Source organism: Doryrhamphus excisus, linkage group LG5, assembly GCF_037039965.1.
Source record: "Doryrhamphus excisus strain RoL-2023G ecotype Guam linkage group LG5, RoL_Dexc_Guam_v1.1, whole genome shotgun sequence".
Taxonomy (NCBI): Eukaryota; Metazoa; Chordata; class Actinopteri; order Syngnathiformes; family Syngnathidae; genus Doryrhamphus; species Doryrhamphus excisus.
Window position 1 is genome coordinate 8,846,769 of NC_136361.1, and position 104,306 is coordinate 8,951,074.

General features: G+C 40.7%; 4 protein-coding genes across 4 annotated transcripts; 3 read left to right on the forward strand and 1 right to left on the reverse strand.

The window, feature by feature from the left end:
* The first annotated feature begins 864 nt into the window (after positions 1–864).
* On the forward strand, positions 865–43,084 carry mtmr11 (myotubularin related protein 11). The gene is made up of 17 exons (XM_058054066.2): positions 865–1,281; positions 15,825–15,894; positions 22,996–23,132; positions 23,261–23,330; positions 26,668–26,807; positions 26,885–26,969; positions 27,323–27,470; positions 28,704–28,791; positions 29,269–29,357; positions 29,590–29,717; positions 32,169–32,247; positions 33,847–33,917; positions 35,466–35,638; positions 35,701–35,871; positions 35,930–36,148; positions 36,281–36,613; positions 39,663–43,084. Exons 1-17 carry the CDS (start codon positions 1,225–1,227, stop codon positions 40,110–40,112), a joined length of 2,508 nt encoding a protein of 835 aa, XP_057910049.2. The 5' UTR covers positions 865–1,224; the 3' UTR covers positions 40,113–43,084.
* A 1,491-nt stretch (positions 43,085–44,575) lies between these two features.
* On the reverse strand, positions 44,576–48,392 carry LOC144898510 (uncharacterized). Its single transcript, XM_078790657.1, has 2 exons — positions 48,125–48,392; positions 44,576–45,323 (listed from the first exon to the last, which is right to left on the reverse strand). Exons 1-2 carry the CDS (start codon positions 48,223–48,225, stop codon positions 44,990–44,992), a joined length of 435 nt encoding a protein of 144 aa, XP_078646783.1. The 5' UTR covers positions 48,226–48,392; the 3' UTR covers positions 44,576–44,989.
* A 719-nt stretch (positions 48,393–49,111) lies between these two features.
* On the forward strand, positions 49,112–79,941 carry sv2a (synaptic vesicle glycoprotein 2A). The gene is made up of 13 exons (XM_058054067.2): positions 49,112–49,368; positions 59,298–60,083; positions 66,417–66,597; positions 66,687–66,838; positions 66,903–67,036; positions 69,433–69,522; positions 69,597–69,704; positions 69,773–69,861; positions 70,025–70,189; positions 70,277–70,410; positions 76,306–76,512; positions 76,592–76,751; positions 77,093–79,941. The coding sequence occupies exons 2-13, from the start codon at positions 59,471–59,473 to the stop codon at positions 77,274–77,276; spliced, it is 2,217 nt and encodes a 738-aa protein (XP_057910050.2). The 5' UTR covers positions 49,112–49,368; positions 59,298–59,470; the 3' UTR covers positions 77,277–79,941.
* Positions 79,942–80,046: 105 nt separating this feature from the next.
* On the forward strand, positions 80,047–81,879 carry bola1 (bolA family member 1). Its single transcript, XM_058054081.2, has 2 exons — positions 80,047–80,131; positions 80,946–81,879. Exon 2 carries the CDS (start codon positions 81,006–81,008, stop codon positions 81,447–81,449), a length of 444 nt encoding a protein of 147 aa, XP_057910064.2. The 5' UTR covers positions 80,047–80,131; positions 80,946–81,005; the 3' UTR covers positions 81,450–81,879.
* Positions 81,880–104,306: the final 22,427 nt, after the last annotated feature.

The window sequence follows — 104,306 nt, forward strand, 5'->3', positions numbered from 1 at the left end:
TAGTAATGTCATTTTAGTTGCATGGACTTGAAATATTAAATAAAAGTTAAAATATAATGAGAAACAAATAAAACAAAAAAAAATACTTTTTGGAAAATTAGGTTGGGCGAAAAGTTACAATATTATGAGAATTATGTCAAAAAATTATGGGAATAAAGTCCGAATTACGAGCTGGGATAGGCTCCAGCACCCCCGCGACCCTCGTGAGGATAAGCGGTTCATGACTTTATTTCCGTAATATGTATGTATATATATATATATTTACTGTATTTTTATATTTTTATGTTTTATGCCACTATAACTTGGTTTTTTCATATTTTTCATATTTTTATTCATATATTTCACATTTTCTCATTAAATTCTAAACTTTTTCATCTCAATATTTGACCATGTAAGATAACTGTTGCTTTTATAATATTTTATAGTATGCCTACAAGCCTAAATTTGCTGTGTTTTATTCTGAACATAATCATGATCAACAAATTAATCACAAAAATTAGGACACTGTCCCTATATTTACTCGGTAAGTGATCGATACCAAAATTTGTATTATTGCAACACCGTTGCAGTATGTAAAAAGTGGGTACAGTGCACAAAAGGTTTTGATGACAGGATACAGCTCATTAGCATTAAAGCAACAGGCACACACAACGGCCTCGTCCCAGTAGGGCTTACTAAAACCTTTTCTAAACGATCTAAATTCCAGCATGAAAGCTAGATTTTGGACAAAAGACGTCCAAATGTTCAATTTGTATAATATAAGACAGTTAATGTCAAAGCTAAAATGATGAGTACACACTGTCAACACTTCCGGGTGTGCTGTCACTTTAAGACGCTGTATGGAGCTCTGTGAAGTGTTTCACTATGGCGAAGGCGTAAACATTTTGTGGGGATGGATCCAGCAGCGGACACAGTGAGCACATTCTCCCCGCTCCTCCTGACATCGACAGCGGCTGGATGACGTTGGAAAACTCTGCCACTGCGAGTTTTGTCCCCGGCGATGAAAAGTGAAGCCGGGGGTGACGCGGGTTGAGAACCGCTACCGCAGATTCGACATATTTGATGTCTCATTTTAACATGGAAGCAGGATAACATTTTCATTCGAAAACGACTTGTTTAAATATAATTTCTTAACACTACCAGTTTCAAACAGCTAGTGGTTGCGTTTTTTTCTTTCTTTCTTTCTTTTTAAAAAAAATTTTTTTCCTTAGTCGTCGCCCCACAATGCTGACTGGATCTAAAAGCACGTTTAAAGTGAGGCAAATGCTCCCAGACATTAAGGTAAGCTAATCACGCTAACTAGCTCACTAAATAATGATAACTAACTCAAGTTTTTGGTCTTATACAGGTATTTCGCAACGGATTTAGTTCAGCTTTTTGTTGCGTACACACTTCCCCATTTCGGATATGGAGGTTTTGATTCCTATGCGATGTAGAGACTGCCATTACATTAGGTACACCTGTACCATTACAATCTACAAAGATTAAATCTAAATAAATAAATGTTGTTTATAATGTTTTGACTCCCCCTACTAGCTAAACGAGGCATGGGTAAATTACAGCTTACATTCACGCACTACAATCACAGAGGCGGATTCAAACAAAACACAACGTTATTGTTATATAATTATGGTATTCTGTACCATATTCTACAAATGCGATAGCTTGTTCAATTTATTGGGAAATCACGGAAATCCTTACTTTATGCATGTGTTGTTGTCTTGCACAGCCTTTGGTCACATGACAACCCCCCCATCCTGAACCTCACCAAGTATCAAGGTTCTATTTTTCAAAGATTGCTGGGATATTTTGCGTGTTTGGGAGCAGAAGTGAGATGACTCAATGTCATGTTGAATATTTTTTCTTCCACTCTGCTTATTTCCAGCAGCCGCAGGGGAAATGCTAACAGATGCTTCTGTACTTTGTCCTCAGGCCTGTGTTTTTAAGCATGTGTGTTTGTGGTGAAGATGGAGGGGTGGGGGTGCAGTGTTCAACATCTGGCGGTCGCCATGGAGACTGCCGTTGAGGAATGTCTTTTTTCGAATTCGATTACCTCCAAATGATATGCACCAGTGGAATCCCAAGTGTTCCAGTATGGTAATATGTGTGAGAGATAGTCACATGATTTAGTAGGCACACACACACACACACACACGCTTGTGTTGAAAGCAGAATTTGGTCCAGATGGCTTTACAGTATACGAACGTGCAGTGTTTAATCTCTTTGTACAATCAAGTACGATGTGCCTCAGATGTTCAGTTGGGAAGAAACGGTGCTGACAACAAATATGATCAATTCTTGTCCTCCTTTAACCCTTAGATGCACGAGTGACTGGACCCTACACTCTTCCATAAGTGGGTCAAAAATCACCCATACTAGAATCAATGCCTTTTTATGCCAATTTTGCCATTTTGGTTAGGAATAATCACTTGTATGATATTTAGTATTATATTTAAGAATGATTTCATGCAGCATCTGTAGGACCATTTCAGCTGTGTATCTAGCAGCCAAGGCATGGATGAGTAATACCCAACAATACATATAGTAATGTTAGCCAGCTAGTGTCAGCTAGTTATAAAGTAGGCTCATTTGTTGATAATACTAACAGTCATGAAGGACACATACACAATATTATATGAAGATAATACTTGTTGTATTAGCACTTGATGTGTAAAATAATCTTCCTGAGTGGTGACACTTCTGATATAGTCTGTGTGGTCTACAGTTCATTTATTCCTGACAGCCAAAGTTGATAAGAATCAAAGGTTCCTATTGGATTCCATAGAAAATACATGCGGCTCATTTTTGACCCACTTATGGAAGGTTGGGGTAGTAACACAAAAACTACAATTTCTTAAAATTTACAGTGCATCCGGAAAGTATTCACAGCGCTTCACTTTTTCTACATTTTGTCATGTTACAGCCTCATTCCAAACTGAATTAAATTAATCTCTTACCTCAAAATTCTACACAAAATACTCCATTATGACAATGTGAAAAAAGGTTTTTTTGACATGTTTTGAATTTATTAAAAATAGAAAACAAAAAAATCACATTTACATAAGTATTCACAGCCTTAGCTTAATACTTTGTTGATCCACCTTTGGCAGCAATTACAGCCTCAAGTCATTTTGAATATGATCCCACAAGTTTAGCACACCTATCTTTAGGCAGTTTTGCCCATTCTTCTTTGCAATAAGTCTCAAGCTCCATCAGGTTGGATGGGAGACGTCTGTTCATAGCCATTTTCAGATCTCTCCAGAGATGTTCGATCGGATTCAAGTCTCCATTGGACTCCAATTAAGCTGTAGAAAGATCTCAAGGATGATCAGTGGAAAAAAGATGCACCTGAGCTCAATTTTGAGCTTCATGGCAAAGGCTGTGAATACTTATGTAAATGGGATTTTTTTGTTTTCTATTTTTAATAAATTCAAAACATGTCAAAAAAACCTTTTTTCACATTGTCATAAAGGAGTATTTTGTGTAGAATTTTGAGGTAAGAGATTAATTTAATTCAGTTTGGAATGAGGCTGTAACATGACAAAATGTAGAAAAAGTGAAGCGCTGTGAATACTTTCCGGATGCACTGTATAAAAGGTATGTTAAAAATGTGAATGGTATGATATTAAAAACATGTTTTTTTTTTAGGAATACCTGGAATATGAAATAACAATTTTTCATTACAAAGATATTTCAAGAAAACAACCTGACCGGGTCATTTTTGACCCACTTATGGAAGGTTGGGGTAGTAACACAAAAACTAAAATTTCTTAAAATTTATAAAAAGTATGTTTAAAAATGTGAATGGTATGATAGCAAAAACATGTTTTTTGAGGATTACCTGGAATATGAAATGATGAAAAATTTTCATTACAAAGATATTTAAAGAAAACAATCTGACCGGGTCATTTTTGACCCACTTATGGAAGGTTGGGGTAGTCACACAAAAACTAAAATTTCTTAAAATTTATAAAAAAGTATGTCAAAAATGTGAATGTATGATAGCAAAAACATGTTTTTTGAGGAATACCTGGAATATGAAATGATTTCAAGAAAACAACCTGACCGGGTCATTTTTCACCCACTTATGGAAGGTTGGGGTAGTAACACAAAAACTACAATTTCTTAAAATTTATAAAAGGTAAGTTAAAAATGTGAATGGTATGATATTAAAAACATGGTTTTTTTTAGGAATACCTGGAATATGAAATGATGAAAAATGTTCATTAGGGAGATATTTCAAGAGAACAACCTGACCGGGTCATTTTTGACCCACTTATGGAAGGTTGGGGTAGTAACACAAAAACTAAAATTTCTTAAAATTTATAAAAAGTATGTTAAAAATGTGAATGGTATGATAGCAAAAACATGTTTTTTGAGGAATACCTGGAATATGAAATGATGAAAAAATTTAATTACGAAGATATTTCAAGAAAACTACCTGACCGGGTCATTTTTCACCCACTTATGCATCTACAGTGCATCCGGAAAGTATTCACAGCGCTTCACTTTTTCTACATTTTGTCATGTTACAGCCTCATTCCAAACTGAATTAAATTAATCTCTCACCTCAAAATTCTACACAAAATACTCCATTATGACAATGTGAAAAAAGTTTTTTTTGACATGTTTTGAATTTATTAAAAATGGAAAACAAAAAAAATCTCATTTACGGAAGTATTCACAGCCTTTGCCATGAAACTCAAAATTGAGCTCAGGTGCATTTTTTTTCCACTGATCATCCTTGAGATCTTTCTACAGCTTAATTGGAGTCCACCTGCAGTAAATTCAGTTGATTGGACATGATTTGGAAATATAATAACTGTCTATATAAGGTCCCACAGTTGACTGTGCATGTCAGAGCACAAACACCAAGCATGAAGTCAAAAGAACTGTCTGTAGACCTGCGAGACAGGATTGTCTTGAGGCACAAATCTGGGGAAGGATACAGAAAAATTTCTGCTGCTTTGAAGGTCCCAATGAGCACAGTGGCCTCCATTATTCGTAAATGGAAGACGTTTGGAACCACCAGGACTCTTCCTAGAGCTGGCCGGCCTTCTAAACTGAGCGATCGGGGAAGAAGGGCCTTAGTCAGGGAGGTGACCAAGGCCCCGATAGTCACTCTGTCAGAGCTCCAGCGTTCCTCTGTGGAGAGAGGAGAGCCTTCCAGAAGGACAACCATCTCTGCAGCAATCCACCAATCAGGCCTGTATGGTAGAGTGGCCAGACGAAAGCCACTCCTTAGTAAAAGGAACATGGCAGCCCGTCTGGAATTTGCCAAAAAGCACCTGAATAACTCTCAGACCATGAGAAACAAAATTCTCTGGTCTGATGAGACAAAGATTGAACTCTTTGGTGTGAATGCCAGGCGCCATGTTTGGAGGAAACCAGGCACTGCTCATCACCAGGCCAATACCATCCCTACAGTGAAGCATGGTGGTGGCAGCATCATGCTGTGGGGATATTTTTCAGCAGCAGGAACTGGCAGACTAGTCAGAATAGAAGGAAAAATGAATGCAGCAATATATAGAGATATCCTGGATGAAAACCTGCTCCAGAGCGCTCTTGACCTCAGTAGACTGGTCATGTACCTTGACCATATAGACAGTAGACATTAGCACACAGCCAAGATCTCAAAAGATTGGCTTCAGAACCACTCCGTGAATGTCCTGGAGTGGCCCAGCCAGAGTCCAGACTTGAATCCGATCGAACATCTCTGGAGAGATCTGAAAATGGCTGTGCACAGACGTCTCCCATCCAACCTGATGGAGCTTGAGACTTATTGCAAAGAAGAATGGGCAAAACTGCCTAAAGATAGGTGTGCTAAACTTGTGGGATCATATTCAAAAAGACTTGAGGCTGTAATTGCTGCCAAAGGTGGATCAACAAAGTATTAAGCAAAGGCTGTGAATACTTATGTAAATGTGATTTTTTTGTTTTCTATTTTTAATAAATTCAAAACATGTCAAAAAACATTTTTTCACATTGTCATAATGGAGTATTTTGTGTAGAATTTTGAGGTAAGAGATTAATTTAATTCAGTTTGGAATGAGGCTGTAACATGACAAAATGTAGAAAAAGTGAAGCGCTGTGAATACTTTCCGGATGCACTGTAAAGGTTAATGCTAAAGTCCTATAATGCTTCCTTTTCTCTTTTAATGCTAAATATCAAAGACAGTCCATTGGGAAACATCTGATGTGTTCAGCTATCAATGCTAATGTTCCCATGGCGTGTTAGACAACCAACTAGCAGCTAGTTTCAAGGTCTTCACCAACATGCTGTCTCAATTTAAAGTATTTTTTGAGGTTTTTAGATAATTTTTTGTCGTCTTCACCGACCTTCCGTCTTAATGTTGAGAGTTTTTTGAGGTCTTCACCTTTTTGCTGTCCCAATGTTGAGTGTTTTCCAAAGTTGTCTGACAGTCCTTTTAGGTATTTACCAGCATACTTTTTTTTCAAGGTTTTAACCAACATGCTGTCCTCCATCCCTTGAATATTTTTGGAGATCTTTACCAAGATGCTGTTTGGTTCCTGAGTATTTTTCAAAGTCTTCACCAATATTTTTTTTAGGTTTTACCAATATGCTGTCTCAGTGTTCAGTATTTATGAGGTCTTCACCAATATTTTTTTAGGTTTACCAATATGCTGTCTCAGTATTCAGTATTTTTTCAGGTCTTCACCAACATGCTGTTTCAGTGTTGAGTGTTTTTTTGAGGTTTTTTGAGTATGTTTTAACTATTTATTAACTTGCTGTCCAGATGTTGAGTATTTTCCAAGGTTTTCTGGCAATTTTTTTTTACGTCTTAGCATACTCTCACAATGTTGAGTATTTCTCAGGGTCTTCACTGACATTCTGTCCTAGTGTTGAATATTTTTTTAGATCTTTACCAAGATGCTGTTTGGTTTCTGAGTATTTTTCAATGTTTTCACCAGTATGCTTACTCAATATTGAATATTTTTTTTGCTGTCTCAGTATTCAGTATTTATGAGGTCTTCACCAATATTTATTTAGGTTTACCAATATGCTGTCTCAGTATTAAGTATTTTTTCAGGTCTTCACCAACATGCTGTTTCAGTGTTGAGTGTTTTTTTGAGGTTTTTTGAGTATGTTTTAACTATTTATTAACTTGCTGTCCAGATGTTGAGTATTTTCCAAGGTTTTCTGGCAATTTTTTTTTACGTCTTTACTTAGCATACTCTCACAATGTTGAGTATTTCTCAGGGTCTTCACTGACATTCTGTCCTAGTGTTGAATATTTTTTTAGATCTTTACCAAGATGCTGTTTGGTTTCTGAGTATTTTTCAAGGTTTTCACCAGTATGCTTACTCAATATTGAATATTTTTTTTGCTGTCTCAGTATTCAGTATTTATGAGGTCTTCACCAATATTTATTTAGGTTTACCAATATGCTGTCTCAGTATTCAGTATTTTTTCAGGTCTTCACCAACATGCCGCCTCGGTGTTGAGTATTTTTTGAGGATGCTCTCTCAAAGTTGAGTATTTTTCAAGGTCTTTACCAACATTATGTCCTAGTGTCGAGTATCTTCCAAGTTTGAGTATTTTTCTAGGTCTTTACCAACATTATGTCCTAGTGTCGAGTATCTTCCAAGTTTGAGTATTTTTCGAGGTCTTAACCGCCATGCTGTCCCAATTGTTGAAGCTGTGCTGTCTCAATGTTAGTATTTTCTGATTGACTGATTTATTTGAACAACCTGCCATCCTAATGCTGAAGCTATCCAGGCGGTAGCAACCTTTGAGCAACATGTCAGCCCTGCAGAGGCCCACAGTAGCCAGGGGGACGGTCACAGTTTGAGCTCTTCCTGATAAAGCAGTCGCTCCCGTAGGACCCACACATCACACCGACCGCCAGAAGCTTTGGCGTCCTGAAAGGCAACAATGAGCTCCTCTTAACATGGCGGCAGATTTATGATCGCTTTTGGAGAGGCTGTATTGATCTGCCCACAGCCGATAATTAAGCACCGGTAGTGTTCACCAGAGAATAGATTCACCATCTGGAGATTGTTACAGATTGTTTGGAGGGTCAGGAATGACTCTGGTGGACACAATAATGTCTCACGTGGGAGGCAATTACAAGCTATTAAATACACTCTTAGACTCTCACCAAAACCTTTTAACTGCTGACTTTTCACATTTGGTCTTATTTTGACACAATTGCCCCCGTAGGAAGTAATTGCAGCTATTGAGCTGTGCCATATAAGTGTATTATTAGTATTATTAAATCCTACCCTTCCATCTGGTACTTTTACAATCACTAACTGTTACATTTGTTCACTTCCTGCTTTCCATAATACAGTTTAAGTTTTTTTTTTATTTATTAATTAATTTTTTTAATGCACCTCGTACCAAAGTACGACATTTTTACCACCTTCTAAATGTGCTTTTTAACTTTATTAGAGCCCTCCTAGACATGAAATAACACCCCTATAGTCACCTTTACACTCACATTAACTAATAAAATAGACATAAGGCAGATAAGACAGGTAAGGTTTTTTGTGTTTTTTTTTTAATAATGTACCTTGTACCGAAGTACTCGGTGATATGAGCATCCAATGCCATAATGTGTACCATAGTAAGTGTCAATATAGTGATATATATAGCACATCATGACTGGTTCAAGACTCTTCATCCTTGTATTTAGCAAACATCAACTGCTTGTATTGTTTCTTGAATTGGCTCATCGTTGGCTCTCTCTTGTAGAGAAGTATTGGATGATATTTTTAGCTAATTGCTTATTTTTTAGCCTTATGCATTATTTTAGCTGTTTGAAGATGAACTATATCAGCAAGTTGAAGTATTTGTGATTTTAGAAATAAGGAGTTAGTATGTTCTCTGTAGGCGGCATTATGAATTATCCTTACTGACCTTTTTTGCAGTACATTTAGCCAGTGAAGATTGCTTTTATAGTTATTAGCCCATATTTCCACACAATAAGTAAGATATGGTAGAACCAGAGAGCAATAAAGAGTGTGGAGTGATTTCTGATTGAGAACAAATTTTGCTTTGTTCAATACTGAAATATTTCTGGCCACAATATATGTTGTATATTTTTAATATGAGGTTTCCGGCATGATTTTAGTTTTACTTAGGTTCAAGTCTTTCTTTCTTTCTTTCTTTCTTTCTTTCTTTCTTTCTTTCTTTCTTTCAGAGAGCAATAAAGAGTGTGGAGTGATTTCTGATTGAGAACAAATTTTGCTTTGTTCAATACTGAAATATTTCTGGCCACAATATATGTTGTATATTTTTAATATGAGGTTTCCGGCATGATTTTAGTTTTACTTAGGTTCAAGTCTTTCTTTCTTTCTTTCTTTCTTTCTTTCTTTCTTTCTTTCTTTCTTTCTTTCTTTCTTTCTTTCTTTCTTTCTTTCTTTCTTTCTTTCTTTCTTTCTTTCTTTCTTTCTTTCTTTCTTTCTTTCTTTCTTTCTTTCTTTCTTTCTTTCTTTCTTTCTTCTTTCTTTCTTTCTTTCTTTCTTTCTTTCTTCTTTCTTTCTTTCTTTCTTTCTTTCTTTCTTTCTTTCTTTCTTTCTCTTCTTTCTTTCTTTCTTTCTTTCTTTCTTTCTTTCTTCTTTCTTTCTTTCTTTTCTTTCTTTCTTTCTTTCTTCTTTCTTTCTTTCTTTCTTTCTTTCTTTCTTTCTTTCTTTCTTTCTTTCTTTCTTTCTTCTTTCTTTCTTTCTTTCTTTCTTTCTTTCTTTCTTTCTTTCTTTCTTTCTTTCTTTCTTTCTTTCTTTCTTTCTTAGTTGCTAGAATACAATCTCAAGTATACAGACTAGAAGAACACAGCAATCACTCACAGCCTATTAGTAAATTAAATATGCGTAAATGATTCATTAAAATGTCTAAATGAAGAAAAACGAAATCTAAAGTATTCAAAGATGTTGTGGTGATATATAGTATTCTACCTTTGTCACTAGTCGTCAGTAATGTTACTGTAATGTTGAGTGAGACGCAAGCACCAGACCTGATCGGCGGAAAAATTGCCGGTTTGAATGACCTCACAACAATAATCCCTGACACGGACTAGTGTTGCGGCCATAACCCACGCTTAGATCAAACTAAACTAAACTGGACCACAAAAGCACAGGTCTTATTTATGTCTTATTTTCTCTTATTATGTCTACCATACTGGGTAATAGGAGTGTAAAGGCGACTGTAGGGTTGTTATTTCGTGTCTCGGCTGCATTTGCGCTTCAGAAGGCAGCGGCTTCCTGCTTTTCATGCAGCTTTTCACTCAATAAAATGAGAAGACTAGAAATAAATGCATTGTGAAATAGAAAAGGTGAGTTGTGGATGCCGGCATTCTGTCAATGTTCTGATTAAACAAGCATATTGGCTTTGTTTGGCTTGAAATAAGCTATGACAATAAATGTTACAAATATTGGTATCGCCTGATTTCACCCATGGATTATCGGGATCGGTATCGGCAGCATAAAATCCTGATCAGGACATCACCAGTTGATACTGTTTTTATACAGCAACCTTTATACCATCTTTTTCGCCGTTCACTTCCTATTATGCAGCCTTTCTTCTTTTGTATCTCCGCGGGGATCTCGACGCAACGGAGCTCAAAGAGTGTAAACAATGCACTGCAAGATGAACATCTATAGCTGCACGCTAGCTTAAGGGGTCGGTATGGCCCAAAAAACAATAAGAAAGTCATGAATAAAGCACTATTAAAAACACTAAACACATGCAAACAATGTTACATATACAATATACACTTCCAGGACCGTGCAGAGACCTTTGGAGGCAGGTGCTCAAAGTTGAAGGGGGGGCACATTTTCACAAACAAAAACAAAAGCCGGGCACCCCGAAATCCCGGAATACTGCCACAGCACGCCATTAAGCTAATGTACAAATGTAGAACCGGAAAATTCCTTTGCACTATGTCAAGAAATACTACAGTATCTGATTGAAAACATGAAAGGACATTACACTCCAAAGTTCCTTCTGCTTTTATGAGATGTTTTGGAAAATGGAAAAGACATTCCGGACGGAGGACCAAGTGCATGTTTTCCTTCTGCTCACGCCGACTGCGTTAGTGAGAGGGAAGCCTTAAGCAAGGAATAGTGGAATCATTATGGGCTACTGTCCCCAAGGACCACGGGCGGAGGTGGGGGGGGTCTCAGCAGGCCCTGAATGACGAGGCCAAGTAGGACTTCCAAAGTGGGTGCTGAAGCTACACATTGCACCATGAGCAAATAGCCCGCATTTGGAATTGTGGCTTTCCGCGTATTTGGGAATGCGTGACTTTGTCGCTGCAGTACTGATACCTCATCTTACTATCACGGCCTTGGATGTAGTTCGGCATGTAGTAGTCCCATTCCTTCATGTTTATTTTTGCACAGATTCTGAAGAAGACCAGATTGACAAGATTGAGCTTTAACCTTCCTCTTGTGTTAGGTTTCTGGTATCATCTCTTATGTTACCGGGTGGGTTCTGACCCATGTATTAAATCAGCCGACATTTGGATGGATTGTTTGGTCCTCCTTGTGCCACCGACATGTCACTAGCATGTGGTCAACGTGACACCCGGTGTCCAACCAGTGTATAATTTCAACCAATCCATTTTAAAATGTAGTAAAAATTATTTTTTTTGGTTTTATTTTGTTGAAATAGAGTTTCCTGACAAAGTCAAAAAGCCTTGATGCAATAAACAAATGTTATGTGATTCTTTTTATGCATTAAAATATAAAACGGGTCGGTGCTGACCCTAACACAAGAGGAAGGTTAAGGAGACGAGGCGACAAAACGCCAAAAAAAAATGAAGAATACTTTACATGAGAACCAGCAACAGCCTTAATGTCTCTTGATGGTTCTTGGCGGACTCGTACGCCAACTTTCCATGAGACCCTGTAGAGGGGCGGCGCATACATGAGCTTAGTATTTTTTTATAGAAGAAGTGTGTCTCGCACTTCCCGCTATGTTCCGCCTCTAATACTACTTACCAGTTCCATGGTTGGCGTCAACGCCCCATGATGTAACCCCACAGGTAAAAAGCCGGCTTAAAAAACACACAAACCAACACAAAACTTCAGTTGTAGTTACGGGTGTCACAAGATCCCGTATCGTGACAACGTGAAAAAACGTGACAATCACACAATAATGTATTAATACCTTATTAAACCTTAAACTGTATTATGGAAAGCAGGAAGTGAACAAATGTAACAGTGATTGTAAAAGTACCAGATGGAGGGTAGGATTTAATAAGCTTTGCTTCTTCCTACTCCTTTTGATCATGTGGAACTGGGAACTGATTATGGGATGCACTCAATTGGAATCTGATGCATGTTCAAATGAAATAAAACCATTACCATTACCATTACCATTACCAATACACTTATCCAATAGGGATGTTCCGATCAGGGTTTTATGCTGCCGATACCGATCCTGATAAGTCACGAGTGAAATCGGCAGATACCAATACCGATCACATACATGCAGTGTAGGGATCGACCGATATGTTTTTTTTGGGGCCGATGCCGATACTGATTTTTTTCCATCACCCTTATCCGATGGCTGATTTTGCTTGGGTCGATATTTGTGGTACTGCTTTTGCTTCCTCAATTTATATGAAAAAATGACAATGATAACAAATATTGCAGGTCTCATGTTTAAACAAATATTTATTGAAATGTAAACACTGAACACAGTGTTTATATAATATATCGGCGAACCCTCGTGCGTATAGGCCGATACCGATTCAGGTAAAGAACGCAAATATCGGCCGGCTGATTTATCGGTCGATCCTTAATGCAGTGTAAATGTTTAAATGTACTACCGGCTATATTAGGGCTCACCAAGGTTTTTTCTTGTGAGAGCTACGTACTTTTATAAAATAAGCTACTGATTTTTGTAACATTTATTTTCATAGCTTATTTCAAGCCAAGCAGAACATGAACAAAATGCTGGTACTTTGCTACAATACTGCAATATTTGTTCTGTAGTTTGAAAGAAAAGCAGTTGTTTGTCATCCTCCACGAACCAGGAAGTAGATTTCTAACTAAAGTCGCTTTCACACAGATATCCCACTAAAGTGGTGCATCAGAGACATAACTCAGTTATTCTTCATTTCATTTCATTTCATGGTTGAACAAAGAGTCTCAGGTGTCACTGACCAACAATTGTTGCTGTTCTGCCCCCTTTCACACAGCCAGCCACCTCTGTTTTGCCTCTAGTACTGCCTCTGAAGCACAGAAATTCACAGGTTGATTTCCACCTCAACGCAGGGAAATAGTTGGCTGTTTTGTGTAAAAGGGGCTTAACAAACACACAAATATGTTTATTGTGGTGAGTTGATTCCCAATCTGGAATGTCCCTAATACACTTTTTAAATATGTTTAGAGCCCTCTAGAAATGAAATAACACCCCTAGAGTGAAGCCCAAGACTTTTCTGCATAATTCTACTAAAAAAATTTGACCAAAAAAAGTGTTCATCATCCTCCACAAACCAGGAAGTAGATCTCTAACTAAAGTCGCTTTCACACAGATATCCCACTAAAGTGGTGCATCAGGGACATAACTCACTTATTGTGGTCAGTTGATTCCCAATCTGGAATCTCCTAAATACACTTTTTGACCATGTTTAGAGCCCTCTAGAAATGAAATAACACCCCTAGAGTGAAGCCCAAGACTTTTCTGCAAAAGTATTTTTTTTTTCTTGACCAAAAAAACAACAAAAAGTTTTTCAGAAAAATCTGTGTTCATCATCCTCCACCAACCAGGAAGTAGACCGCTAATTAAGGGGCTATCCACACGGAAATGTTTTCACGTAAAACCAGGAAATTATATTATTGTTTCAATCTCTTATCCTCACAGAAAAGACATTTTTGGTGCCCTGAAGTGGTATTTTTTGGAAAAGTGTGGGAAAACACGAAAGTTCCGGCTGGTTTTTCAAAATGATGTTAGTAACCAGTTGATGTCATGTGACCAGAAGTGAGCTTTGATGACTTTGACATTGTTTTTACTCAGTGATCCTTTCCCATCTGGATGCAACTATTTAGTCATGCTCAGCCTGCGAGAAAGAAAGTCTGTGTGGACAGGGCCTCAAGCTGCTTTCACACAGGGATCCCACATTAACTCCGGTGCATTTCACACAGAAGGGCGGCCTTCTTCCAACACAACAATAGAAGTGAATACTTGGGTGTTACATTTCCAGTATGTTCACTACCTCCATAGCCGGAAATGGTTGACTTAGGTGCTGGTGCTTTTCACACAGAAAAGAGTCTTACCAGTTAAAACAACAACAGTAAGGCTTTTCCACAGTACTGTGGGATTTATTTTTCATTGTGACAGAAAGAAAAATAGTGTCGCCACAAACTGGAGCTTTGCTCTACTAAACCTGTAGCAGAACATTAACCACTCAATGGACTTTTGTGTTTCCCCCCCCCCCCCCACTCGCACCTCCTTGCTGACGCTTTGTGCTTTGACATTAAAGGCGGCGCCTTATATACATTTTTCATTGTGGAGCAGAAGTGCTGAGTGTGTTGTTTTCCAGGCTCTCAAAACTAAACTTTGTGGATTTCCAGGAGCTTCTGTCACGCGTGTTGCCCACCTGAATAATCAGAGTCGCTCTTGCATTACAAGGCTGGGCGGTACGGCGGGCTTGCTGGGCCGTAAATGCAAACATGCTTCTCACTGGGGCTTGGTAGTAAAGTTAACTGGGTCCATATGTTCTCATGAGGAGGGAGGCTGTGCTTGTAGCGTTGTGGTTATTGGTTTCTGCTTGTAAAACCAAACCCAGAGATGATAAAAAAACAAAACATAATAGGAATGTAAATACGAATATGGAGTTGATGGGTACTGTTGGTTCAATTCTGTTCATTGGTATTGTTTGAATCTCATGAGAGGCCCGCCATAAAATACATTTGGACTGCCACAGATACATTTTTATATAGATCCCTGTTCGGAAACCTGATAATATTGGGGCCATATTCTTCTTAACACGCCTCATATGCAACTACTACAACAACATGACGCAGGTTGCTGTGCATTGAATTTTAGTTAGTATTTTTTTCGTACTTAAATTGTGTTTGTAGCAACACCCGAGGTTCCAAAAAAAGTGCAGTTCCCTTTTAAAGTACTTGGGTCTCGAGTGTTGAAGTACTTATGGTTCACCACGTACCAAAAATGGTACCTCTATATAAATTATATAAATTTTTAATTATTATTATTTTTTTATTATTATTAATTAGGTTTATTTTCTATATAAAGCTAAATTTTACCTTCTTTTTTAGCTATGTAGGGCTGTACAAATCTGCATAAAATTAGATTTTCTTGCTTGGAATTATAATTTAATTTTTTTGTATATTTTTATTTAAATTATATATTATACACTAATATATCTTATATACTTATACACTTTATTATATATTTTATATAATATATAATAGTATCCGCGACCCTCGTGAGGAAAAAGCGGTAGAAAATGAATGAATGAATATAATAGTATTTTATTTTATTTTTAGATATTCGTATTTATACTTTTTAATTTATTCATTTACTTTTTATGCTGTTTTTCTGCCATTCTTCATGGGATAAATATTTAATTTATTTTAATTTATTGTAAAAATATTTAAGAATTATTATTTGAATTAAAAATTCAAATAATAGAAATAAAATGATGTTACCATAAACAATTGAAGGAGGGATACATTTTTCAAGTATCTTTTTTTTCATCATCTAAAAATGTCTAAAAGATGTTTAATGATTATTTTAAAGACGTCGGTGTCAGGAGGACAACATCAACAGCAAATATGGATGTTTATTGGGTTAATAAGTGTGATGTCATCTGTTTTCGTCTCTGCAGGAAAGGATGCTGAGTCAGAGCGGGATGAACGCAAGGAGTCGAGACGTCTTTGGACTACGTTGTCTTCCAGGTAAGATAAAATGAATAGTTTTTTTTTTTATCTTGCACAGAAGACTGCACCATTACCAAATTGGAGGTGATGTTGTGCTACTGATTCTCACGTCCTCGCATTCACACGACCTTCACAAGGACTTGTTCAACCTTATCTTATCAGTTTTAGTGTCACCCATTTGTCACTGTGACAATAACAAAGCTTGTCTCGATCTCCCGCCGCTTATCTAGACACTGGCCGGGTCCTCATGTGACACCGACCCGAAACCCAGCCAGCCTGCGGGAGGGCATACACATCAAGACAGCTTAGACATCCATAGATCGCCTTTACTCTTTCCAGTACCTGCACTGGCCACACAACCACAAAGTATCATGGAACCACCACCAAATGTGACTGTGGGTAGCAAGTGTTGGTCTTGGAATGCTGTGTTCTTCATCCGCCATGCATACCACCCCTTGTTATGTCCAAATAACTCCCATTTTAATTTTATCAGTCCACGGAACCTTGTTACAAAATGTAGCGGACTTGTCCAAATGTACTTTAGCATACCTCAAACGACTCTTGTTTGTGGCATGTGTGCAGAAAAAAACTTCTTCTTCGTATCACTTTCCTGCACAGCATCCCCTTCACTATGTTCCTCAGAGTGGAACCTGAGCCAGCTTTTTGTATCCTTCCCGTAGACCATGATGTTGAACAATTTTTGCTTTCTGGTCATTTGACAGTTGTTTTGAAGCTACCATGTTGCTACTCTTGATGTGAGATGATGCAGAGAAGATGCAACTTGCAATTGGCTAACTTAAATACCCTTTCTCATGATTGGTTCCGCTTGTGTATGCAGGTCAAAGGTCAATGAGCTTACCAAACACTTTTTGTGTTCCAATAATTAGTGTTAGAAATATTCAAATCAATAAAACAACAAGGGTGCCCAAATTTAGGCACCTGCCTGCTTTTGTTCAAAGAAAAATGTTATTTTTTATAAGTCGTAATAATACGATAATCAAAACAATTTTGGAAATTGTCTTGGAAATTGACTCGGAAAATGTGATAATATTATGAGAAGAAAGTCAAAACATTGGAATAAAATTATAATTAAGAGCAGAAAATATGCAAGCTGAAGTAGTTAAAAAAAACATTACAATATTATGAAAAAAGTGTAGAATATCATATTAAAAAAGCCAGAATATTGAAGAAGAAGAAGAAAATGTACAAGAAAAGAAGTGAAAGAGTTGATAAATGGAAACAAAATAAGAACAGCAGAAATTGAAAAAACGGCGGTCATTTTACGAGAATAAAGTCAAAATATTAAGAGAAAAATGTTGTATTGTAATGAGGACAAAAAAGGCTCAATTTTACGAGAATAAGCTTGTAATAATATGAGGAAAAATAATGTCATTTTAGAAGCTGGAGTTGGAAAATAGTTTATCTTAAAAAATATTTTAAGAGTATAATTAAAAAAAAATAAAATTTAAAATTAGGTTGTGGGAAAAATTAGAATTAAAAAATTTAAAAATTTAAAAAAGTAATCTAATGGTAAAAAAGTTTTTACCATACAATTTTATGAGAATGAACTTGTAATAGTATCGGAAGATTTATGTCATTTTAGTAGCATACATTTAAAATATAAAGAAAAATATAAAGATATAATTGTCATAATATAATGAGAAACAAACAAAACTAAATCAAGGTTTTGGAAAATTTGGAGAAAAAGTTCTAATATCATGGGAATAAAGTCATAATATTACAAGAAGCAATTTTTTTTTTATAAAAAAACACCAAAAAATGTATCGTACTTTGCCATTGCTATTACCACAGAAAATATTCATCATTTTAAATGTAGTCCACTATACAGGACATATGATCTGGTCCTGGTGTTTACTGGTCTTCATGGTAGGAAGCCCACAGCAGGAACTTTTCACTCTGCAGGCGACCCAGCTGAAAATGAGGAAATATGTGGATACAAATAAATGAAAAGCCCCTGGGAGAACATGCTTCAGATGTCTTTCCGTGGCGTTTTCTCAGCCTTGAGCTCACTCTCGCTCGCTCGCCGCCACAACATCAGCAGAAATCAAGATCTGAAAGAACTTTAAAATAACTTTTAACCTTCCTCTTTTGTTAGCTTTCTGGTATCATCTCTTATGTTAACGGGTCGGTTTTGACCCATGTATTAAATCAGCTATAAAATACACTAAAAACAATAAGTTACCATCAAATTTGCTTCTCATGTCTTGGTTACCTTCTTAGGCTTCCTCATCCATAAAAATGTTGCTTTTAATACTTTTGGTGTGGGCATGGAGGCCTTTTTTTGTCACTATACGCCTCCATTTCTATTTCCAAAAATGGTCAAATGAACCTCAAAATAATTATATTCATAAATCAAAGGTTCTTTTGTTACCTGGCTATTACTGAGCGCTATAGAACATATCTCTTAAATCAATTTTTAGCTATGGTCTTATACGTTTGATCATCTGATGAACAGCCTATTTCGCTTTAATGCTCCTTAACAGTTCCATTAGCATACATTAGCATATGCCATTTTCCAACTGGTGTTTACATTTTGATCTGGATTATTATTATATAACACATAGGTGTCATTATTGGTGATGGTTTGTAGTTTTTCTGGGGCAAAAAGTACAAAAGCGGTGTATCAAATCAAAATGGTCTCTTTTTTTAACCTTCCTCTTGTGTTAGGGTCGGCACCGACCCGTTTTACATTTTAACGCATAAAAAGAATCACATAACATTTGTTTATTGCATCAAGGCTTTTGGACTTTGTCAGGAAACTCTATTTCAACAAAATAAAACCAAAAAAATAATTTATACTACATTTTAAAATGGTCTGGTTGAAATTATGACCACTGTATTGTTAGGGTCGGTTTGGACCCGGTTATAATAATATGACTATAAAGCAATATTTTGAGCCAAAACTGAAATCATAAGTGTACAATTAACCAACACAATGACAACCAGCTCCTCCTCTCATCATGGAAGCTTCAGGGGATTCTCATTTTGACCGCTTTTCCAGTATACCAGCAGAAAAACAAGGTCCAGACATGTGAGGTGAATTCACTCATTTGACTGATGGCTGATTTCACATTTACAATTTGGATCATGGAAAGAATGGCAAGAAGTACAGTGAACCAAGATCTGGACCTGTTCTGCTTTTTCATTTCACTTTATACTAAAGTTCTGTTGCTGAAAACAATCACTTTTTCTAACTTTTCTTGACATGAATATATATGGGTCAAAATTCACCCCAACACCATAGATGTTTCTTTAGTGATTAATACTAAAATGAGAAAATAAATACAACTAATTGATTTAAGAGATATGTTCTATATCCCTCAGTAATAGCCAGGTAACAAAAGAATTCAATTTATGAATATAATTCTTTTGAGGTTTATTTGACCATTTTTGGAAATAGAAATGGAGGGGTATAGTGACAAAAAAAGGCCTCCATGCCCCACCAAAAGTATTAAAAGCAAGATTTTCATGGATGAGGAAGCCTAAGAAGGTAACCAAGACATGAGAAGCAAATTTGATGGTAACTTATTGTTTTTAGTGTATTTTATAGCTGATTTAATCCATAGGTCAAAACATAAGAGATGATACCAGAAAGCTAACACAAGAGGAAGGTTAAGAAAAGATTTTGTTTGTATAAAATCATGTTGGTAGCACGTAAAAAAGCCATTATGGGAGAAAAATGGTTGAAATGGACACTGTTCACAGACAAAAATCAAGGAAATGACTCAAATTGCACCATGACTGGGAATGTGGGCTAGCCAAATTGTGTGCTGTGTATGTCCAGTTCCCCCTTTTTGTTTTGAGTGTCTTTGTATTACTGTTGATGTTTTGTATATTTGTAAAAAAAATAATAAAAATAAAGTATAAAAAAAGACCATAGAATATCCAAAATCAAAATCTACAACAATCTGATACCAGAAAGCTAACACAAGAGGAAGGTTAAAGTCCAAGTCATGAGTTTTATGTGTGCTTAGTAGGCTGAAGCACAGAAGAAAAACACGTCCACGCCCATTTGTGCCATCAGAACATAATTCTTTCCCTTCCCTTCCCCTCTCCCATAATAACAAATAATCCAGGAGCAACAAAAATGACTGTTTTCCTGTTTGTGTGTATGGAATTCCGTCACATCTTCACTGAGCTGGAGTGAGAGGATCATTCCGCACCGTCGTGTCTTGTCAGTGTTCACGACATGATTTTTTATATTCATAAAGCAAGCACCAGATGTCCTTTTTTTTTGCCAGACATGCCTCAAGGCACCCTTCTCATTGCCGTGCATTCTTGGCAGTGCCTTTCTGGTGTGATGCATGCTTTTGTATGAGTGATGCATATCTCAGACCACGTGTTCATATTTGCTCAGCTACACAATCAGCAGCACTTTGAATTGTGACCCCTCATTTGTGCGTTTTTGTGCCCTCCCTGCAGTCACTTCTCATTTGGTTTGTTTGATAACTTAACATTTTGCAACCTTTTAACTGTGTATTTGTTTGTGTTTATAGCATTTGCATGATTACAGGGCTCGACAATAACGATGTACCGATGGCCCGGGGCAAGTTAAAACAAAATTCGGGTAAAGTAAATCCAATCAGTGATATTCCCGTCGGGCAAGTGTACTTTGGCATGCCATACTGCCAAGAGTTTTTTTAAAAGCGGTTCTTGTTGGGTGTTGGTAAAACACGGACTGCGTAATTCCGGTGCTAATTTGCAAACCAATCCTTACAGATCTTGAAACGGACCAATCAGAATTGTTTATTTAGACTGTGGTCTGCGTTTTACCCACACCCTGAATCGTTCTTGTTGACGATCAACCAATGAGCGATGGTTTGACTAGGAAAACATCTATCATGGCGTCCCTGCCAACATGGTCTAATTCTTCAACAACTTGTGAAGGAAAACAGCAAAAAGTGATGAACCAGTGCCTCCTAAACAAGTATTTTATTAGCGGCAGCAAATCAAATGATGGCACAGGTGAGTGAATCACATTGCTGTGACAATTTGAAGTGGTCACAATGAAACACCACCCATTAGATCCAATACCAAGTGCTGATTTTGCACAAGCTACAAAATCTAGCGCTTCCATTTCTCTGTGTATTTTTCTCACCTTTGCTTCACAAATGATTGTTTGACCATTGAGCATTTTTTCCGGATTCAAAACACTTTACTAGTACACAAATGTGTCTATTCAATAATGTTTCCTTGTGGTGCACAACTTCTAAAAGGCAAAGTGCCTAGAAGTCTCTTGACAATCCAGATTTCCATGCAACGTCATGATCTATGTAGGAAAACAACCACAAGAAATGATCATCATTTCATCTTTATTTGAGATTCTCATGTGATGCCACAAAAATGAGATGATATCATTATGGCAGTCTTTTCATTTTACATGGGGCAAGTTGGGGCAAGTAGTTCTCACCTTAAGGATTCCCCATGGGCAAGTCATTTTTGTTTTTAATGTCGAGCCCTGGATTACATTACATTCCAGTAAAAGCCGCACCCACTCATTTTAGAGGAAAAAAAGTGATTTGTTTAGTTCACGTCATATAATGACATATTATGGCACGCGCAAGTCTGTGAGAACCAGGCAGCTCTTTATTTGACAAGAGCCAATCATGAGCTATGAAAAAACTCACGCTTGCAAGGAGGTCATTACTCAATATAACAGTCTGAATCCCCGTTTTGACTCTTACAAACAACATTAAACTAATCACACAGCAACCTCACACTCTACTTTTGGGGTGTTAAGTTGCAGTGTGATGAACTTAGTGTTCTCAGTAAGACGACACCGTGAGTCAGACTATTGTGTTGTTATACTTTACAGTTAGGTCCATAAATATTTGGACGGACACAATGTTTTTCTAATTTTGGTACTGTACACTACCACAATGTATTTGAAATGTACCTAGGGAATGTACATTACATGTACCAATACGAGTTTAAAATAACGAACAACGACCCACAATGCAATACTGCCAGAAGAGCAGTGCATTGGAGGACAAGCAACAAAGACAAAGGCGCATGTTTGTACATTTTTGAGGTCTACTTTTGGGGTGTTAAGTTGCAGTGTGATGAACTTTGTGTTTTCAGTAAGATGCCACCGTGAGTCCGACTATTATGTTGTTATACTCTACAGTTAGGTCCATAAATATTTGGATGGACACAAAGTTTTTTTTATTTTGGTACTGGTACTGCAGGGTGTTAAGTTGCAGTGTGATGAACAAACAGCAGCTTTTGTGTCACATTATCAATAAACTAGTGACCAAGTGCCACTGGCAGCCATGCAGGCCCAAGCCATCACACTGCCTCCACTGTGTTTTACCCACGATGTAGTGTGCTTTGGATCATGAGCTGTTCCAAGCTTTTGCCATACTTTTTTCTTGCCATCATTCTGGTAGAGGTTGATCTTGGTTTCATCTGTCCAAATAATGTTCTTCCAGAAACATTCTGGCTTTTTTTTAGATCTTTCTCAGCAAAGTTCAATGTACCCTTTCTATTCTTCAGACTTATGAGTGGCCTGTACCTTGCAGTGAACCTTCGTCTTCTCTTTATAGTAGACCTGGGTTTTGATATTCCTACCTCCTGGAGAGTGGTGTTCACGTCACTGGCTTTTGTGAAGTAGTTTCTCTTCGCCATGGAAATGATCTGCCATCTTCTACCACCATTGTCTTCTGTGGACGTCCAGGTCTTTTTGCGTTGCTGAGTTGACCAGTGCCTGCTTTCTTTCTCAGGATGTACCAAACTGTACATTTGGCCACTTTTAATATTGTAGCCATTTCTCTGATGGTTTTTTTTCCCTGTTCTCACAGCCTAAGGATGGCTTGGTTCACCTGCATGGAGAGCTCTTTTGATCGCATGTTGTCTTCACAGCAAAATCTTCACACCTCAGATCAATTCCAGGCCTTATATCTGCTTAATTTATATTGATATAATGAATGAATTGGCCAAACCGACTTCAACAAGTAGCTTCTAATACGACAGAATTTATTGTGTTCTTTTGAATTTGTGATCTTGCAGTGTTTATGTGCTTGCAGCATTTTAAATGTTCCTGTACCGTGAATGCTATTGTCTAAACTTTCATCTTCATGTCCTGTTTGTCCCAAACAGGCGAGTGTGTGCTGCAGAGAGCGGTCATGGTGAGGAAGAAGTTGACGGCCAGGGAAGGAAGAGGATGGCTCTCTGGGACGCTCTTCTGTACACACTTCAGAGTGGCCTTTGTACCTCAGGACGCCCCCAAGCCGGACGTGAGTAAATGTTGCTGATGTCCAAGAAGAAGCATATGCACAATATCACCTGAACTTCTTGTATAAAAAAATTTAAACTAATAGTAATCATGTTAAATGTAACATATGCTAATGGCTGTGTGTTGCAGGATAATGCAGACCCAGTTCTTTTAGGAGATCATGATGTCGCTTTGGCCTCCATAGAAAAGGTTGTGGTTGGTGAGTACCGGTATGCATAGACAGTGTAAAAAAAAAAAAAGGTTTTCTAATTCTAAACAACATATCAGACTTTTTACAGTCGCCTTTCATGACATCGTGGTTTGAACGTCATTCCCTCACTCTCACATCATGGCCCACTATTAGATATCTACTGTTAGATATACAGTGCATCCGGAAAGTATTCACAGCGCTTCACTTTTTCTACATTTTGTCATGTTACAGCCTCATTCCAAATTGTATTAAATTAATCTCTTACCTCAAAATTCTACACAAAATACTCCATTATGACAATGTGAAAAAGTTTTTTTTTTGACTTTTTTGAATTTATTAAAAATAGAAAACAAAAAAAGTGTTCACAGCCTTTGCCATGAAGCTCAAAATTGAGCTCAGGTGCATCTTTTTTCCACTGATCATCCTTGAGATCTTTCTACAGCTTAATTGGAGTCCATCTGCAGAAAATTCAGTTGATTGGACATGATTTGGAAATATAATAACTGTCTATATAAGGTCCCACAGTTGACTGTGCATGTCAGAGCACAAACACCAAGCATGAAGTCAAAAGAACTGTCTGTAGACCTGCGAGACAGGATTGTCTTGAGGCACAAATCTGGGGAAGGATACAGAAAAATTTCTGCTGCTTTGAAGGTCCCAATGAGCACAGTGGCCTCCATTATTCGTAAATGGAAGACGTTTGGAACCACCAGGACTCTTCCTAGAGCTGGCCGGCCTTCTAAACTGAGCGATCGGGGAAGAAGGGCCTTAGTCAGGGAGACCAGACGAAAGCCATCAGACCAGAGAATTTTGTTTCTCATGGTCTGAGAGTCATTCAGCTGCTTTTTGGCAAATTCCAGACGGGCTGCCATGTTCCTTTTACTAAGGAGTGGCTTTCGTCTGGCCACTCTACCATACAGGCCTGATTGGTGGATTGCTGCAGAGATGGTTGTCCTTCTGGAAGGCTCTCCTCTCTCCACAGAGGAACGCTGGAGCTCTGACAGAGTGACCATCGGGGCCTTGGTCACCTCCCTGACTAAGGCCCTTCTTCCCCGATCGCTCAGTTTAGAAGGCCGGCCAGCTCTAGGAAGAGTCCTGGTGGTTCCAAACGTCTTCCATTTACGAATAATGGAGGCCACTGTGCTCATTGGGACCTTCAAAGCAGCAGAAATTTTTCTGTATCCTTCCCCAGATTTGTGCCTCAAGACAATCCTGTCTCGCAGGTCTACAGACAGTTCTTTTGACTTCATGCTTGGTGTTTGTGCTCTGACATGCACAGTCAACTGTGGGACCTTATATAGACAGTTATTATATTTCCAAATCATGTCCAATCAACTGAATTTACTGCAGGTGGACTCCAATTAAGCTGTAGAAAGATCTCAAGGATGATCAGTGGAAAAAAGACCTGCACCTGAGCTCAATTTTGAGCTTCATGGCAAAGGCTGTGAATACTTATGTAAATGTGATGTTTTTGTTTTCTATTTTTAATAAATTCAAAAAAAGTAAAAAAAAAAAACCTTTTTCACATTGTCATAATGGAGTATTTTGTGTAGAATTTTGAGGTAAGAGATTAAATTAATACAATTTGGAATGAGGCTGTAACATGACAAAATGTAGAAAAAGTGAAGCGCTGTGAATACTTTCCGGATGCACTGTAGATATATCATGAAATATGCATATTTAAGCAGGTTTTACGTTTATTTCACCCAAATTAAGCAATTTCAAGGATACAAATGTTTAAATGAACTAACCTACATATACAATATAAGCGGTGGGGTCCAAAGTGTGACTTGGGGGCCATTGACGGTCTGTGGCTGTTTTTTATTGGCCCTTGGCACATTCTGAAAATACAATTGAACAAGAACATTTAAAAATAACAACATAAAAAATGGAAAAAAACAAGAATAAAGGCAAAATAATTAGAGAGTAAAGTCATCAAAGAAAAGAACAAAAATAACAAATAGCGTAAAGTTGAACAATTGAACAAGAACATTTAAAAATAAGAGAAAAAACAAGAATAAAGGCAAAATAATTAGAGAGTAAATTCATCAAAGAAAAAAAAGAACAAATGGCGTAAAGTTGAACAATTGAACAAGAACATTTAAAAATCACAACAGTAAAAATGGAAAAAAACAGAATAAAGGCAAAATAATTAGAGAGTAAAGTCATAAAAGAAAAGAACAAATAGCGTTATGTTGAACAATTGAACAAAAACATTTAAAAATAACAACAGTAAAAATGGAAAAAACAAGAATAAAGGCAAAATATTTAGAGAGTAAAGTCATCAAAGAAAAGAACAAAAATAACAGATATCGTAAAGTTGAACAATTGAACAAGAACATTTAAAAATAACAGTAAAAATGAAAAAACAAGAATAAAGGCAAAATATTTAGAGAGTAAAGTCATAAAAGAAAAGAACAAAAAGAACAAATAGCGTAAAGTTGAACAAGAACATTTAAAAATAACAACAGAAAAAATGAAAAAAAAAAAGAATAAAGGCAAAATAGTAAAGTAGAGATTCAAGTTTCAGGACTATAAAGAAGTTGTAATGTAATGAGAAACAAACAGGACAGACAAATGAAGTTGCAATTTTAGGAAAATTTGGGTGGTAAAATATCGTAATAAAGTCAAAATATTACAACATTTTCTGTAACCATAAAAAAGTCTGAACATATTACACTTTTTTGTTTTCATTAAGCCGGTCCTGAATGGAAAAAGTTCGGACACCCCTGGTATAAGACCACCAACTGGTGAATGTAAAGGTGACTATAGGGGTGTTATTTTTATGTCTGGGTAGCTCTAATAATGTTAAACATGCAAACTCCACACAGAGATGATAACTACAGAAATAGGGTATGAGTATCAGAGTCTAGGGTGTACCCCGCCTCTCGCCTGAAGACAGCTGGGATAGGCTCCAGCACCCCTGCAACCTTTGTGAGGAAAAAGCGGTAGAAAATGAATGAATGTCTTAAATGACTTATTTATTCTTCGTTCATCTACTATATTGGGCGACACAAGTATAAAGTGGACTATAGGGGTGTTATTTCATATCTAGAGAGCTCTAATAAAGGTAAAACAACTTATTTAGGTTGTAACTACAAAATTAGGGTATGAGTATCAGAGTCCAGGGTGGACCCCGCCTCTCGCCCGAAGACAACTGCACCCCTGCAACCCTCATGAGGAAAAAGCGGTAGAAAATGAATGAATGAATGAATGTTATGTATTGTGTAAAACTAAGACAGGAAGAACATCAAATTAAAAGCACTAAATGAATCCAGAACCACCATCCACCAGTACGAGCCTGGAGTTTCTTTTTCAGAAAGAACGTATCCACATTCTGTTGTAGTGGGCCCCAACAGGACCAAGCTGGTGACACCCAACTCCTCGCTGAAGTTCACCCCAGAGGAGCTGGTTCTTTACTGCCGTGACCTGCGAGTCATCTGCTTCCTGTTTGACCGCCTGACCCCTGATGCGCAAGTCATCGAGGTGAGAGGCGTGGCCATTTTTTGCAATTGCGATACAGGTCACCAAGGCAACGCCGACTGTGGTTTTTCCCTCCTCAGATGACGCACACCATTGCCAAAACATACCAGCCTCTCAAACCAGGGTCGGTTTTATCTTTCCAGAACGCTGCTCTCGGTAGCGTAGGTAAGTGTCTTCCTGTGTAGCCAATATGGCGTCTATAAGCTAAATAATAAACATATTAAATCAGAAGTGACCTGTTAATGCTATTCAGGCTTGATCATATGGAGAAACATGAGCCATGCTAAAGCTAAGAAGGCCGTGACTGTCAGCTGTCGCATCAATAATGCAAGCACCCCCCACCCCCATGCCTGTTGAAATAACTGATTAGATGACCCGCAGCTCAACTCTGCCCCCGGGTTCAAGTGTGCACGCTGTGGGGTCATCGGTCCAGGTCCTAACGACACACGGCTCGTTTAGGAACAGGCCATAGTGAATGTTACCGTTTTAAGCCATGAGTCATTTCCTCCCTCCTCCAGAAATGAAGCAGTTTCTTAGCAACCGCCGGCGGGACGCCCACATGAACTGGTACGAGTCGCCCTCGGACTGGGAGCAGGAAGTGGAGCGATGCGGCGCCACCGGCTGGAGAGTCAGCTCCGTCAATGACCGCTTTGAGATGTCCACCAGGTAGAGTAAAGTTTGTGATGACAACACCCCCCACCTTGGTCCCATGACATAAAGAAATGATGCTGAAGTGGTAATGGTAATGGTAATGGTAATGGTAATGGTAATGGTAATGGTAATGGTTTTATTTCATTTGAACATGCATCAGATTCCAATTGAGTGCATCCCATAATCAGTTCCCAGTTCCACATGTCCAAAAGGAGTAGGAAGAAGCAAAGCTTATTAAATCCTACCCCTCCATCTGGTACTTTTACAATCACTAACTGTTACATTTGTTCACTTCCTGCTTTCCATAATACAGTTTAAGGTTTTTTTTGTTTTTTTTTTTGTTAATGCACCTCGTACCGAAGTACGACATTTTTACCACCTTCTCAATATGCTTTTTAACTTTATTAGAGCCCTCCTAGACATGAAATAACACCCCTATAGTCACCTTTACACTCAAAATAACTACTAAAATAGACATAAGGCAGATAAGGCAGGTAAGGTTTTTTGTGTTTTTTTTTAATAATGTACCTCGTACCAAAGTACTCGGTGATATGAGCATCCAATGCCATAATGTGTACCATAGTAAGTGGCAATATAGTGATATACATATATAGCACATCATGACTGGTTCAAGACTCTTCATCCTTGTATTTAGCAAACATCAACTGCTTGTATTGTTTCTTGAATTGGCTCATCGTTGTGCATTGTTTGATTTCCTTACTCAATCCATTCCATAGTTTGATTCCACATACTGAAATGCTATGGCTAGCATAACGTAGTCCTAGCATAGAAGTGTTTCAAATGTACTTCTTCCCTGAGATCATATTTCTCCTCTCTTGTAGTATTGGATGACATTTTTAGCTAATTGCTTATTTTTAGCCTTATGCATTATTTTAGCTGTTTGAAGATGAAGTATATCAGCAAGTTGAAGTATTTGTCATTTTAGAAATAAGGAGTTAGTATGTTCTGTGTAGGCGGCATTATGAATTATCCTTACTGACCTTTTTTGCAGTACATTTAGCGAGTGAAGATTGCTTTTATAGTTATTAGCCCATATTTCCACACAATAAGTAAGATATGGTAGAACCAGAGAGCAATAAAGAGTGTGGAGTGATTTCTGATTGAGAACAAATTTTGCTTTGTTCAATACTGAAATATTTCTGGCCACAATATACGTATGTTGTATATTTGTGATATGAGGTTTTTCCAGCTCATATTTTTTCTGACATTTTTTCTCCTTTTGTTCAGTCTGCCAAGGTTCCTCGTGGTTCCACAGAAGGTTCTAGACACTGAGCTGAAGAAAAGCTTTGCCCACTTCAATGACGGACGCATCCCTGTGAGTCTTATTTACACCTCATGCCTATGAGAATGAACTGGATCATTATGCCATCCTCCATGTGTACGTGTCGGAGGTTGAAAGTACTACAAGCAGAATTTTAGCCTCAGGCATCCCCACACATTTTTGTCAGTGCTGTAACTGAAAGTATTTTCAAAATGGTATGCATTTGGGATGAGTGGAATAATAGAAGGTGTAAGATAGAGATAGTAGATAAAGATGGTATCCTTGAACATGTGCAAGGATCTGTGCCAGTGAAAGGGACAGTACAGTGGTGTTATTAGTGAGACTGTCTCTGTGTACCTTGCAACGCCCCCCCAGTGTGCAAGACAACCACATACAGTACACACAGTATATGACTTCACTCACACCAAAGTATTTGCTTTTCGCTCCAGTATTATTTGTCATTTCTTGCAGTTACTTGGCAACCACTGATAAAACATTCTTGAAAAAATGATCACTTTTTCTCTTTCCCAGCGTTGGTCCTGGCGACACCCAAGAGGCAGCGACCTCCTGCGAATGTCCAGCTTCCAGAACAACATCTACCACGAGAAGGACGACATCAGGTGCAAGATTTGTCTAATATTCACATTATAAAGGATGTCAGCATCTTTATGATTGCACTTACACGCAAAAATAAATCAAACTGTAAACTGTTTATTCAGATATATCTTTAGTGATCTCTGGGGGATTAAAGCAGATGATTTGATTTTCTCGGGAGAGTCAGCCCAGCGCCAAGTCTGGAGTATTAGCGGCATGTTGACAGCAGGGGGATGGGATGGGGTTTTTGTTTTGCAGGAACTTGGAGCTCATCCTGTTTGGGTGCCAGTCCTCCTTGTGCGTGGTGGTGGAACTGGGAGAAGAGCTGCCCTCGCCGGCCGACATCCAACTGGCACACGGCCGCCTACGCACTCTCTGTCTGGGAGGTGAGGACACACACACACACACACACACATATACACACAGGGCATGTAATTTATTAGGCACACCTGCACAATAATGAACATACAGGAGGTACTCTGTCTACAAATGAGTTCCGTTCCAACTGAATTATCTCTAAATGAACACGTACGTTACATTTTCCTGCCACACGCACACAACTACTTTTTTTTTCTTTTTCTACCGTGGTAAAACTTTATCGACGTGCATACATAACAACGAAACATAAACCTGAAATGTCATTGACACGAAACGCCATGGACATGAAACACTGTAACACCAGTGTCGTAACACGAAATGTCACACTAAAGGTAACACAAAATCTTGTCAACGTGAAAGGTAACGTGAACGTAACATAAAACATTGCAAATATTACATTTAACCAAATAATGTAACATGAAACGTAACAACATTTTTCATAATACAGCACAAGGTTTTGTAACAGGAAATGTCAACACAAAACACTGTCAACAAACGTAACGCGAAGCACCGGCAACAAGAAATGTCGTACACATGAAACGTAATAAGAAGTGTAACAAATGAAATGTAACATTGATGTAACATGAAACATCGTAAACACAAGAGGTAACAATGAAATTCCGTAACACAAAACATGTAAAACACACAAAATTCGTAACACACAATTTTTCACGTTACAGCATGACATTTTGTAACAGGAAACGTCAACACAAAACACTGTCAACATGAAACGTAACACCAAGCGCCCATCAACAAGAAACATCGTACACATGAAGCGTAACAATTGAGGTGTAACATGAATGTAACATCAAACATTGTAAACATGAAAGGTAATGCAAAACAATGAAATTCCATAACACGAAACATTAAAAACACCAAACAAATCAACGTAACACAAAATGAAATGTAACAGAAAACATAACACAAAACAATGTCAACATGAAACATAACGCGAAGCACCGTCAACAAGAAACGTCGTACAAATGAAGCGTAAAGAGAAGTGTAACAAATGAAATGTAACATGAAACATCGTAAACACAAGAGCTAACTCAAAACAATGAAATTCCGTAACACAAAGCATGAAAAACACACAATTAAACGTAACACACAATTTTTCACGTTACAGCATGACATTTTGTAACAGGAAACGTCAACACAAAACACCGTCATCATGAAAGGTAACACCAAGCGCCGTCAACAAGAAACATTGTACACATGAAGTGTAACAATTGAAGTGTAACATGAATGTAACATCAAACATTGTAAACATGAAAGGTAACGCAACACAATGAAATTCCATAACACAAAACATAACATGAAACATGAAAAACACCAAACAATTCAACGTAACACAGAATGAAATGTAACATGAAACGTCAACACAAAACACTGTCAACATGAAACGTAACGCGTAACGTAACCGTCAACAAGAAACGTCGTACACATGAAACGTAATAGGTGTTACAAATGAAATGTAACATTGATGTAACATGAAACATCGTAAACACAAGAGGTAACACAAAACAATGAAATTCTGTAACGCAAAATATGAAAAACACACAAAAATTAAACGTAAAACACAATTTTTCACGTTACAGTATGACATTTTGCAACAGGAAACGTCAACACAAAACACTGTCAACATGAAACGTGACGCAAAAAGTCATAAAGATGAAACAGATGAAATATTACCAAACAAAACATAACATGAACGGTCGTCAACATGAAACACGTAAAAATAAAACATATGAACAACAGACTTTCTCTCGGTGTGACAAAAAGACAGAATTGTTGTTTTTGTGAGGCAGACGCACACACATAGCGCATTCCTCATTCAGCTCGTGGCAAATGACAAACACTATCATCATCATCATCACCACCATGATGTGGAGCGGTGCTGCTGGCCCAGGAAGTGAAAAGCAAAGTCATGCCACACACTCACTCCCACACAACGATTCCAAGGGGCCACAACTGCAAGGATTGTGCGGAAAAAAACACTTGAAATCTTTGTGGCACAGAAAAGAGACAGAATGCGTCACATGTCCTTCAGTCACATTTATCTTATTTGTGGTATGAAATAATGACATTTGTAGTCTAACAAAGTACAGGATTTGTACTGTTGTTGCCACTTCCTCATATTGAAGGTTCCTTGTTCCTTGTGCCTTGTGTCTTATGTATTAGTATTAATATCGTCCATGAGCACATTCATTGCACCTTTTATCTGCTGTCCATATTGCAGCTACAGTATATTTTCATATTGCACTACTTCCATTTAATGCACCTTATATACTATTTATACAGTATAGGTTCAGACTGTACATAGAAGCCAGAAGGCAGCAGGTAGTTGTCAGGTGTGGACTTGAGACTGTATTAGATTGTTGTAGATTTTGATTTGGGATATTCTATGGTCTTTTATGTTTGTGATGATGACATTTCTTCGTTGTTCTTCTGCTGCCCAGATATCTCCACGTCTGTGACTGTACCGGATGACAAGTGGCTGTCCACCCTGGAAGGAACTCGCTGGTTGGACTACACCAGGTGACTACACCAAATGAAAATAATCATGGCCTCCTTTCTAGTTGATGCCACGCTCCAAGGAAATGTCTTCATGTATTCCTCCTAGAAAAGACAGATAGTGTTTACAGATGCCCATATCTAAAATATCGTTTTTATCCAGAGCGATTGGCAGCAGCTCTTCCCTGAAACCGATATCATTCAATGAACACTTGATACTTGTACAACAGCAACCTGGATGCATTTCACAAATAAACACGGCAATGAATGAAAAATGAATTCACAATGCAATAATGCTGACAACGATACCATTTGGAAAGCTGCACATTTCTATGTGGCACAAACATCCGCATAAGAACAAAGTCAAGTTCAAAGCTTTGAACGTAACATAAAACATTGCAAATGTTGCATTTAACAAAATAATGTGACATGAAACATAACACAACATTTTTTATAATACAGCACAAAGTTTTGTAACAGGAAACGTTAACACAAAACACTATCAACATGACACGTAACGCGGCACATCGTCATAAACGAAACGTAATAAGAAATGTAACAAATTAAATGTAACATTGATGTAACATGAAACATCAACGAAGGAGGTAAAACAAAACAATAAAATTCCGTAACACCAAGCAAAACACAAAACATGAAAAACACACAAAAATTAAACATAACACACAATTTTTCACATTACAGCATGACATTTTGTAACAGGAAAACGTCAACACAAAACACTGTCAACATGAAAGGCGGCGTCAACAAGAAACATCGGCAACGCCATAACACAAAATATTGCAACATGAACGTAACATAAAACATTGCAAATATTACATTTAACAAAATAATGTAACATGAAACATAACTCAACATGTTTCATAATACAGCAAAAAGTTTTGTAACAGGAAACATCAACACAAAACACTGTCAACATGAAATGTAACGCGACGCACCGTCAACAAGAAACGTCGTACACATGAAACGTAATAAGAAGTGTAACAAATGAAATGTAACATTGATGTAACACGAAACATCGTAAACACAAGAGGTAACACAAAACAATGAAATTCTGTTCTGTAAGCATAACACAAAACATGAAAAACACAAAAATTTAACATAACACACAATTTTTCTTTACAGCATGACATTTTGTAACAGGAAAACGTCAACACAAAACACTGTCAACATGAAAGGTAACACCGAGCGCCGTCAACAAGAAACATCGTACACATGAAGCGTAACAATTGAAGTGTAACATTAATGTAACGTCAGACATTGTAAACATGAAAGGTAATGCAAAACAATGAAATTCCATCACACGAAACATGAAAAACACCAAACACCAAACAACGTAACACAAAATGAAATGTAACATGAAACGTAACAGAAAAGAAAGCTTTGCAAATTGCATATTTACAATATTTACTAACTTGGAAATAATTCCATACTGTGGACATACTGAGCTCGCAAGTTTGTTGCTGTGTGGAGCACATCTTCATTCATCCTGATATCAGTATGGGCAAAAAAACCCAAAAACAATATTATGGGTCATCCTATGTAAAATCTGTACTTTCTTACAGTATGATCATAACCATAACCAACACAGCTCTCCATTTCTAGGTCGTGTCTGAAGAAAGCGTCTGAGGTGGCCTGCCTTCTTCGCAGTGGTCACATGACTGTGGCATTGCAAGGTGAGCGCCCCCAGGGCTTTTGGAGGTCCTACAGGACCTACAGGACTTTTGTAGGGCCCAAATTTGGATCACTGCCTTCATTTTGCCAGTCTTTTACTAGTCCTAATTCTTCACCAAGCATTCAGGGAATCTCTTTAGGTCAGGGGTGTCCATAGTGCTGCTTGGGGGCCATTTCGGGGCCGGGGCAAGCTCTTAAAATAACATTGAGCAAGAAAAAAAAAATCAGCAGTGATCTTACAAGAATAAAGTCACAATATTAAGACAAAAAAGTAGTAATGTAACGAGAAAAGTTGTAAATTTACAAGAATAACATGATAATTTATTGCTCTCTGGTTCTACCATATCTTACTTATTGTGTGGAAATATGGGCTAATAACTATAAAAGCAATCTTCACTGGCTAAATGTACTGCAAAAAAGGTCAGTAAGGATAATTCATAATGCCGCCTACAGAGAACATACTAACTCCTTATTTCTAAAATGACAAATACTTCAACTTGCTGATATAGTTCATCTTCAAACAGCTAAAATAATGCATAAGGCTAAAAATAAGCAATTAGCTAAAAATGTCATCCAATACTTCTCTACAAGAGAGGAGAAATATGATCTCAGGGAAGAAGTACATTTAAAACACTTCTATGCTAGGACTACGTTATGCTAGCCATAGCATTTCAGTATGTGGAATCAAACTATGGAATGGATTGAGTAAGGAAATCAAACAATGCACAACGATGAGCCAATTCAAGAAACAATACAAGCAGTTGATGTTTGCTAAATACAAGGATGAAGAGTCTTGAACCAGTCATGATGTGCTATATATATCACTATATTGACACTTACTATGGTACACATTATGGCATTGGATGCTCATATCACCGAGTACTTCCGTACAGGTCAAAAAAATAAAAAATACAAATAAAAAAATATTTAAAAAAATTCAAAAATATATAATAAAAACTTAAAACTATATTAGGAAAGCAGGAAGTGAACAAATGTAACAGTTAGTGATTGTAAACATACCAGATGGAGGGGTAGGATTTAATAAGCTTTGCTTCTTCCTACTCCTTTTGGACATGTGGAACTGGGAACTGATTATGGGATGCACTCAATTGGAATCTGATGCATGTTCAAATGAAATAAAACCATTACCATTACCATAATATGAGGTTTGTGGGTATGCTGGAGCCTATCCCAGTGAGTTTGCGTGAGAGGCGGGGTGCACCCTGGACTGGTGGCCAGCCAATCCCAGGGCACATCTTGACAAACAACCATTCACACTCACATTGGAGTCACCAATTAACAAATTAACCTGTTTTTGGAATGTGGGAGGAAACCGGAGTACCCGGAGAAAACCCATGCATGCACAGGGAGAACATGCAAACTCCACACAGAGATGGCCGAGGGTGGAATTGAACCCTGGTCTCCTAGCTGTGAGGTCTGCATGCTAATCACTAGACCGCCGTGCCGCCCAGTTGGGAATGTTGTCTTATTAAATTATATTTTTTGGCCACACTTTGGTGTCCTGAATGGACGTGGGTGTTGTGTTTCAGAGGCGGAGGACCGGGACATGAGCTGCGTGGTGTCCAGCCTGGTGCAGGTGATGTGCGACCCCCACTGTAGAACCCAGCTGGGTTTCCAGAACCTGGTTCAGAAGGAGTGGGTGATGGCGGGCCACCGCTTCTACAGTCGCATCAACTACCACCGCGATAACGACAAAGAGGAGGTGATGCAGCCGCCATGTTGGATCGGTACCCCATCTGTCCGCTCACCGCGCCTTCTCTGCAGGCTCCGGTCTTCCTGCTTTTCCTGGACTGCGTGTGGCAGCTGTGGTCGCAGTATCCGTCTCGATTCCAGCTGACCGATGACTTCCTGCTGGCTTTGCACGACAGCACGCACTTGCCTCTGTTCTCCAGCTTCCTGGGCAACTGTCAGCGGGAACGATGCAGGCGTTCCCAGGTGAGGAAAATCTCCACTTGGTTCGTCTCCTCAGCTTATCTTGTACTCTTTCTGACAGAACTTAGGCCAGTCCTACACGCCCGTCAACGGCTGGCGAGAAACGCATCATTCGGATTGCACGTCGGAGCCGCCTGACCCGCCCCTTCCTCCGGTGTGGGACTGGTCCCTGCAGTACAGCAAGCAGCGGCAAGCACGCTTCACACAGCCCGTCCCGGCCACGCCTCCTCTGCAGCCTCTGCTCAATGGAAACCTCAACACCCACCAAGACACACACAGGGTAAGATCTGGATGCCGCTGCCCTCTAGTGGCAGTGGGGGGAGCTGCAGGTTACCAGCAGTTGACCCCAGGAAGACCAAATGTGCTGCAGGAAGCGACTCAAACCAACAACTTGGATTTATATTCCCTCCAGCTGGTCGACGCCATCCCCGGCTCCATCTTCCTCCTCTCCCGAGGCGTCTTCTCCTGTCCTGCCAACCTGCTTCCCTGGCGCGGCGGCGGAGGCGGCAGCGGCAGTTCGGGTGTTTACAGGAAGAGCCACCGCAGGGCGCTGTCCTCGGAGAACGTTCCCGGGCTGGAGAGGCTGCTGAAAGCGTGGTCCCTCACCGAGGCCCCTTCGGTCCTTGCTTCCAACTCAGGACTTCATGGACCGCTGGACCCCTACGAGCCCTTGCTGCCCCTGCTTATGGGGCCCTGCATGGGGCTGTGGAGGGAGTGTTACCACCGGGGGGCGCTGCATGCCCAGGTATGTAAACACCTAAACCAGGGGTCTCAAACTCAATTTACTTGGGGGCCACTGGAGCTAGGGTCTGGGCGAGGCTGGGCCGCATCAGGTTTTCCAAAAAAAAAAACCCCAAAAAAATGCATTTATTAAAAAGAAAAATATACAAACTTTTTCAATGCTTTGGTTCCAATTTTCTACAAGAAAAGCTCTGATAAAACATTCCACTGTTCTCAAATATCTTACTTTTTATTTTTCTACACAAAATAAGATGAAAAATAAATAAACAAATCAAGAATAAAGAAAATCAATCAATCAATAAATAAATATAATAATAATAATAAAAGGGCAAATAATAAAAACTTAAGAAACCACATATAGTTGGTGGGTAGACAAATGATTTTTTTCAGATTAAAATGAACAAAGCATTATTAGAGCCCTGTAGACATGACAAAACATGATTATAGTCACATTTATACTCTTTACAGTAAACCTCGGATATATCGGACTCGGATATATCGGAAATTCGCTCACAACGGACAGATAAAAAAGAACCAATTTTTCTGTAATGCATTTCCAATAAAAATTCATTGCATATATCGGATTTTTTATAACGGATTTCATCTATTTCGGACAAAATCTCCAGTCCCGTTCCAATTTCCCTCGCATATATCGGATGGCCGCATCGTGTCTTTCTCCTGGCTCCAGATTTAGGACAAATATAAAAGTGAGTGACGTCAATAATACTAGCACAGCAGTGAATGAGATCTTAACCTCACTATTGGAATTAACGTAGGCCTGACGGGCGTAACAGGGCCTAGCTTAATTAACAATTTGTTATGCTCAGAGTCCACTAAAGTTAAATTCTCATTATCTTACGTCTCTTTTCATTGCCCAGTCCAGGTACATTGGAAACATAGTCAAGGAAGTGCCTTTTTATAACGGATAAAATCCGATTTACGCATATACCGGATATAAATCCGATATATGCGTAAAACGGACATTTTCCGGTATACGCATATAACGGATTTCGCTTATATCGGACAAAACCAGTGGGAACAATTGAATCCGATATATCTGAGGTTTACTGTATTTACAACATATTGCGCAACTGCAGGGTCTTGAGACACATGCTAACTCGCAAACTAGAGAGCTAGCGACCTAAATGGTAGCCTTCAAGTTATTTCCTTTAAACTTAAATAGCCAAAAACTTACCACTTCCACATGGATAGGGAGGATAGCTATTAACAGTTATTTAACCTTTAACATGAACATTAATCAAATGTAATAATTTTTTCTGGGTACATGATACCATACAGCAGGGGTCTCAAACTCAATTTACCTGGGTGAGGCTGGGCCGCATCAGGTAAAAAAAAAATAATAATAAAATAAATAAATATATATATATATATATATATATATATATATATATATATATATATATATATATATATATATATATATATATATATATATATATATATATAAAGAAAAAATAAAAATATTAAAAAATATTAATTACATATAATATTAATAAATATATATAATATAATAGCCTTCAATGCTTCTGCTATACCCTCCACTTTTTCAGTGCTTTGGTTCTTTGCAAAAGCTCTGATAAAACATTAAATTATAATAATTTTTTATAAATTATTATAAATTAATTTTTATTTATTATTAAATTATTAAATAAATGTTTTATGTTAATTTTTATTTTTCGACACAAAATAAGATGGAAAAATAAATATGCAAATCAAAAAAGTGAAACAAATTAACAAATTAATTTTTGTTTATTATTCAATTATTAAATAAATGTTTAATGTTAATTTTTATTTTTCAACACAAAATAAGATGGAAAAATAAATAAGCAAATCAAAAAACAAATTAAACAAATTAAACAAATTAAACAAATTAAACAAATTAAACAAATTAAACAAATTAAACAAATTAAACTTTCATATCAAGGCGGGGGCCTCAAACTAGCGTCCCGCGGGCCGCAAGTTTGAGATCCCTCCCATACAGCATCCATATCAAACTTGCGCGGGCCGCACTAACATTAAACGTTCATATCAAGGCGGGGGCCTCAAACTAGTGTCCTGCGGGCCACATTTGGCCCGCGGGCCGCGTGTTTGAGACCACTGACCTAAACAATAGCTCCATTTGGTCAAATGTATGAACAACGATGGACTCCTAAACTGGAACCAGCCCGCCGTAGATCTTAGTCCTTAGTTCCTGAAGGCATCACAGGCGTCAGCATTCATTTCAGCAGCACATTTCCCAATATGGACGAGGGGAGCCCACCTCACTGATGCTTGCTCGCTCTCTCGAGCACCGTCTCCATGGTGACGTTAGGAATAATCGAGCGGCGAGTGGGCGCCGATGTTTCTTTTGAGCGGGCAAAGGAAACTCAAGCGATTTCAGCTTTGCTCGACATTCAGCCATTATTGTGGCAACACAGTGAGCATGTTGAGATTGATTTCATCTTAGCACCATTGCTATCTAGCACAGCCTTAATCCTCTTGGGCATGGACATGCCTGTCATCTGGGAGGCGTTTGGACTCCTTATCATGTTGGAAATCCGCATCGGTGTCACGGCACATGTCGGAACCGCAGCTCCCTCAGTGCCGGCAGCACTCGTGCAGCCTTGGGCCATGCTTGATTGTACACGAGACAGAATGATGTTACCAAAAGGACTAGAAAAGGTTGCCTGTTTTGTCACTCTTGGACATTTACGAGTGGGGAGGGGTTCATGTTGTGCTTTGTACCATCAACAGAATACGTCTTTTCTCTCAGTGAACCACAGCTCCCTGGTGCCGTCAGCACTTGTGCGGCCCAGACAAGACACAATTATCTTGGAAAAAAAATCATGTTGGTGCTTCACAACGTCAGGAGTACATGTTGGAATTCACCTTTCTCCTCAGTGAACCACAGCTCCTTTAGTGCCAGCAGCACTCATGCACGCAATCATCATCGACGACTCTAAAGTACATGACTCGATATCGTATTGTCCCTTGTGAATGGCCAACATAACCATTTCTGTTAAAATAACGTGATGATGTCCCATCCCCGTCAGGCCTTCTCCCACCCCATCAGCGCCAACCACCCCCACCCCGTGGAGCGACTGGCTCAGGAGGTCCAGCAGCTCAAAGACCAGCTGGCTGAGGCCGCCTCCAACACGCATGCTGACCCGTCCGCCAAGAAGACGAGGACGGACGAGCCCCGACGAGACGCCAACCTGAATCAAAACACCAACAACGGTACCTTCCTCTTCCCGGCGTCCAGGCCCCAAGGTGTGGGCATGGCCACCAGAGCAGCAGCCCCACCCACATCCCTCAACCACAACACCAGGGTGCCTCACACGCCGCCTGCGGGTACCGCTGCTGCTGCGGCCTCCAGGACCGCCTCCAGAGACAACGGTAACAAACACACCTTCCTCTTCGGGCACGCGTCCGCCACGGAGGCCCGTCCGGGACGTGGGAACCCAAAAGTGGCCAAAAGCAATGGCGCCTCCATCGGTTCCTGAGCTCATCCGCCGTGACTAAATGCTTCTAAAAATGCAAAGAACTTTTTTTTTTTTTCTATATTTGCATGACACCTTTCTGAAGAAGAAGATGTGTCCTGATGACCCACAATGCACTTGGAGGAATGTCACGTCTTTCTCACAAGAACAGAAGCTTCTATTTTTGACTCCAGTGGAAGACGCCAGTGTTAGTCAGGTTAGTCACTTCAATGGTACTTAAGATGGACACTTCATTAGGAACACCTGCACAACGCCGACTATAGAGTCTAGACCACTGTAGACCAGGTCTGTCCAAAAAAAAAGGATTGGCTTTTTATGGAAAGCCGGCAATTAAAACAAGAAATGAAGGCCAAAAAAAAACAAAACTCTAAAGGAACGTCCTAATCAATCACGCCTCCTCGCTGGTTTACTCCAAACATTACTCACACCGCTGACTTCCCGATTGTTGTCATTTCCCAACTATTCCTCCCATCGCAACTCATTCCACGTACTCCGGCATGATCAACTTTTTTATCTGGGAAAAAGAAAAGTCAAATAAAGTAAAATTACTCAAGTCACTGAAGACCGCTCAGTAAAAATGTTTCAAGGTAAAGCTTTTCACACGACTCATTAGCCTCAGCTACATGCTTAGCATCTGCTAGCTACTTTCGACACGACCAAAAGGACAAGGTGAGGCCGTCTTGTTTGGCTCGCTTGCTTTGTTGTAGACCACGAAAACTCCATCAAGGCCTGGCTTTTGTACCATCCACTTTTTGTGTGATTTTTGGATTTTTGTCAACAATTTTCCTTAAATGTTATCTCTGTTTTCCTACAACATTGCACGTGACTATTTTTCTCCCGCGTAGCATTTCATTCGTTTTTTGTTGAAAATTTTTGTAACACTTTGAAAATTCCCATAAAATTTTGCCTGTTTTTTTTTTGTACATTGTCTCTGTCTTTGTACACTATTGCACGTAACAAACTACAGTCAAACCTTGGTTTTCATATGTCCCACTTGTCATGGGATTTTTTTAACACATGGATTATTTTTTTTTTTTTTACTGTTTTTGTTAAATTTTGCAATGGCCGTATGACAGGATTTTCTTCAAAAATGTTCAAAAGATTTTGCCTGTTGTTTTGTAAATTGGTCTCGGTTTGGTCGATATATTTCAAGATATTGCACGTAACAAACTACAGTCAAACCTTGGTTTTCGTGCGGCACACTTTTCGTCTGATTTGGTATTTTGCTGAAAATGTTTCCAACACATTGAAAATTCCCATAAAATTTTGCCTGGTTTTTGTACATAGTCTCTGTCTTTGTACAATATTGCACGTAACAAACTACAGTCAAACCTTAATTTTAATATGTCCCACTTTTCATGTGATTTAAAAAATTTTTTTTACTGTTTTTGTTAAATTTTGCAATGGCCGTATGATAGGATTGTCATCGAAAATGTTCGAAAAATTTTGCCTGTTTTGTACACTGGTCTGGGTTTTCAATATATTTCAAGATATTGCACACAACAAACTACAGTCAAACCTTGGTTTTCATATGCCCCACTTTTTGTCTGTGATTTTTTTTTTTTTTTACTGTTTTTGTAATATTTTGTAATGGCCGTATGATAGGATTTTCATCGAAAATGTTCGAAAAATTTTGCCTGTTGTTTTGTACACTGGTCTCGGTTTTTGATATATTTCAATTTTGTTATGTATTATTATATTTAATTTTCATGCGGCACACTTTTCGTCTGATTTGGTATTTTGTTGAAAATTTTGGCAAATGTGCATCAGTCATACGATTTGCTTTTCTTGGAAATGTTAGAAAAAAATTTAGCATCTGTTTTTGTCCAGAGATGTCTTGGTTTTATATCGCAACATACGATGGTCATATGCCCCGCTTTTCATATCATTTGTTATTTAATTCAAAATTTTAATGACATTTTACTTCAGTCGTATGCTTGGCATTTTGTCAAAAAAAATCATAAAATTTTGCTGTCGTTTTTGTACTCTGGTACTGTTTTTGTACAATATTGCACATAGTACTGTCAAACCTTGGTTTTTGTACGCCCGAGTTTTTGTATGATTTGATTTTGTGTACCTTTTTGTGCATTGTGTTGGTTTTCATACAATATTGCACCTAACAAACTACAGTCAGACCTCGGTTTGTAGGCCCTAGTTTTCTTTTTTTGTAGAAAATTGACATTAAATCTGCCTCAGTCGTATGATTTGCTTCTCATTGAAAACTGGGTCAATTTTACCCGGGTTTTTATACACTGGTGTCTGTTTTTGTTCAATAGTGCACCTAACAAAACTTGGTTTTCCTACACTCCAGTTTTTGTATGATTTGTTTTTTGTGGGAATTTTGGTCGCGTACAACCTTAGTTTTCCAGTACATATCATTCATTTTCCTACCCCCAGTTTGGGTATGATTTGGATTTCATCCAAAATGTTTGTCTCAATTTTTTGTACACTGCCTCGGTTTTCATGCAACATTGCATGTAACAACTACAGTCAAACCTTGGTTTGAGGCCTTTCACGTACATTGTCTCAGTTTGTGTACAATAGTGCGCGAAGCAAGGAACAAACTAGTCCCTTACCTGTACTGTACTACTGTATCGTTTCATGAAATGGAGCACCCAAACAAAGCACTCTACGCGTTCATAACTCAAATCCGTGCATTTTTTAATGAAGTATGGCTGCTAATAACCTGCCATGGGGACAAAGAAAGTTAGGAGTGGCAGCAATTTGATGCAGATTTTTTTTTAAAGCAATAATGGGGAAAAAAGACCAGTAATCTCATAAGATTGAATATGAATTATTTTTTACAATATAAAGACAAAGTCATAAGTGGAAAAAAATAACATGAAGTTGAAATATTAGACTGAACTATGCATGTTTAAAAGGTTTTAGGAAAATTATTAAAAAGTTATATTGCTATATAGTCCAAATATTCTGAGAATAAATTGGGTGAAAGCTATAGTATTATGATAATAAAGTCCAAATTATATGAGGAAAAAAAACATAATATTGAGATATAGTAATATACCTTTTTAATAATTTTCCTAAAACCTTTTAAACTTTTTGCTCCCAATATTATGCTTTTTTTTCCTCGTATAATTTGGACTTTATTATCATAATATTATAGCTTTCACCCATATAGTCCAAATATTCTGAGAATAAATTGGGTATAATTTGGACTTTATTATCATAATATTATAGCTTTCCCCCAATTTATTCTCAGAATATTTGGACTATATATCATAATATTATAGCTTTCCCCCAATTTATTCTCAGAATATTTGGACTGTATAGTAAAATAACTTTTTAATAATTTTCCTAAAACTTTTTAAACTTATAATACCAATATTATGCTTTTTTTTCTCGTACAATTTGGACTTTATTATCATAATATTAGGAAAATTATTAAAAAGTTATATCTAACTATATAACATGTTATATATAACATGTATATAATTTGGACTTTATTATCATAATATTATAGCTTTCACCCATATAGTCCAAATATTCTGAGAATAAATTGGGTGAAAGCTATAATAATATGATAATAAAGTCCAAATTATATGAGGGGAAAAAAGCATAATATTGGGGGCAAAAAGTTTAAAAGGTTTTAGGAAAATTATTAAAAAGTTATAATACTATATAGTCCAAATATTCTGAGAATAAATTGGGGGAAAGCTATAATATGATAATAAAGTCCAAATTATATGAGGAAAAAAAGCATAATATTGGGAGCAAAAATGTACATGGAGAGTGTTTTTTTATGTTTTTTTTTTAATACAAGGGCAAAAATGTGATATTAGTAAAAAAAAAAACACTTTGATGCAGGCTGTGTTTTTTCTTCTTTTATGATTATTTCACATTGTTTTCTGCATGTAAATCTGGAATTATGTTTTTTTTGTTCCAATTTTTGTGTGTCTGGAAGAGATAAATTGCCTCCAGGTTCTCCTACAGCTCCATAAGTCCTTGGTCAAGGTGTGATTGGTCTTTGCAGGTGTACCTAATGAAGTTTAGCTGCTCATTATTTCAATTAATAAACAAAGAAAGCACTTTGACATTTTAATGCGGAGCGACGCGTGTATGACGTCTGCTACTTGCCTTTGGGGGCGTGACCACTGGCTTTCGTGTAGAATTTAGGGCATGAGAGTTATTTTGGTATTCTGCTCTCATACGAGCCCCCCCACCCCACCCAGCGTCCATATCCACGTTCAGCATTTCAGCCCTTTTGGAGCTCATCTATGTAGAAGTCAACAATTAATGGATGTCATTTGGTGATGTTATTTTTGAAGAAGGTGTTCATATTGTTGAATGGATTGATGTATGGAATATGACGTGTATGGTAAAAGCACAAAAACAAATGTAAATGCATGTTTTGTATATCTTTGCAGGCTGAGAGGTACCTCACTTGATTTATTTGCATGAATACAAAGACATTTGATTTTCTTGCTAAAAATGTCAAAAGTGTTATGTTTTTGTATTTGGCATGTTTTTGTCCCGATAATAAAACCATCCAAAAAAGAAAAGACACCCCCGCTCCCAAATATTTTGCACACAGCTCACAACCTTTATTTTTTTTTAACAAAATAAATATGATCTGGACCACTTAAAAAGGTAGCATGAAACTACACAGCAGCGTTTTGAAAAGATAAAAACTCTTCCTTCCCGCCTCACGTCAGGACACAAAGGTGCAAAATGCTTTCCACAGAAAATGGAACAAAGTGAGACCTCATTGCACGGTTGCATCTTTGAGACATTCTTGTTCATTAAAAGCAAAACGAGTAGAAAATCTGTTGATGAAACACCATGACGGCCATGTTGGTTTAGCGTTTATTGACAAGCATTTGGCACTTTGCAGATCTTCCAGACAGGAAGTCCTCCAGCCATCACTCCCAGCAGTTCCCGTGCTGGATGCCGTCGGGCCCATAGAAGCATCCGGAGGACGACGACGACGACGGGCCCAAGCACCCCAGCCGGCACATGGACTTACACACGGGGCAAGGGTAGTCGGAGAGGCCCTCGATGTCCTCGAAGGCCAGGTTGACGATGTGGTCGCAGCACGGGTCGCAGTAGAGGTGGCCGCACGACAGGCGCTTGAGGCGGGCCTCGTAGGAGATGCAGCACTGGCAGTGAGGCAGGTCCGGACCCAGGGACAAGGAGCCCGTCAGGGAGCTGCTGTCCAGGCTGCCTGCCTGGCTGGAGCTCAGCTTGGCAGGAGACCTGCGAGGGATGAGGAGACGTTCAGGTCAGCCGCACTTGACCCGGGTTCAACCCCGGCGTAAGCTGAGTCGTCTACTCCGGCACCGCTGCACACAGAAGGGTCACACGTGGGTCACACCCGTGTGGGGTGTCCTATTAGTTTTCACACAAATACGCCACATGGTGGCGCCATTTTTACAGTCGCCCCTCTCCACATTATGGTTTTTATCACAGTTTTCTAAAATATTGCACTTCCAGCATATGTTATGTATGTTTGGCCCAAAGTAAGCATTTAGGCATAAAATGACTCCCAACTAAAAATCAAAAGACATTGGAATGTAGTGTTCTACACCGGTCGATAGGTGGCAGTCATGTTACTGTAACTACCTGTAACGTTGCCGTTGATAATTCTGATGTTTATGAACGTACCATGTTGTTACGTTATTGGTAGATTAAAAGCGCTACATTATGTCAGCCACCGCAAGAAGTCCCTCCCCCGATGCTAACGTGTGTGAGTATATTATGTCTGATTTTAGTCTTGCATACTAATATGCTAGCATATATCGCATACCGTATATGGCGTGCTTGCATGTATCACATACCGTATATAGCATGCTAGCAAGTCTCACATACTAGTATGCTAGCATGTATCACATACAAGTATGCTAGCATATATCGCATACCGTATATGGCATGCTAGCAAGTATCGCATACCGTGTATGGCATGCTAGCATGTATCACATACCATATATAACAGGCTAGCATATATCACATACTAGTATGCTAGCATATATCGCATACTAGTATGCTAGCATATATCGCGTACAAGTATGCTAGCATATATCGCGTACTAGTATGCTAGCATATATCGCATACTCGTATGCTAGCATATATCGCATACCGTATATGGCATGCTTGCATGTATCGCATACCGTATATAGCATGCTAGCATGTATCGCACACCGTATATAGCATGCTAGCATGTATCGCACACCGTATATAGCATGCTAACATGTATCGCATACCGTATATAGCACGCTAGCATGTATCGCATACCGTATATAGCACACTAGCATGTATCACATACCGTATATAGCACGCTAGCATGTATTACATACCGTATATAGCATGCTAGCATGTATCACATACCGTATATAGCACGCTACCGTGTATCACACACCGTATATGGCAAGCTACTGTGTATCACACACCGTATGTAGCACACTAGCATGTATCACACACCGCATATAGCACGCTAGCATGTATCACACACCGTATATAGCACGCTAGCATGTATCACACACCGTATATAGCATGCTAGCATGTATCGCATACCGTATATGGCATGCTACCATGTATCACATACCGTATATAGCACGCTAGCATGTATCACACACCGTATATAGCACGCTAGCAAGTATCACATACCGCATATAGCACGCTAGCATGTATCACACACCGTATATAGCACGCTAGCATGTATCACACACCGTATATAGCACGCTAGCATGTATCACACACCGTATATAGCACGCTAGCATGTATCACACACCGTATATAGCACGCTAGCATGTATCACACACCGTATATAGCACGCTAGCAAGTATCACATACCGCATATAGCACGCTAGCATGTATCACACACCGTATATAGCACGCTAGCATGTATCACACACCGTATATAGCACGCTAGCATGTATCACACACCGTATATAGCACGCTAGCATGTATCACACACCGTATATAGCACGCTAGCATGTATCACACACCGTATATAGCACGCTAGCAAGTATCACATACCGCATATAGCACGCTAGCATGTATCACACACCGTATATAGCACGCTAGCATGTATCACACACCGTATATAGCACGCTAGCATGTATCACACACCGTATATAGCACGCTAGCATGTATCACACACCGTATATAGCATGCTAGCATGTATCGCATACCGTATATGGCATGCTACCATGTATCACATACCGTATATAGCACGCTAGCAAGTATCACATACCGCATATAGCACGCTAGCATGTATCACACACCGTATATAGCACGCTAGCATGTATCACACACCGTATATAGCACGCTAGCATGTATCACACACCGTATATAGCACGCTAGCAAGTATCACATACCGCATATAGCACGCTAGCATGTATCACACACCGTATATAGCACGCTAGCATGTATCACACACCGTATATAGCACGCTAGCATGTATCACACACCGTATATAGCACGCTAGCATGTATCACACACCGTATATAGCATGCTAGCATGTATTTCAAAGCATTTTCAACACCACCCATAGGGGGCGCCACAAATGCCAATACTATAGTAACCCAAATATTATACACGCTCTCCCTGCACACTACAAAAATAAACACTTTTAAAAACGGCACATTATTATATTCATAAAAGGCAAATATGACGTGTAGCTTGCATTGCATTTGTTAATTTGTGCAGCAGGTGTTTTTCACTGACGATTTGTTGGCCAAATAAGAACAAGCTGAAATCGATCGTCGCTATTAATGACGTCCTTGATAAGTATGACCTATTAATATCATTTAAAGTGCATTCAAAATTCAACACTTATTCTGAATTTGGATGCAGACAATAACGGTTCCAATAATATAATAATAGGTTTTATTGTTGTCCTCATTGAACACGCGTTGTTATGCAAGAACAATCCCCAATCGATGTGAGCGTTTAGCATGAAAATGCACATACTGTACATATGATACACGAAGGAGTTATATAATATGTCATAATAATGTCATCATCGTATCATTCCAGCGAAGAGGATAAAGGCTCACCTCGTCGAGGATGAAGACTTGCAACAATCGAAGCTGAAAGCCGCCAGGATCCTCCACAGAAGGTCCATGTCTGGGGTGTCATGGTACCGGCAGCGCGGCATGCGCCTCCTCCGGCCAGAACCTCATCATGCGTCTTCTTTGGAAGCCACGACCAAAACCAAAACCACAACCACAGCAGACCCAATCAGTCCTAACAGCGCCAACATCCACTTGCTGTCAGTCTTTCAGCACGTGCGTGTGCGTGTCCATGGGAGAGGGGCGGGCTCTAACCGGAAGTGTCAAATAATACTCTTTTAAACGCGTGAACGCGGATGAAATATTGTAATTTATTTAATTAATTCATTTATTGTTGCCGATGTCCTCGCTATTTCGCTATGTACTTACCTTTCAAACTAACACGCCAAAAATAAATGTTATGCATAACGTCGTAACGCTCCATCTTGGGTGCAGTGACCAGTAGTGTCCATCAGATGTCGACAAAGATCAAGCGCAAATGTTCACCATTGTAGTGTGAATGATTATTTAAATATTTATTATTATTAGCTCCCTCTAGATAAGTTATAACGGCTTTATAATCTATTTTACACTCGGAAAATAAGCTTGTGTGTGGACAGGAAGTGACAGGAAGTGTGATTCAGAGTTTTAGCTGGCATACGGCCACAACGGTAGCCCGTGTTCATATTATGATTATGGCGATATTATTATTATTATTACTATAGCCATTTGAATCATCTGTAATCCAAAAATAGCTTCAAAATGTCTCCAGTCAAACGAGGATGTCATTTTTGAGTGGACTTGAGCTCTCGTACTAATATTTTACCTGTTTACATAACTGCAAATCCATATTCAATAAATTGTTTTTTTTCTTTATTCCACAAGGGTGCATCCTGTAGAGGTCCCTGCCAACAACGTGACCAATTAGAGAGAGAGAGAGAGACGACACTGCACCAGGCTGATGTCTACGCATGCGCAATGACAGAAATAGTTTATTGCATTTATGACTGATTGACGCCCTCCTCATCCTTTTCCTGTCCTCTGGATGAAGATTATAGAGGAGAGATGGAGGATGCTGTGTAGTAGGAGGGAGGAACTGCGAAAGGAAGGAAGGAAGGAAGGAGGCAGGGCACAGCCTTGCTACGTCATCAGCCATCAGGACGCCGCCGCCGCCGCTTCCAGTCCTGCGAGGTTGAGAGCGGAGAGAAGAGGCTGACATTGACGACTGCGGTCCAAAGAAGAATTCAAAGGTAAGAAAAAGGTCGAATAAACATGCACGTTGTGACCTTGCATGACGTAATGCATGACGTAATGCACGACTCCGGAGGGAAGTAATTGGCTGCGTTGGGTTTTTCGAAGAAGAATGAAGGTTACACGGTCGTGCTGTGGCATTCCCACCCGGCGGATGGTGCCCCAAGCTGGGCGTCATTTCGCCTCGGATGCCTTTTATTTTAATTATGGAATCAGAAGTAGAAATTGCGTTTGTTTTGAAATTACGTTTTTACGCGTGTAATCTAGGAGGAGGGGGTTAGAATGGTGGGGGGGGGGGGGTGTCCCGCGCTGCGTCGTGCGCCAAAATGACCTTGTGGTTTGGAAAAGCTCTCACTTGCTATATTGGTGTTTTTTTTGAATGATAATATCATCAAACGTGACATATAGTGGATGTGAGCAAGATTTTTTTTTGTGAGGGTCGACATTTGCCAACTTTGTCGCTGAGGCCGCCATTGTTGCTTATTTGCATCCAAGCAGCATCACCTTCTTTATCCTCCATGGACTGGATGTGTGCAAAGTCTTTTTATCTCGGTGGTAAATCATGGAAGTCGAAAAATTAGTCAAATGTTTCCAAATTATGAGGAGTAGTGCCTGAAAAACACACCCCCCCCCCCCCCTCCCCAGCTTCCTAATCCATTGTATTATAATTTTAATGTTCACTTTTCAAGTTTTCATGTCAGGAAGGAAAAATCATCTTCCTCATGGACATGATACTCAACTCCAACCCGTAACTAAACCCCCCATAGGTGCCCCATAAACCCCATAACTGCTTTAAAAAAAAGGCTTCGCTACACATCTTAAAATTATTCCCGCACCTCGCCATGATATCCATTAGCTACAGATCATTCGATCATTTTGTTCTTCTACAGCAAATATGCTAACATAGCATATGTCGCTGTTAAAATGTCAAGTTAGCACTTTAGCTCGCTTAGCTAATGTGTTGCTAACGTTTGTGTCCTCTGTCCGTCATGTTACTGTGGGAGGGGTGGGATGGGGTGAAAAAGTGTTTTAACGCCCCTGTTTGTCACACAGATCATCAAAATTAAAATTTGAGTCAGTGACAACACAACCGAACACAAAATACAGTTTTTAAATGAAACTTTTTTATTATTAAAAGAGAAACAAAAACCAAAACGACATGGCCCTGTGAGAAAAAGTGCCCCCCCCCCCCCCCCCCCGTTTAAACATACCACAACTGAGATTGATAGAGCTCTATCAGTGTGGAAAAGGTTATAAAGCAATTTCTAATGCTTTGGGACTCCAGCCAACCACAATGAGAGACATTACCCACAAATGGTGACAAAATGAAACAGTGGTGAACAGTGCCGACCAAAATGTCCCCAACGGCTCATCCAAGAGGTCGCAAAAGACCCCACAACAACATCCAAAGACGTGCAGGCCTCACTTGCCTCAGTTAAGGTCAGTGTTCATTCAAAGACCAAAACCACAGCTGAACCAAAAGGACATTAAGGCTGGTCCCCAAGACCTTTGGGAAAATACTCGGTGGTCTGACATCTGGTGTCGCCGCATTTCAGCAAAAACAACAGTAAAATATGGTGGTGGTAGTGTCATGGTCTGGGGTTGTTTTGCTGCTTCAGGACCTGGAAGACTTGCTGTGATAAATGGATGCATGAATTCTCCTGAAGGAGAATATCCGGCCATGTGTTGGTGACCTCAATGATCCAAAACACACCAGCAAGTCCTCCTCTGATTGGCTAAAGAAAAACAATGATACTTCCTTATTACAAGGACATTGCGGTCCTGATGCGAGATAATTAGCTTGTACAGGTTTGCTAGCCACAAGCTGCATGTGTGTCGCAGGTGTCTTCACATGCTAACAGCAGCTGACAGATGTTCTCGGTGTTGTCATTCTCATTCCATCTGCAGGGATTCGTGCGGTCGCAGGCCGAGCCACGTACGTACGCTGTCATGGTGGTTAGCATCGATGAGCTAAACATGTTCCTAGCTGGCAGCTAAAAATCCGTATGCTACTCGCCTAAATGGACACAGAGAGAAAGTACACAGGCGTCACTGTCGCTGATGGATGCTGACATTTAGAAGGAGGAGCCAAGACCCCATCAGCCAATCAGGCTGTTCCTCCTCATTGTTCTTTTTCCAATTTGCCACCATAAACTCCTTATTTCTAAAATGACAAATACTTCAACTTGCTGATATAGTTCATCTTCAAACAGCTAAAATAATGCATAAGGCTAAAAATAAGCAATTAGCTAAAAATATAATAATAATAATAATACATTTTATTTGTATAGCGCTTTTCAAGATACTCAAAGACACTTTACAAAAGAATGAAGTTGAATAAAACAAGTAAACAGAATAAAAGACACACCAAAATACAACATTCATTGGTTAATACATGAGTATTCCGGAGGTGATGAATGCATGGATTAGGGATTCAGCGGCAGAGAATGTAAAATATCATCCAATACTTCTCTACAAGAGAGGAGAAATATGATCTCAGGGAAGAAGTACATTTGAAACACTTCTATGCTAGGACTACGTTATGCTAGCCATAGCATTTCAGTATGTGGAATCAAACTATGGAATGGATTGAGTAAGGAAATCAAACAATGCACAACGATGAGCCAATTCAAGAAACAATACAAGCAGTTGATGTTTGCTAAATACAAGGATGAAGAGTCTTGAACCAGTCATGATGTGCTATATATATCACTATATTGACACTTACTATGGTACCCATTATGGCATTGGATGCTCATATCACCGAGTACTTCGGTATGGGATGAAAAATTACAAAATAAAAAAAAAACGAAAAAAAACCCCAAAACCTTAAACTGTATTATGGAAAGCAGGAAGTGAACAAATGTAATATTGACACTTACTATGGTACACATTATGTCATTGGATGCTCATATCACCTTGTACTTCGGTACGAGGTACATTATTAAAAAAACAAAAAAAAAAACCTTAAACTGTGTTATGGAAAGCAGGAAGTGAACAAATGTAACAGTTAGTGATTGTAAAAGTACCAGATGGAGGGGAAGGATTTAATAAGCTTTGCTTCTTCCTACTCCTTTTGGACATGTGGAACTGGGAACTGATTATGGGATGCACCCAAGGTGGTGGCAACGAACACGAGTAAGTGAATGTTAACACACACACATCTCAGCTCTAGAACTGCCTTACACGTCCGCAATGCAAGTGGACCGTAACGCCTACAAGGGTTCACCTCTCCAACTGTACCTTTGTTCAGATCTGCACCAACTGCCATGTTGCCTTATTGACGTTGGTCCGCCTCGGGAGTTTAACAGGCTTGTCAATCGTGTGTGAAGAACAACATCGATGCTTCCCTTCCACAGAAACGGAAAAGAAACAGGAGAAATCTGTTGGGAAAGATGCGTCAATGAAGACGAATCAATACTGCAAGGGTATTTATCCAGGAAGGACACAGACATGATCGATAAAAAATCCCACGACTTTACAGTTTTCAGACTTCCTGCAACAATACTATTGGTTTTGAATAATGGATGACCCCTATTGATTAACAACGATTTAGATTAGCAATCTGTGTTTACCGCGTTAGCACCCTACCAGTTTTGATTGACAAGCGATCATACCCACCCAAATATTCCATAGCAAAGCAAGAACCCCGTTCATTTTCAATGATCTGAGGTAGCTGAGCTTCAATATTGGGGATGTTAAAACAAAACCGATGTGCCAATATTGTCCAACTCTCAATTTCTGATATCAACCGATATCAATATCTGTAACATGGCATATCTCCTGTGTCCACATATGTTGGATACAGAATTGTTTTATATTGGTTTTCATGATCGGGAAGAAATCTGATACTGATATCAACCGATATTGCATTTTTTATGCCAATAAAGGGACAATAATCATTGGACATCTTTAGTCTCCATATGGTAATGGTAATGGTAATGGTAATGGTAATGGTAATGGTAATGGTAATGGTAATGGTAATGGTAATGGTAATGGTAATGGTAATGGTAATGGTAATGGTAATGGTAATGGTTTTATTTTATTTGAACATGCATCAGATTCCAATTGAGTGCATCCCATAATCAGTTCCCAGTTCCCACATGTCCAAAAGGAGTAGGAAGAAGCAAAGCTTATTAAATCCTACCTCGCCATCTGGTACTTTTACAATCACTAACTGTTACATTTGTTCACTTCCTGCTTTCCATAATACAGTTTTAAGTTTTTTTTATATATTTTTTAAATTTTTTAAAATATTTTTGAATTTTTTTTGTTTTTTTATTTGTATTTTTTTTGTCATGTAGCGAAGTAGGAGGTGATATGATATGATATGAACTATATCAGCAAGTTGATGTATTTGTGATTTTACAAATAAGGAGTTAGTATGTTCTCTGTAGGCGGCATTATGAATTATCCTTACTGACCTTTTTTGCAGTACATTTAGCCAGTGAAGATTGCTTTTATAGTTATTAGCCCATATTTCCACACAATAAGTAAGATATGGTAGAACCAGAGAGCAATAAAGAGTGTGGAGTGATTTCTGATTGAGAACAAATTTTGCTTTGTTCAATACTGAAATATTTCTGGCCACCTTATGTTGTATATTTGTAATATGAGGTTTCCAGCTCATATTTTCATCTATTGTGATCCCCAGAAATGTATTTTCCTTCACCCTTTCAATGTCCACACCGTCTATTTGCTGGTGTGTGTCCTTTCTGCTGTTAGCAAACATCATGATTTTAGTTTTATTTAGTTCAAGGACAATCTATTATCATCAAAGCATCTTTTTAGTGTGACCATTTCTTCTGTGACCTTTCTAATGATTTCATCTGTACTCCCTCCAGAACAAACAGCAGTGGTATCATTATATATTCCTTGTCAGTACTTTGACTTCGCTATCAATCTTCTACAATTTGTCAGGACTAAGAAAGAAAGGGTGAATCCTGCTGATTTGGACTTTTGTAGAACCCAAATTTGGATCACTGCCTTCATCTTGCCAGTGTTTTACTAGTCTAAGTAATTCTTCACCGAGCATTCAGGGAATCTCTTTAGGTCAGGGGTGTCCATAGTGCTGCTCGGGGGCCATTTGGGGGCCGTGGCAAGCTCTTAAAATACAATTGAACAAGAAAAAAAAAAATCAGCAGTGATTTTACAAGAATAAAGTCACAATATTAAGAGAAAAAAGTTGTAATGTAACGAGAAAAGTCGTAAATTTACAAGAATAATGCTAGGTTAATTAGCCACTCCAAATTGTCCATAGGTATGAATGTGAGTGTGAATGGTTGTTTGTCTATATGTGCCCTGGGATTGGCTGGCCACCAGTCCAGGGTGTACAGTATCTGCCCAAAGACAGCTGGGATAGGCTCCAGCATGAATACAAAATGAATGTTTCAAGACTTGACTTATGACTTGTCAGTGCAGCCTGTTTTGTGTTTGTTCAGGTTTTGGTGTTGGGGCTGGTCGCAGCTGGGATAGGCTCCAGCATGAATATGATTTGTCACTCCAGAAAGACTTCACACATTTTCCGGAGAACTAGCTGATAGCTAGCTGAGCATCCAGTGTTGTCTATGTTCACCTTGTACATGAGCACGTTTGCCTCATTATTAGCTGATTAGCAGCAGCGGACTTAATGAGGTCAGACCAGGCAGCGAACTGTGAGTTGGATCAATGACGCAGCATCGTCACCATCGCCGTGGTAACGGGGAGGACCATCACTCATAAATGATGCAACAAACTGTTGCTGGTGTTGGTTTTACTCCACTGGTTGAGCGTGTTGGTCACATGGAAGATCCGTTTTGGAGCAGATGTTCTTCATGTTGCTCCTAAATGTCAGTGGGAACGCCTGGAAGCTATTAGCTGGTGCTAGTATGTGTGTGTGTGCATGTGTGTGTACGTGTGTGAGTGTGTGCATGTGTGTGTGTGTTCAGAGAATCTGTGCTGCACTTTCTCATCAACTTGATAACGCTTCGGTGACATCTCCATCAGAAAATAGCCGAGGTGCCAATTAAATTGAATCTCATCCACATCAGATAAGCAGTACAAAATACACAATATAAAAAATAAACTTGTTTCCTTGGTGGAGGTAATTGCAATCATCTTGTTAAATGAGAACTATTAGAATGTGGATTGCATGTCAACATTCATTCTACCGCTTATCCTCACGAGGGGATGCTGGAGCCTATCCCAGCTGTCTTTGGGCGAGAGGCGGGATCCACCCTGGACTGGTGGCCAGCCAATCACCCATACCCTATTTTTGTAGTTACAACCTAAATAAGTTGTTTTACCTTTATTAGAGCTCTCTATATAGGAAATAACACCCCTATAGTCAGCTTTATACTTGTGTCATTCAATATAGTAGATGAACGAAGAATAAATAAGTCATTTAAGACATTCATTCATTTTCTACTGCTTTTTCCGAACGAGGGTCGCGGGGGGGCTGGAGCCTATCCCAGCTGTCTTGGGGCGAGTGGCGGGGTCCACCCTGGACTGGTGGCCAGCCAATCACAGGGCACATATAGACAAACAACCATTCACACTCACGTTCATACCTATGGACAATTTGGAGTGGCTAATTAACCTAGCATGTTTTTGGAATGTGGGAGGAAACCGGAGTACCCGGAGAAAATCCACGCATGCACGGGGAGAACATGCAAACTCCACACAGAGATGGCCGAGGGTGGAATTGAACCCTGGTCTCCTAGCTGTGAGGTCTGCGCGCTAACCACTCGACCGCCGTGCCGCCCAAAATAGATATTAAAATATTAAAAACAAGAAGCAAAGCAATAAAAGTATTAAAAATAAAAGCAATTAAAATAAAAAGAAAGAACTAAAAGACACAGGACCATACGACTAACTCAGAGTTAAAAGACACAGAATAAAAGTGGGTTTTAAGACGAGACTTAAAGCTTTCGATGTTGGGGGCCTTTTTTACTTGGGAGGGGAGAGAGTTCCAGAAAAGGCTCGGTCTTCGCTGGTCTTAAGTCTCGTCTTGGGCACCCCAAGTTGGAGCTGGCCCTCGGACCTCAGTGACCACGCTGGAGAGTAAATTTAGATGAGGTCCGAGATGTATTTGGGGGCCAGCATACATACAGGCAACATACAACCAGTACTGCCAATAGACTTCTACACCGCTATGTACATCTGTGTAATACTTTGTTTTTATACTCAGTATAGTTACTCCAGACTCCATTCACTGTGCAATATCAAGGCTCTAAATACAATATATGAAGTTCTATGTGAAGTATTTCTATAATGCCTCATATTAACTCACTAGCAAGATCTCATAGTGTATAGACTGGTCATATACATATTTATCTCGTTTCATATTATCTGCATACTGTATTTGTATATAACTCTGGGTAAAACTGTTGATTTTGTTAATACTTGATTTGGTTGTTTATATTGTTTATTTTTTTATATTGTGTAATTTGTACTGCTTAACTGATTCTGTACTCTTGCTGCTGTGAAATGTAAATTTCCTCACTAAATATATATAAAGGCATATAATGAAGGCATATCTTATCTTATCTTATCTTCTATCCCGCCAAAGAACCGCACTGTTGAGGCTTCAAAAAGGTTGTGGTTTTCAGGTATCCTTCAGGCCTATTGATCCTCAATGCTACCTTATATCGCTTAAACATCAGAACCTCTTTTGCTTTTCAACAAGGCCTGCCGTCTGCCACACGGGTGCTCCCCTCCAGCATCGTTTCCTCAACGGGGGAGGAAACGGGATTACGTAATTAAAAGGTCTTTCATCTGTGGCGAGGCTTCCTCCGCCTGGTCTGTTGCGGATGTTTTATCAGCTCACGTTGCTTCTCATCACGTTAGCGTAATGTGTTTAGCGTCCTACACTCGAGTGGCTACAGTCACCATCACAGTGGAGGCGTCCAGAACGCTTCATTCATTCATTTTCTTCCGCTTTTTCCTCACAAGGATCGCGGGGGTGCTGGAGCCTATCCCGGCCGTCTTCAGGCGAGAGGCGGGGTCCACACTGGACTGGTGGCCAGCCAATCCCAGGGCACATATAGACAAACAACCATTCACACTCACATTCATACCTATGGACAATTTGGAGTGGCTAATTAACCTAGCATGTTTTTGGAATGTGGGAGGAAAGCGGAGTACCCGGAGAAAACCCACGCATGCAAACTCCACACAGAGATGGCCGAGGGTGGAATCGAACCCTGGTCTCCTAGCTGTGAGGTCTGCATGCTAACCACTCGACCGACGTGCCGCCTCCAGAAGACTTTCCCATAACAAATCTTATAAGGAGAATAATCTGTTCCGGGGTCAAACTGTGGCCATTTTTTTAAACATGGCGTGAAAGTGTTATCGCTAGCTTGACTGAAGGCTTTGTATGTTTGCAAGTTTCTCCCTGAGAAAACCATCAATGTCAACAAAACATTTTGCGGCCAAAAGGCAGAGACGGTAGCTAACCATCGCACAAAAGGTTGGACTTGTAGACATGCTGAAGGAATGTAGAAGTTATGTGACTATACAGCAACATTACGTAATACAGTAAATGAATCTGAAGGAGGACTTCAACAGTATGTTTTAACAAGGATACAAAAACGCTACAGTACAGCGGAACTATTTGTCAATATTTGACATTATTTTGTATAATTACGATGATGTATTTTTATTTTATTTGTTGTTTATTTGTCTATATGTGGCCTGCGATTGGCTGGTGACCAGTCCAGGGTGTACAGTATCTGCCCAAAGGCAGCTGGGATAGGCTCCAGCATGAATACAAAATGAATGTTTCAAGACTTGACTTATGACTATCAATGCAGCCTGTTTTGTGTTTGTTCAGGTTTTGGTGTTGGGGCTGGTCGCAGCTGGGATAGGCTCCAGCATGAATACAAAATGAATGTTTCAAAACTTGACTTATGACTTGTCAATGCAGCCTGTTTTGTGTTTGTTCAGGTTTTGGTGTTGGGGCTGGTTGCAGCTGGGATAGGCTCCAGCATGAATACAAAAGGAATGTTTCAAGACTTGAGTTAGTGTCAATACAGCCTGTTTTGTGTTTGTTCAGGTTTTGGTGTTGGGGCTGGTCGCAGCTGGGATAGGCTCCAGCATGAACGCAAAATGAATGTTTCAAGACTTGACTTATGACTTGTCAATGCAGCCTGTTTTGTGTTTGTTCAGGTTTTGGTGTTGGGGCCGGTCGCAGCTGGGATAGGCTCCAGCATGAACACAAAATGAATGTTTCAAGACTTGACTTATTGTCAATGCAGCCTGTTTTGTGTTTGTTCAGGTTTTGGTGTTGGGGCTGGTCGCAGCTGGGATAGGCTCCAGCATGAATACAAAATGAATGTTTCAAGACTTGACTTATGACTTGTCAATGCAGCCTGTTTTGTGTTTGTTCAGGTTTTGGTGTTGGGGCTGGTCGCAGCCGGGATAGGCTCCAGCATGAATACAAAATGAATGTTTCAAGACTTGACTTATGACTTGTCAATGCAGCCTGTTTTGTGTTTGTTCAGGTTTTGGTGTTGGGGCTGGTTGCAACTGGGATAGGCTCCAGCATGAATACAAAATGAATGTTTCAAGACTTGACTTATTGTCAATGCAGCCTGTTTTGTGTTTGTTCAGGTTTTGGTGTTGGGGCTGGTTGCGGCTGGGATAGGCTCCAGCATGAATACAAAATGAATGTTTCAAGACTTGACTTCTGACTTGTCAATGCAGCCTGTTTTGTGTTTGTTCAGGTTTTGGTGTTGGGGCTGGTCGCAGCTGGGATAGGCTCCAGCATGAACACAAAGTGAATGTTTCAAGACTTGACTTATTGTCAATGCAGCCTGTTTTGTGTTTGTTCAGGTTTTGGTGTTGGGGCTGGTCGCGGCTGGGATAGGCTCCAGCAGGAATACAAAATGAATGTTTCACGACGTGACTTATATGACTTGTCAATGCAGCCTGTTTTGTGTTTGTTCAGGTTTTGGTGTTGGGGCCGGTCGAGCATCAGCCTTCAGGTCGCAGCGTGTCAGGAGCTCTCCGTGGTGCTGATTCCAGCATCCTCCAGGCCGCCGCGTCAAACACTCATGCACCCGGGCTGCTCCTGATATCTCTGAACAGCAAAAAACAACCACCACCTCCTCCGCATCCAAGATGGACGACGACGGACGCTACCGGGACAACCGATCAGACTTCATTCGCGGCGCCAAGGACATCGCCAAGGTGGCCAAGAAGCAGGTGGGCAAGAAGGTGGGGCGCGGCGTGGACAAAATGGCCGATGAGTACACCCGGCGTTCCTACAAGCGCTTTGAGGAGGAGGAGGACGACGACGACTATGCCGGCGTGCCAAGCAACGACGGCGGGTACTACCGCAACGACAGCCGTGCCAACGATGACGAAGGCCACAGTGACTCCACCGAGGGTCACGACGAGGACGACGAGATCTACGAGGGCGAGTACCAGGGCATCCCGCGGGGAGACTCCTCGGGTAAAGCCGGCGGTATGGACGGGGTGACGGCGGCGCAGGCGCAGCAGTTCCGGGACCTGTCGGCGTACGAGGGCGAACGGCGGAAGGACCAGGAGGAGCTGGCTCAGCAGTACGAGACCATCCTGCAGGAGTGCGGACACGGGAAGTTCCAGTGGACGCTCTACTTCGTCTTGGGGCTGGCGCTCATGGCTGACGGCGTGGAGATCTTCGTGGTCGGCTTTGTGTTGCCCAGCGCCGAGAAGGACATGTGTCTGTCGGAGCCAAACAAGGGCATGCTGGGTAAGATTTACACGTATTACCTTTTCTTCTGCGCTCCCTGCACACGCCACTATATTAGGTACACCTGCATCCAATAACATCCACTCAACATCCTCTTCCTCCTCTATGGTTTATGTGTCATGGTCTCCTCCTCCTCCTCGTGACGTGCTTACACAACATGGCTGACTCATACACGAGCACGAGCCGCAGTCGCCTTGTCACATCATTCTGAGGGTCCTTCCATCCACCCTCGCTTTCTCACTTTAAGACTAAATAACTGGAGCTTCTCCAGACACATACTTGTTGCCGGGCGGAATTCTTCAAATGCAATAAGGACAACAAAAAAATAAAAAAAACATATGATCGTCACTGCCACTCCAAATTGTCCATAGGTCAGCTGATCCCAGCTGTCTTGGGGCAAGAGGCGGGGTACACCCTGGACTGGTGGCCAGCCAATCACAGGGCACATATAGACAAACAACCATTCACACTCACATTCATACCTATGGACAATTTGGAGTGGCTAATTAACCTAGCATGTTTTTGGAATGTGGGAGGAAACCGGAGTACCTGGAGAAAACCCACACATGCACGGGGAGAACATGCAAACTCCACACAGAGATGGCCGAGGGTGGAGTTGAACCCTGGTCTCCTAGCTGTTAGGCCTGAATGCTAACCACTCCTCCACCACCGTGCAGCCCAGCATAAATCTTTGTTTTTCTAAACTTAACAAGCCACAAACTTACCACTTCCACACTGGATGCGAGAAGAACCCACGCATGCACGGGGAGAACATGCAAACTCCCCACAGAGATGGCCGAGGGTGGAATTGAACCCTGATCTCCTAGCTGTGACGTCTGCGCGCTAACCACTCGACCGCCGTGCCGCCCTATATATTTATAATAATTTGACATAATTATTAATTGTTTTTTAATGTAATGACTACCAGTGTTCCAGTTATACAATCGTGACTCAAATTGGGGAAAATTCTACATAATCTGCAGATCTGCAAAAAAAAGTGTTTCATCTCAGGTCATGAGGTCACTGACTGTCTCCATGATTCTGTACTCCTGCGAATCAACACATCCTTGTGATTGACAGGTGTAATCATGGAAGAAAAAGAGCGTGAGGCCGATGATAAAAATGTGTTCTCGCCAGCGCGGCTTGAAGTGCTCTTTGAGTCGTCCTTGTCGACGCTCAGCATGGTCGTGATGGCCGACCGACCTCCAGCATCAAAGATCCTCGCACAGGGAGAGTGCTCTCTTGCAAAGAGGAGGGGAAACTCTTTTTCCTATTTATAGCCGCCTCCTCCCCCCCTTGTGTGCACAACCCTGCAGTGGGACACGCATCTTTTACAAACACACACACACACACACCCTGCAGCCTTTTGGGAGCGTTGTCACAGACGCGCCAAAGTCCTTCCCCGTATTCTCTCTCTCTCTCCCCTCCCCCCACTTCCTCCTCGTCCACATCCATGCCTTCATCACCCTGCTCCTGTCATCACTGATTTCTTGACTATTTGTTTTGCCTCAAATGAATGAGGGGGGCAGGAGTGTTGATTTATTGTTAAAGATGCTCTTACAAAAAAATCGCTGAGAAACTAGTAAAAAAGGACATATTTTTTTAAGTTGTAATATTATGAGAAACAAACAACAAATAAGTTTAGGTTGCGGAAAGATTTATAATGGGGTGCACGGTAGTCGAGTGGTTAGCGCGCACACCACACAGTTAGGAGACCAGGGTTCAATTCCACCCTTGGCCATCTCTGTGTGGAGTTTGCATGTTCTCCCCGTGCATGCGTGGGTTTTCTCCGGGTACTCCGGTTTCCTCCCACATTCCAAAAACATGCTAGGTTAATTAGCGACTCCAAATTGTCCATAGGTATGAATGTGAGTGTGAATGGTTGTTTGTCTATATGTGCCCTGTGATTGGCTGGCCACCAGTCCAGGGTGCACCCCGCCTCGCACCCAAAAAGACAGCTGGGATAGGCTCCAGCACCCCCGCGACCCTCTTGAGGAAAAGCGGTAGAAAATGAATGAATGAATGAGTAAAAAAAAGCTGTCAATTCATTTGAAATGACTTAATTGTAATTAACCACATTGTGTCTATAGTTAACTCATAATTAATCACAATTAATCACAGATATAAATCAGTTTCTATCTATATAGTTTTGATTGTATACAATCTATAATAAGTAGGGGTGTAAATGCTAATGTACATATTTGTCGGTGCAAAAGTCCAGGCTTGTACTGTTGGATAGTGGCTCTGTATTCATTGTATTCATTTAGTGTTGGTGTCATTTGTTGTTGTTCCTGTCATTGTTTTGCACAATCCATAATAAGATAAATCAGGTGGCTATAATGTATATTACGTGTGTGGTGAAAATCTTTCCCGGTGACTAGCTTGTGCTCTGCAATTCAAGCCTCCAAATAGCTGCCCTCAGCTTTGCCTGCCTGTCAATAGCACCTCCTAGACCTGAGGTGGGCTAGCTTTTTGACTTGTAAACATATATTTAACACAGATGTTGTGCATTGTTTGATTTCCTTACTCAATCCATTCCATAGTTTGATTCCACATACTGAAATTCTATGGCTAGCATAACGTAGTCCTAGCATAGAAGTGTTTCAAATGTACTTCTTCCCTGAGATCATATTTCTCCTCTCTATTGGATGACATTTTTAGCTAATTGCTTATTTTTAGCCTTATGCATTATTTTAGCTGTTTGAAGATGAACTATATCAGCAAGTTGACGTATTTGTCATTTTACAAATAAGGAGTTAGTATGTTCTCTGTAGGCGGCATTATGAATTATCCTTACTGACCTTTTTTGCAGTACATTTAGCCAGTGAAGATTGCTTTTATAGTTATTAGCCCATATTTCCACACAATAAGTAAGATATGGTAGAACCAGAGAGCAATAAAGAGTGTGGAGTGATTTCTGATTGAGAACAAATTTTGCTTTTTTCAATACTGAAATATTTCTGGCCACCTTATGTTGTATATTTGTAATATGAGGTTTCCAGCTCATATTTTCATCTATTGTGATCCCCGGAAATGTATTTTTGTTCACCCTTTCAATGTCCACACCGTCTATTTGTATTTGCTGGTGCGTTTCTGCTTTCTGCTGTTACCAAACAGCATGATTTTAGTTTTATTTAGGTTCAAGGACAATCTATTATCATCAAACCATCTTTTTAGTGTGACCATTTCTTCTTCATTTGGTCTGTACTCCCTACAGAACAAAAAGCAGTGGTATCATCCACAAATAATACCAGCTTTAAGTCTTTGGTTACTTTGGAGATATCATTGATGGACAAGTTGAACAATTGTTGGGACAGTTGCTACGCTTTTTTTTAAAGCAGCAACTTGAACGTTCAGTTCTTTTAAAGTTTGTATCAAAAAAGAACTTTCCGCTGTAGTCCAGTGATGACTGCTCGCCGCCATTTTTAAAACACAGCATGCCCTGAAAGAACGCACCCTGACAACTTTCCGATTGAGCAGGTACAAGATACCTCAATCGGATTGGGGAAAGGAATATTCAACCCCTGTGAATCCGATTATATATTCATTCGGATTGGCACTTTTCTTTGGGAACGAGGTGTATACAAAGGTTACATTCTTTCCGTTTGAGAAAATAACCCAAATGGAATAGGAATATACGGGTCCATGTAAACGGGGCTGGTGTGAGAAAGACACTACTCCAGATGAACGTAGCAAGCAATATGGGAGAGGGGGTTGCTGAAAGGGTGATGGGTCCTCCACCCCCACCCCCACCCATCACCCTTCATCACTCTCACCAGTCTGCAGCTGGTCACTGTGCTCGTCTGTCTGTCGTCACATTGCTGCAATGCGTCGTCTCACTGCGTCTCTCTCTCTGCCACTGGAACACATGCATCCCACACACCTCCTATGAAACACAAACACATGCTAGTATGCTAATATGCATGGCTGCCGTCACAGAAGAGAGCATTTACTGCTCTCCATCCACGAGGAGCGTGAAAGTCATCATCTTGGCACTGACGCTTTAGGATGCTCAACACTCATTACAAAATAGGGAGGCTGGTGATGCAAGAGGCCGTTTCAAATCAAAACAATATTGTGTTGTCTTTGTTGTCATGGAAACCTACCCTGATTTTCAGCTTTTCAACAGCCAAAAAAGTGGTCAGAGTTGAGATGTCGCAGAAGCATTTCAACGCCAGTGTCACAATGGGACGCTTTTTTCTCTTTATTAGCTCACGGCGACGCAGGCTGCTGCTCAGTTAGCGAGAAGGTTGTTGACAGGATGTCAATGAGGCCAGCCGGCGTGTGTGTGTGTGTGTGCGAGCGAGCGAGATCGCTCTCTCACATCGCATGGCCACAGACGGTGAGATGATAGATGGCAGCTAGGATGAGGGAGGCAGAATGTGAGCCATGCTAAATGACAAAAGAGAGCTGTTTGTTTCTATTAGTCACTTGTCACACCATTGTGTGACACTTCCGATGTCCACTTCCTGACTCCTGACTTTAGTCTTGGTGTTGGCAGCCATTAGCCTCCTTTAACTTGATTTCCTCAATCTTAAATGAGTCAGATGTCCTACGCTAGTGTATCGTCCAAAAGAATTTAGTATTCCCTCGTAAGAACACAGCGTTTTGTTTCTGTAGCTTTAATGCTAATAGCTTGTGCTTGTTTCCGACAGTGTCAAGGGCGTGCTGGAGCCTATCCCAGCTGTCTAAGGGCGAGAGGCGGGGTACACCCTGGACTGGTGGCCAGCCAATCACAGGGCACATAGAAAAAACAACCATTCACACTCACATTCATACCTATGCACAATTTGGAGTGGCAAATTAACCTAGCATGTTTTTGGAATGTGGGAGGAAACCGGAGTACCCGGAGAAAACCCACACATGCACGGGGATAACATGCAAACTCCACACAGAGATGGCCGAGGGTGGAATCGAACTCAGGTCTCCTAGCTGTGTGGCCTGCGCGGTAACCACTCGTCCACCCGTTTAAATATTAGGAGAACAAAATTTATGAAGATTAGTTAGGAAGAAAGTTGAACTATTTGGAAATGAGTTGGAATTCTTGTCCCTCCGTGAATCACCTGGTCTTCGGCGGTCAAATCTGTTTCTTGGGACATGGCCCGGACGCCTCCCTGGTGAGGTGTTCTGGGCATGCCCAGCCGGGAAAAGGTCCTGGAGCAGACCTAGGAGGGATTATGTCTCACAGCTGGCCTGGGAACGCCATGGTGTCCTCCCGGTGGAGCTGGAGGAGGTGGCCGGGGACCGGGAAGTCTGGGCTTCCCTACTGAGACTGAAAATGGATGGATGAAGTTTTTGTCTTGAACTACCTCTAACTTCAGGACACTAGTTTGAGGCCCCCGCCTTGATATGAAAATTTAATGTTAGTGCGGCCCGTGCAAGTTTGATATGGATGCTGTATGGTATCATGTACCCAGAAAAAATGATTACGTTTGATTAATGTTCATGTTAAAGGTTAAATAACTGTTAATAGTTATCCTCCCTATCCGTGTGGAAGTGGTAAGTTTTTGGCTATTTAAGTTTAAAGGAAATAACTTGGAGGCTACCGTTTAGGTCGCTAGCTCTCTAGTTTGCGAGTTAGCATGTGTCTCAAGACCCTGCAGTTGCGCAATATGTTGTAAATAAAAAGAGTATAAATGTGACTATAGTCGTGTTTTGTCATGTCTACAGGGCTCTAATAATGCTTTGTTCATTTTAATCTGAAAAAAATCATTTGTCTACCCACCAACTATATGTGCTTTCTTAAGTTTTTATTATTTGCTGTTTTATTATTATTATAATATTTATTTATTATTATATTTATTTATTACTGATTGATTGATTTTCTTTATTCTTGATTTGTTTATTTATTTTTCATCTTATTTTGTGAAGAAAAAATAAAAAGTAAGATATTTGAGAACAGTGGAATGTTTTATCAGAGCTTTTCTTGTAGAAAATTGGAACCAAAGCAAATTTTTTTTTTTTTTTTTTTTAATAAATACGTTTTTTGGGTTTTTTTTTTGAAAACCTGATGCAGCCCAGTCTCACCCAGATCCTAGCTCCAGTGCCCCCCAAGTAAATTGAGTTTGAGACCCCTGTCTTAGGATATCTACATTTGCAAAATATCAGGTGGTCCATGCATGGTTGGACCTCCAAAATAACTGTTCTAATATCAACAAAAATATGGCTGACCACATTTTTTGTTCCATTGCACTGCACTGCAGAATTTAAAGAGTTTAGCCTCCATGCTAGCCACAAAGATGCTCCGCCTCCTTTCTACCACTGCGCCACTGTCACTTCCTTGGATATTTCCTCCTGGAAACCACATTTTGCTTCCTTGTCTACTGTCCTCAGGTCTGATCGTATACCTGGGAATGATGGTGGGGGCCTTCGTGTGGGGCGGCCTGGCAGACCGCATCGGCCGGCGGCAGACGCTGCTCATATCTCTCTCCATCAACAGCGTCTTCGCCTTCTTCTCGTCCTTCGTCCAGGGTTACAGCTCCTTCCTTTTCTGCCGCCTGGCCTCTGGTGTTGGGTGAGAACTTCGGTGTCACTGATGCCTCCTGCTGGCTGTGAGGGAAACTGCAGCCAATAGTGAGATTGTGTTGTCTTTTTTCATCCTAGCATTGGTGGCTCCATCCCTATAGTGTTCTCCTACTATTCGGAGTTCCTGGCTCAGGAGAAGCGAGGAGAACATCTCAGCTGGCTCTGCATGTTCTGGATGATTGGTGGCATCTACGCCTCGGCCATGGCCTGGGCCATCATCCCTCACTATGGTGAGGGACTCCTCTTACTTTGACCTTTTGATTTATGTTCTAATGTTGATGTTTTTTTCTGCAGGTTGGAGTTTCCAGATGGGTTCCGCCTACCAGTTCCATAGCTGGCGCGTCTTTGTGTTGGTGTGCGCCTTCCCCGCAGTGGCGGCCATCTCAGCCCTAAGCACCATGCCTGAGAGCCCCCGCTTCTACCTGGAGGTCAGCCTTGTGCACATCGTGAACATGTTGGTGGCCCTTGTTCATGAAAAGTAAAGTGCAGCACATTTGTGTCCTGGCCCAAAATAACATCCATGATGAAAAAACTTTGAAGCTTCTCCTTCATGTGTAGGCAAAGAGTTCATAGGGCTCACTTCTAACAAATCAAATCAAATTAAATCAACTTTATTTGTAGAGCACTTTTCCTGCCAAGACATGCAGCACAAAGTGCTTTACAGAATTAAAAACAATTGCCACAATTAAAAGGAAAAACAAATACTAAGAAAGCCCCTCTCTTCCACCCTCCACCCCCTCCATCGGGGGACCAGCCCCTTGAGGAAATACTGGAGTTAAAAGAGCATAAAATAGGATAAAAAGATAAAAACGTTTAAAAATATGAGTTCAAAGCCTGATTAAAAAGGTGTGTCTTTAATCTTTTTTAAAAATATCAACAGTCTCCACATTCCTGAGGCTCTCCGGCAGGCTGTTCCACAGGTGGGGGCCATAGTGGCTAAATGCTGCCTCACCGTGGGTTTTGGTTCTGGGTTTTGGTATTGTTAAAAGGCCAGTGCCGGAGAACCGGAGGACCGCAGGGTCCACGGGGGTTGATATGGTAAAAGCAGATCAGATAAATAAGAAGGTGCAAGGCCGTTAAGACATTTAAAAACCAGTAAGAGAATCTTAAAATCCATCCTGAAGCAGACAGGGAGCCAATGTAGCGGCTTTAAAACCGGTGTAATGTGCCCCCGCCCTCTGGTCCTCGTCAGCACACGTGCGGCTGAGTTCTGTAATATTTGAATATTTAAAATACTTTTTTTGGTAAGACCAGAGAGCAGGGCATTACAGTAATCTAAAGGACAGGATATAAAAGCATGCATTAGCACCTCCGTACTGGCCTGAGAGAGAAACGGGCGGACTCTGGCTTTGTTCTTAAGGTGATAAAAACCTATTTTTGTTATATTTTTAATGTGGGATAAAATTTAGCTCAGTCAAAAATCACACCCAAATTTTTAACTGATTCAGCTGGTTTAAGATCCTGTAGTTTTGGTAAAAGTTTCTCTCCCTGGCCTTCAGGACCTAGAACTAAAACCTCAGTTTTGTCCTGGTTGAGCTGTAGGAAGTTAAGACTGGGAACTGGCGCTCAGACAGTTGCCCCTCAAACGCCCCAAATTTGCTCGATACTTTCTGAGGTTAACTTGTACTGTGGCAATGTTAAAGCATTTAATGTGTTTATTTCTGACCTGTTGTCGCTAGGCAGACTTCATAGGAAAGAGCAGAAATCAGAAGTTGGAGAGACCGCCTGAAAGATAACAAATCCTGGTTCTCATACTTGTTGCTGAGGTTGTAGGTTGAAGTGTATGGTTGAACATGTTTCAAAGTTAAATTCTTCCAAGTACGACCTTCTATCTGAAGGTACCATTCTGGCCCCTGGTAGGCAAAGTCCATAGTCCTCACACATAACCAACAGGAACAGGAAGTTGGAAAGACCAACTGAAACCCAACAAGTCTTGGTTTTTGTACTTCCTGGTGCTGTAGAGCAAGGGTCTCAAACTCAATTTACTTGGGGGCCACTGGAGCTATGGTCTGGGTGAGACTGGGCCGCATCAGGTTTTCCAAAAAAAACCCAAAAAACGCATTTATTAAAAACAGAACAATTAACAAATCTTGCTTTGGTTTTGATTTTCTACCAGAAAAGCTCTATAATAATAAAACGGCAAATAATAAAAACTTAAGAAACCACATATAGTTGCTGGGTAGACAAATGATTTTTTTCAGATTAAAATGAACAAAGCATTATTAGAGCCCTGTAGACATGACAAAACACGACTATAGTCACATTTATACTCTTTTTATTTACAACATATTGCGCAACTGCAGGGTCTTGAGACACATGCTAACTCGCAAACTAGAGAGCTAGCGACCTAAACGGTAGCCGGTAGCCTTCAAGTTATTTCCTTTAAACTTAAATAGCCAAAAACTTACCACTTCCACACGGATAGGGAGGATAACTATTACGGTTATTTAACTTTTAACATGAACATTAATCAAACGTAATATTTTTTTCTGGGTACATGATACCATACAGCATCCATATCAAACTTGCGCGGGCCGCACTAACATTAAACTTTCATATGAAGGCGGGGGCCTCAAACTAGTGTCCTGCGGGCCACATTTGGCCCCCGGGCCGCGTGTTTGAGACCCCTGCTGTAGAGGTATACGGTTTATGCTGTGAGTTACATTCTGACCTTCTGTCCGAAGGTTTATTTATGGCCCCTTGTTCCTCGCCAGAGTTCACAGGGTCTCACTCATGGCTGGCCACATTGGCCAATGACAGAGAAGCACCCGGTGTGGCATTGTTAATTCCACATTTTCCACTGTTACTGTGTTTCTTTCTCCAGAACGGGAAGCACGATGAGGCCTGGATGATTCTGAAGCAGGTCCATGACACCAACATGAGGGCCAAAGGTTACCCAGAGCGGGTTTTCTCTGTAAGTCTCCATGCTGCCCATATATTTCATCATATATTTATTGATTTCATGTAAATGCTTATATTTCCACACAGGTGACCACCATCAAAACTGTGAAGCAGTTGGATGAGCTGGTCAACCTGGGTGACGGCGCCGCCTGGCACGAGAAATGGAGAATAAAGCTTACCTCGCTTTTCCATCAGGTGAATTAATTCTGTTTTTGAAGCTGTGGATGTGTAATGTTAACATTTTGTTGTGTATGATCCCTCAGGTGTGGAGCAATTTCCAGACGGTTTTTTCCCCTGAGTACCGTCGCACCACATACATGATGATGGCTGTATGGTTCTCTATGTCCTTCAGGTGAGGAACAAGCAAAATCTTGGCTGATATTTTTCGGTGTCATAGAAGGTTTTGTGGTTGATAATGTTGGAAAGTCCACAACCCAAAATCATGGTGGTAGAATTTGGAAATTTGAAAATCACTTACCATGCATGAAAAGCTCATCCAAGCACTCCTTGTGCAGCTACTACGGTCTGACGGTGTGGTTCCCCGACATGATCAAGTATCTTCAGAAGCAGGAGTATTCATCACGTACCAAAGTCTTTGTCAAGGAGAAAGTGGAACATGTCACCTTCAACTTCACCCTGGAGAACCAGGTCCACCGCCAGGGACAGTACTTCAATGACAAGTGAGTCAGTAATACAATCACAAAATCGTTCCTTCCTTGCATTCTTTCCTTTTCCTTTTTTTCTATTGTCTGGATTTGTTTTGACAGGTTCATGAACCTGAAAATGAAATCTATGGTGTTTGAGGACTCGTTGTTTGAGGAGTGTTACTTTGAGGACATCACCTCCAGCAACACCTTCTTTAAGAACTGCACCTTCATCGCCACCCTCTTTTACAACACAGGTAGGAGACTATGGAAATACTTGATTTCAAATAAAGTTCAATAAATATTGAAGCCTAACAGGGCTCTACATTAAAAACAAAAATGACTTACCCATGGGGAATCCTTAAGGTGAGAACTACTTGCCTGAACTTGCCCCATGTAAAATGAAAAGACCACCATGATGATATCATCTCATTTTTGTGGCATCACATGAGAATCTCAAATGTTAAATGATTATCATTTATTGTGGTTGTTTTCCTACATGGATCATGATTAAATAGATCAAATTGTGGAGATGTATGCTAACATGGCATGCCATACTACCTTACACATGGTAGTCGTAGTAAGCAGTGATATTTAGAAGTTGTGCACCACAATGAAACATTATTGAATAGACACATTTGTGTACTAGTAAAGTGTTTTGAATCCAGAAAAAAATGCTTAATGGTCAAACAATCATTTGTGAAGCAAAGGTGAGAAAAATCCACAGAGAAATGGAAGCGCTAGATTTTGTAGCTTGTGCAAAATCAGCACTTGGTATTGGATCTAATGGGTGGTGTTTCATTGTGACCACTTCAAATTGTCACAGCAATGTGATTCACTCACCTGTGCCATCATTTGATTTGCTGCCGCTAATAAAATACTTGTTTAGGAGGCACTGGTTCATCACTTTTTGCTCTTTTCCTTCACAAGTTGTTGAAGAATTAGACCATGTTGGCAGGGACGCCATGATAGATGTTTTCCTAGTCAAACCATCGCTCATTGGTTGGACGAGGGAGGCAGAATGTGAGCCATGCTAAATGACAAAAGAGAGCTGTTTGTTTCTATCAGTCACTTGTCACACCATTGTGTGACACTTCCGATGTCCACTTCCTGACTCCTGACTTTAGTCTTGGTGTTGGCAGCCATTAGCCTCCTTTAACTTGTTTTCCTCAATCTTAAATGAGTCAGATGTCCTACGCTAGTGTATAGTCCAAAACATAGCCTGGAATTTAGTATTCCCTCGTAGGAACACACAGTCTTGTTTCTGTAGCTTTAATGCTAATAGCTTGTGCTTGTTTCCGACAGTGTGTGTCTCCAATTTATCCACTTTTGACATATACAGTTATCCAGTTCCAGACCCGACTGTGATAAGTGTATTTCTGGGAAGTAGTCTTAATAATATGAGAAACAACCATTCACACTCACATTCATACCTATGGACAATTTGGAGTCAATTAACCTAGCATGTTTTTGGAATGTGTTTGTGTTCTTACAAAGAACACTAAACTCATCACACACCAACTTAACACTCAAAAGGTATAATTATGAAACCAGCTCAACCGAATCATTCATTCATTCACTCATTTTCTTCCTCTTTTTCTCACAAGGGTCGCAGGGGTGCTGGAGCCTATCCCAGCTGTCTTCATTTGATTTGCTGCCGCTAATAAAATACTTAGGAGGCACTGTTTCATCACTTTTTGCTGTTTTCCTTTGAAGTTGGTGAAGAATTAGACCATGTTGGCAGGGACGCCATGATAGATGTTTTCCTAGTCAAACCATTGCTGATTGGTTGATCGCAAACAAGAACGAGTGTGGGTAAAACACAGACTGTGGACTGCGGACCGCCGTCTAAATAAACGATTCTGATTGGTCCATTTCAAGATTTGCAAGGATTGGTTTGCAAATGACCACCGGAATTACACAGTCCGTGTTTTACCAACACCCAACAAGAACCGCTTTTAAAAAAACTCTTGGCAGTATGGCATGCCAAAGTGCACTTGCCCGACGGGAATATCACTGATTGGATTTACTTGCCCCAATTTGGTTTTAACTTGCCCCGGGCCATCGGTACATCGTTATTGTCGAGCCCTGCGCATGGCGCATGCGGAGGTAGATGCACCTACTGGATGTTGACAGTTCCTGAAACAACAAATTCATATAAAAAAAACAACATCAGGAAGAACTTGCATCTGTTACTGGAGTACCCTTCTGTTTAGAAGCCACCAGCCACCATGGTAGGGTACCTGGTTGTGTCTTCTCTGCTCAACACAGCAGACGATGTCTTGGTGATGACATCATCTTGATGACATCACAACGGCACTCTCTTGACATGAGCGTAGAGCTCTCATGTCGCTACCAGTCAAAGCCGCCAGAGGAGTTTAATGGTTGTACAATTATCGTGGATTGTAATTGTACTGTGGAAGTAGTGCACCCATGGTACAAGACGCTGCTCCAAAATGCCAGTGTTGATTTTGGGTACCCTTGTTGGTTCTGCGGTGACCAAGGCTGCTGGCCAGTACTGGGGTTCTCCATCATCTGGGCACTGTGTATCAGTTTTGGAGAAACTCTTTGTGAGCCCTCCTGATGCAAATGTGGAGAATTGGGCGGCAGAATGTCACTCCATCGACCCAGATTCTCCTTCAGTAACCCCTCAACTTTCTGAGAGAACCCAAGTGCACCCTCTCAATGCAAATTTCCAGAATCGAAAAGCACAAGACTGTTCGGTCGACCAATATTGGTTGACCCCTCCCGCTGATCCCAACCTGGGGGAGTTCCTCTGTGTCACCTACTCAGATGCACCACAGGAACCCACTTCAGATGAGGAGATGTTTTGGGGGAAGGCAGAGTCTCATCAGCCACATGTGCCCCTTCCCATTTTTAAAAAGTTGTCCAAAAGGGGCGAAAACTTTCTTTCTACACTTTTCAACACCTGTTGGAGAACGGCAAGTCCGTATTGGGGCAGGCTGATGACTACGCCTCAAGTCCTCCACTTCACTAACTGGCTCAAAAAAGTCTCTGCGCCCCCATGCCAGATTATCTTCCGTCATTCTGTTACTATTTCCTTACAACTGCAAAGAGTGGCGTTGGGTTTCCTCCGATCCGAAGTGGGAATCTTTTTGTTAAAGCACGAAAAGCTTGTGATTGTCTTTTTGTTCTTCCCGTCTTCTGTCATGCTGCCTCTCTTCTATTCACTCCCTTGAGATACTCAAATCCACACCTTTCATCCCAACACTGCACCTGAACAACTGACTACAGCACTAAATGCATTACACTTGGGATTCTTGGCTTCATTTCATCAGTCGGGATTTGAGGTCCTCACATGCTCACCAAAGCTGTGGTCCATGACAGAGTGGTGCAAAATGTCCCTTCTGTAGACTGTGGAGCACCGTTTCAGGCAGACTTTCTCCAGAGTCAGGGCCCTACCAATCATTCCACTGATGCAAAACCAAGGTATTGGGTCTTGTCTCCATCCATTCATGAAATGTATCCAGGTCCTGGTTGTTGGGACAGTAATTGGGACAGCTCTGATGGAGTGTGTCCTGGATGTTCTCTGGGGTATCCTCCAGAATGGACAGACCCCAAAAGCTGTAGGAGTGACCTCAACTGGTTGTTTTTGAGCAGCAACTCTAGACTTCCTCCTGGATGCCCAAGTTCAGTCTTGTCTCCTCTACCAGACAAATTATTCGTCCATTGAGTCTAGATGAGAGGACATCTTGGGATCATATAGAATCACAGGACCTGGATGTGCCATTGTTAGAACTTCTACTTTTCATCAGACGACAAGAGGGACAGATACACCGTGTATGGACCACTAAGGAATTCAAATCCAATTACTGACAAACTGATACTGATCAAAATCTCTTGTGCCTCTTTTTACAATTGGACTCAAACCCCTAAAGGACAATTGTATAAATGTGTTTACTTTAATATGTAGCTGGTTGTTGGAAAATAAACATGTTTGCATTATCTTTATACAGGCTTCAGCAGTCTTTAGCATATTTGTATTTTTATATTGTCAGTGTCCAATTTGGACACAACTTGACCAGAACTGGTCAATAGCATCTAAGGCATTACATTCACCCAGCAAGCTAACTAGATTCCACAAATCTACACTGGTCCATACTGTGTTGGTTGCTATGGCAAGACCTCGGTGTTCAAGACGCGGAATAGAAACAATATGCGTACAAGGTGTGTCAGAAACGTTCCAGGACTGTTGATAGCACACTTGGATGTAAGGGGCATTGTCCACTCCAAGGTCCCGCTAGAGACGATCAATCAGCACGTCAACAAAGAGATCCCACGGCATGTGCTTGGTGTTGCTAGCTGATCACTGATACCCGTCCGCTTCTGGATCGATTTTAAGATTCTCTTACTGGTTTTTAAATGTCTTAACGGCCTTGCAACTTCTTACAGTAAAGTCTCGTTATATCGATATCGGTTAAAACGAATTACTACTTATTATGATACTATTTTCATTTCCGGGCAAATTTCTAGTCTTTTATGATATAATTAGTTCCGTTAGTACGATACCCGGTTATTATGATAATCCGGTTACTACGATGCCCTTTTCATCTCCCGCCAGCCAATTTGGTCTGCTTATATCGATACAAAAGCAGCTTAAATCAATCTTTGCTTAAGGATTTCAATACCAAAAAAGAACACTGCGAACGGCTGCTTCCAGTCAACTTTATTTTTCACACTTCCACCACCAGAGTGCAGCACACACAGCGGAAAACACCCGTCCCTCGCGCCTACCCCTCCGGGTGGCAACACCTTCCCTATCGATAGTTCCGGGGTGAATTATGTCCCGGTAACCGGTAATTACTACAGCGTCAGTTTATTTTTATTTACTGTAGTACAAAATTTATTGTAGTACAAAAGCATGCTAGATACGCAATCCATGAACTCAAGGAGAAAATTACATGCCATATCAAAGATCCGCCCACTTTTAATGCAGTTCGGCGCAGGATCGGATATATGGATAGTCCGGTTATATCGGTATTTTTTCCGACTCCCGAGAATATCGATATAACGAGACTTTACTGTATTTATCTGATCTGCTTTTACCATATCAACCCCCGCGGACCCTGTGGTCCTCCGGCACTGGCCTTTTAACAATACCAAAACCCAGAACAAAAACCCACGGTGAGGCAGCATTTAGCCACTATGGCCCCCACCTGTGGAACAGCCTGCCGGAGAGCCTCAGGACTGTGGAGACTGTTGATATTTTTTTAAAAAGATTAAAGACACACCTTTTTAATCAGGCTTTTAACTCGTATTTTTAAACTTTTCTTACGTTTTTATCTTAAATATATCCAGGCCCTGGTTGTTGGGACAATAATTAATGCCTTTGGCCACCTCTTCGAGTTCCATTGGGAGCATAATAAAGCTTTCCCAGGGGAGCTCTGATGGAGAGTGTCCTGGATGTCCTCTGGGGTATCCTCCAGAATGGACAGACCCCAAACACATCACGAAGAGTTGTAGGAGCGACCTCAACTGGTTGTTTTTGAGAAGCAACTCTTTACTTACTCCTGGATGGTCCTCCGGCACTGGCCTTTTCACAATACCAAAACCCAGAACAAAAACCCACGGTGAGGCAGCATTTAGCCACTATGGCTTTAAAAAAAGATTAAAGACACACCTTTTTAATCAGGCTTTTAACTCACATTTTTAAACGTTTTTTATCTTTTTAGTCCTATTTTATACTCTTTTAACTCCAGTATTTCCTTAGGGGGGTCCTCCACACTGGGGGCTGTGTCGGGTCTGCTGAGGGGTTGCCATCCTTGGGTCCCTTCGACCCGGCCGGCTGGGGTTCCTCCCTTTAATGTGGGGGTCCGCCCGTCTGTCGGAGTCAGGGGGCCCGGGTGTTGGTCCCCCGATGGCTCCTCCCAGTGTGGACGGCCCCAAAGGTGGTGTTTCCTTGATCCTCAGTACCATGCCATGTCTCCCTACTGTGTGTGATTTTGTGTGTGTGTGTGTGGGTGTCTAGTATGGAGGGTGGGAGGGAGGGGCTTTGTTCGTAATTGTTTTTCCTTTTAATTGTGGTAATTGTTTTTAATTCTGTAAAGCACTTTGTGTTGCATCTCTTTGCAGGCAAAGTCCTCTACAAATAAAGTTGATTTGATTTTGATCCATCTGTGCCCCATCCTCAGATCTGTTTAAGTACAGGCTCATCAACAGCAAGCTGATCAACAGCACCTTCCTGCACAACAAAGAGGGCTGCCTGCTGAGTGACATCAGTGATGAGAACAACGCCTACATGGTGTACTTTGTCAGTTTCCTGGGCACCTTGGCTGTGTTGCCTGGCAACATCGTCTCGGCGCTGCTCATGGACAAGATTGGACGACTCAGGATGCTGGGTAAGATCATCAAAAGTTGTTGTTTTCAAGTACTCACGTGTTGAAATGTCCTCCATTTTTGACTGTTTTTCATTACCAGCCGGATCCAGCGTGATTTCATGCGTCAGCTGTTTCTTCCTGTCCTTCGGCAACAGTGAGTCGGCCATGATCGCGCTGCTCTGCCTGTTCGGAGGCATCAGCATCGCCTCCTGGAACGCCCTGGATGTGCTGACTGTGGAGCTGTACCCGTCTGACAAGAGGTAGCACAAACACAATGCTCCTTGACACCGGTGGCATGCTGTGATGCACACTGAACTACGACTGTTTGGTCTGGATGATGCAATTGAATATGTCAATTATTTCATTTAAAAGACAGTAACGCTACTTGTTGAAACAGTAGTCTAACTGTGTTATTCTGCAACTAAAAATCCGATTTGAGCTCCCCTTGTGGTTACTTGAGGTAAATAGACGGACATTAATAGCTATTTTATTTTTTTGTTTTGTATTTTTTTTTCAATTCTACTATATTGTATTTCTTTCTGTTACTTATTTGGTGTTTAATTCATCCAAACAATCAATTGTTCTCTCTGCGTCATTTCAGAACCACTGCATTCGGCTTTCTCAACGCGCTGTGCAAACTAGCCGCCGTGCTTGGCATCAGCATTTTCACCTCCTTCGTGGGCATCACCAAGGCCGTGCCCATACTCTTCGCCTCGGGGGCACTGGCCGCCGGCAGCTTCCTGGCCCTCAAACTACCGGAAACGCGGGGTCAGGTGCTGCAATAACCTCAGAGTACTGCTATACTACTCGATGGGGGGGAGATGAGGAGCGTGGGGTTGGGGCTGGCGAGTGTTTTGGAACAACAGCTTAAGAGTCCCCTGAATTCCGCCTTCATAACCCCTTTATTCATTTAGCATTGATAATTACTTCAGAAATGGTTCATTTCTATTGTCCATTGAAAGCACAACCACGGTATTGTACATCCCCTAACCATCCCCTACAGTTGTGTTGGAGAGTGTTATGCATGTGTAAGTTTATGTATGTATGTAAATGTACCAACATTTGGAACCTTTTTCTTGGTTTTATTGCAGACGGCACATTTATTCCGTGCTTCTGCCAACAGAACATGTTAACATTTGGAGCAGGATAATCAAGAAGATATACAAATTCATGCAAAGGCCTCAACTCTTTCGGCCCTTTTCCACTGCACGGTACGGGCTTGGCTCTACTTGAACGCGTCAGTGCGAGGAGACACGCTAACAATGGAGGAGTGTCCTGTCATAATGAGACTGAAAATGGGGTGCTGCAGCCAAGCGGAGACTTTGGAGCGTCATTGCGCTGCAACTGGGTAAGCTTGGATTGTCAGCGTTGTTGGTCATTTTAGCCATGTGCTCTTAAATGTTGAATCTCCTCAACAATTGTATGGTGACCACAGCCGTGTCCAAACACAGAAATGATCCAAAAAAGAAAATTACAGCAGCTGCCTATTAAGGCAGAAGGTGCGGGTTTGAGACGGGGTGACCGCTGCCGAGGGCCCCAATTTGATCATTTTTGTGTTAGGAGAGCATCCAGCGGTGGTTTATGATGCCAATATAAAAACCTGCGAGTAGAGCCGTGCTGAGTAGGTACCGTTTAGTGGAAATGTTTATTACTAGTTTGGGTGGTAGTAGTGCAGGCTGTTGTAAAATATGTAAGCGATGACAGAGACACAAATATATACAGTAATAATAATAATAATGACCTGTGTGAACTGAATGTTGATGTAAATGTCAGCGTGCTTGTAGTGCAATATTGAACCCCCTCCCTGTGCAATATTATCCACTTTTAGCCATTTCCGTCTTCAGTCTGTTTTGGTCTCTCATCTAAAACCCAAACTCTGCTTTGGGTTTTTAACAATAAAGAGTGGCTGCAATTTTGAGGGATCATTATGTGTACATGTAGCTGGACACAACAGGAGACTCACTGCCAAGGGCTGACAGTAATAGCACAGGGTAGGTCAAATGGGAAAAACAAAACAAAAAAAAAAGACAACTGCATTGTCTCTGAATGAGCCGGCAAGCGTCATTGTCAATGTTCATACCTGAAAAAACAATCATCCCAATGTCAGACAAAAAAAAAATATGTCTTTAAGTCCAAACTGCCATTTTATAGGATAGCAGCCATAGGTAGTATCGACAGACTAGCGAGGCAGCCCATTGCACTAAATGTACGCATGTACATGCACAGCTAATGAATGCCTAGACGGGTATGGATGCGACCTTGCCTGGCGTTTTAAGGGGGAAAAAAAGTGCACAAACTCTACCAAAACATTTTGAAACATTGGACCTTTCCAGTCTTGTGAAACAGCTCTTCCAGGATAATGACTTGCCGGTTACATTTTGGACCCCCCCACCACCTCCGAAATCCATGTTTCTATGCGTGTGCCATGCCTCCTTGCGTTAATTCTTGCCAAATATTTTATACGGCCTGAGTTTACACATGACGCACCATCGCATCTCTGTTATAGATATGAAAATATGTAAATACAAAAAATAGTAACAATAGAGTAATAATAACCAGATATAGCGCTTCATACCTTTTTAGTGTCGTTGTCAGTCTTTTTAGGTTCAGAGTCATGTGACCTCTGACAAATAGGAAGTGGATGTCAAGAGGTTGTTTGGTTTTTTAAAAAAAAAAAAGCACATTCAAAGTGTACAATGGAAGGCAAGGCTGTTTGTTGTCCTGTGTCACTTACAACAAGGTAACTGTCGTTAATACTAAATGCTGTTTGGAAAAAAAAACAACAAAAAATGCATACACTTGTCTGAGTGACTCAGATCGTCTCTGGTAGATGCAGCATATCCCAACTTATGTTACAGGGTTTGTTTTGTACAATTCACCGGTTGCCGTGGCATCTGTCAATCACAAAAGCAAAAACGCTAACAAAGCAATAAGTTGTTGGGTGTTTTCTTGTTTTCCTTTGAGGCTTTTTTTTGAAAGACGTGATAAATACATTAAGATGGCCTTGCCCTCTTTAAGGATAACATCTAAATGTCTCAAGGCTTCTGTCAATAATTGCATTGCCATAAATTCAATGTAACAAAAGAATTGCTCACCTTTGTCAGTGTACCGTGCTGTAGAATGTGTAGTCCATTGTAAGCATAGAAACTGTGTGTGGAATCATTAAATATTAAAGAAAAACACCAAGATGTGTAAATTCTGTATGTTGTCTTCTGATTGTGTGTATTTTATATATAAAAAAAGATGGACTAAATTAAGTAAACACTGTACACCAATGTTAAATGATAATTAAGAATCAATTAGCCCAAAGTGCGACTTTCTGTTTAAAGAGGTGTGTCATATTTTTCTTACCTTTATTTTCTTTCGCTTTTTAACCAGGTTTGCACTTGTGGCGCAATCAACCCTTTAGCATCACAATGAAAGAACACAAAAATAAAACTTACCATGAAACGAACATCTTTTTGTCTTTTCTCCTCGCTTTTTAAATTATATAACTTGTTGTGTGCAACGAGAAATTATTACATAAACAGTAAAACAGTAAATACATAAAAACTAAAAATATCCCAGACGCAGTGTTACGTAACCCTTCCGGCGCATACGTGACGTCACAAAAGTGTCCGAGCAGACTGCGAACCACAAGGTGAGACGCTTCATGCTAGCTTTAATGTATCAAATAATGATACGGCTCACAGTCTTTCGATGCAAATATGCTATCGTTAATGCATAACGGATCGCTGTAGTGTCGCAATATTTTGTCTTTTGTTAGCATTAAACAAAACAACAAAAGCTGATATGTACGCGTAAGCTAGCATGCTAGGTTAGCTAGCATAACAAATCGGTTGGGACTCCATGCGTTTTGCATAATTTCTTGTTTTTTTGTTGTTGCTGCGTTTAGCTTTTTATTTGTTTCTTGTCTCAAATGTTCTTAGTCAGATTGGCAATACGATATTCATGAATTAAAATTAGAGCTACTCATCATTGACGTTGGCCAGAAAACGTTGTTGACGACAAATGATGTAACTGTGTTGCTTTATTATATGGGGATATCACGGGGACACTGAAAAGAAACGAAATAGTACAATTACGAGAAAAATGTGCAATTTCCTGGATGTCACATTTTGTAATGTGACGAACGGCGAATATTTAATATTTTCACATTGAGACAATTCTTCAAAAGGAATAGTGCTGTAATATTACTTTAAATTCTGCAAAATTAGGACTATTTTTTCTTTTTTAACCCTGTAATATTACAATTAGTATATGTACACACACCGTATTTACACAATAAAGTACAACTTTTTCCTTTATGATTCAACTTTACTCTTATAACATAATGCGGTTTTCAATATGAAGCCCCCTGGCAATAATTATAATAAAATTATATGCAATCTCCTGAAAGTCGATTTTGAAAACATATTTATTTTTTATTATTTATTGCATATATTTCCAAACAGGAGTCCGAATGTGCTATTTTTACACATTTGGCCCTCCAATTGGTCTCCCCACTTCGCCCGATGCTTCCCGCTATCCTCCGCTGTGCCCGTCACGTCTCCTCCAGTGTGTCCTTGCCCCGTCCTCTGTCTCATATCACAGCCCGCATGGACCCCCAGCGTCCCGTGGAGGGGGCCATCAGGGCCAAACTAACAGATGCCTTCCAGCCGACCCATTTGGAGGTGCACAATGAAAGCCACATGCACGCCGTGCCCCCCGGCTCTGAATCCCATTTTCGGGTGTTGGTGGTCAGCTCACGATTTGAGGGCGCGTCTCTGCTACAGCGCCACCGTCTGGTCAACGAGGTGTTGAAGGCAGAGCTAAGCGGTTGTGTTCATGCGTTGGCCATTCAGGCGAAGACGCCGGAGCAATGGGGGAGCAACCCGGTCCTGGAGAAAAGCCCTCCATGCTTGGGGGGATCCCGCGGAGACCACACTATGGAGGAGAAACTGAAAGCTGGTCGTTGACAAGGACGCTCCCTGTCGGACAATGTGTGCTTGCTCTTGGACTTCTCGCTTCCATTTGCTCACATTTATACATCCTGTATATTCTTAACTTAATGATATGGCAAGCGGAACTTATTTGTGGCACTGTTGTGTTGTAATAAAATTGGAAACACACAATTAGCAGCGTTTGTGTGTTTTTACGTAGTTGTCTTCAGATACCATACACTTTCTACCTCTACAAAGATGACAATACTGTGTTTTTATGTACTGGTATTACACTATCAGGGCTCTACATTAAAAACAAAAATGACTTGCCCATGGGGAACCCTTAAGGTGAGAACTACTTGCCCGAACTTGCCCCATGTAAAATGAAAAGACTGCCATAATATCATCTCATTTTTGTGGCATCACATGAGAATCTCAAATAAAGATGAAATGATGATCATTTCTTGCGTTTGTTTTCCTACATAGATCATGACTTTGCATGGAAATCTGGATTGTCAAGAGACTTCTAGGCACTTTGCCTTTTAGAAGTTGTGCACCACAATTAAACATTATTGAATAGACACATTTGTGTACTAGTAAAGTGTTTTCAATCCAGAAAAAAATGCTCAATTGGTCAAACAATAATTTGTGAAGCAAAGGTGAGAAAAATACACAGAGAAATGGAAGCGCTAGATTTTGTAGCTTGTGCAAAATCAGCACTTGGTATTGGATCTAATGGGTGGTGTTTCATTGTGACCACTTCAAATTGTCACAGCAATGTGATTCACTCACCTGTGCCATCATTTGATTTGCTGCCGCTAATAAAATACTTGTTTAGGAGGCACTGGTTCATCGCTTTTTGCTGTTTTCCTTCACAAGTTGTTGAAGAATTAGACCATGTTGGCAGGGACGCCATGATAATGTTTTCCTAGTCAAACGATCACTGATTGGTTGATTGCGAACAAGAACGGGTGTGGGTAAAACACGGATTGTGGATCGTGGTCTAAATAAACGATTCTGATTGGTCCATTTCAAGATTTGCAGGGATTGGTTTGCAAATTACCACCGGAATTATGCAGTCCGTGTTTTACCAACACCCAACAAGAACCACTTTTAAAAAACTCTTGGCAGTATGGCATGCCAAAGTACACTTGCCCGATGGGAATATCACTGATTGGATTTACTTGCCCCAATTTTGTTTTAACTTGCCCCGGGCCATCGGTACATTGTTATTGTCGAGCCCTGACTATCATTCGCACACTCTCACTTAATGGGCGTGTATGATGTAGTGGTAGTAACACTGTCTCGCCACATGAGGGCGGCATGCCCATAAGTCACAGGGAAACAGTTAACTTGTTGACGTCTTCATTATGACGGTTAAGAGTTGTCCAGCCTTTATGAAATTACATTTTGTCATCAACGAGATTAATTAATGACTAGATTAGATTATTCTGTATTATATGAATAAATTTAATGTGTAAATTAAACAACGTGTATATGCCTTTATTATAAACTGCTTATCTGAGGTTGGGTCACGGGTTATGATGATGTATATTATTCTTTATTATTAATATTATTTTACACTACAAGTAAAAAAAAACACCCATTTTTCTCCAGTTATTTATTGAAATATCAGTCCAATGAATAGCTTGAAATGTACAAAGTTGAGTGGTCAGAAGTTAAAACAAAACAAATATATGGTAACCAAAACTAAAAAATAATGTTGTTCTGGAATACTTACTGCCTCCGCGGTCTGCATAAAAACCCAGAGCCCACTGTGGTACTACATCATTGTACTGGAGAAAGTCATTTGTTGCTTCAAAAAGGGAATTAACAATGGAAGTGTTGTAAAGCATTTGACCGTTAGTGTGTATAAATTAGTAATATATTTGATGTCGTCTTCATGTACTGTTGATTGTGGAGGACAAGATACGCCGCTCTTGTTCTCAGAACTAGATTCTGTGCAGACCGTGTGTGTGTGTGAGTGGGTGGGCGTCTATTTTAGTCTCCAGGGTTGTGTGCGTCACTCTGAAGGTCTTCTTGTCCTTCCCTCAACCCAGATGACGGCCAAAAGTCACCGCGAGTGTGAGAACACATCATGAGTGGCGGGTGGGAGTGTGTTTATGAAACATTTTATCATCTACACAAATATATCCAAGGATGTTTGTGCAGATGACATACTCTCAATACTCCCTGTATTCCCTCCAAACAAAAATACTCATAAAAAGAAGGTCTGGAGTGGAATGTCACCGCGAGGTGCCTCGACGATCGCCCCTGCTGTCGGGTCTCACAGAAGGCTCCACTGAGGAGCAAAGACAACTGGTGTGGCCAATTTGAGGTGGGAAAAGCGACCCCAACATGGCCGCTTTGGGGCTGAGAGGAGCACTAGCAGACTGACTGCACATGTCTCTCTCCTGCGGGAGATTTATGCATCACAATTCCAGGTGCTTTTACGACTGCGGCGATGAGGTGGAGTGCAGGGACTTGTCCTGTTTGACATGTCAGGAGGAGCACATCACTCTGGGCCAAATACCTGGGTCAGTCGGGTGCTCTGATCTAGGGGTGGAATTTTAACTCCTGACACGTGATTCTTCACGTACTTTTACTTTCTTACCTCCCCGCAGTGACAGCCTCGCCAAGACGTGTAATTTGAAATCCTTGACTGCACAAAAGGACAATTAAGTGTCTTTGGAGTTTTCCTGCAGCAGTCGCCTGCAGTTATGCAATTAGGCCAAAGAAGATTGCTGCTCGGCTTCAGGTGATGACCTGATGTTTGAACTCCAGCTTGTGTAGGCGACACCTTAGCCCCCTTAGCCCCACCAAAAGTCAAGAAACTTTTAGTTCCTGCAATTAAAAGGTTGCTTTGGACTCGTGTGGTCAAAGTTCAGGGTCATTGATTCAAATCATCGTCCTCTATCTTCTTAAAAGCTTCCTTTTGACTTTCACCCATTAGTTTTTGCCCTTTATCCTAAATGTATCCCGATACATTCCCAGGCCAGTTGAGAGACATTGTCTTTCCAATGTAAACTGGGTCTTCACCAAGGCCCGCTACCGCTTGGACGTACCCTGAACACCCATTGTCTGCATTGTCTCTCAATGCAGTGGAGCAGCAGTTCTACCGTCCTTGTCCTTTCGGTCACTACCCAAAGCTCACGACCGTAGGTGAGAGTAGGAATGTAGATCGGACGGGTAAGAGAGCTTTGCTCCTTCTTTACCCCAACGCGCCGATGCAGAGTCTGCATCACTGCACACGCGGCGCCAGATCCCCTGTCAATCTCACATTCCGTCCTTCCCTCACTCGTGAACAAGACCTTGAGGTACTTCAACTCCTTCACTTGGGGCAGGATCTCATCCCTGACCCGTTAGATGGGACTTGGCAGGGCTCGACAATAACGATGTACCGATGGTCCGGGGCAACCACAGTTCGTTATGGGAGTCAGCTGCAGTGCTGTTAAACTGCATTTGACATCATCTCACGGGTTGTTTTGAGTGACAAAAGTGGCACCTGGCAACTCACCTCAGACCTTTTTATATTTTAATCTGTACGCAAGATGGCGCAAGATTGTTGAGCAGGGGTCTCAAACACGCGCCCCATGGGCCAAATGTGGCCCGCAGGACACTAGTTTGAGGCCCCCGCCTTGATATGAAAGTTTGCAAACTTGCGGCCCGCGCAAGTTTGATATGGATGCTGTATGGTATCATGTACCCAGAAAAAATGATTACGTTTGATTCATGTTCATGTTAAAGGTTAAATAACTGTTAATAGTTATCCTCCCTATCCGTGTGGAAGTGGTAAGTTTATGGCTATTTAAGTTTAAAGGAAATAACTTGAAGGCTACCGTTTAGGTCGCTAGCTCTCTAGTTTGCGAGTTAGCATGTGTCTCAAGACCATGCAGTTGCGCAATATGTTGTAAATAAAAAGAGTATAAATGTGACTATAGTCGTGTTTTGTCATGTCTACAGGGCCCTAATAATGCTTTGTTAGTTTTCATCTGAAGAAAATAATTTGTCTACCCACCAACTATATGTGGTTTCTTAAGTTTTTATTATTTGCCGTTTTATTATATCTATTTATTACCGATTGATTGATTTTCTTTATTCTTGATTTGTTTATTTGTTTTTCATCTTATTTTGTGCAGAAAAATAAAAATTTACATATTTGAGAACAGTGGAATGTTTTATCAGAGCTTTTATTGTAGAAAATTGGAACCAAAGCACTGAAAAAGTTTGTATATTTTTCTGTTTTTAATAAATGCGTTGGTTTTTTTTTTTGGAAAACCTGACGCGGCCCAGCCTTGCTCAGACCCTAGCTCCAGTGGCCCCCAGGTAAATTGAGTTTGAGACCCCTGTTGTTGAGAAACCTATCTTGGTTGTAGTTGGTTGTCGTGTGGATTGGCGTCGTATGATAACGAACCATGTTACCCTTTTAGCTTTAAGTATGAGAATGAGCTGTCAGTATGATGTACCACCACCAAGTACAACCAGGGCTCGACAATAACAATGTACCCGGGGCAAGTTAAAACCAAATTCGGGCACATAAATCCAATCAGTGATATTCCCATCGGGCAAGTGCACTTTGGCATGCCATACTGCCAAGAGTTTTTTCTAAAGCGGTTCTTGTTGGGTGTTGGTAAAACACGGACTGTGTAATTCCGGTGCTAATTTTCAAACCAATCCTTGCAAATGTTGAAATGGACCAATCAGAATGGTTTATTTAGACCGCGGTCCGCGTTTTACCCACACTCTGAATCGTTCTTGTTGGCGATCAACCAATGAGCGATGGTTTGACTAGGAAAACATCTATCATGGCGTCACTGCCAACATGGTCTAATTCTTCAACAACTTGTGAAGGAAAACAGCAAAAAGTGATGAACCAGTGCCTCCTAAACAAGTATTTTATTAGCAGCAGCAAATCAAATGATGGCACAGGTGAGTGAATCACATTGCTGTGACAATTTGAAGTGGTCACAATGAAACACCACCCATTAGATCCAATACCAAGTGCTGATTTTGCACAAGCTACAAAATCTAGCGCTTCCATTTCTCGGTGTGTTTTTCTCACCTTTGCTTCACAAATTATTGTTTGACCATTGAGCTTTTTTTCTGGATTCAAAACACTGCTTGGCTGCCAACCGATCCAGTGAGAGTCGAAGATAACGACCCGATGAAGCCAGCAGGATCACGTCATCTGCAAAAGGCAGAGACCAAGTCTTGCAGCCACCAAAACCAATCCCCTCAAAGACTCCTCCATGTACGCTGTAAATATGTTCAAAAGGAGTCCATCCAGTCCCAGAAGCTTCACGTGTCGACATGAAGCTCATAAAAGCACGCAAAAGTAAAAGTATTATGCTTGTAAAAGTTCCATCAGTCAGAATTCTCGGACACACGGATGCCCCAATAGTTCCAGCAACTATTAAAAGTCCCTAGAGTGGCCATCTGGAACTTTTCCTGCTGCTAGGAGAACCTTTTTACACAGGTCATTCTGGGTGGAAATGGTGTGGACTTAGCATATCTTGGGGTGGATGCTACCATATTACCATATTTGCCACACACCATGTATACTATAACTCCAGTGTGACTCCATAGAACAGAGGGGTGTCCAAATTGTGGAGAGTTGTATTTATGGTTGTTAATAATCAGACTGCTACCCTGCATTGTTGTGTTGTTACTAATATTTCAATCGTTTAACATACAAAAATCATCACTCATCATCATCACTGTATTCTGTAACTGGGGTATTAATCTTTGCTCTTTTTCCCCTTCATTTTTGCAAGTTTTAAACATTTTCAAATACTTAATAATAATTTTTCTTCTCATTGTCTCTATTAGGGCTTTATTCCCATTACATAACATTTTCCCCAACTTAATTTTCCCAAAATTTTATTTCGTTAGTTTTTTCTCATTAGGACCTAAAATGTGTTTTTCTTTATTTCAATTGCAAAGAAATTACATATTTTTTTTAGTTTATTCTCATAAAATTGAAAAAAAAGTTTAGAATGTGATTTTTGATATTTTGACTTTATGTTCATAAAACTCCACAGTTTTTTTAGGAAAATATTACACCTAATTTTCTTCTCAGAATTATAATATTTAGACTTTATGACTTTTAAAAAGGTTAATTCTTTAATATTTATGCCACGGAAATTATGTTGCTTCAGATTTTTTCCATTTTTCCTGCTCTTTCTTTAAAGTTTTGTCATTAAATTATGTTTTTATTATAACTGTCTAAAACTTGGATACTGTTACTGACTAATGTTACATTCTAACCGGAAAAATGAACTGCAAAAACCTTCTGAGCCGTTAATTGCTGTTTTATTATAAAATGAACTCCTGAAATCTTTCATTTTTTTATTTATGTCGCGACACCTTTATGCAGATTATCATTATTTTGTGGGCTTAGTATCTGAAAAACATTGGTATGTCTATTACAACATAATTATTATTATTGTTATAATAAGTATTTTAATAATGATTACATAATGTGTGTCAATTTTATTCACATTTTTGTAATGACTGTAGGTATTATTTGAATGAAACAACAATATATGTAGTATAGTTGGTTTAAATACACATAGTGTAGAAGTCTCCCACATGCCACGTCTCCCAGTGTTGATGGATCTATCTGCGGGCTCGGGTCGGCCCAGGTCGGTGGGAACCCACCTTGCTAGTTCTGGCTCTGCGTCAGAGCTCCGGGCCAGATGGTGCCAGGCTGGGCTGGGACCTCGGGCGGCGCAGGGTTCCCGCAATGAGCAGTCGCTGATTTACACCAATGTTGCGGACCTGTAGGACCATCTTGTGTGTGTGTGTGTGTGCATGTGTAGGGGGTTAGCTTCTAGTGCGGCTGACCCCTCGCTGGTTGCGGGGTCATTTATCGGCGGGGGGAGCAGGGCCGTGTACGACAAATGGGTGTCTGGGAAAGGATGGTCCGGCGGTCCCACGGGAGCGGGCTTGCGAGATGTGAGCAGCATGTGTAGAGCAGCATGTTTAGCGCAGCCTGGTAAACACATTTCACTTTGCTTCCATGCCACATATTAACACCACTTTCATTGCCGTTTTCATGGATGCTAATAGGCTATTAAGGCATTTTAATTGGGAAAACACCCCCCCCAACACACACCTCCCGTCCATACGAGCTCTCTGAGCCCACAACTCGGACAAATGAAATGAGTGAATAGGCGGCTTGAAAGCGAAGGACAAAAGCAGAGATAGAGAAAAGACAATATCCTTGTGTGGGAGAATTAGTTACACTCACTAGTCTAAGTATTCAAAGCACCAACACAAGAGAGGAGGTGGTGGGGGGGCTTTGCTAGTGAGGGATTAAGAGAAAAGTCCACACAGGTGGGTTGCTGAGAGATTTGGGAGGGGGGGGGGGCGGTCGGGGTCACATGACAGGACGTTACCTCGTTTGATGAACACCAGCCGGGGCCCCCAGGAAGGAGGAAAAGGGGATAGAGTTTGATTTTATAGGCAGAAGTAACCTCTGGACCACATCAGGTCTTCATTACGCTCCCAGGTGTGCTCTACACGTTAACATGTACTCAAGTACTCTTCCTGGTAGCTAACAAACTCATGGATTATGTTCATCCATCCATCCATTAATCCATCCATCCCAGGGCTCTACATTAAAACCAAAAATGACTTGCCCATAGGGAATCCTTAAGGTGAGAACTACTTGCCCCAACTTGCCCCATGTAAAATGAAAAGACTGCCATAATGAGAATTTCAAATAAATAAAATAAATAATACCTTACACATGGTAGTCGTAGTAAGCAGTGATATTTATAAGTTGTGCACCACAATGAAACATTATTGAATAGACACATTTGTGTACTAGTAAAGTGTTTTGAATCCAGAAAAAAAGCTCAATGGTCAAACAATAATTTGTGAAGCAAAGGTGAGAAAAATACACAGAGAAATGGAAGCGCTAGATTTTGTAGCTTGTGCAAAATCAGCACTTGGTATTGGATCTAATGGGTGGTGTTTCATTGTGACCACTTCAAATTGTCACAGCAATGTGATTCACTCACCTGTGCCATCATTTGATTTGCTGCCGCTAATAAAATACTTGTTTAGGAGGCACTGGTTCATCACTTTTTGCTGTTTCCTTCAGAATTAGACGATGTTGGCCGCAACGCCATGATGGATGTTTTCGTAGTCAAACGATCGCTGATTGGTTGATCGCGAACAACGGGTGTGGGTAAAACGCGGACTGTGGATTACGGACCGCGGTCTAAATAAACGATTCTGATTGGTCCATTTCTAGATTTGCAAGGATTGCTTTGCAAATTACCACCGGAATTACGCAGTCCGTGTTTTACCAACACCCAACAAGAACCGCTTTAAAAAAACTCTTGGCAGTATGGCATGCCAAAGTGCACTTGCCCGACGGGAATATCACTGATTAGATTTACTTGCCCAAATTTTGTTTTAACTTGCCCCGGGCCATCGGTACATTGTTATTGTTGAGCCCTGCATCCGTCTATCCATCCATTAATCCATCCGTCCATCCATCCATTAATGCAGGGGTGTCAAAGTCAAATGGACGGAGGGCCAAATAAAACATTTGGCCACAAGCCGAGGGCCGGACTGTCCAATCTTCATTAAAACCAAGATTTAACCTACTGAAAACATAACAAATATATTACAATATGATTGGATAAATAAAGCAATATTTTCTTATGACTCTGTCAGTCATTTTTAATTTCAGCAGGCACAAAATACAAATGTCCTTTATATAAAAAACTCATAACATAAAATTTATGTTATGAGTTTTTTTTCGACTGGGCTTTTCTGAACAGACTCTGTCGAGATTTGAGGCCTCGTTTTAATTCCTCAACCTTCAGTAGCCTTTGTTCCATGTCCAGAATCTTGTTTTTGTCTGTGTGTTTTGTTTCATGCCGTCTCATATTATATTCTTTCATCACCACCACACTTTCTCCACATAGAAGACACACAGGTTTTCCAGCTACCTCCGTGAACATGTACTCCAACTCCCACCTTGTTTGAAAGCCCCTGTTTTCACCATCCACCTTCCGTTTTGCCATTGTTGATGGGTATCTGTAAATTAACTTTTGCTGTTATGCTAATGACTGATGCTGAATGACTGCTGAATAAATTAAGCCGCCTCCCGCTATGCTCCCGCTCGCGCGTCCCTGTTGCATTGTGGGAAATGTAGTACAGTTTATCTGCGGGCCGAATCTAATAATAGATTAATATCATCACGCGGGCCAGGTAAAACCCTCTCGCGGGCCACATCAGGCCTTGACTCTGACATATGTGCATTAATCCATCCATCCATTTATCCATCCATCTATTCATCCATCCATCCATTTATCCATCCATCCATCCATCTATTCATCCATCATTTATGCATCCATCCATCATCCATCCATTCATCCATCAATTTATCTATTCATCCATCATCCATTTATCCATCCATCCATCCATTCGTTGATCCATCCATTTATCTATTCATCCATCCATCCATTTATCCATCCATCCATCCATCTATTCATCCATCATTTATGCATCCATCCATCATCCATCCATTCATCCATCAATTTATCTATTCATCCATCATCCATTTATCCATCCATCCATTCATCCATCCATCCATCCATTCGTTGATCCATCCATTTATCCATCCATCCATTCATCCATCCATTTATCCATCCATCCATTTATCCACCCATCCATTATCCATCCATCCATCCATTCATCCATCCATCCATCCATCCATCCATCCATCCATCATCCATTTATCCATCATCCATTCATCCATCCATCCATCCATCCATCCATCCATCATCCATTTATCCATCATCCATTCATCCATTCATCCATCCATCCATCCATCCATTAATCCATTTATCATCCATCCATTCATCCATCCATTCATCCATCCATTCATCCATCCATTCATCCATCCATTCATCCATCCATTCATCCATCCATCCATCCATCCATCATCCATCCATCCATTTAGCCATCCATTTAGCCATCCATTTAGCCATCTATCATCCATTCATCCATCCATCCATTTACCCATCCATTCATCCATCCATCCATTCATCCATCCATTCATCCACCCATCCATCCACCCACCCATTTATCATCCATCCATTCATTCATCCATCCATTCATCCATTTACCCATCCATTCATCCATCCATTCTTCCACCCATCCATCCACCCATTTATCCATCCATCCACCCACCCATTTATCATCCATCCATCCATCCATTCATCCATCCATCCAGCCATCCATCCAGCCATCCATTTATCCATCCAGCCATTCATCCATCCATCCATTTATCCATCCATTCATCCATCCATCTATTCATCTATCCATTCATTCATCAATCCATCCATCCATTTATCCATCCAGCCATTCATCCACCCACCCATTTATCATCCATCCATTCATCCATCCATCCATTCATCCATCCATCCATTCATCCATCCATCATCCATTTATCCATCATCCATCCATTCATCCATCCATTGATCCATTTATCATCCATCCATTCATCCATCCATCCATCATCCATCCATCCATTTATCCATCCATTTAGCCATCCATCATCCATTCATCCATCCATCCATTTACCCATCCATTCATCCATCCATCCATCCATTCATCCACCCATCCATCCACCCATTTATCCATCCATCCACCCACCCATTTATCATCCATCCATTAATGCATCCATCCATTCATCCATTTACCCATCCATCCATTCATCCATCCATTCATCCATTTACCCATCCATTCATCCATCCATTCATCCACCCATCCATCCACTCATTTATCCATCCATCCACCCGCCCATTTATCAGCCATCCATCCATCCATCCATCCATTTATCCATCCAGCCATTCATCCATCCATCTATTCATCTATCCATTCATTCATCCATCCATCTATTCATCCATCCATCCATTTATCCATCCATCCATTTTTCCATCCATCTATCCATCCATTTATCCATCCATTCATCCATCCATCCATCCATCCATCCATCCATCCATCCATCCATCCATCCATCCATCCATCCATCCATCCATCCACTTTCAGAGAGCCTCTGTTTATGAGTTTATTGATGTTCTTGTCCCTGACCTATCTGTCTATCGTCTGTATGAGTATGGTCATCAGACACCCCAGATGAAGATGTGCTTTTCCTAAATGAGCAGAGAGAACCCGTCAGCTCTTGACCAGGTTTGTGACAAGTCAGCTGACATTTGGTCTCCAAAGAGGGTAACGTCCTCTGATGCCTGACGCCCTTTTCCTTGAAACCTGTTTTTGTTGGCCCCGTGTGAGACTATGATCACCACGGTAAATTCATGGGAGTCGGAACGGTTTCAGGCTGGTTTTGGACTTTTTGCCATAAGCCATGACACGCTGAAAGCCACGAAAGCATCCACCCCCAGACACCCCCTCTTCTCCCCCTGGAGGACACTAACCAGAGGAGCCTACATGTCAACACAGATGACTTGCAGATAAGACTCAAAACTCCCTCGGTTTGCTTTTTGACCAACCTATTTAATCCTCCCTTGTCCTGCAAACTACTTTCAACCTCTCCTAACCCCCCCCCCACTCACCCCCCCATGTGCTGTCATTCACATCATTTCTGTGTGCAAGCTACGACACACTTTGCTCACTTGTGGCCCTTTGCCTCAGGAAAGGGGCCTTTATTTGACATTTTTAACAACTCGTCACAAAATCCTTACACTGCTGACTCATGACTTTCTGAAACGCCGCCTACAGTCTTAAGGCAGATAACATCCATTTAACCCCCCCCCACCCACCCACCCCCCAGAGCTCTTGATACCTTCTATGCCGGTGTTTATATCTCCTCCACAGCCCAAAGCTATTATCATATCAGCATATCATGTTCTCCCCTGGCCCCCCCGTCAGGTATTACATTTTACCTGATGTTTATAGTCATGAGCTTGGAAGTTATTCCGGCAGCCGCGTTTAGAATATTTGGAGGGAGCTGAATGACGGCGAGCGTATGGCCGACTGCGGAACATTCTGTGCAGCTGCTGTGAGACCGCAAAGACCGGGCAGCACTCAGAAACTGAATTGACACATTAGCTTACATTACATTACCTTAGCACTGCCTGACGTCATGAAGTCAGCCGTGGCATGTCCGACATGAAAAGAGGTTCTCCTTGCATCCCGTGTGGAAGTGGTAAGTTTGTGGCTTTTTAAGCTTAGAAAAACAAAAATGTATGCTGGGCTGCACGGGGATTGAGTGGTTAGCATGCCGGCCTCACAGCTAGAAGACCCAAGTTCACAAAGACACAATGCTAAAAAGCTGGGATCAAATTATGGAACTATTGAGCAAAGACCTCCATTGACAAACATTGCACTAAAACTAAAACCCGCCATTTCCAGAAACAAAACAAGCATTTGATGTTTACAAAGTATAAGGAAGAAGAATTATGAACCATCGGGAAATATGGTGCTAACCACAGACAAATGCTATGCTATGTCATGTGACAACTACACTTCATGAAATGTTCAAAACAATGGAACGAAAACCCCTGCGATTGTACTATTATGTGTAACCGTAACATAAGTGATAAAGAACCCCTCCTTAGCATAGCATAGCATAGCATATAGCATACAAAAAAGAGCCAAACATGTGACATCATTGGTAAGATCCGGCTGTTGTTAGTCGTTTGTACACATATGACTACCTCATTAGGAACCCCGTAACAATAACAATCAATATCACGGGACAGGTCTCCATGCCAGTTAGAGCCCTAGCTATATTTGGTAACATGATGTGTAACCATGGCGACATCTTTGATTAGGACTCTCCCCTTTAGCCCGTACCGTACTAGCAAACGCTGGGCCAGACGTCCATTCAAAATGTACTTTATTTCTACTTTAATGATAATGGTAATGGTAATGGTTTTATTTCATTTGAACATGCATCAGATTCCAATGGAATGCATCCCATAATCAGTTCCCAGTTCCACATGTCCAAAAGGAGTAGGAAGAAGCAAAGCTTATTAAATCCTACCCCTCCATCTGGTACTTTTACAATCACTAACTGTTACATTTGTTCACTTCCTGCTTTCCATAATACAGTTTAAGGTTTTTTTTAATTAATAATGTAATAATAATTAATTAATAATAATTAAATCATAATTATAATAAAGGGCTCAAGCCAAAAATTACTAAAAGTTCTGCTGTGGCGACTGCGTAATTAGGAAAAAGCCGAAAGAACAAATTGTCCAACCCTCAATTTCCAATATCGATATCAGCTGATACCGATATGTGTAACATGAAATATCTCCTGTGGTGGAATGAACACACGTGTGTTTTATACAGCATCGGTTTTCATGTTCGGGAAAAAAATCAGATACCAATATCAACCGATATTGCATTTTTATACCCGACAACCTAATGAGGACAAGCAGCATAGACGATGACGATGATATGAGTATCCAATGCCATAATGTGTACCATAGTAAGTGTCAATATAGTGATATATATAGCACATCATGACTGGTGCATGAGCATTTTTTTCCGGATTCAAAACACTTTACTAGTACACAAATGTGTCTATTCAATAATGTTTCATTGTGATGCACAACTTCTAAAAGGCAAAGTGCCTAGAAGTCTCTTGACAATCCAAATTTCCATGCAACGTCATGATCTATGTAAGAAAACAACCACAAGAAATGATCATCATTTCATCTTTATTTGAGATTCTCATGTGATGCCACAAAAATGAGATGATATCATTATGGCAGTCTTTTCATTTTACATGGGGCAAGTTGGGGCAAGTAGTTCTCACCTTAAGGATTCCCCATGGGCAAGTCATTTTTGGTTTTAATGTAGAGCCCTGACAACTATTAAAAAATGACTTTTATGACCTTCCATGTTGCAGGGATTTGAAATAAAAAAGGTCATGTTGTCGTTCGGCCTTAACAAGTGCTCCACCTTTGTGTTTACGGTGTCATTGTCCTCTTGAGCGGATAAATTCTCCAAGTCTTCCTCTTTCAGGCTGATAATAATAACCCATATGCGATTTTGTCCGGGCTTCAATTCGGGTCAAAAGGGTTGACCATACGCGGGGCCAGTAAACGCAAGGTTAATCCGGCCTCTTCCAGATGTACCCGCTGCCTGAAAAGGGTCTGCATGGAGTCGCCTCGCACTCGCACAAGTCGTGATCTATTGTTCACGTGTCAATGGAGCCGTGATATATTCCACGTTTCACTCACGGACAAAACACAGCCAGGCGATTATACAAGCAAGGGCCATTGGGGGCCCCTCCGACTACGGACACCAGGCGTTTTGACCCCGGGGGTCTCGGCATCCTTTGTCTCTGCTGACCTCTGTTTCTTTTAGCCGCTCTCTGAACCTAAAACCTCCTCCTGCTTCTCCCACACATCCAAATAAAGAAATGACCCCTTCCAGTTTGTTTTATTAGCACTCTCAAGCACAGAGTCCCCTTTTTTTTCTTTACAAGGGAGAAAAAAATAACAGAGAGCCTTTAATTAGCAGCGTTATTCGGCCTCAAATAAAACATGGGGGTCAGGGGTGGGAGAAGCTGGGTCAACTAGGAATGAAGACTTTTGTCATCTTTAGGTTTGGACCATTGGAAACTCAAGATCAAGTGACACTCATACAGTTCGCAAGCTTAGCGGGATTTAGGGCCTGGGGCCATTTATGACCATGTAGCTTCTTTTTATATATAATTCTATAATGACATGAATTCATTATTAATGACTTATTATTAGATTTCACACGAATAGCAATTTTTGTTCCGAATGCTTAGCATATGTTGACTGACAGGGAATTGCTTTTAGTGCCATATACCATATATATATATATATATAAATATATTGATGATATATCATATATTTCATATAGGGCTGCACGGCGGTTGAGTGGTTAGTGCACAGACCTCACAGCTAGGAGACCAGGGTTCAATTCCACCCTCGGCCATCTCTGTGTGGAGTTTGCATGTTCTCCCCGTGCATGCATGGGTTCTTCTCGCATCCAGTGTGGAAGTGGTAAGTTCATGGCTTGTTAAGTTTAGAAAAACAAAGATTTATGCTGGGCTGCATGGTGATCAAGTGGTTAGTGCGCAGGCCTCACAGCTAGGAGACCAGGGTTCAATTCCACCCTCGGCCATCTCTGTGTGGAGTTTGCATGTTCTCCCCGTGCATGCGTGGGTTTTCTCCAAATTCTCCAAAGGACTCCAAATTGTCCATAGGTATGAATGTGAGTGTGAATGGTTGTTTGTCTATATGTGCCCTGTGATTGGCTGGCCACCAGTCCAGGGTGTACCCCGCCTCTTGCCCGAAGACTGCTGGGATAGGCTCCAGCATCCCCTGCGACCCTTGTGAGGATAAGCGATAGAAAATGAATAAAGAAAAAATGATTGAATATATTTCATATATCAATATCAAAGTGCTCCCAAGTGTATGTAGAAAGTGAAAGGAAAACTAGGATTGGACGATATGGACTTTAGCGTGTATCACAATATGACCATATACCGTATTTTCTGGACTATAAGTCGCACAAGGCCAAAAATGCATAATTAGGTAGAAAAAAACATACATAATTCGCACTGGAGTATAAGTTGCATTTTTTGCAGGTAATTTATTTTCCAAACTACTTGACCAAAACAGACATTACATCCTCTTGGAAGGCAAGAAGACATTTTTTTGTTAAAAAATACAATTTTCTTTCAGAGTGGAAACTGAAATCTCTGAGCTAGCTTTTCGTATCCTTCCCCTAGACCATGATGTTGAACAATATTTGCTTTCAGGTCATTTGACAGTAGTTTTGAGGCTACCATGGTGCTACTCTTCAGAGAAGATGCAACTTGCAATTAGCTAACTTAAATACCCTTTCTCATGATTGGCTTCACTTGTGTATGCAGGTCAAAGGTCAATGAGCTTACCAAATAAATTGTGTTCCAATAATTAGTGTTAAAGGTATTCAAATCAATAAAACAACAAGGGTGCCCAAATTTAGGCACCTTTTCAAAATCTTGAAAACTATCAGGGTTGCCCTGGTTTCTTGTTAAATGATGTTTTTAGAACGCATCCCCGGGGCTGCAGTTTGGACACCCGTGCTTTGTGATGCAGCCGTGGTGTCCGCTTCCTTTGGTGCTACTTTGTATATCGCAAACTCCTTCTGTCCTGTCTACTCAAGTTCCTCCTGCCTTCTCGCTTTCGCCTTCCACGATGTTTAGCAAACACACCAACAATCTCTTCCTCTTCCTCTCCCACATGGACGTCTTTGTTTGCGCTCGTCTGGGTAGAAAATGTCTCAGCCGCTGAGGCCTGAAGTGTTTCTTTCACCCCCTCATCTTCCTTTTCTTGGGGGAGGATGACAAAGGGGGGAATGGGATCCTCATCACAGGCCAAACACTTGATGCTTTAGGATACGGGACAACCGATGTGGGCAAAACAATCCTCCAGAAACTCTCCAAAAAATGGAATATGCATACCTGGTAGGAGTTATAGAATATAACTCATTCATTCATTCATTCATTGCTGTGAGGCCTGCATGCTAACCACTCGTCCACCGTGCAGCCCAGCATAAATCTTTGTTTTTCTAAACTTAACAAGCCACGAACTTACCACTTCCACACTGGATGCGAGAAGAACCCATGCATGCACGGGGGAGAACATGCAAACTCCACACAGAAATGGCCGAGGGTGGAATTGAACTCGGGTCTTCTAGCTGTGAGGTCTGCGCGCTAACCACTCTTTTACTTGATATCCATCTATTTTTTATGCCGCTTATCCTCACTAGCGTTGCAGGGGTATGCTGGAGACTACCCCAGCTGACTTCGTCTGCGCGCTAACCACTCAACCACCGTGCAGCCTGGTTGAATACATGTCATTTTCATTCATTCATTCGTTTATTTTCTACCGCTTTTTCCTCACGAGGGTGGCGGGGGGTGCTGGAACCTATCCCAGCTGTCTTTGGGCAAGAGGCGGGGTACACCCTGGACTGGTGGCCAGCCAATCCCAGGGCATATATAGACAAACAACCATTCACACTCACATTCATACCTATGGACAATTTGGAGTGGCTAATTAACGTAGCATGTTTTTGGAATGTGGGAGGAAACCGGAGTACCCGGAGAAAACCCACGCATGCACGGGGAGAACATGCAAACTCCACAAAGAAATGGCCGAGGGTGGAATTGAACCCGGGTCTCCTAGCTGTGAGGTCTGTGCGCTAACCACTCGTCTGCCGTGCCGCCCTACATGTCATTTTAAAAATAATAAAAATAATAGCCTGGTTCAAAACCATCATCGCAATGCCCTTCATCGGTGTAGGTGATCGTTTATTATTACACATTATTATGACAATGAAGAAATGCCATTCCAACAAGGATGAGAGACAATATTTCCTGTTTTATGGGTTTCATCAGTGGTACGGTTTAAAAAGTCATGAATAAAGCCAGTGATAAGACATTTGGATAGTTTTTTTTATTAATTACTATTATTAATTTCTGGGATACTGTGTTACTCTTGAGGTGTGGGTTTTTTGTTTTCTTTGATCAGAGTCCCAGAATTGTCCATTGAGTATAGCAATAGGATGGGTGATGCTATAGCAGCACTGTGGTTCGTCATTCATGGTTACATACATGGTTCATACATGGAACAGCTCCGTTTTCACAAGTGACTGTCTTTAAAAAAACAAAGAAAACTGGACTGGACTAGACTGGACTGGACTGGACTTCGACATTCTTTTGAGGGTCCTCTTCCCCTTCACCTCTCCTGAATCCCTTCTTCCAGAAGCTCCGATCAGCTGCAATTACGTGCGTCGATGTCTGCCAGCTTCATGCAGACATCCTTAAAGCGTAGTACTGGGCAGAGAGCTTATCTGGCTTACAGACACGCCCATATAAGGAAGTCTGCTCTTTGTGACATCACAAAGGGGGAGTTTTACCACGACTTTTGAAACCGAGCGGTTTGAGGCTTTCAGGGCTGACTTCCAAATACACAAACCTGGTTATGTGAAACTTTGGTGTGGTTTAACACAAGAATACAACATTTTAACTTTATTTATTGGTCAGAAAAATGGCACGGCAGTCGAGTGGTTAGCGCGCAGACCTCACAGCTAGGAGACTAGGGTTCAATCCCACCCTCGGCCATCTCTGTGTGGAGTTTGCATGTTCTCCCCGTGCATGCGTGGGTATGAATGTGAGTGTGAATGGTTGTTTGTCTATATGTGCCCTGGGATTGGCTGGCCACCAGTCCAGGGTGTACCCCGCCTCTCGCCCAAAGACAGCTGAGATAGGCTCCAGCACCCCCGCGACCTTCGTGAGGAAAAAGCAGTAGAAAATGAATGAATGAATGAATGAATATTACTGCTGATTTAGGCAGTAATTTAGGTAGTAATTTATCCCTACCTTTAGTGATTTAGGCTGATTTTTTTTTTGCATTTAAAAAAAAATGTGCCATGGACCCAAAAAAACAACCACAGACCACAAATGGTCCCCAGGCCACTCTTTGGACACCACCGCTTTAGTATTTTTATTGACAAAAAATCATAAAATACTAATATGTTGTTTAATGTTTACTGCAGTGGTGTCAAACACGTGGCCCGCGGGCCAAATGTGGCCCGCAGGACACTAGTTTGAGGCCCCCGCCTTGATATGAAAGTTTAATGTTAGTGCGGCCCGCGCAAGTTTGATATGGATGCTATATGGTATCATGTACCCAGAAAAAATTATTACGTTTGATTCATGTTCATGTTAAAGGCTAAATAACTGTTAATAGTTATCCTCCCTATCCGTGTGGAAGTGGTAAGTTTTTGGCTATTTAAGTTGAAAGGAAATAACTTGAAGGCTACCGTTTAGGTCGCTAGCTCTCTAGTTTGCGAGTTAGCATGTGTCTCAAGACCCTGCAGTTGCGCAATATGTTGTAAATAAAAAGAGTATAAATGTGACTATAGTCGTGTTTTGTCATGTCTACAGGGCTCTAATAATACTTTGTTCATTTTAATCTGAAAAAAATCATTTGTCTACCCACCAACTATATGTGGTTTCTTAAGTTTTTATTATTTGCCGTTTTGTTATTATTATTATATTTATTTATTACTGATTGATTTTCTTTATTTCTTTTCTTTGCTATTTTTCTTTTTCTTTATATATATGATTTGTTTATTTGTTTTTCATCTTATTTTGTGCAGAAAAATGAAAACAGTTAAAACAGTGGAATGTTTTATCAGAGCTTTTATTGTAGAAAATCGGAACCAAAGCACTGAAAAAGTTTGTATATTTTTCTGTTTTTAATAAATGCGTTTTGTTTTTTTTTGGAAAACCTGATGCGGCCCAGCCTCGCCCAGACCCTAGCTCCAGTGGCCCCCAGGTAAATTGAGTTTGAGACCCCTGGTTTACTGTATGTGGCCACTTGGTGGAAACGTTTGGCCGCCCCCGCTCTAATGACATCCGCCCGACTTTGTTTTTCCAAAGGAACTGCTTGTTATATAAGGGTGTGCGCATGTGTGTGTGTGTGTGTGTGTGTGTATGCGTGTCGCAGCCCCCCACAGATGCAATAACACACGGCCCATCTCTGGAGATTTGGATTAAAACAAAAATAAACAGAAGCCGGGCAATGGATGTCCCAGAATTCAATAAAAAGCAACAATCATGGCAGGGGGATTAAATCTCTTATCTCCCTGTTTTTTTTTTGCAGACAGAAGCCGTGGGTACAGACAGATGTGCCAGACAGATGTGGATGTGCGGCACAGCGAGGGAGTGACGGAGGAAGAGTCATGCTGCCGGCCGACATGGAGGTATTCTAAGTGGCTCGCTCCGAGATGACCAAGTAGGTCAAGAGACTCAAGGCGGGAGTGACGGGCGCACAAAGCAAGCGAAGGGGAAGGTCAAGCGTGAAATCTTTCCCCTTCTTGCTCACTGCCATTGTCACACCCTCCCTCAACCGCCGCCCCCCAAGGGATGCGGTCACGCACTGAGGCATGGATGAGTGTCGAGGCGGACTGGAAGTATAGAAATCCAGTTTGAGCGCCAACAAGTCTGCAGACCCAAAAACTAGCATATTTATTTACATTTGATAAAAAAACATACTTGGCGGCACGGCAGTCGAGTGGTTAGCGCGGAGACCTCACAGCTAGGAGACCAGGGTTCGATTCCACCCTAGGCCATCTCGTTCTCCCCGTGCATGCATGGGTTTTTTCCGGCTACTCCGGTTTCCTCCCACATTCCAAAAACATGCTAGGTTAATTGGCCACTCCAAATTGTCCATAGGTATGAATGTGAGTGTGAATGGTTGTTTGTCTATATGTGCCCTGTGTGTTCCTGTAATATTGTGTGAGACACACAAGCACCAGACCTGATTGGCAGAACAACAGGCTTTTATTGCATCCCTAGGACTAGCTTACCATTTGTGACTGTAACCGATGCCAAGCTAAAACTCAACTCTGAATCCCCCACGTCACTTCCTGTCGGTGCCACCAGAATCCGTTTAGAGCAACATGAGTCTTAATTGAGCAATTTTTTTATATTATGTTTAATATATTGGTTAATAGGAATGTTAAGGTGACTGTAGGGGTGTTATTTTATGTCTAGAGGGCTCTAATAATGTTACACATTCGGAAGGTCATAAACAGGTTTGTATGTCTTATTCTGTCTTATATCTACTACAGGTAAATGCGGTAATGGGAATGTAAAGGTGACTATAGGAGTCAGAGGGCGCAAATAATGTCAAAAACTGTATTTAGAAGGTCATAAACAGGTTTTCAGGCCTTATTATAATTAGGTCTATTCATGTATATTGGATAATAGGTGTGTAAGGTTATTTATTTATTGTCTAGACTGCTCTATTAATGTTAAAAAGTCTTTTAAAAATGTGGTTTCTAAGGAATCCTACTTCATAGAAATTCACTTATCATGGTCGGGTCTGGGTTCTAGATGCTTTAGTGCTTTAAATGGACTCTCCCAAATAGGTTCCTGGTCCTCTCTTCAGCTGAGAAAATAAATGCTTCTGTACTATATGAGGATACTGTATGATATATGTTATGTTTATGGAGATTAGTGGCGATTCCTCATGCATGCACACAGTAGTGTGTAATGAGTGTGTGTGTGTGTGTGTGTGTGAATGAGAGAGAACCTTGCATGCCCCCGCAACAAGATGGCTCGTCCTGTCACAGGCCATCGCCTTCATGTCTGGACTACATGGTAGCTGCCTTTCTTGCCCTTGTGACACCTGGCGATGGTGAGACTCCCGCTGTCACTCATGCATCTTTAGCATGAAGTCCTTTGGCGGGCGGGGGGGGGTGACCCTTTTGTACTATTAATTCACGTTCTTCATGAACGTTGCAGTATTTTTAACATAGTTTCAGTATTTGTCTTGATTTAATTGTGGGAGTTTATTTGCTGTTGTCTCTTTTAAAATTTTCCAAATATTTGAACTTCATTTTTAAATAATTTTTGTGAATTTTCTTCTCATAATAATAAAATGGCTTTAGCAGAAGTTGCTGCTGTATGGCATTATTGCAGAAGGACAGCAGGAGCAATATGTTTCAACAAGGATACAAAAACGCTACAGTACAGCAGAACAGTGCAAAAAATTTCTCGTGTCTAACCTTGTAGGCTAATCATTAAAATTCAAATGAATCTTTGAATGTTTTTGAGTGCTTAAGCAAAAAATATTAAGGCTTGTCTGAGAAAAGTGTATGATTGTACTTAATTTAATTTAATTATATTTAATAATTGTACAAGATATAAGAGGGAACATTAATTATAACCGGAGAGTTCATCATTGGTAGCAGGCGATCATTGAAGAGAGACTATTATTTCCTAACTAGACTCTGACTCCATTACCATAATATTCATATAATAAAAATAATAATATTATAATATTTTTTAATTCAATTTAAAGTTTTGTTTGTTTCTCATAACATTACAAGTTAATTCTGTTTTGAAACTTTTTTCTTGTTAGAATAAAAAAAAATCCTTAAGATTTTGACTTTATTCTTGCCAAATTTTTGTTGTTTTTACCTATATATGTTTTTTTCTATATTTTCCATTTTGTATTATTATGACTTTATTCCCATAACATTTTGACTCCATTTTGATCATGTTAAACATTTTCCACAGCCTACTTTTTTTATAAATTTCATGCATTGCTTTTTTCCCCCACCATGTTTGCTGTTTTTTTCAGTTTTCCAAATATTACAAATATTCTTTGGACATTTGTTTTTTGTAGTATTATTAATGTATTTGGATAATATTTTCACTTTATTCTACTTTTATTATTAACATTTTTTTACTCCACACAGAGATGTCCGAGCGAAGAATCGAACCCAGGTCTGTCTGGCCTACATGCTAACCACTCGGCTAAGTTATTTGGAGTGCATGAGAAAATGGAAAGGAGAGGCAACGTTGTCATCGTGGCGAGGAGCAAACTGCCGAGTCAGCATTGATTGTGAAGAATGAGTGTAGCACACGCGGGACTTTCCACTGACGATGCTTACCACTCATGCTTCAAAAAATGGCTACTGGCATCTGGTGAAAGAAAATACTTGAGCAGGGTTGACTACAGCCACAGTGATGTTGACTTGACTGGCGCTCCGATGAGATAACCGACTTAAGATATTTTTATCTCTTTTTGTCGAGAATTGACTTCCAGGTGCTGAACCGCTTGGCTCGCTCACTCACACCCGCTGGTCTCTTTACCAGGTATTCATCATCATCATCATCATCACAAAGAGCTGGGTAACAAATGAGAAGAGGCGTCGCATGGCCTCCGGTTGGGCTAATCAACGACCGCCAACCCTCGCTAGCCCTCATATGAGTGACAGCTTCAAGTAAGTGATGACTCAGCGTTTTCCTTTTTTACACCCTGACAGGAAGACATAATAGTCGCATAATAGCAC

Excerpts from the sequence above, each read along its gene's own strand:
- mtmr11 (XM_058054066.2), top strand. The coding sequence starts at position 1,225 with ATGCTGACTGGATCTAAAAGCACGTTTAAAGTGAGGCAAATGCTCCCA. Across the intron at positions 26,970-27,322 it reads CGCTGCTCTCGGTAGCGTAG|AAATGAAGCAGTTTCTTAGC; the intron begins GTAAGTGTCTTC and ends TCCCTCCTCCAG. Across the intron at positions 36,614-39,662 it reads GGGGGGCGCTGCATGCCCAG|GCCTTCTCCCACCCCATCAG; the intron begins GTATGTAAACAC and ends CATCCCCGTCAG.
- LOC144898510 (XM_078790657.1), bottom strand. The coding sequence starts at position 48,225 with ATGCCGCGCTGCCGGTACCATGACACCCCAGACATGGACCTTCTGTGG. Across the intron at positions 45,324-48,124 it reads AAGTCTTCATCCTCGACGAG|GTCTCCTGCCAAGCTGAGCT; the intron begins GTGAGCCTTTAT and ends CATCCCTCGCAG.
- sv2a (XM_058054067.2), top strand. The coding sequence starts at position 59,471 with ATGGACGACGACGGACGCTACCGGGACAACCGATCAGACTTCATTCGC. Across the intron at positions 70,190-70,276 it reads GGACAGTACTTCAATGACAA|GTTCATGAACCTGAAAATGA; the intron begins GTGAGTCAGTAA and ends TTGTTTTGACAG. Across the intron at positions 76,752-77,092 it reads CTGTACCCGTCTGACAAGAG|AACCACTGCATTCGGCTTTC; the intron begins GTAGCACAAACA and ends GCGTCATTTCAG.
- bola1 (XM_058054081.2), top strand. The coding sequence starts at position 81,006 with ATGCTTCCCGCTATCCTCCGCTGTGCCCGTCACGTCTCCTCCAGTGTG.